Source organism: Mya arenaria, chromosome 8 (assembly GCF_026914265.1).
Source record: "Mya arenaria isolate MELC-2E11 chromosome 8, ASM2691426v1".
Lineage (NCBI taxonomy): Eukaryota > Metazoa > Mollusca > Bivalvia > Myida > Myidae > Mya > Mya arenaria.
This window is the reverse complement of record NC_069129.1, coordinates 9,416,932-9,539,767: the sequence shown is the minus strand read 5'-3', so window position 1 is coordinate 9,539,767 and position 122,836 is coordinate 9,416,932. Positions and strand designations below refer to the sequence as shown.

At 36.8% G+C, this 122,836-nt stretch overlaps 5 protein-coding genes across 7 annotated transcripts; 2 read left to right on the top strand and 3 right to left on the bottom strand.

Moving 5' to 3' along the window:
- Nucleotides 1–9,807: 9,807 nt before the first annotated feature.
- On the bottom strand, nt 9,808–18,223 carry LOC128242318 (uncharacterized). The gene is made up of 2 exons (XM_052959420.1): nt 18,165–18,223; nt 9,808–14,131 (listed from the first exon to the last, which is right to left on the bottom strand). Exon 2 carries the CDS (start codon nt 14,126–14,128, stop codon nt 9,977–9,979), a length of 4,152 nt encoding a protein of 1,383 aa, XP_052815380.1. The 5' UTR covers nt 14,129–14,131; nt 18,165–18,223; the 3' UTR covers nt 9,808–9,976.
- A 2,714-nt stretch (nt 18,224–20,937) lies between these two features.
- On the top strand, nt 20,938–21,441 carry LOC128243969 (uncharacterized). Its single transcript, XM_052961990.1, has one exon. The coding sequence runs from the start codon at nt 20,938–20,940 to the stop codon at nt 21,439–21,441; it is 504 nt and encodes a 167-aa protein (XP_052817950.1).
- Nucleotides 21,442–22,485: 1,044 nt separating this feature from the next.
- On the top strand, nt 22,486–28,062 carry LOC128243968 (uncharacterized). Its single transcript, XM_052961989.1, has one exon. The coding sequence runs from the start codon at nt 22,486–22,488 to the stop codon at nt 28,060–28,062; it is 5,577 nt and encodes a 1,858-aa protein (XP_052817949.1).
- A 21,061-nt stretch (nt 28,063–49,123) lies between these two features.
- LOC128242459 (annulin-like) lies at nt 49,124–92,542 on the bottom strand. Its single transcript, XM_052959618.1, has 16 exons — nt 92,376–92,542; nt 91,700–91,777; nt 90,957–91,205; nt 88,559–88,831; nt 87,964–88,082; nt 87,317–87,430; nt 82,395–82,569; nt 78,150–78,300; nt 64,374–64,489; nt 62,442–62,604; nt 60,209–60,318; nt 59,600–59,688; nt 57,079–57,289; nt 56,539–56,711; nt 52,885–53,024; nt 49,124–50,389 (listed from the first exon to the last, which is right to left on the bottom strand). The coding sequence occupies exons 2-16, from the start codon at nt 91,770–91,772 to the stop codon at nt 50,254–50,256; spliced, it is 2,292 nt and encodes a 763-aa protein (XP_052815578.1). The 5' UTR covers nt 91,773–91,777; nt 92,376–92,542; the 3' UTR covers nt 49,124–50,253.
- A 5,551-nt stretch (nt 92,543–98,093) lies between these two features.
- LOC128245000 (transport and Golgi organization protein 6 homolog) lies at nt 98,094–115,773 on the bottom strand. 3 transcript variants are annotated; one of them, XM_052963184.1, is made up of 17 exons: nt 115,667–115,773; nt 112,876–112,969; nt 110,927–111,834; nt 110,087–110,231; nt 109,158–109,270; nt 108,763–108,919; nt 108,421–108,497; nt 107,134–107,246; nt 104,825–105,019; nt 104,487–104,595; nt 103,610–103,837; nt 103,274–103,399; nt 102,853–103,041; nt 101,360–102,014; nt 100,941–101,092; nt 99,061–99,171; nt 98,094–98,740 (listed from the first exon to the last, which is right to left on the bottom strand). In XM_052963184.1, exons 1-17 carry the CDS (start codon nt 115,670–115,672, stop codon nt 98,558–98,560), a joined length of 3,561 nt encoding a protein of 1,186 aa, XP_052819144.1. In that variant the 5' UTR covers nt 115,673–115,773; the 3' UTR covers nt 98,094–98,557. The 3 variants fall into 3 exon arrangements, with proteins under 3 accessions (XP_052819144.1, XP_052819145.1, XP_052819143.1); XM_052963185.1 differs by having other exon boundaries at nt 115,729–115,767; XM_052963183.1 differs by lacking the exon at nt 115,667–115,773 and adding an exon at nt 113,564–113,666.
- Between the last annotated feature and the right edge of the window lie 7,063 nt (nt 115,774–122,836).

Genomic DNA, 122,836 nt, shown 5'->3' with positions numbered 1-122,836 from the left:
TTTACTAAAATGTATTCGAAATCCCTCCATTGACCATGCCTTTGCTTTTTACGACAATGTGATGTATAATTTATTTTGGCTATGAATGTTGTAATCGTTAAATTATGAATAAATTGTCATGTAAGTTGAAAAATAATTAGGATAAATTTGTATGACAAAAATTTTGCTTATTTGACAGCAAATAAACATTGATAACCGTGATTATAGCATAGACCCACATAAAGCCTACATAGAAATTTAGCAATTCATTTATACACCATTACAATGACAATTCTCGTCAGGAACTTGAAACTAACAGGAAAATAGCTAAACAATCCAGAGCGATATTGAATTGTCAAGACAAAATCGAAACAAACGCAAAAACGTTTGCATAAAAAACACTACCGTACCGTAAGAATGATCACAAACGAAAAGAAAGCTGAAATAAAAAAAAATGAAAAGTAAACAAACTGCTCTGAAACAAGCCACATGATGTGACAAAAATATATTGAGTATTTAGAAGCAAGAAATGAAAGATGATTACATGGATAAAGTTTAAAAGACAACGACATCAAAGGCATTCTAGTAAGCTGTCAAGAAACGAGTTCTCTTCAACTGGTGCACGAAAAAAACTTCGAAACAATAATTAAGTGCAAAACAGTGGTACAAAGAAAGCTAAACCTGCCAATTTAAGTACCACAGCTTGGCAACATTCCAAAACAAAACCAACAAGGCCATGCAACAAAGCTTCCGCTAAGAAAGCTCAGAAACAAGTATCATTAGTATGTATTTCCCACATAAAGCGTCTTAGTGCAAATTTCATTAGTGAACAAGACAAAATTGATCATAATGAAGTTGATTTATTATCAAGGGACTTTATCAATAATTAAATAGGGACCAGAACTAAACATCGTGTGGTTATTTAAGAAATAAAAATGTTAATCAAAATCAAAAGAGCTGCTAGACCAAATAATGAATAAAATTGTGAGAAAGCCAGTTTAAGTAATAATTATCTCGAATGCAACCGGGGAGAGCCTATGTAAGGAAAACTATTCGACTCAAAGCATCTGTCACATTGGGGGACACTTATTCTGACGTTGAACATCAGAGATGTTGAAATTGTTAATAATACTGATAGCATAGGTCCGTGGTAATATATACTATATTTTGAATATTTGATGTGTTATTTGTTTATATTCACAGATACAATATATTTTGTATAGTTATTTACGAGCCTTTATAAAGGTTAAAACAAATCTTTATAAAATATATTCAAAAATGTTCAACAAACTAATTGTGAACTTGCTACTTTTAGTAAAATGCATTACATTTACCTAGACTCGAAATAAAGCTAGATTTGTCGAGTTATAAAAATGTTGTATATCGTCATTACATGACCATATATTAGGGTCATTCATGATCGCAGATAATTGAAACCTCTTATGAAACATTGTTGTAAAATACTTGCCAATATTAACTCATTTAGATATAATCTTACAATATATCACTACTCTGGTCAACTATTGTGCTACTTTTTTGTAAATATAGAATAGTTTATAACAGACAAAGCATGCATAACGTGGAATTACTAAAACTATGTTATACTTCTCATTAGCAAATGGACAAGCCTTTTGATATATGTTTTGGAAGTATAATTGCTCTAAATATAACCGACACATTGTATAAAGATTGTGTTTATACTTTTACGTAAATGACGATGGTCCATTACTTAGGAAACAGAAAAAGTACTGCAAATGTTGATGAAATTGTTGTGATGTCACAAGCCACATGTATTAATGTTCCATATGCATATATATGGAGTAAAAACTCTTCTTATATGTTTTCAAAGGCATTAGGATCAAAATATATAAACTATAAAGTTCAGGATTTGATGGATTTTCGTTGCTTTGTCAACTCTGATATCACCAACTATATAACAAGTGATAATACATCAATTGATAAAGTGATTAAAACTTTCAATTGTATTATACTTGATGTATGTGGAAAAAAAACTTAGTGAAAAATACAAATAAAATAAAAAATAAACAAGAAATACACAATAAAATAGAAGACGTTTCACAGTGATTTAAACACCATGCACAAAACTACAAAACATAAAAAGCATACTCCAAAATCGTTCAGACCCAATTGTAAGGGATTCTTTCTGCAAATTAAGATTAAAGATGAAAAGCAATTGTTTGATGAAAAAATGGAATGAATTAAAAAAAAGGCTTACAAATCATTTTTTGAACATGTTGTATAATAATGATCAAAATGAATATTTGAACTAAAAGACGAACATTGTTTTGTTGATGGTCAATCATAAAACACATCTCCGGATAATTGGACAAAACACTTTTGAAATCTAATTAGTATAGAAAATGATTAAATAGAACAGCATTACTGCTTTAACAAATGTTTTGCAAACTAAAGAGGAGAAACAAATGGTTATTAAATTTGATTATGAAATAACTTTAAAGGAAATTATTAGTGAACAAATCAAACGTACCTCAGTGCTTTAATGACAATGATGACAGATCTCTCTTAATAATGCACACTTTGGGTGTCTACGTTATGCTGATAATCTTAATGCTATTCTAAGTAGTGGCTATTTCCCTGAGAATTGGACTAAGGGGATAATTATACCTTTACATAAAAAGGGGGATAAAAATGATGTTAATATCTATAGAGGCATAACCCTAGTTAGTTGTAAGTCAAAACTGTTCACATCCATACTTAACAAAATAATTATTTTATTCTGTGAGGAATCAAATGTTATGTCGGATGCGCAGTTTGGATTCCGGAAGGGAAGATCAACAATTGATGCCCACTTTGTTTTGCTAAATCTTATACAAACGTATCTAAATGAAAATAAACGTCTTTATTGTGAATTTGTAGATTTTAAAAAAGCATTTGATTGTGTGTATAGAAATGCACTGTGGCTTAAAATTTACAGATCTGGTATCCAGGGTAGAGTTTTAAGAATAGTAAAAGATGTGTATGAAAAAAAATAATCAGCTGTTAAAGTGTTAAATAATTACTCTGATTTCTTTGAATATTCTATTGGTTTGAGACAAGGAGAAGTTATGTCCCCCGTTTTGTTTTCTCTATTTTTGGAGGGTTTAGAATTGTTCTTACAAACAGATATGAATTCTGGACTTAGTATAAACGATCGTATTGTTATTTTATTGTTATTTGCAGATGACATGATTATTCTAGGTAACACACCTGAAGATGTTAATAAGTCGCTATCTTTGCTGGAAATATACTGTGTTAAGTGGAGTCTTGATGTCAACATAAGTAAGACAAAGGCTAAGGTATTTCGCAAACGAGGTGGCCTGTTAAGAAACGAAACATTTACATACAAAAATAATAACCTGGATGTTGTTCACGACTTTAATTATTTGGGTACTGTTTTTAATTACACACGTAAATTCTTACTGAACCAAGAATACCTCGTTGGAAAACCCTTAAGGCGCTTAATGTGTTATTATCTAATTGAAGTAAATATAGTATGAAGCCTAGCATTTTATGTCAATTATTTGATGCTTTTGTTAGATCAAGTTTAAGTTATGGGTCTGAGATTTGGGGATTTGGAAAATCTAAAGAAATTGAAAGAATCTATTTAAAATTTTGTAAAAGAATTCTAAATGTACGTATAAATACATGTAACAATGCAGTATATGGAGAATTAGGACGTTATCCATTGTTTGTATCACGTTATACAAGAATTATAAAATATTGGTATAAAGTCGCAAGTACTGACAATGTTATACTCAAGGAAATATACGTCATGACCGTAAATGATTGCGAAAATTGAAAACGCAATTGGGTTGCTGATGTTAAAGATCTGCTTAGCATACATGGTTATACATATGTTTTCAATTATCCGTCGTTTCATGATGTTAACACATTTGTTAGCATATTTAAACAAACAATGGTGTAATGACAAAGCAACAAGTGGTGTGTTAAAATTGTATGATAGTATTAAAGATACATTAGGCTACGAACAATACGTAAATATTCTTCCACAGGATTAACGCTTCTATGTGAGTAGACTAAGAGTTTCGGCGCATTCTCTAAGAATCCATACTGGTATATATGCAACTAATAACCTTCCTAGAAATGAACGTTACTGTATTTTTTTGTAACACTCGTGACATAGAAGATGAATATGACTTTGTGTTAATTTGTCCTTGTTATATTGATATTAGAAGAAAGTATAATAAGAAATATTTTTACATAAGACCAAGCATGTATAAGTTTATAGAATTGTTAAAACCTGAAAATAAAAATACAATGTTTAAACTGTCAAAATATATTAAAGAATCTGTAAAACATAGAATTACCCTTACTTATGATATTTAGTATAATATGCTCATCCTCACATAATGTATGTATGCATTTATTTGCATTTGCTCATGCCAACTTTTTTTTATTTCTATTTGTATTCAACCTACATTGGTTCTGTATTATGTGATTTGATGAATTCATATTTGTAAATGTGTTTGATATTATTTGACTATGTACTGTGATGGTATACGTCTAATAAAATTCTGTTCTGTTCTGTTCTTATATTATTGTAATTTGTATCATTATCAACTAATTACTAATAAATTCTCACAGTAACATGATTAATATGGTCTTTCTGTAAATCTTAATTAGACTCACATTATTGCATTCTCCCAAAGTGGACGTATAGATATTTTTGTAAAGACTGTTACAAAGGCATGTTACAATATATGAATATCTAGGAATTCTATTCTCATCACCTTGAACATTCTCTTATTGTCAAAATTATCTCTATACAAATAGCATTGAATGCTAATATTATGTTTTGGCAACTTTAACTTATATGTTAAAATAGTAGTCACGCGACATACAATTACGTCATAATACAGTCATTTGTGACGTAATAATGTTCTCATCTTGTTCACTCTCGAGAGAGGACGTGTATTTGTTCAGTCAGGAAAATAAGTTTATTTCATAGACAATTATTCAGATGGAGGAACAGTTTCAGGAGTTTAAAGACTCGGTGAACGAAAGGATTATCGGCGTAGAACGAAATCTACAGACAGTGATTCAGAAACTTGATATTTCCTCCGGATTTGTAAATTCACCACGTGAAGGGTGCTTCTCGGTAAACGACCACCCAGAAAGAAGCCACGTGTTGGCTCCCGGTACCGCAGCTCTAACTGCCACCGGGTCTAATTCTGATATCCAGGGGGATTTTTCCGCACTGAAGGACAGTTTGGCACGGATTAAGCTGCCGACAGAGCTACGACTCAACGAATCCCGTCAAGGAATCAAGCGTTCGGATGTTCCTGTATTGAACATTCTTTCAAAGTGTAGCCGTTACAGTGAAACCACGGCAAAACTCCTATCGACAATTGAACCAGGATCTAGTGTAACCCAAGAAACATTGGACCAGTTGTTTCTTATTTGTCATGCCCAGTGTAAATATGTTCAGGATGAGTATGCGGCTATTCTTGTAAATGGACAGTTTGACCAATCAACATCAAGGATATTTCGTGCGTTACAAAAGAACACATCCGGGTTAAACGCAGACTCGCTCGATACTTTAAGGTCTGCAGCCACCTTATCGGCGGCCAGCCGTACGACAGCCCCAGCATGTGGTGCGTCAACATCATCGTACGAGTCGGGACGTGGCGGTTATCGTGGAGGTCAACGCGGAGGTCGTCGGGGAGACGTTTTCAATTGCTTCGCGTCGCGCCAGTTCCCGTCGTCGAGATACCGCAACAGTCACCAGAAGGACGAGGGTGCACCAAACACATACGATAAGGACGATTAGTTACGCAGTGTGTGCTTACATTAAGCGTTGTTTTTATTCAGATTTCACTTAATTAAAATTTTGTTTCAATGTGTATTTCTAATCTCCAACGAAATATATCTGCATGGAAACAGATTGATGCTCCCAATCACATAATTGATTGGATTACTAATGGTATTACTATTCCTTTTGCGACACAAGTACAGCCTTTCCGAGTTAAAGAATCACGATCTTAGTGCAAAACAGTGTCAGTTTGTTAATCAGGAATTACATAGGTTGTTATTACTCGGATACATAGAACCTAGGGAAGAAAAACCAGTTTGTGTGAGCCCTTTAGGGGTTGTGCCTAAAAAGAACAATAAGTTACGTCTTATCACGGATTTAAGGAAGCTTAATGATAATTGTAATGTTCCAAAGTACAGAAATGAAGACATTCGAGATGCTGTGAAGTTAATAGAACCCGAAGACAGGTTTATTACGACTGATATCAAAGACGGATTTTTACATATACCTGTTCATGTATCACACAGAAAATTCTTAGGATTTAAATGGGATGGAGTTTATTATGTGTGGAATGTGTTAGTATTTGGTATATGCTGTTCACCATATTTTTTAAATAAGATTTTGAGGCATGTTATAACGTATTTACGGTCTGTAGGGTTGAGAATTACAGTTTTTGTTGACGATTTTCTACTTTGTGCATCTGTGTCAAATATAACAGATCACAAAGATCAGTTACTGCATACATTAGACGAGTTAGGGTTTGAAGTGAATTTTGAGAAATCAAACCTAGTGCCAACACAGCGTATTGCATATATTGGATATACAATATGTACTGCCGACAGCAAAATAATCGTAAAAGTGCAGTTGATTCGCGTGGCCAGGCTTAAGAGGTCTATTCGGAGAGTTCTTAGTCAAGGGCTGGCAGCTGCCCGTCAGTTAGCGAAAGTATTGGGGCAGTGTGTGTCAGTTGCCTGGGCCGTCACACCTGGCAAACTTTTTCTGAGAAATTCGTATAAATTACTTAGTGCGCGTAAATCGTGGTCGGATAGCTTAATTATAACACCGGAAGTTGCAGAAGAACTAGGGTGGTGGTTAAATTCAGTAGATTACTGGAACTCACGCGAGATATGTTCCGAGACATTACAGGCTCAGGTGGTCACCGATGCCAGTGGTCTAGGCTGGGGAGCAACGTACGGCAGCCATGTTGCATCGGGCGACTGGAACCGCCGCGTCTCGTATCTCACCTCGAACGAAAGAGAAATGTTGGCCATATTGATGGCCATCAAAGCCTTCGCGAAGCTGTTACGCGGGTTAGTAGTGCAAGTACTAACCGACAATATTTCTGCAATGACTTATATAAACCATATGGGGGGCCCGAGCCAAAAACTGTCAAGGCTGGCATTAGCAATTTGGGCGGAAGCGTTCGATCATGGAATCACGTTACGTTGTGCTCATATCGCAGGAGTACAGAATGGTCAAGCCGATTATTGGTCGAGAACGCCAGACAAGCACAATTGGATGTTGCATCCAGACGTGTTCGGTTACATAGACAAATTGTACGGTCGTCACACAATAGATCGGTTTGCAAATTGTCAGAACGCTCAGTTACCGAGGTTCAACAGTCGGTACTGGGACCCGTTGTCAGAAGCAGTGGACGCCCTATCGCAGGGCAACTGGGGGTGCGAAAACAACTTTGTAAACGCCCCGTTTTGTCTTATACCACAAATTTTAGTACAAACGCAAAAAGCGTATGCGACCATAATAGCTCCGCAGTGGAAGACACAAACATGGTATCAACGGTTGGCTCGTATGTCAATTTCCCCACCTCTAAAGTTACCGAACAACCCAAGAGTTTTTCGATGAATGGGGACACTTCCGGAACCGTGCCGGAACCGGAAGTGGCAAATAGTCGCATGGAGAGTGTATGGCGGGAAGAACTTGTAGCAAAAAACTGGTCACAGTATAGTATTAGCAAGTTGAGATATAGCCTTGCTAAGGGCACTTTGCGATCATATGATAACGCGCTCGAGAAATTGTTTAAGTTTTGTACTGAAACAAAGTGTGATTTCCCGCCAAATGACACATGTTATCTGGCCGATTTTTTCTGCAACATGGCTAACGCGTCGTCTCGACCTAATTCGGTCATAAGAACAAACATTGCCGCTATAGGTCACTTATATCGAGCCAAGGGGCGTGTCAATCTTGTCGAAGATTCAGACGTAAGATTTCTCGTTAGCGGACTAGTCAAATCGGGGACCAGTGAACCAATGAAGAGATCAAAGGTCATGCCTATAGAGCGTTTTCACAACTTATTTTTAAGTTGGTCGGACAACAAACATTTGGATTTTAAGTATCTGAGGCTTAAAGCCATTACGTTATTAGAATTGACGTTAATGCTAAGACCATCAGACGTTGCACCTAATGGCATATTGTATTCACAAGCCGACGACGAGATAAAGTTATGTTTCAATATTAGTCAGGTTGAATTCCGTGAAACGTCTGCCAAAATAACATTTTTCGGAATCATCATGATACATCGCGGTCAGGGTTTGAGGTCGAGTTGCCACGGGCGAGCAACGTTAAGCTTGATCCTGTTCAGACATTACAGGACTACATTGAACGGACAGACAGGTTCCGGCCGCCAGGTGGTCCGGTATTCTTATCGCTTCGCGCGCCGTATAATGCAATTCAAGCATCGTCTGTTGCCAAGATTTTGGATGAAGCTATAAAACTGGCAGGTCTAGAGGGACAGGGTTACACGGCAAAGTCGTTTCGTCCAACGGGAGCTACTACCGCGATAGCTCAGAATATAAATCCCGAGATCGTACGTAAAGTCGGGCGATGGAAGAGTTCAGAGGTTTTCTTCGCGCATTACGTGCATTCTCAGACTCCTTCTGGCTTCACAGATGACATACTTAATCATGAGTAAATAAGTATTGGAGATTTTAGTTCATACATGGAGTTGGCACTCTGGTTTAGTACTCTTTAATTTGAGTACTTCATTCTATTTTGTGCATTTATCTCATCAGTATGGCATATGTGTATAATTTTAATGTTTAAAGTTTATTAAAATTAAGAAACAACAATGTATGTATTGTTTGTCGTAGTGACGTATATTTACCAAAATAGTAGTCACGCGACATACAATTACGTCATAATACAGTCATTTATGACGTAATAATGTTCTCATCTTGTTCAGTGGCATTTATTATGATTGTATTATGTATATTATATGAGCTAATTATATAGAAGAGTGAACCTGTATGGGAGTATGGCATATGTGTTTAATTTTAATGTTTAAAGTTTATTAAAATTAAGAGTAGTCAAAGCTAGGAGTATGGTCGCTGGTGTCCTTGGAGTTTTCCTTCTTTATCTATATAAAGCGGCCATTTTGGATTGAGGGAAAAATGAGGGATTTTTCGAGACCGCTCTTGCGTAACCGTATTGAACCGTCTGCCATTGCAGACGACGCTTTTTCGACGTTATACCTAAAGTACATACCGCCCGGGTTAAATTTATTAAAGCAAACGAATTGTCTTTATGAGTTTGGTAGGATAACGGACGTTACTTTTAATGTTCAACTGCTTAGGGATATTTATTTTTACCGTGCTGCTTAAATCAGCTCAGCGAGGTTAAGTATGTATTATAGCGTAACGAGTTTCAACATGTCCGGTCTTGTTTATGTATTTCAATCGATTGTGCAATTCCATTTTATTAAAGCATTAACAATAATACTGTCAAACTTGAATAAGATACAACAAACAACAGCCGACTAGCTGTTTAAATCAGCACACAGATAGCTAACCGCTTAAATCAGCGGTGAACGATATAGTAAAGCTATTAACGTGGTGGGGTTAACACTTCATCGCTCAGGAATGTACATACGTGGGAACTAGGCTACAACCCATTCATAGTATTTTGTTGGTGGTGTTTATTATTGAGGTCAAATGAGGTTAACACGATCTGGTACATCGGTATGTCAACATTTGCAAATGAGTAAATATAACAAAACTTGAATAATGTTGATACTTTTATTTACATATATGCATAACAATATATAGCAACATTAAAACAAGGCATTTTACCATTTGTATGACAACACATTAAATGCAATAACAATGTGACACATAAAACGTTATGAACAATATGAATTTATAATACAATTACATGATATGTACATATACAGCAAAGGGTTTTCATAGTTTAATATCCATAGGGTGAGGTTGTGTACGCATTTCCAATGACGCGTTTATCAAACACAATTTTATAGTCTTTATATTCGGTTTTTGTAATGATACAACAATTTTCAGGACTCCGAACAATCTTATTTGTATCAACGACAGTTATTGGATTTACTTTATCTCCACATGTCACCATTTTTTGCACAGTCTCAAAGTTAATGTCTAGAGTATTCTTAAAGTTTAATGTGATTCCGCGCACTTTACAAATGGAAGTTTGTCCAGCGTCGTCTGCACAATTCAGCCTGTAGGCATAGTTTTTGGGCCCGCCGGTTACAAAATCTGTGATGCTATTTCCAGGGACTTCGTCAGTTAGGTCTCCCAAATAGTCACCGAGAGGGGGCTCCCATTCCCCAGGGCGTGTTGTAAATACCAACGAATCAGTGTCACAGTAGGCCAATCGTGTATCCAAAGGCTTTAAATAACTATAGAGCTTTAATCGAGCTTGTGCTGTGGTGTATGCCGCAATTACCGTATTTGTTCGACAAGAGGCTTCCACGAAATCAGTGTTATATACCCAGTCAATCTGTACTCTATTGTCGTTAATGAAACGTACATTTTGTACTTTTTGTTGATCCGATGTCATCATGTCGGTAAAGATAGCCGGGTCATCTGTGAGCGTTGTCTGCGTCAAATTAGTACGTTGCCCAAACTTTCCCCAAAATGAGTTCAACATCAACTTGGCGAGTGAGCGCAGGCCCGGGTTCTTCTTGATCTTATCATAATCCAGTAAAATGCCCTCTTTCTCGTAATATTCTTTAATATATCTTTGTTTGTCCTGTTCAGTTACACACCATTTAGGCCAACCACTCGCTTCCTGTTTCACCTTTAAAAATGTGTTGACATAATCCGTGAATATTCCGCCCGATTTGGATACAGAATCATACTGTGAAATCTCGTCAAAGTGCCAGATTTCGTAGATGTTTTGAATGATATACCCTTGTGAAACAGCTTCCTTAATCTCATCGGTCACCCATGTACCCGTGAATGTTCGCTCAGTGTCACTATGCGTACATTTCTCTTGTTGATAGGTCTCAGTGCACAGGCGACATAGACTGAACATCAGCTTTCCATTACACTTCATAGGTAAGACGGGTATATGGAGATTTCTAGGTGGCAATACCTTGCATTTAATGAGGCCTTCATAGTTCGAAATGTTTTGGAAATTGTCTGTAATAATCTCTGGGTGTCCGAGAGGAATCTTGCCGGTTTTGTTTATGTATGGGTACAAGGATGTAACGTCATAGTATTTTATTTGTTTGTCTGCAGTGGCTTTCTCGTATAATTTAAATGCCTCGGTACGACCGCCGTAGAATGCATCCCGTGGTTCTAATGGAGTTACTATTTCCAGATTGTCTAAGAATTTCTTCATGGTGTCATTGACTTGTAACTGTTGCTTAAATTCACACTCCCATAATGCCGTATATGAATATCCTTCCGCTTCTATGAACTGTTTCTTTTCCATGGTTCTGGTATACAAATCCCCCATGGACATTTCACTCACAGGATTGACAGTAGACTGTGAGTAACATTTGGGACAACCGTGCCAGAAACAACCGTGGAATTCTAAAACATGACGACGTCCATCGTCTTCATAATATCCGTCCACTTTGTACGGACCTATAGACTTCTCGCCTATGTTTCGACCATGTTGAATGAAAATCACCTTTTCGTTTGCTATGTAGGACAGCCACTGATAGGCCATGACCGACTGCTTTTCTTCTGGTCGATAACCGTGGGCAGGAATGATACCAATCGTTTCTGGTGCTAGGAACAGTGTCCTATACACAAGATTGCATGCTGATGCTATGGTTATGCATTTTTCAAATGGATCAATGCCTCGATTATGATCCCTCGTGGTCAGTTTCATGAATAGTGTTCTAAAAGTCAAACAACATTTTCTTAAAATATCAACGTCGGACTGACAGTAACGTAAGAGGTCCTTCTGAAAGTCAAATGTGTCATGCTCATGTTGTTTATACCAGGTCAAGAATTTCCGGCGTTTTTCTGGTTTCATTCCATCTGGACAATAGTACTTCATATCAGGAAGGTGGTCGAGGACGACATTTTGATTTTCTCTACGGTTAAACAAATGTGGAAAGTATCCTTTGGCCAGTTCTGTTTCACCAAAAGCTCCAGGCATGTCCGCCAAAGCCATGGGTATGAAATTAATGGAATCAATGAACCTTATCTTGCACTTGGACACTGTGATAGACATATACTTTGAGCCTGTCGTGATAACGTCTGGCAGAATGGCGTTATCGTGCAGATATTGTAATATAGGGTAACTGTCATAGCCCTTGAAGTTGTGACATATAACGGTGGTGCCGAAGTTCGGTTCCGAGAAAAGCCATTGGCAAAACAATTTTGTTGTATCAGGTCCTGAAAATACTTTGATATTAGGCCCACATTTCAAACATTCAGAGTCAGGTTGTATTTCTTTGCTGATACAGAGACTGCATACCTTGTGGGCCACACAAAGATTAGGAGTGTGTTCCATCGACCCGCACCATGATTTTGCACAATTTATACATCTGTCTTCTCCTGGTAAATAACCATCATTGCACTGTACGATGGTATCCTGAGTGCATTCGAAGTCGAAGAATATATACTGTGTCTCTTTAGGTTTCTTTTTATTGTCACTGTTGTCATCTTCGTTAGCCGGCTGCATATAACACTTGTGATCTTCCATGACGTAGTCCTTACATGTTTTACAATAGGTCTCGCCACACATATGGTCCCGTTTGTGTTTTGATCGGTTGATAAGCTGGTCGCAATTGTTACATCTGTGATACATCTCACACGTAGATTTTCCCTTTTCAGATTTTTTTAGATGAAGGTCAAAACAGTCTTCGTTTATAAATTTACAGTTGCATGTTTTACAGTGTTTCCAATCCTCTTCTTTGTTTGTATGTAGATTTCGACAGAAATGACACGGGTTATTACAGGTGTGCCTTTCTTGATGCTGATACCCTTTCTTGCACACTGTGCAAAAGTAATTTCGGTTAAGGAATCCAGTCATTGTTGTTATGACATCAAAGTGACCATCATGCAGATACACATAAATCGGCACACCCCCTTCTGGACCACTAAATACGATGGCGTTAAAATGGTCCTTCGATAGTACATGTATCTGGTATTTTGGTACAGCAACTTGAAACGCTTTGACTTCGTCTAATCCACACTTCGTAAGAGGAATACAGGCTTTCCAGTGAAGTTCCTCAGCCAGTTGCCCCTGTATTGCATACCCCCGCCTTATGCTATTCCATTGAGGGTGTTTTTCATGACGGGCGATGGCCGTCACTATGGCGCGCGCACAGCATAACTCATCTGTGTTCTTTATCTGTATGATACTTCGTTTATTTTCTAACATTTTTGTTATGTCTACTACTGGTTTCATTTTGTAACCACTTCCAGTGGGCATGTGCACATGAACGAGTTCTATTCCAAATGTTTCATCCACAACAAATTGTTCATAGGATTGAAGTACTCTCTCAATCTCTGACAGAATTCGATCAACTGTCAAGGCTGATTTTTTCATAAATGGTAACACAATTGGGAAGTCTAGTTCTGGGTTGTCCAATGAAAGCCTAACTAAATCGCTCGATGCTATTTCATCAGTCATTTTGTTTATGATGTCCTGAAAAAGTGTTCGTAGATACTTGAGTATATTCGGCAAATCTGTAATTTCCACATCGTTCACGCGTATTCTGTAATAACTGGCAGTCGAACGAAATTTCTCAATCTTTCGCTCACTAACTTTCTCAATGTCGTAATGAGCGGATAGATCTTCATCCAACTTCTTTCGTTTAGCTTCCCCACCACCTCCCTGATCATTAGATGGTCGTTTCACTCCACCTGCCCCGCCATGATCTTGGCGCAAATGTTCCTTAAGAGCGTCCTCTCTAGTAAATACTTTGAGACATTCTGGACAATGATGGTTGTTTTCGTCGTTGTGTTTTTGAAGATGTCGGTCTAAATTGTCTTTTCGATTAAATACTTTCTTGCAGGATTGACACTGATACTTCTTCCAGTGATTCATCGCTCGTTTATGTTGGAGTAGTTGGCTTAGTTTCGGGAAGCTAACCCCACATTCTTCGCACGTGTAAGATGCCATGGTCTGAAAGTAGAATGAAGTTGTGTGATTAGTCTCGAGTTTATATACATCAAATACAAACATATATTTCAGCATGTGTTTCTTGTTTTACAAAACAAAACATCAAGACACCAGGCGAGACAACAAAAAGCCAGGCGAGACTACAAAAAACCAGGCGAGACAGCATAAAAATATTATTTTTTACCACTGTATTATTCCAAATATCTGTCTTATCGTTTGAACTCACAGAATAAAAAATGATTTTTTTTTTCAGATAACTGCATGCGTTTTATACTAATTGAGAATTGAACGAAAGCATTTGATTGGTTAAAACATTCGGTGCACTTGATATAAATACGGGTGAAAAACAACATCGCGTCATTTGTAAGTAAGCCACCAGAGAGTCAACATGAATAAATGTCCAGACTGCCAACAGGAATTTTCGCGGAGAGATGTCTTGTTAAGACATTTGCGTTGCAAACATTCAAGAAGTAGCCAAGCGTATCCGCAGGGCGCCGAAGCATATCCGCCGCCACCGCCGCTAGAGTTCTCATCCCCGGTATGCATGTCCCTACCGCCGCCGCCGCCACCACCACCGCCTACGCCGCCACCACCACCACCACCGCCTACGCCGCCGCCACCGCCGCCGCCACCACCACCGCCGCCGCCGCCGCCACCACCACATACAGAACCCTCTCCGCTACCACCGCCATCAGAGGAAAACATTGTGTTCCAACATCCATTTACAATGATGATCTCTGGGCCAACAGCTTGTGGAAAAACTACGATGGTCAAAGATTTGCTGCAGAATCATAACAAAAAAATAAAGCCAAACGTTCAGCGCATAGTTTGGTTATATAAAAGATGGCAGCCATTGTACTCGATTATCAAGGAGACCGTGTTACCGAGAGTGGAGTTTGTGCAAGGCATTCCCACCGATTTGGAAGATGATGATTTCTTTGATTCGAGAATCAACAATTTGTTGATATTGGACGATTTATTCTCCGAAGCTGGAAAAGACAAACGGGTCATAGATTTGTTCACGGAGGGTTCTCACCACAGGTCTCTGTCCGTGATTTCAATCAACCAGAATTTATTTGGAAACAAAGACCCGACTCAGCGCCGAAATTGTCATTATTTAGTCCTATTTAATAACCCCGTGGATAAACAATCAGTTATGACATTGGCCAGACAAATGTATCCCGGGCAATCGGACATATTCATGAAACAGTTTTCAAAGGCTACGAAGTATCCTTACGGACATTTATTGGTGGATTTAAAGCCAATTACACCAGAAAAGGCAAGATTGAAAAGCGTTTTTTCTACACAAAGGAATGCAATCAGTCACGTGACCGGTGAAAACAATATAAATGAAGCAAATTTGCGAGATACTGGTCATTCATCAACGAGTACTCAGACGTATAACATCGCGGAAGAGCCAGAAAATATGGATAAAGGACAAGCTTGCGACGATTGTGGGCAGTTATTTGATACCACACATGACGTGCAAAGACACGTTAAAAATGGTTGGTGCCCCGAACACAGGGAGTCTAAGAAACGCCCCCACGATGAGATAAGCGATAGCGAGCAAGAGGAGCCTGTAGAGGATAACGAGGGATATATACAGTTGTGGAAGAAAGCCCGTACGAATAATGAGTCAAAATATGAGACAGTTTACAACAAATTTATAGACAATGGCGAAGACAGTGACGAAGCGCGGGAATTAGCGGATGAGCGCATACAGCCCTATAATGAAAAGGGCTTTTTGGACATATATGCATCTTTAATTGATCGATATATTCTTCCGCTCAGAAACAGTAGCATGCACAAGGAAATCATGTCTCAAGTAGATAAACTGGTTTCAAAAGGATACAGCACCACTTCTGCGGTATCAAAGGTTGTAAGAAAGCACAAGAAATATTTTGAGGATTTATTTGATGTGGAATCATCCGAACATGAGGAAGAAAGTGGGGATGAAACTGACGTCAGCGAGGAGGAGACAGTATAAATATATACGATTATGTGTGAATGTTCATTTGTGTTGGGGACACTGAACGGTAAACATGGATGATTGGAAGGAATATTTAAAGAATATTTATTATAACCCTAAACACGCAGCAGCATTTGCAGGGCCGCAAAAACTTTACAAGGTGGTGAAAAATGAAGGAAAATTTAACATTGGCATGCACAGAATACGACGGTTCTTGCATGATCAAGAATCATACAGTCTTCATAAACCTGTAAGAAGACGCTTTCAAAGAAACTATGTCGTGAGCGCCGGTAAAGACGATCTATGGATGGCTGATTTAATCGATATGGTCAAGTTTGCCGATTGGAACCAGGGTTTTAAATATATTTTGTTGGTGATTGACACATTCTCAAAGTACGTTTGGTTACAACCGCTGAAATACAAGACCGGCGATGAAGTTGCTCGTGCGTTTGAGAAAATATTTACAACTTCTAATCGTTCCCCGACCAAGCTGATTACTGATAAAGGTATATTATGCATATTTAATATTTGAATTGGAATTTGCCTTTTAACGCGCTAGATCTTAATTTACTATTTGAAATTGTTCGGTACGTTTATGCATATTGTAATTTTACAAATATAATAATATCAGACTATATATTTTCAGGGCAGGAATTTAGAGCTAAGAAAGTCCAAAATCTCATGAAGAAAAAAGAAGTCCACTACTTCCCAACTCAAAACGAAACCAAAGCCTCAACGTCGGAACGAGCTATTCTAACCATCAAAACTCGTCTCATGCGCTATTTTTCGTACAAGGAAACGGCAACATTCCTACCAGTAATACAAGACATCGCTGACAGTTATAATAAGACCCATCATAGAACAATTGGGATGCGACCAGTGGACGTAAAAGCCACAAATCAGGAGGAAGTACGTCTGGCCACATATTTCACACGGAATCCAAAGTCTAGAAAACAAGGACCCAAACTGAAACCGTTTAAACTTAAAATGGGTGATTTTGTCCGGATCAGTCACCTTCGAAATGTGTTTACTCGTGCGTATGATGAGACATACACTGGCGAGGTGTTTAAAGTGCACAAACGTTATAACAGAGGAACACTACCTGTTTACAGATTACGCGATTTACAAGATGAAGATATTACCGGAACATTTTATGAAAGTGAACTTCAGAAGACATCGTATAATGAAAACAGTGCCTTCAAAATTGAGAAAATATTGAAAACGAAAGGCAAAGGACTAAATCAACAGTATTTTGTAAAGTGGAAATACTACCCTCGTAAATTTAACAGTTGGATCAAAGCGAGTGATTTTGACTTATGATAAATGACCAGCTATGTTGTCTATACTTGTAGGTGTATGTTTAATACATTGCATTATAATTATGATGTATCATGTAGTATGTACTGTAAATATGATGTAAATAAAACTTGTAAAAATACTTGAATCTTGGTTGTACATTTTAACATAACATTGGTTTAAATCACACACTAATATAACAACACAGAGCAATGTATCGTCTGCTTGCAAACACTACCTATAATAAGTGATTTAAACGCTCTAGTAAAATACCTATGTAACCTTGTTAACTCTCTGGTGGTTTAAGAGCGACTGAGCGAAATGTAAACATCCTATAACATGCTGGTTTCTGATTGGACGACTTGTACAATTACATAACATAACATAACATAATATTTATTGTAATACAAGGCCTCCGGTCAAAAATACAACATACAAATAATATATCAAAGTGGTAAATTAGTTATGTAAATCAATATTGGTACATGTAAATCGAATCTCGAACAAACAAACAAAATGTAATTTAGTCAATATTTACAAACTGTAATATTGTTAATTATTTTAAATATAAACAATAGTCATATAAATACAAGGATATATATATCAATATACATATATAATGTCATGTAACTAACATTTTGTATACACATATATTTCAAACATGATGAACATGTCATTTATTTTGCAATGCCACACATATATATTTTTACGAATGTCAAAACCTTTGATCAGATAATTTGACAATTGAGGCAAATATCAGTGAAAACTCACCTTAAATTTGACGACTGTATTCTCGCTGTAAAACTACCAGGAGCGTTAGTCGATGTCTGGTGTAGTAATGACACTTCATTGGTATATACTGCGTATTAAATATAAAGGATTGCACAATCGATTGAAATACATAAACAAGACCGGACATGTTGAAACTCGTTACGCTATAATACATACTTAACCTCGCTGAGCTGATTTAAGCAGCACGGTAAAAATAAATATCCCTAAGCAGTTGAACATTAAAAGTAACGTCCGTTATCCTACCAAACTCATAAAGACAATTCGTTTGCTTTAATAAATTTAACCCGGGCGGTATGTACTTTAGGTATAACGTCGAAAAAGCGTCGTCTGCAATGGCAGACGGTTCAATACGGTTACGCAAGAGCGGTCTCGAAAAATCCCTCATTTTTCCCTCAATCCAAAATGGCCGCTTTATATAGATAAAGAAGGAAAACTCCAAGGACACCAGCGACCATACTCCTAGCCTTGACTACTATTAAGAAACAACAATGTATGTATTGTTTGTCGTAGTGACGTATATTTACCAAAACCATTTTGCATTTATTTGACCATAATGTAAAACCTGTGGTAGTATATGCCAGTAAGATATTTGAACTGTTAATATAAGTTCAAGAGCTCATAAAACTGAGTATGCTTTTTTCCAATTTAGTGGTGATATGCCTTGTGCAAAGCTACATTTTAATGTGTTCTTTGTGTTTACCAAAACGCAACGAATTCTTCAGTTGTCGGCGCAATATTAGTTCAATTCTCAATGTATACTGATACAGTACTATTAAGTATGGTATTAGAGAGTTATCATCCGAAAGTTTTTTAGGTAGTGTTCTTGCTTCGAAAGATTTCTTGTATTCAAATAAGATAAAAAAAAAAAAAGGTAATATGTATAACTTACACTTCTTTTCAGATCAGGTTAATCCATTCCTGATAAAAAATTGTACAAAACTGTGAACAAATATTCTCCATGTACAAAATACATTTCGAGAATCTGTTTTCTGGTATAGGAAAACTTGGAACATATTCTTTGTTTAAAAGAAAATGTGTAGAGAACATTATTTTAGCATGAGCCAAGAAGTAAGAAAATATTTTCACATTAGTTAGGAATAGAACTTGGCAAATTGAAGAATATTACAGCAGATTGTGTAAGGTGTGTTCTTTTTGACAAGTTCAAGATGAAAACCGCTTTATTTATGAGTGCCAAATGATTTTGAGGGGCTAAGATTGCCGTACAGAATTCAAACTTGTCAAAATATTCTTGTTGGCAATTAAGATAAGTATGTGATCACTCACTTGTCTAATTCTGTATTTGATGTTGTACCAGTTAAGAACTTGTTTGATAAAATAGTACTCGGAATACTGCCGCACTGTCATTTTGCTTATATAATGTACCTCGTAATGTATATTGGTGACAAGAATCCATATTGAATAGGTTGATGTATTAGTAAGTCAGTCTATTAATGAAATGAAATAATGATATTTAATGTAGTTCTTAGAGTACCACTAATTTGATCATGACAGTGTTCTTAAGTTTTTGTAACACGTTTTATTAATATGCCCAATTAACTTGAGTTATTTGTGTCTGAATAATATAAATTAGGCTTATTTACTAATAAATATATACAGTTTATCTTTGATTTATATAGTATAGCATTGACGGCATTATATCAATATATACTGTATACGTATTTTAGTATTTAATCACGATTAAATTTAATCTTAAGCAAAATGGGGGGGGGGGGTGGAGGGCGCGCCTGAATCCGCTAGCGATAAAAGATACACATGACTTAAATTTTTCATAGATTTTTAAGAATCGTTTGACATCAATGTTATATTTTTTATATTTTTTGCTTCAAAGGACAATGGCATAAACTTATTAGATTATTAGATAACATGCATTTGTTTTCATTACAGTTAATATTTGTTTCATATTTTCTTTTTATCATTGTATTTTTTTTAAATCATTTGCATGCCTTAACTTTTTACCGTGATATGATTTTTTTCCTCAAGTTTTCTGTTTGATAATATCAAAACAGACGCTCCATGTCTAGCGTAGACATCCGCCGCTTCCCACTCCTTTGGAAATAACAGAACATGATATATTTATGCCAAATAACAGTTAAAGTAACAATAACGCTACATTATCTCATTCTGATATTTCAGATTTTAGAGCAACAGGAATACCAAATTATAGTGAAACCTTTGCGCCCTGGGAGTGCATGATGGCTTATTCCGCGCCTTCGCATATGGTGTACCTGATACTGTCGCCTATCATTTCCACGCTGCTCGCCTTCGTGAACATGATCACCGTTTACGTGTTCTGTCGCCACTTCCGGCTCGCCTCGCTTTCGCTCATTATTATCGTGAACATCTGTGCGTGCGATATCTTCGTCTGCCTCTTCTCAAATACGTTTTACGTCGCCAATCTCTGGCACCCGACCTATGCATGGACGACAGGTGCCGTTAGCTGCAAGATCTTCAAGTTCCTCACAATGTTGACGAACATCGCCCAGATTTACTTGTTGTGTTTTCTGAACGCGGACCTCCTCGACTGGTATCGGCAACCTCTAGGCAATGGCGGAAGACGCACGGAGTCGTGTTCTGTTGCATCTCGTGGGGCGCCGCGTGCGTGATCTGCATCCCTCGCCTTTTCATGTTTGATGAGAAAGTGTTTACCAAATTTGACTCCAAGTCCAACGCATCTGTCGTCTTGAACTATAACTGTAAAGCCGGCGGAATGGACCAACGCGCAACGAAAGCAATGACGATCATGACGTTCATTCTAGCGTACGTGTTACCCGCATGTTTCATAGTATACACGTTGTTACATTCTCAACTCTTCATGTGGAACAGGCGGTTGAAGATCCACATGATTTGCACCAAAAATGCCGTCACCAAGATGAGCCACCAACTTGCGCTTACCTTTAACCTTACCGCCGCCCTATTCATGCTGATTTGGACCCCGTTTTTCATACTATCGATCGTCGACATTCAGACCGGTCTCATTAACTCTAACCACCACGTCAACATGAATTTCACGCTCCGCTGCACGCTGCTAATCTTTGGCAGCGCCAAGCCGCTCATCTACATCATATGTATTGCTAAGTTCCGGCGAAGCTTGAGGTGCGGCTTTCCACCTGAAGACGAGAATACGACGCGCGCGGACCCAAGTTCCACCGTCTCCCGGCTTAAGACCACCTCTGTTAATCAGACGATCAGCTCCCCGGTAACTATGCTACCGCTTCCGGCCGTCTCAAGCGCATGACTTCGACGTACAATCCCGAAAAACTGATTTGACCAAAGTTATTTGTTCTCAGTTTCGTGGTGTATCCGTAGTTAAATCAAATATCATTCCATTCCCATGTTATATCAATCTGACTGATGACCTCCATCGTCTTGGCCTGCGCGAAGATGCAGAACGTATTGAGGATATGTGTTCTGTAACAGATAGTTACAGTTCCAAGTTTGTGCTGCAGTTTAATAAGGGGAACAACTCTGTATTGACTGTCGCTTCGTTCGTGCCATGATTTACTCTGCTTGTTCTGTATTTGGGAGCTCTTTCTTGAGGAGGTAAATTTGTCGTCCATATTTACCGCGTGAAGAAAACATGCAAACAAAATTGTTTTGAGCTTTGGCTTTTTACTTGGTCATTTGTGGCCCATAGGGTAGGTTTTGTCCATCACATAATACCTTTTGATATATATATTAAGCACCTTTTACGGTTTTGCGATAATACCATGCATTTCTTTGTATTTTGCGAGTCGAACCACTTTGTAAGTAGTTTTCGTGAAACCTGTTTGCAAGCTACTTTTGCAGTTTTTGGCACGTACCTTCTTGATGTATAGCTTAAGTAAGCTCTGTTACTCACTCTTGTCTCATATTTTGATTATTGTTTGTTATTTGTTTAGGAAATTGCTTATGTGAAATGTTGTGTTAACTGAATCTTGAACATTGGTTTGGTTCTATTTTCAGTTATTCACGATCGAACGAATGAGTAGAATAAAAGATAGCTGCCGCACTCTAGTTGTTTCTCGTGCCACAGTACAGTGAATAACCTACGAACAGCAAGATGGCCAGTAAAGACACAGAGGACCCTGGGGTCGACCTTGAAGAAAGACGCCTGATACGGCTCACGGAGAAAGCATTAGATAATTTCACAGAGAAAGTGGAACGATACAAAAGCCAGCTGTCAGCAGAACGGCATACAGTTGACAATATCATTGCAAAGGTAGATACAAATTGTGAAAATAGAGACCTATTGAAGGACATACATTCCACATTATGTTTGAGCTACGCTCAGTACAAACTGATGGTTAGAGACTATGTGACATTTCTGGAACAATCACGTTCGTACGAAGGTCAGAGACTTATTAGTGAATATAACGAGATAGACAGTCAGTATAATAGACATGTCGAGAAAGTGCTAAAGGACATTGAACATGCAAAGACAATGTTAGAAGCTGAGGTCAAGTCAGTGAGATCAAATAGATCAAATACTTCAAACGCATCAAAGGCAATGATAAAGGCAGAAGGAGCGAAGAGACGTGTTGCTTATGCAGAGAAAGAGTTACTGTTAAGAAAGAAGGAAGCAGCACTTAGAGAGCAGGAGGCCATGGCCGCAGCTAAGATAGAGAGGGAGATGTCGGAGATTCAGGCAGAATTGAATACGTTGAAGGAACAAAGGGCCTGTGAAGAAGAAGAGACTGAAACAAATCCGGGGTCTATAAGTGTCCATGAAATCGCTGAGGTTCGACCCGAGGAAAGAACGAGAATCTATGTCGAAAGTGTTGCTGGGTCAGTGTCTCACCGTGAGTCCGATGAACAAATCCCGTCGCTTGCAACCGAACTGTCAAAATTTCTGATAAAGAAAGACCTACTGTTTAATAGACTGTATACCTTTAATGATGCTGCAGACAAATACTTGATGTGGAAAGAGGGCTTCAGCAATGTAGTGAGTGAGTTGAATGTCACATGTGTAGAGGAACTAGATTTATTAGTGAAGTGGCTTGGCCCTCAATCAAAGAAACATGCTATCAGCATCAAAACGGCCTATATAAGCGACCCTCAGCAAGCCCTTGTTAAGGTCTGGAAGAGACTTGACGAGCGATATGGTGCTCCGGAAGTTATTGAAATGACCCTTAAACGTAAACTGTCAGAGTTCCCGAGAATCACAACTAAAGATCAGCACAGATTATATGATCTCAGTGACCTTTTGGCGGAGATACAGGCTACCAAGCAGAGCCCCACGTATAGTTCTGTGTTGGCGTACTTCGACTCATCTACAGGCGTTAACCCCATTGTCCAGAAGCTGCCATACCACATTCAGTCAAAATGGACACATAGAGCAATCAAGTACATGAAGAGAAATGACGTTGTGTATCCACCATTCTCAGAGTTTGCAATGTTTGTTTGTGACATGAGTTCAATGTTGAACAATCCAAGCTTTGTTTACGAGCAAAACACACAAAAAGACAGTATTGGGAAAAAGGTCAAGAACTCGAGAGATAGTGTCAACGAAGGACAAAGAATCCGAAGTTATAAAACAGAAGTGGCAGTGGCACCTACTGACATGAATACTTGCAGTTACCACAATGTGGTTGGCCACAACCTAAATGGATGTAGGTCTTTCATTAACAAGCCCTTTGGAGTCAGAAAAAAGTACTTTAGAGACAATAAATTATGTTTCAAATGTGGGTTGTCAACCAATCACAGGGCAAATTCATGCCAGGAACGAGTGATATGCACTGTGTGTAACTTAAACAGCCATCCAACAGCCCTACATGCGCATGGCGGGGAGGCTCGTTCAGCCGACAGTGGGAGTGGCGACATTCGCTCTGCATGCACAAAGATCTGTGGTCGCAACATCTCCATGGGAAAATCATGTGCTAAGGTAGTTCTAGTGACAGTACATAGCATAAACAATCCAGTCAAAAAGAAAAAGATGTATGCCCTCATAGACGACCAAAGCAATAGGTCGCTAGCTCGGCCCGAGTTCTTCAACTTATTTGAAGAAGGATACTCTGAAGTGCCATACAGGTTGTCATCGTGTGCTGGCGTCACAAACACGACAGGTCGTAGGGCTGACTCTGATATGTTTGTCATCAGTAGTTTTGATGGTTCATCCTCACTGAATCTGCCATCCCTGACTGAATGCAATCAGATCCCAGATATGAGAGATGAGATCCCAACGCCAGACAGCGCACTTTACCATTCACATCTAGAAGACATTTCGGCTCATATACCCGAAGTCGATCCATCAGCAGAGATTTTGCTTCTATTGGGGAGGGACTTGCCAGAGGCCCACCACGTACTTGAACAGAGGACTGGTCCAAGAGGTTCACCGTATGCACAGAAGTTAAGTCTAGGCTGGGTTGTGATTGGCGAGACATGTCTAGGCAAGGTTCACCAGCCGACCATCACTGTGAAGAAGACATTCGTACACGTAGACGGGAGAAGTTCTGTGTTTCCAGAGTGCCAAAATAAGCTGATAGTCAAAGACGTTGGTAGACATTTGAATGACAACTTGGACAGCGATGAGGAATCACAAGTATTCCTAGTGACTGATAGAGATGAGAAAATAGGCACGTCTATCGAAGATAAGGAATTTCTAGGAATCATGGACAGTGGGTTCAAGAAAAACAGTAAAGGCAGTTGGACTGCACCTTTGCCATTCAAATCTTCTAGACCAAGGTTGCCAAACAATAGGAACATGGTGCTGAACAGAATGAACCGCTTGGTTGACAATTTGAGAAAGAATGAAACAAAGCAACGTCATTTTATGCAGTTTATGCAGGGAATGATAGACAATGGCCATGCTGAAGTAGCAGCTCCAGTAATGTCGGACACTGAATGCTGGTATCTACCTATATTTGGTATATACCACCCTAAGAAAGTTGATCAGATTCGAGTGGTCTTTGACTCTTCAGCCACATATATGGGTCTATCACTGAACAGAGTGCTAATGACTGGACCAGACTTACATAATAGCTTGCTTGGTGTCCTTATGAGATTTAGAAGAGAGCCCGTTGCAGTTTCTGCCGACATCCAACAGATGTTCTACCAATTCCATGTTGAAGAGAAGGACCGTAACTACCTGAGGTTCTTTTGGTTCAAGGACAACAACCCTGAGTTGCCACTAGTAGAATACAGAATGTGTGTGCACGTGTTCGGGAACAGCCCGTCTCCTGCAATAGCTACTTACGGGCTTCACAAGAGTGTACTGATGGTGGAAGACACATACGGGTCAGATGTGGCTAATTTTGTACTACAAGATTTCTACGTTGATGACGGTCTTGTTTCACTGCAGACTCCACAAGAGGCGATAGACTTGATGAAACGGACTCAACAGGCACTGGATACTGGTGGAAAGTTGAAGCTACACAAGATATCATCAAACAGCAGAGAGGTCATGAAGGCTTTCCCGAAAGAAGATCTGGCGAAAGATCTAAAAGATCTAGACTTGGGACATGAGAATCTCCCTGTACAGAGAAGTCTTGGAATGAACTGGAACCTAGATTCTGATTATTTCACGTTCACAATTTCTGAAGAAATCAAGCCATGCACAAGACGCGGTATTTTGTCTACACTGAACAGTCTTTTTGACCCTCTGGGATTTATCTCCCCTGTCGTAGTCCATGGACGGATCATCATGAGGGACCTGATGTCGAAATCTCCAGACTGGGATGAGCCATTGCCAGTCGACACTAGGGATCAATGGGTAAAATGGTGCGAATCATTAAAACATCTTGAGGACTTGAAAGTCCCACGAACTTACCTTGAAGGGTCACTTAGTGCTACAGTTGACCAACAGATTCACATATTTTCGGATGCATCCGAGAAAGCAATAGCTGCTGTCGCCTACCTTAAGACAATAGATGCAAATGGAGACACGAGTGTTGGCTTCATCATAGGAAAATCTAAGGTTTCACCCAAACATGGACATACAATTCCAAGGTTAGAGTTGTGTGCAGCGGTATTAGCTGTAGAATTAGCGGACATCATTTGTGAACACTTACACATGCCAGTTGGACAAATGAGATTTTACACAGACAGTAGAGTGGTACTCGGATACCTCCATAACCGTGTGAGACGGTTCTATGTGTACGTAGAAAACCGTGTCAGTAGAATTCTAAATTTCTCGAGACCTGATCAGTGGTGTTTTGTGCCTACTAAAGAAAACCCGGCGGACCTGGGTACGAGACCCACACCGGCAGAAACTCTTCAAGACAGCATTTGGCTTTGCGGACCAAGTTTTCTTCTCACCGAGACACGCGACACAGAAGACATGTACCAGCTTCACTCTCCAGCAGACGACCCAGAGATACGTCCAGTCATACAGTGCATAAAAACAAATATTGTGTCTAAGACATATCTAAACACAAGAGGCTTTGAAACTTTCTCTCAGTGGAGTAGATTGGTGAATGCACTGGTGGTCTTGAAAAGATTTGTGCGACGTGTTTATAGGAAGCTACATGGCGCCAGTGACTCCGTTGACAATGAGCACGTTGAAAATTATGAGCTGAAAACATTTGCTGAGAAAATTGTGATTCAGTCAGTCCAGAGAGAGGTGTATTTCAAAGAAATTGACTCTATACAGAATAACAGTCGAATACCAAAAGACAGTTCAATTGTAAGCTTAAATCCAGTTATAGACGAAGAAGGGACGTTGAGGGTCGGAGGGCGTCTTCGAAATTCAGACTTGGGAGTTGTCGAAAAGTATCCCATTATCCTTCCGGGTAAACACCATACTTCTAGATTGGTAGTACAACATTACCATGAGAGGGTCAAACACCAGGGTCGACACTTTACAGAAGGTGCCATTAGAGAAGCAGGGTTCTGGATAACAGGAGCTAAGCGGCTTGTTATGTCTGTCATCCATCATTGTGTGAAATGCCAACGACTTCGTGGAGGATTGGGATGTCAGAAGATGGCTGATCTGCCAACAGATCGTTTGAGGCCAGGTCCTCCTTTCACGTCAGTTGGGCTTGACTGTTTCGGTCCATGGCATGTCGTGAGCAGACGTACGAGGGGCGGTCAAGCTGCAAACAAACGTTGGGCTGTTCTGTTTACCTGCCTTACATCAAGAGCAGTCCATATCGAGGTAATTGAGGAATTGAGCAGTTCTTCTTTCATCAATGCTTTACGTAGATTCACCAGTATCCGTGGCAAGGTCAAGGTATATCGTTCAGACAACGGGACCAACTTCATGGGAGCGTTAGACGTTTTAGGCGTCAACGTCAATGACAGTGTTAGAAGATATATGGACCAGGAAGGTGCAGTGTGGATTTTGAATCCTCCTCATTCATCACACCGTGGAGGCGTATGGGAACGAATAATCGGCGTCACGCGAAGAATTCTTGATTCGATGTTGTTGGATCTACCTGGAAACAGCCTTACACATGAGGTTTTAACTACGTTCTTGGCGGAAGTGAGTGCCATTATTAATTCAAGACCATTAGTGCCAGTGTGTGCAGATTCTTCTTGCCCTACTCCATTAAATCCAGCACTGATCCTTACACAAAAAAGTGAGTGTATTGTGGACGTAGTTATAACAACTGATATTAAAGACATGTATCGGGCACAGTGGAAGCGGGTTCAAATCCTGGCAGAACAGTTCTGGAAGCGGTGGAGGTCTGAGTTCCTTCAAACATTGCAAGTGCGCAGAAAATGGACAGCAGAGCAGAGAGATCTTCAGTGTGGTGATGTAGTGTTGTTGAGAGACAAGCAAGAACACAGAAATTATTGGCCTATGGGTCTAGTGGTGCGGGCAGAACCCAGTAACGATGGACTTGTCAGGACTGCGGAAGTGCGGACTGTTGGCAAAAATGGGAAACCGACTACATATGTACGCCCAGTTAATGAGATGGTGCTGCTTGTTCCATCTTAGAGACTAGAGACTGGTGATCCATGGCTACACCTACATCATATACTTGTATAGTGTTGTGTTCATTTAGAGATGACAAACGTTACCATCATGATATTATCATTTACTAGTCTATTTAATCATTTACATGCATTATGCAGCATATGGTGTCATATTACCTTTAATATTACATAAAGGAACATGGTTAAGCCTTTTTAACAAAGATTGTGTGGAACTAAGTAATGTGTTGATTACATTATTTGTATTGTCGCATTTGCTTTAGATACATACATTTTGCATACTGAAGTATGTATTGTTACAATCAAGCAAGGTTGTTGAACTTGATGGTTAATTTGTGTAATAACATATTTGTGAATTGTTTTTGGAATACTTAAATTTGGGTTAAACAATTAAGAGTAGTAAATTGTTTATCTTTGATAGCAGTCGTGACCGACTTAATTAAGAAATTTATTGTTGAGTAAGAGCTGAGTAATTCGTAATCAGTTTTATTTCGCGTGTAATCATTTTTGTTGTTCGCATTGAAATATTCATTTATTTGGTTTAATTAAAACCAGACGGGGAGTGTTCTGTAACAGATAGTTACAGTTCCAAGTTTGTGCTGCAGTTTAATAAGGGGAACAACTCTGTATTGACTGTCGCTTCGTTCGTGCCATGATTTACTCTGCTTGTTCTGTATTTGGGAGCTCTTTCTTGAGGAGGTAAATTTGTCGTCCATATTTACCGCGTGAAGAAAACATGCAAACAAAATTGTTTTGAGCTTTGGCTTTTTACTTGGTCATTTGTGGCCCATAGGGTAGGTTTTGTCCATCACATAATACCTTTTGATATATATATTAAGCACCTTTTACGGTTTTGCGATAATACCATGCATTTCTTTGTATTTTGCGAGTCGAACCACTTTGTAAGTAGTTTTCGTGAAACCTGTTTGCAAGCTACTTTTGCAGTTTTTGGCACGTACCTTCTTGATGTATAGCTTAAGTAAGCTCTGTTACTCACTCTTGTCTCATATTTTGATTATTGTTTGTTATTTGTTTAGGAAATTGCTTATGTGAAATGTTGTGTTAACTGAATCTTGAACATTGGTTTGGTTCTATTTTCAGTTATTCACGATCGAACGAATGAGTAGAATAAAAGATAGCTGCCGCACTCTAGTTGTTTCTCGTGCCACAGTACAATATGACTTTAATCAGATTGATATTATTTAACGAAACAATGTTTTAACTGTAATATAAGTGAACCTGAACCCTAGCACAATCTGTAACACTATATACAAGTCAAAGGGCATTTTTGTTGGTAATAAACTAGTTTTGGTGTTATATTGGTTTCACAAACTGTGTATTTGTTATGACAGCTTCAAATAAAATGAAAACAAGGTTTATCGTTAGTTTTACGGAAACCGAAACAGTTTTTGAAATTAATGCTATTATCGGTATCATTGTTTTGAAGAACTTAAGAAATACTGGTTACATGCAGAAGCTCCATCACGTTGTTGAAGCTGAACTTCACAAAACCATGCATTTGTTAATTCAGGTAAAACTTTCGAAACAGCAAAACTTTCGAAATTAATGGTAAACTCTGCATATATAAACATGTGATACGAGGTTAATAACAAATGAAATTAAATTGGTCAAGCTGTGTAAGTAGTAGTAGTAAATGAACAATAGCATCATCTAGAGTAAAATAAGAATAATATTAAAACTTCATTGATACAAATTGGTAACGATTTATAGTAAAATTGAGGTACGTGCAAATTAGCCTGGCGTTTTTCCTTAAATAATCCAGTATAATCTTTAAAAAAAAAAACTTCATTATATTTATTAATTCAGTTTCATCTGTTTCATTCATCAATTTTTTATACAAATTTTGTTACAGTTATCAAACTTTTAATATACGGTAGCAGTCGTCTTCTAACATCAACAAAATAAGCACATTTTAAAAGATAATGAAATTCGACATCGATAATGTTTTGATACCGGAGCGATATCTGGACCGCTATTATCTATTAAATGTCGTATGATTGATATCGATCTCCATCAGATACAATTCGGGCCGATTTCAAACAAATCATATATATATTTCATCAAGACATGTTTCCAGCATCTGCCCGAGCAATGTGGCCGAAAACACGTAGGATTGATTTATTATTGGTCCAAGTTTTTATACACTTTCTCAACAAGTCTTTCTTTGGACATTTTCAGCTTAAATTCTTAATATGTTGCAAGAATTTCGGTTAAATAATGATAACGATTCCACAAAGTAGCAATGTGCGTCACATCCTTAATGACGTCATCGGATATCGCGCGACGGTACGCGTCATCCATTTTTTTTCAAGCCCCAGCCCCAATAATTTCCTACCGGCCCTTTGACATCACCATGGATTGCATCACCATCATCTCAAGACTCAGAAGACTAATAATTGGTTAAAATAGCAGACCGGAACAGAACATAATATTTCAGTATTAAAAGCTCATCGTGACAACAATATATAAATATCTGTATGTATCAAAGAATTACACATTGTAGTTTGACCACAACAGTTTATGATACAACCAACGCAACAACATGTATCATAGTCGTATCTACACAATAGTAAAGTGAGAAAAAATGCCTACCGCTCCTACATTTTAACAAGTATCGCACAGCTATCATCTCGTGAGTCACGGCCCATCTTTAATAACGGCCCGCAATTACCCGCCTTCTACCTCCCTTTACCCGACATTTTCCTACCTGTACGTTTTATTTGAAATGTATTCAATATATAACGATTATAAGACAGTTACTTCAAGCGATATTAGATGTCTATTTTAATGCAGTACTCTCATTGAGCATGTGATTTAAAGGGTCAGAGAAAGATAATGTTACATAAACAAACTCTCAGATAATGTGTACTTTAGTCGATCATGCAAGTGCCAGCTAGCTGCCTTGGATCATTATGAGCGCTGCACACGAAGCTTTTCAACCAGTAATTGACAATTTTAGCCACCTGGTGTCTAGTGCCGTGTTTGAAGAACGTCATTATATTTACTAGTCATATATAATCACGGGGTTCCAACTTTTTAATGCGAGGAAAAGTTGAATTTCGAGTTTGTATCACGGAAGCCTGTAGACAGTGTCTCAGATTTTTGCCGAGCATTGTTCAAAACAGTGCAAATTAACACAGTGTTTGAACTTGTTTTAATCTTGGTAGTTAGAGGAATATAGATAGCTGGTAAGTTCGTTATATCATTTTTTACATTGTCATTATGAAATCGTAAATAATTGGAATTGTCTCTTTACATAGTCATTAAGATATCGTAAATAATAGGAATAGTTGCCTACAAAATAATGAGCGGATGACCCATTTGTTCAGTGTGTATAATGAAAACAATCCAATATCACAGAAAAACTCTGTAATATTACCTTTTATATCAGTAACTGTTTTGTTCACTTATCGTATATATTATGTTTTTGCTTATTTTAAAAAGATAGAACTTCTGGATACTATTCGCTTTTGTGTATGACATGTCTCGGATTGTATGACGATTGTATATCTAATGTCACGTCTTTGTGTCGATACAGTCACGGATTATTGCAAGATAAAGAAGACTCGGACATAAGATATAAGACAATTGGAAATATCGTTTCCGAGGACTCGTCTTCAATAGAGTACACATACGTATCGTTTTACCGAGAAAAGTATTCGCTAGTGACGAAAACAACGACAACCAGTCCCAATTTATATACATTTCCGTCGAGCTTGATGCCTCTTTTAAACAATTACACTCGAACAGTTTTTGTTAACATTTTTTTCTCTTTAACTTCGCATTTGATTACTTGGAAAGCAAATGTATTCATGTTGTTAAGCAAGAATATTGATACCAATGCCGTATTAAAAGATATACAAGTTTTTCGGATTTGATTCATGTATTTAGTTTAAACAGTATTTGTTTCATGATCATTCATTCAAGCGACCTATAGTATACATGCATCATCGTAATGATTGAGCAGATAGCTAGAAGTTAGTATAAGTATATGCATTAAACACGCATTTATGTTCATTTTGTTGTCTGCATTCTTTTTGTATACTTTTGTTAGAATAACAGTGCTACCAACGGATGTTTTTTTCCTGTTAAACTGTGTCTATGATTAAAATACTGTTCTATCATGACTTCATGACTTACTTTAACGTCGCCATTGATGTATCTTGGAATGACATGACAACAACATTTATATTCGTAAACTGTAAAAGTTGCTTGGCAAATACAAAGACCGCAGGCAGGCCACAATATCACAAAAATACTTCCTTCAATTCTAAACTCATTTAATCACATAACCGCATAGCATGATTCAAACTTTTTTTGTTTTGTTTCTTCTCTTTAAAATGTGAATTCTCGCATAGACTTTGTGGATGCAAATAATAGGTGATTATAATTATTAAAGTAAAGCACTGTTTTGGAGCAGAACTTTTACTTAACCCGAATATATTGTTTGCACTATCATGTATTTAGAATATAAATGAATAATAGCGTTTATCGAAATAATGTACAAAGTAATGCGCCTTTAAAAAGAGTGAATCATTAGTGATTTTAAATAATAACATACTGTAATGGGGAACAGCTTGAGATTGAATGGTATTTTCGTCAATTTGGGGCCTGGTCAAAGTATTATCTACCACTGTCAAACAAGTACTCCCTCAACTGAGTACATTGTCTTAATCATCTGTATAGTGTAACACGAAATGAGTTTATCCTTGTCTATCTTAAATTCAATGTTGTTGTTCCTTATCGGTACTGTTTCATTTTTTACAAAATATTTTAGCAACACTGATAAATCTGAGTGGTGATCCACGTACCTTTCTTACTCTAAAATGATTTCCCTCAAATAATGGCCAAATAATAATAAAAAACAATGTATGTATGAATTTCCTTCAAAGACAATATCCAATCATTTAATATCATAGTTAAATTTGTTATGCGAGTTGTCACGTAACAGAATAGAATGTGACGTAATACGTTATATTTAAGATATAATTAAGATTTAATTAAATGGATATGTGTCTACATACTGTATGTTTAGTAATGTAGGGCATATTTGATTGACATTTGAATATGAAAATGGTTGACAGCCGACCTGGTACAAATGTACAAAATGGTCATGTTAATTACAAAAACGTGTATTCCTTGGGTTGTAAAGCTGTCATATTCAGACCACAAATTAGTATAAGAGAAATGATTTTGGATGTAAAAGGAGTTACAGTTGGCTTAGGCCAGGCAAGCAACGCGGCCTTGGGTCCTTAATGGACGGCAGTTAGGATGTGGGATTACCTTAAATGTCATGCTGTATTATATACTGATTATTATACTTAGAAAGAACGTTGAACAATAAAGACTTAGAACACTTGAACAGTTGTTGGTTGGTTACTGAACGAACTATCACGAAAGTTAAGTGAACAGTAGCGTTACGTGACAGAGTTTTCGAGCAAATACTTGAAAATATGTATAGCTTGTGAAACTGTATTGGGCCTGGTTTAACCCTCCAGTTATTCGTCTTGTATGCGTGTTCTTAATCCTTCCATTAGGAGGTTGACAAACTTCATCTCAGGTTTTGTAAACATATTCTGGGCGTTCGTAGCCAAATGTCTAATGCAGCAGTGCTGGGTGAGCTTGCTTGTTTTCCTTTGGCTATACGTACTATGTAAAATTAGAGCACTTAATTTTCTATGAAAGTAAAAAAAAAAAACCCAACCTCGCTTATAAATCACATGTCTAATGAAAAATTGGTCTAAATCTGTTAAGAATTTATTATACGCTCTTGGATTTAGCTATGTTTTGTATAGCAATAATACTGATAAATAAATGCCTTTGTTTCTTTAAGGCAATGTCTCTAAACTGCACAACACCGGTCAGATACTATTCGCAATCCAAGTTGGAAAATTTTAAACAATTTAAGAAAGATTTTCAATTCGAGAAATATCTTGAAATTAACATGAATGGTAAATATAGAATTGCATTATCCAGTTAACGATTGTGTTCACACTCTCTGGAAATCGGGGATGGAAGTTTAATAATATATATCACGTATAAATCTTAAATGAAAACTTTGTAATACTAGTATGTTGAAATCTGAATAACACTTTATACTATGTTGTCCTTTTTATTCCGACTTACGTCTACAATATAATATTTCAGGATCATAGAATACATTGAATAAATTTGTTACGATAATGTCATCAAACGATAATACAATTTTAAGACGTTTGGCTAAAATCATATACCATGCTATGTTGAGGCGTTCTGTCTCCATTGATGCAGTTGCTTTTTAGTTTTAGTACCTTCAAGTAGACTGTTGTATTAGAACATATAAAATTGTTGTATGTACTGTTTAAAAATGTGTATTTTGTGTGCATATCACTTAATATGTTTTATGTTACTTGTTCATGGCCAAAGGCTCTTGTGTTGCCGATATTGCCAATAAAACTTGTAAACTTAATCCGTTCATCTTAGGACATCTGGTCATTATTTTATAAGTGAAATAAACTATAACAAACACCAGCTCTTATAACATGTCATTTTATTGAGTTGCAACTTTGTAAACAGAGAAAATATCGTGGATGACATCGCAATATATAACATCAATGTACTACGTACTTATTGTAATAAAATTCAAAACAAAAAACGGCACTGTTGTTTTGTTGTTGTTGTTTAAAAAAATGTGGACATATGCGGTCGCAAAAAACGGAACTGCAAGGATTCGCTTTAAGGCGCCAAGCAGTCCGTTAAAAATACAACCAGCCGAGATAGGGGCAGATAATTTGTATTTTTACCCCCTTTGCTAAATATTAAATGTTAAACTTAACGCAATGTTTGTACGCACAACACACCCTGCTGACACGCAATCAAAACGCAAATCAAACTGTTACCACAGCGTTTAAAGGTTAAACGCAAAATACACTGGACACAACACGCAATATCCTGCAGGGTTACGCAACATAGGTGTTACCATAACACAAGAGGAACAACATAAGGACTTGTATAGTATATTGCGTTAAATTATACATGTTTTTGCCCGTTTGTCTGTAACCAACAATTCACCGATGGGTATGGGGCTTAGCCCCGCCATCAAGTTTCAAGTTGGCAACACACATAAAAAAAAATTGGATTTAACCAAAAAGATATGTAGCTGATATAGTGATCATGTATATTAAAAGTTGCCCTACTCTCAGCTGGCTGAATTTTTCTTTGCGACTTGTAATAAAAAGAAAAGACATGTGAATGAATATAACAAATTATGTTTAAAGTCCAAGCGGGTCACAAATGGCACTATATGAAATATGAACGAATCTCCCAGCATTATCCATGGCGCGTATTGTAGTACTAGGTCCCGTTATCTGTGTGTTGCTCGAGTGGAAAACGATCAAACACAGCGTCGCCGTTTGTGCTTCTTGCAAGTTTTATCATCTCCACGAACAATTCTCTCAATCATTATTACAACACCGAGCGCACTGAAAATACATAAGCAGACAAAGACAGCAAGAACAGTGTTTAATGCCTTGATGCTGTAACAAGCTTTACTGTTTACACTACATGTAAAAAAAACAATGGGGAGTGGGAGGGCGGGTGTAAATTTGTGTATGCTATCCTACAGACGACGCAAACGGAAAGGAATAGCTATGGATGACTGGTTACTAATTTCAGCCTTAAATCTTGATATCTATGTACTGTTGTTACCGAATAGGATATTCAGATGACAATATTGGATAATACAGACAGTAATCAAACCGGAGATTAGACAGTTAGAAATATAAAGTAAGGTACAACAGTGACAAGTTCTGAAGAACGCGGGACAGGAATCAGTAGAGAACGGAAATCTACTTTCGGTTTCAATATTCCATAACCGCACGGTCAATACTTAGATATACCGTCTCGCTCAAAGACGGTAAATGGACGTTTGGAACTAGTTTTACCAACAATGCCACACTACATTCGATCCCAGAATGCACTTCCGGCTGTCAGAATGTGTCATCAAACGACAACAATGCGTCAAAATTACCAAGTTGTGTATGACTGCGACTAGATGAACAATTCTTACAGGACTTAAACAGATCGGTTTATTTCCTAAAAATAAATGTCGTTATGCCTATAAAGTCATAACGAATATTGTTTACCGATAGTTCTGCCTCTAGGATTATGTTATTTGTATTCTTAGGGGAAAGGGGTGCATTATGATGAAACCAACTCTATATGGATTAAGCAGACATATGCATGAACGTGAACAAATTAGAGCAAGAAGAATTGCAGAATATTTTTTTAGCCAAAACAATTAAGTTTTTCTAACTGAGACGTGGTCAAGTGATTTAATTGACATGACCTACAACGGTTTCACCGTTTAATCTTTACATTGATGGGGAAAATTGAAAGGTTCAAAAAGGTCATCCGGTGGTATTTGTTGTTATGTGAAAAATAGTATTTCTGAGTATGTGCAATTGTATTTATCTGATAGTGATGATATTTTGTGGCTTAAAATTTCAAAGCGTTTACTGAATATTGAATATGATTTTTTTGTATGTCTTTGCTATGTTATACCACAGGGCAGTAGTCGAGAACATTTTGTCGAAGCCAGTGTACATGATCGGATATTATTACATATGGTGCAAATATCAAACGAAACAAACGATACATGCTCGTTCATGGTCATCGGGGATTTAAATAGCAGGGTCGGGCATTTAAGCGAATTTGTGCCATACGATTTTACAGATCCTAGAGTAAATGTTTTGCCAGATGAGTATATTTCTGATCTTGAACTGCCAAGGAAATCCCAGTATAGCCATGTAAATCAATATGGTAGATATTTAATCGATTTTTGTAGAGAGAGTCAATTAAGAATAATGAATAATGATCAATTTATATTAAGTCTCTACAAGTTTTTCAAATGATTGTTTTGTGCCGTCAGTAACTAACGTTGCATCATCGGAAAACATAGTATTTTTTTAAAGTTTTTTTTTGCTACATTTAAACCTTTAATTGAGTTCTTTTATCGTACGGCAATGGATAAAATTTCTTTAGATATAATAAACAGGTAAAGGGAAAGCGGGCAGCCTTGTCGCACACATCTTTCAATGTCAAAAAGTCGGATAGGTGACCATTATTTGAAACACAGCTTTTAATTCCATGATAGAACGTAAACATCCATTGTTTAAGCGAGTTGCAAAATTGAAGAAACTAAGTGTCTTCATTTAAAAGTGTGATCTAAACTGTCAAAAGCTTTTTCAAAATCTGTAAAGAATAGTAATCCTGGATTGTTTATTTCGTTTAAATTATCGATCGTCTCATATAGTCGCCTTATGTTTTCACCTATGTACCTGCTTTTAACAAAGCCAGTTTGAGATTAATGTAAAAGAAAATGCATACAATTTTGTATACGGTTTGCTTTTGCTTTTGTAGCTATTTTATAAACAATGTTAAGAAGTGATATTGGTCTTCAATTATTTAGTGTTGTTAGTTTTTAGAAAGAATATTAATAATATCTTGCGTTTGGAGTACTTTTAAGATCCTGCCAATATATCTTATAAAACTATGTTGTTATTCCATCTGATCCTGGGCTCTTGTTAGTTTGCATATCTATTAGGGCTGTTACACTTTCTTTTTCCGTCAATAAACTTTCACATGATTGTTTGTGTGTGTCATTTAATTACTTTATATTATCGCGTACACCCATTAATTCGTTCATATCGTTAACATAAATATTGTTCATAGAGTTTACTGTAAAAATATTGTCTGGTTTAGTATATCTTTAGTTTTTGTAACTTCCTTACCATTTGCATATAGACATGTAATCGCTTTTGTTTCACTAATTTTTTCCTCTAAATTTGACAAATATTTTGATTTCTTATCCATACCATCAATTTGAGCTGCCTTAGATCTTATATATAAACCATGATTTTTTATTCCGTGTTCTCTTATTTTATTCTAAACGAGTTTTTATTCCGTTAGATTATTTAAAGTAGTGCTATCAGTATCAGTTTTATGTATTTGAAATTGAAAGTTTTTTAATATCATTAATCAACTTTGTTACTTCTTAAGCTTCCGTTTTCTTTTTAAAAGAACAATATTTGATTGCACCATTTCTGATAGTACCTTTAATTAATTCGCGTAGTACGTTATGGTAAGCTTCTTTATGAAATTCAACGAGTTCATTTACATAATTTTTGGTATATATCATCAAGTACAACATAATTATTTCTTTTGAACTATCCTGAACCACGAAATATCCTGGACCATGTGGTTCAGCGGTAAGTTTATTTCAAAAGATACTATTGAGTGGTCAGATCTTAGACCAGTAGATATTCACATTTCGATATGCAATAAACAAATATTTGAAAAGACCAAAATAAAAAATATATAGGATATAGCAGGCCTGTGGTTAGAATGCCAAGTAAAATCACGAATGTCTGGGTTATTTATACGCCACACTTTATCTTTAATATCATAATTGTTTATCAAATTTTGTATTTCTCTATTTTTACAAAGTGTTTTATTGTGACTGTTCTTTTTATTTTTTAACATCAATTACTATATTAAAATCACCTCCAATAATCACGGCTTCATCTTCGTTATCGTTACAAAATTTTGTATTATTTTAAAGAAATCGTCATTATTTGGTCCATATACCTTTAAAATAAAACGCATTTTTCTTGAATTTTTAGCTTATGATGTTGTATAATCCAATTATTTATTCTTTATGGTCTAATATCTAAAAAAAATAATTTAATAATATGCCTACTCCTTGGTTATTTCAGTTGCCTGTGTATAAATAAATACTACTGCTCTATGCACGTTACTATATCTTTAAATCATAACTTGTAAAATGTAATTCTTGTAAAAGACATATAACATAATTATGCTGTTTTAACCAATTAAAAATCTGTGCTCTCTTTTGGAAATTCCCTAAACCTTTAACATTATATGTGAATATTTGAATCATGTTGATGTTTATCAATTTGATTAATTAAAGACCTCCAATGGTGGTTTGGATGTATAAGATCATTCGTAGCCCCTCGGCCATTTTTATTGAAAACAAACTCGGATGCATACGGACGGTTTACATACTCAGAAATCGGTATGTTTAAGTCCGCTGCAAGTAGATCGCGTAATAATTATTCATAGCAGTTAAACTTAACCATTTTATTCTTGGGAGTCTTAATTATGTTTGCAATATTACACTCCATTTGGCAATCAATTTAAACTCAGATCAATAAATACAAGCTAAAACATTACATTCAATTAATGACATTTAATTAATGGTATTATTAAAAAAATTACGGACTTCTTCTACTGATGTACCGGCATACATCGGAGGTTGTTTTTCGATAAAGATGCCCGAGGAGTTCCGAATGGTATTATATTTATTAAGTTGTAATTGTGAAGGGTATATCGAGTTAATTTTAGCTGTAAATACCAGATGATATAAAACTAATAGAAGAACAGTTGAAACTGACACTGAAAAGGCCAAAGTCTTAAATGAACAATTCACAAGTTATTTTACAAAACTTAATATTGATTTGTTCAATTTTCAACATCGGGAAGTAATTCCAAAATGGCTGACATCGTCATTAATATATATGCAAAAAGCTACAGAAACATGCTCAGTAGCAAAACGTTTAAACATAAACCCGGTTTAGTGGCAATGGGCAACGCCAAAAACATAAAACACAAATTCACAAACAAGAAACATAGAACGGCACACAACTCTACAAACAGCACAGTGCATAAATGTTGGAGGAGTCCAATGATGGTTCAACCGTTTTCATAAAAGACGAATTACGTGTCACTCGATGTCCTGAATCACATTTTACACTGATCATATGTCCTTTTGTTTCCGTAACCGTATATGGTATTGGTTTGAACTGCGTAGTGCTCTTAGACGGTGTCTCATTTCGCAGTAGCACTTTGTCACCAATGTTAATGTGGCGTTCCCTTGCCCTAAGCCTTCTGTCCTCATACTCTTTCGAGTGGGATTTCGATTTCTCGTCATAAAGCTTTGTGATTTCGTCTAATCTAACATCTTGTTCTGGTTTTGCGATATCTGGTTATCGCGTTGATGGATCCCGCTGAAACAATAAACGAAACGGCGTAAAACCAGTTGACGTATGTGGCGTCACTCTGCATTGGCGTAAGAAACGGAATAATTCCTGTTTCCAGTTCTTTCCTTCTACATGTGAAGATTTGATGCATTTCATTAGGGGCTTATTAAAAGACTCTGCTTCAGCATTTGCCCGCGGCCACCTAGGTGTGATTTTTCGGTGAATAAATCCACAGTATTTTGCATAATCTGAAAATGCATTACTGTTAAATGGACTGCCATTATCCGTTTTGATCACTGTTGGTACCCCGAACATTGCTATTACTTTGTCCAGCACTGGTATGGCAGTGTTTGCCGATACTGATTTGACTATCTCCACAATTGGATAACGTGAATATTCATCAACGATAACTAATAAATAGTCCCTATTTTGTAACGGTCCACAAAAGTCCGCGCTTAAATTCATCCATGGGCCTGATGGCATTTCCGACATTCTCAGTGGTTCTCTTGGTCTCGGTTCCTTTGTATTTGCTTGGCAAGCTAAACAACCTTTTATTGCTGATTCGTTATCAGCGTTCAAATTAGGAAACCAGACTTTTGAACGTATGTAGCTCTTGGTTCGCACGACCTCTTGATGCCCTTCGTGGCCCGATTTGATGGCCTGCGCTTAACGATTTAGGCATAACGATCTCTTGTCATTTCTCAATAGTACAGTTCCACAGTGTACACTCAGTTCATCCTTTACACTTCTAAGTGCCGATAATTCTTCTTTGTTTATTTCTAGATCATTAATTTTTTTTTATTTCGTACCATTTTCCATTTTCTGTTAGCTCAATAGCCTTTCTTATTGTCTTGTCATATACCGATGCTGATTTAACTTCATCTAATGTCATAGCATTTGGAACAGCTGTTTCAGCGATAAAATGCACATATTCCTCTGCCAGGTTTCTATCGTTACCAACATCTTTCAATGGATGTCTTGACAGGTAGTCAGATGGATTGTCTTTTCCAGGCTTATAGACAATATTCATTTTGTATGGCTGAAGTCGTAAACCCCACCGTTTAATTCTTAGAGGCGGTTGTTTTTTCTTCTACATGCATTCTAACGGTTTATGGTCCGTTATGACAGTGAAGCATGGAGCACCACGAAGATACACGTTATAGTGTTCGCATGCCCATACAACACATAACGCCTCTCTTTCCGTCTGACTTTACCAAGACTCTGTTGGTGACAATGCCCGACTCGCATATGCCACGACTTTGCCCTGTTGGGTAAGAATTGGTGAAAGTCCCACTGGTGAAGCGTCTGTCACTACTTCTATTTCCTTCCCTGGGTCGTAATACACCATCACTGTGTCACTTGAGAGATCCTGTTTGAGCTTCTCGAACGCGTTTTCTTGCTCACGTTCTCATGACCATGGTGTTTCGTTTCTTGTCATTCTCCGGAGAGGTTCTGTTATTGTCGCATATTCCTTTATAAAACGGGAGCAATATGCTGTCATTCCAAGAAAACTTATTATTTCTGACACATTGGTTGGTTGTTCCATTTTCCGGATAGCGAGAACTAGTTGATTGTATCCAGATTTCAAATCCATTTTACTAAACACTTTTGATCCATTTAAATCATGTATAAGCTCATCGATGGTTGGCATTGGGTGTCGTTCCCTTTCAATCGCTTTGTTTGCTAATCGCACATCAACACAAATCCTGACGTCCCCATTTTTCTTCGGTGGTGTCACGATTGGAGACACCCATGGCGTTGATTCATTCCTTATTTCCTCTATTATGTCGTTTTTGAGCATTGTTTCAATTTCCTTTTCGACCTTTTTTCGCAAATGAAAAGGAGTTCTTCTGCCATTGTGCCACTGGATGCACGTCCTTGTTTACGTGAAGTTTCACGGTTTGCTGCTTCAATTTCCCAATACCTTCATATATTCCTGGGTATTTTCTTTCGATTGTTTCCTGTGAAATGTTGACATTTTGGATTATTTTAACAACACCTAAGTCTGAAGCCGTTTGAAATCCTAAAAGTGTCCCGTAATTACCTTTGACTATGTAAAATTTGTCTACAACTATTTTGTCATTTTTCTCAGCTGTCATTTCACAACAACCTTTCACTTTCAAGTTTGAACCCCCTCCGTATGGTAATAATTTAGGTAAATGTTTCGTTATAAGTGTTGGTTTTCCGAGGAATGCGTATGTGTTTTCATCGATAATGTTTACACTCGAACCGGTATCTATTGTTACTTTTATTGCTATATTGTTAATTGAGATGAGTGCTTTCGGAGTCTTGTTGTTTTTGCTAACACTTTTAACACTGACTTGGTAGATGTATTCATCTTCTGAATCGGACTGTAGCTTAACTTCCCTAATACCCCTCTGTCGGCAGCACCTACTAAAGTGATTAGGCTTTTTGCATAGATTGCAAGTTTTGCCCTTCGCTAGACAGGTCTGCTTGTGTGGGTATTCATAACCACATGCTCGGCAGGTATTTCCATTTAGTGGAGCGCGATCACGTGGTCTCGCCGATAAGCCAGGGTGATCACGTGGTATCGCCGATAAGCCTCTCCGCATGCCGGAATTTGCATAATGCTGACCACCGCGCTCTCGTTTATGTCCACGCCTGTTCACACTGCCACGTGGTCGTTGTGAAACCCTTTGTACAGTGTCCGAATTCTCCATAGCAGCAGCCTGTCGTTCGGATTGCTCCAGCATTCGACCCATTGTTAATATGTCGCATAATGCGGTTCTCGCAGGGCACGACGTCTTAATTGGTTTGATCTGCAGTTCTGTTATACTTGTTGTAGAATTTCTTGTCTACGTTTGTGAACTCACAATTTTTTGCAAGTGTCCGGAGTTCAGTCATGAAGTCATCTAATGACTGCGTGTCATGTTGCTTGCATGACCGAAAATTGTATATTTCCAGTCTTTTTAGGGGCGAAATAATCATTAAGCACTTTCCTCGTTGCCTCGAAGGTCGCATCCGTGTCCCCTTTTCTGCATCGTATATGTCATACAATTTCTCACCAGCGTAATGAAGCAACATCGCCCGTTTTTGGTCATCATCTGTTACCTTTAATCCTACAAACAAATGTTCTAACCGCCCTAGCCATTTCTCCCAACGCGTGCCAGCGTTTGATTTATCTGTGTCCACATCAAAGTATGGAAAATTCGGAAGATTATTCATTTTATGTTCACTGTTTAACGTCTTTATCCATTAGTTAAACAAAATGATCATTAATCCAAATATAACACTATTAATTCACAGTATCCTCGTCGCCAGATAATATGTTCGGGGATTAGATATTCTTAGAAACAACAGATGACCGTTCACCAGCTAATTTATTCATGATCCTATATCTTCCGGAAGTCCCGGTATCATTTTACATGCACATACATATAGAGTGGCTAATGAGAACACAACAGATGGTATAAATTAAGGCATTAGTGATCAGTAATCTATTTCAATTTTCAGTTAATATTACATCTTCTTTTTGTGTGAAACGTGGTTCAAGGAAGGCAGTGGAATTTCAGTTGATGATTATAATGTGATTTTCGTACCAAGACAGGAATGTAGTGATTCTAAAAAATGTCACTGAGGGGTTTTATAATTGTACAAAAAATGAATATAGTGATGGAATATCATTGTGTCAATATGACAAAAGTGGGTTAATCTGGGTAAGAATAGATAGTAAAGATTATTTCAATTTCGCAAACGGTAGTTATGTGTGTTATGTTTACATTCCATCCAGCAATTAAATTGAATTTCAGTCGCATGATACACGCTTTTTTGACCTCATTGAAAACAGTAAAGGAAATATAGTGACAGTAGATTTACGCAATTATCGGGAATCTGAAATGCAAAACAGGCGGATGTTTAATCGAATACACATCATTTTGACAAATTTATTCATTATATTTATAGAAATAAACTTTTGAATTTAAATTTAACCAGTTATGTAAAAAATGTTAATGGTCGAACAGATGATTTATAGTTCTACATTTATTTCCACTTAATTATTTCTGGTTGTTCATAATTTTATTGTAGACGATTTGCAACGTTTTTCAAGACATGTACCTAATGAACTTCTACTCACATTTAACATCAAACGTAAAATTTCTGATTTTGTATCGAAAACAGTTTATATATTGACGTGGAATAGTGACAATATAGAATGTCATAAGAACTCAAAAGTTTCAAACGCTACTGAATTTTGTAACATTGTTGAAAATAATTGTAATATTTATATATGTTATTATATGAAAGGCGCTTAATGCTTCTGATAGAACCTTATACGAGAGACATAAAGAACATAGACGTAAATTTAAAACTCAATGGTTTAACGAAGAATGTAAACATTCTAGACAGGAATTTCGTTTGACTACTAGACATTTTAGAAAATACAAATGAAATGATAACTGTAGAATATTACTGTCAAAGTGCAATCGTTTACACGCACATCAAAGAACATTTACGTATAAAGTTAATATAATATTTTACATAATTTAGTTAAAACACAGCCTCAGAAAAAGAAATTTAAAAAAAAACTTATGCAGTATAAAATTCTAAATAAAAGACCGCAAACATCAGAAAGTATCACAACCGCGAATCAAAACTTACAACAGTGATAAATGACTGGGCATATTCGTTAGAATGTAACAAACAAGTAGACATTTTTATACTGGATTTTGAAAAAGCGTTCGATACTTGGTCTCATGAACATGAAGTCGAAACTAGACAAATATGGAGTAAGATCAAATATTCCTAATTGGATTGTCTTCTTTTCAGTAAATCGTGAACAGCGCGTTGTGGTTAACGGGGACACATCTAATACACCAACAGTGCAGTCAGGGGTTCCACAGGGAATGGTTATCGGTCCTATTTTATTTTTAGTCCATATTAATGACTAATCAGAAGATATTGGATTATAATATTATTCGCGGGTGATTGTGTTTGCTGTTTTGGAGAAATATTATCGAAAGATGATTGTAAAAAGCTAAAAGGATATCAATAAACTATTGAGTAGGCCACACAGTGGGGTATAAGATTTTAACCAGTCAAGTACATGTTAAATTTATGACTCTATCTAGAAAAATGTTAAATACTCAGTACCAATATGCACTCAACAGTATATATCGTTGAACTGTTAAAATCAATTAACTATCTCGGAGTACATATAACGAATGATCTACTCTGGAACAAACATATAGGGGGATCGTGTATTACATAATACAGAACCCTTGTATTAATCAAAGGGAATTTACATACAGGCTAACAAGATGTTAAACTTAAAGCTTAAAATGGCTTAAATAGACGCGTCCTAAATTACGCAAGTACAGGTAGGACATGATCTATATCAAAGATAAACTTGAATCTCTGCAAAAATATCAGCTAGATGTATTACATCAAACTATAACTATGACAGAAAATTATAAAAAGCTAGATTTAAAGTCCCTTACGAACAGAAGAACAAAGAGTCGTCTAACCTTTTTCTGTAAAGGACTAAATGACACCGCATCAGCATTTCACCATCTCGTTAAACCGACTCGTGTCACTAAAACATGCACGAAGTCTAAGATCATTTCAATATAATATATGCTCGAACTAATGTGAAATAATTGATTTTTTCGAAATATGAAAATATGCCGATTCCTTGTCATGGGGGAAGGGTCAGCAAGGAAAGGCTGACAGCTATGATCTGTGCAAACATGAACGGCACAGAAGTATAATTTTATGCCGACATAGAATATTTTATGGTTCTGCGGGTTGAACTGAATCACCCCTAGCTTAATCTGTGGGTTGAACCTTTTACATCTAAAGCGTGACTTATCAGCGTTCCAAGCTGTGACCAGTGGTCACGTGGCGTGTGCGTGGCTTATAAGCGTTCCAAGCCGTGACCAGTGGTCACGTGGTGTGTGTCGGCCTATCGCTAGCCTCTCGCTTCAGCCATTCTAGAAAAAAGCTTCAGAGATATGTGCTTGCGAATTTTGAGCAAAATATTTTGCATAATTTTCCTCAACATCCCAATCCACGTGTTTTCAAACAATCTTTGTATTTTTTTATGCATCTTTATGGTGTATATTTGTAGTGCAATCAACCATTTCTAAATTGATTGTGTATGGTTTTATACTTCATTTCCATGTATATAAACATGTTTATGCATTTGTTCCAGTATATTTTGGTTTTATTGTTACACCTTTATTAGGCGGTTGTTTGGACGCCCAATATGCTAGTCGTTAATAATATGTTACGAGGATGTCAAACTCGTATTTAGTATTTAGTTTTGACATTAAATAAATGTCCTTTTTCCGCTGCTAGTTATTGGAAAGTCCACGAAGCCACGATGCTCTAAAAAAAGGTTAAAACTCTACCAACCGAATACAGCGCCAATAAAAAGCCTGGATGACGTCGGAGCTCTTCAAAGAATGGGTTAGATGGCTCGACAAGAAAATGACCGACATCAACGCGAAATTGCATTGTTCATTTACAATTGACCAGCACCACCAGCCATAAAAACCTGCGGGCAATCACACTGGTATTTCTTTCACCAAACACAACAGTAGTGACACAGCCGGTGGACCAGAGTGTCATTCGGAACATGAATGTATTCTACAGGAAGCAAGTTGTCGCCAGATAACTCAAGGTCATCGACGAAAACCACAATGCACAATAACAGCACTAGACGCACTCAGAATGATGCGTACTGCATGGAGTTAAGTAACAGTTGCTACCATAGCAAACTGCTATCTGCTATCGGCACGCAGGGTTTTCGAAATGAATTGAGCCAGTTACAAAATATGAAAAAACGGAACCCACCACTGGCGCAGCTCGCAGGAAACCTCGGGCAAACAATATCAATTAATGACTTCGTCGATGTTGATACCGACGTTGCATCGACGGAAACAGTGGACGACAACGACTTCATAAGGGACCTTCTAGACGCCAGATCAGTCGACGCCGACGACTCAAGCCAGGAAGAAGACGAAAAAGAACAAATTACTCCAACCCATCCAACTCCACCAGAAGCAGTAGTATTGTGTGAAAAGCTCCGTGCGTTTATTGAAACGCACGAGGACGCCGATGACATAATGGGAAATTCAACAGCATTGAAATTTGTGTAAAGTGCATGTAGAAAACAAACAGGCATAACGGCTTTTCTCAAAGCAATTTAAATGAACCCTTTATAACACTTTATGCATATTAGTGCTTGAATGTATTGTTTTTGAGAATGTGATTTTATATCAAAGTTGCTGTCATGTGGGCTATATCGCTGTTTATTATACCATGCATGTTTTTGTTTTATATGTGTGTTTGTGTAAAAAGTAAACGTAAATTAGATAAAATTGACACAAATAATTCATATTTTATTTTCAATAAGCTTCCTGTTTTCACGACCGAAATATATTACTTGACCGATTCCATTGTGAATGTAAATATTATACATGATTTGGACCCAAATGTGTTGGATTTGGTGCTATATATTTGTATTTCGGATATGTCGAATGTTCGTTTTCTCGAACTTTTTCCTATGTCTCGCCGACTTCGACCTAACGAGTTTCCAATTAGGGATTGGAATTTATTAACCCGCCCTTAATCCAGGTATACAGTATCTCGTAGAACCCAGTGACCACATTACCGAACACTTTGACGCTAGTGCGGTGATCAATATCAAGATCAAGATCGGATCTGCTTGAATCAAGCGCCTTGGCGATGTCGGTTAATTTAAGTTTGAAACAAAAACATCAACACTATTTTATCGTGCGTGTTTTTTGACAAACAATACAGACACAGATAGTTATTGGAAGGTTTATTAGTTTGTTATACCATTCCAAATTATCGGTGAATATCGTTGGCACGTGTTGAATAAATGCATTTTACTCTGGACAAACGGTTTTAGGGTTACCTTGACCGTTGAGCATCAGACCTGGAACGTGTGCGCGTCACGCCACCTCATCATGGTCAACCCTCACGGCAAGTTTTTTTTAAATCCTAAAATGCATGGTCAAGATATAAATCCCAGACAAGGATCATTCCGACCTTTTACCATCAAGGTTTACCTTGACCTTTGATGTACAGACCTGAAACTTTTGACCTGATCATGGTGAACCTTCATAGTTTTTTTGAAAATCATATAATGCATATTCAAGATACAGCCCGGACAAAGATAATTTTAACTATGACCACTAAGAGTGACCTTGGCCTTTGAGGTACAAACCTGGGACTTCTGTAGAGCAAGCCATCCTATTACATGTATGTTGAACTCTCGTGAAAGGTGGGTTTTTTTGAAAATCCTGTAGTGCATTGTCAAGTTACAGCTTGGACAAGGACCATTTTAACCTTTGACCTTTAATGGTGACCTTAACCTTAGAGCTTCAGACATTGGTCTTGTATGCGACATTCCACCTCATCATGCTGAACTCTCCTAACCTTTCAAGTTTTTTTTTTGGAAAATCCAATAATGCATGGTCATTATACAGCCAAGACAATTATCACATTTACCTTTGACCTCTAATGGTGACCTTGACCTTTCAGCTTCAGACCTGGGTCTTGTGTGCGACATGCCAATTGATCATGCTGAACCTTCATGGCAAGTTTTTTGAAAATCCTATAATGCATGTTCAAGATACAGCCCGGACAAGGGACAGTCCAGACACAAACTACGGCATGCATGGACGCATGTAAACACATATTAAGAACCTCCATTGTGACACCTATGTCTCGCTAACAATACGCGAGCTGGACGAAATGACATTATATGCAAACATAATATGTTTGCGTGTTGTTTGTATCATTAATAACAAGGCTTGTAAGTAAGGTCACTTATTCAGTTACTCACTGTACATGATTGAAACGGAATAAAGACCCCAAGATAAGACGCATTTTCAAAGCATTTTATAACACATTTGATACCCCTATGTCAAATCAAGGAAAGCAACCATGACACAAATCTAGGGGGATATAAAGGTAGGCAAATAGTGTTATTGGTCAAAAGTAAAAACCGTAATGTCTATTGATGTGAGTATTTATTATTTTTAAAAGAGAAAACTTGTAAAAGCATGTTATTATACACATTTAAAAAAGTTCCATTTGTAAATCACTTTAATCTAGTCAAACACACTGCTTAAATAACAAAATATTTTTGATGGAAGTACAAATACTGTAATTATGTTACAGATGTGAAAAAGATATTCTCAGGTTCGGCTAGTTTTATTGGAAGTAAACTGCTCCCCTATAAACACCAACCAGTTTGTGGCATTCGATTTAGATCAGCATATTAATAATCATATTAACCAAGACAATAAGTGAAGATTCGCTAAACTAAATGTAGCAGTTAGGATAAACAAAATACTCCTGTAAACAATAATGATGCATGAAATCATCAAATATAAAATCTATTATCAAAAGAAAAACATTTAATAAAAAACAACAACATTGAACTGGATACATGTAAATGTTGTGATCAGTAAAGAATGGATGTGTACACAGATAACACACTTAAAAATTATTTTACATTTGTTTTTCTTTCAATATTGCTATTCTACGTTATATATGCACTTCTATTTAAAATTGGAATCAAGCCTCCAGAGACTCCAGACAGCAAAAAAATCTATGCAAATATCGTCTGTTAACAGCGTGAGAGCCCACCTAACACTTCAATGTAAAACTTATCAGAAGTGATAAAATAATTCGTTTTTGTGAAATACTTGATTTGTTACCATATTTCATTGTCAAATGAAACATGGATTGAGAGTTTCAATGCGTATGAATTAAAACATGAGCGATTTTGCCAAAAGTGGATTTATTTCTAGCTCCTGAATTACATACCATGCTACTTCAGACAACTACACAAGGTACCACATTTACCATTTCCATTTCAAAGATGATAAATATGTCTATTGCAATACTAATGTTTAAAAAATAATTTGGCACTATTTTTATTGAGTAGCAAGGTAACAGGTAAACAGGATATGATATCATTATCATGATGTTTTTCTCCAACATGGATTTATTTTTTATAGTTGTTGGATGAAAAAGTTACATAAAATGTATACTGTGTCGTGTTAGAATGTTAGTTAGTTTCCAAAGATGTTCTGTACAAGAGTTTACAAGTCCATGAGTTCCAACCGAAGGTCATTTTAGTTGACCTTAACCTGAGCAGAACCAGACAGGAACTTGAGCTGTTTGGAGGTGAACTTGAAGGTCAGGGTAAACTTCCCCTTCTTCTCCCCTTTCAGCTGGAAGCAAGCCTTGAACTCCCCACCCACTGGCACACTGGAAATATATATATACTCGTATAGTTGTATATACATGTCTGCTCTGCTTCATCGTATAATTGTATATACATGTCTACTCTGCTTCATCGTATAATTGTATATACATGTCTACTCTGCTTCACCGTATAATTGTATATACATGTCTACTCTGCTTCACCGTATAATTGTATATACATGTCTGCTCTGCTTCACCGTATAATTGTATATACATGTCTACTCTGCTTCACCATATAATTGTATATACATGTCTACTCTGCTTCACCATACATGTCTACTCTGCTTCATCGTATAATTGTATATACATGTCTACTCTGCTTCATCATATAATTGTATATACATGTCTACTCTGCTTCATCATATAATTGTATATACATGTCTGCTCTGCTTCACCGTATAATTGTATATACATGTCTACTCTGCTTCACCATACATGTCTACTCTGCTTCATCGTATAATTGTATATACATGTCTGCTCTGCTTCACCATATAATGGTATATACATGTCTACTCTGCTTCACCGTATAATGGTATATACATGTCTACTCTGCTTCATCATATAATGGTATATACATGTCTGCTCTGCTTCATCATATAATGGTATATACATGTCTCCTCTGCTTCATCGTATAATGGTATATACATGTCTGCTCTGCTTCATCGTATAATTGTATATACATGTCTGCTCTGCTTCATCGTATAATTGTATATACATGTCTACTCTGCTTCACCGTATAATTGTATATACATGTCTGCTCTGCTTCACCGTATAATTGTATATACATGTCTGCTCTGCTTCACCGTATAATTGTATATACATGTCTGCTCTGCTTCACCGTATAATTGTATATACATGTCTGCTCTGCTTCACCGTATAATGGTATATACATGTCTGCTCTGCTTCACCGTATAATTGTATATACATGTCTGCTCTGCTTCATCGTATAATGGTATATACATGTCTGCTCTGCTTCATCGTATAATGGTATATACATGTCTGCTCTGCTTCATCGTATAATTGTATATACATGTCTACTCTGCTTCATCATATAATTGTATATACATGTCTACTCTGCTTCATCATATAATTGTATATACATGTCTACTCTGCTTCACCGTATAATTGTATATACATGTCTGCTCTGCTTCACCGTATAATTGTATATACATGTCTACTCTGCTTCACCATATAATGGTATATACATGTCTACTCTGCTTCATCGTATAATTGTATATACATGTCTGCTCTGCTTCATCGTATAATGGTATATACATGTCTGCTCTGCTTCATCGTATAATTGTATATACATGTCTATGGTATATACATGTCTGCTCTGCTTCATCGTATAATTGTATATACATGTCTGCTCTGCTTCATCGTATAATTGTATATACATGTCTGCTCTGCTTCACCGTATAATTGTATATACATGTCTGCTCTGCTTCATCGTATAATTGTATATACATGTCTGCTCTGCTTCATCGTATAATTGTATATACATGTCTGCTCTGCTTCATCGTATAATGGTATATACATGTCTGCTCTGCTTCATCATATAATGGTATATACATGTCTGCTCTGCTTCATCATATAATGGTATATACATGTCTACTCTGCTTCATCATATAATGGTATATACATGTCTACTATGCTTCATCGTATAATGGTATATACATGTCTGCTCTGCTTCATCGTATAATGGTATATACATGTCTGCTCTGCTTCATCGTATAATGGTATATACATGTCTGCTCTGCTTCATCGTATAATGGTATATACATGTCTGCTCTGCTTCATCGTATAATGGTATATACATGTACATGTCTGCTCTGCTTCATCGTATAATGGTATATACATGTCTGCTCTGCTTCATCGTATAATGGTATATACATGTCTGCTCTGCTTCATCGTATAATTGTATATACATGTCTGCTCTGCTTCATCGTATAATGGTATATACATGTCTGCTCTGCTTCATCGTATAATTGTATATACATGTCTGCTCTGCTTCATCGTATAATTGTATATACATGTCTGCTCTGCTTCATCGTATAATTGTATATACATGTACATGTCTGCTCTGCTTCATTGTATAATGGTTTATACATGTCTGCTCTGCTTCATCGTATAATTGTATATACATGTCTGCTCTGCTTCATTTTTACCTGACTGGCACATTGTATATGACTATAAACTTTATAGAATTGCACATGAATGTCTGCTTTGGTTAATTTTGACCCAGATTGGCACATTGGAAATTAAACAAATAATACCAGACATGACAATTGCGCACATAGTAATTACTAACAATATTCTTACTAGCACACTGATTTTTTTTATCAACTGCTAACATTATATTATATAAATGATCACATGTAAATGTACATAGTTGCCATTATTTGCTTACTCAATAGTTCCAAACGTTTAAATCAAGGGTATTCTCATTGAGTTGGTCAAGTCACTACAAACAAACATATTTTAGAGGCTGGCCTTACTTGTCCTGTTTTACTCCTACAACATGGGGAAAGCCCCGCCCTTCGTAGCCCGCCTTACAGGAAGTAAGCTCCTCCTTCAGTGGATTCTTAAACGTCACCTGCACCTCAAACTGCGAGACACACTTCACATCTGATGGAATCTGTGAAAATATGTTAACTATACATGTATGTCATCATTTCTGGCAGGGGGATACAAGAAGTCACTGCACATCAGCAAATGTGCTTGGCAGGGCGGGGGGAGGGGGTGTGGGGAGTATAGTTTAATTATATGTTGTCATTTCTCCAAATCTCACAGCACAACAGATGGCATCTGTGGGGGATAGTTTAACCACATTTCATCATTTCTCCAAATCACACTGCACCTTGGTTATCATCTGGAGAGGGGGATATGTCATCATTTATGGCAGTGGGTATACACCGAATCACAAAGCACCTTGAATGGAATCTGTGTGTGTATGGGGGAGAGAATAGTTGAATCGTATGTAACCATTTTCTGGAAGGAGATTCTCTCAATCACGCTGCAGATCCAATGGCATATGTGGGGTTGGGGATCCAATGGCATATGTGGGGTTGGGGAGAATAGTTCAGGGGCCTTATTTATCTGGCGCTGAAGCATTTGTTTAAACTAGGGATGCAAACGAATATTCGAATATTCGAATATTCGATCGAACGTTTAGTATTCGAATGTTAAAATCGGTATTCGAATATTCGATTATTTTTTTTCAAAAAATAATGATATAAACCTTGAGTCTTTAGGGCAGTTGTTGTGTTTAAAATTATATTGTCTTGTTTTTACAACAATACGCATCTTGTGCCTGAGGCGTTAACGAGATGACAATCGAGTGTGCGTCATGTGTCAATTAGGGATCGATCGTAGGGTACTATAATCAGTGTCCATAATTGTATAATAACTGGCTATTAGGAAGTGACATCAAACAAGTTTAATTGATTTTCAGTTCTTTTAAATGACCATGCCAATTAAGAATTTAAGGAAGCGGCCTTCACACCCTCTTGTCAGTTTGCCTGCCAATTAAGCTGAGCAATATTGCTCAAATCGGTGATTGATATTATACGCTGAAAGTAGATACCACTTCATTCCTTCAGAATATATGTTCGCAAAACATTATAAGTTAAACTTATTATTATTATTATATATTAGATTTGTATTTCTTAACAACGTAAAAGATGCCAGCCACATCTAAAGTATGGACTTATTTCACGCGCTCTGTTGACAAGAAATCTGTCACGTGCAAACTATGCAGTGTGAGGTTGTCGTACATGGGGACGACGACTAATCTCTGGAATCACGTGAAGGCTAAGCATCCGAGTTCTCAAAGTGAAAGCAGTAAACAGCAATCAATGAAAAAGTTTACCGTTTCTGGTCTTAAACATGATTTGTGTTCTGGGTGCTTTGGGCAAACACTGCAGCTGGCCATCAAGCCGGCATTTGCTCTCCCGGATGTCAACAGGGTCGTCTCCAGATGTCGTAAGCTGGTCGGGCACATCAAACACTCGACTACATTGACGGCAGAAATGCGCAAGCTACTCGAAAGGTGCCCAAAAACGAGCTGGTGCAGGATGTTACAACCCGATGGAACATCATGCATGCTATACTGGCCCGGCTGAACGAGCAACGCCGCGTCCTGTCCGACCTCATGCTGGACACCCGGGTTACCCGGAAGGCCGACCAGCACCTGTCGTTGAAGGACGGCGAGTGGACCGTCGTCTCCGAGCTGAGTGACGTACTCAGTCATTTGACTGAGACGACTTCGTATATGTCAACGGAGAAGAACGTGTCATGCAGTGAAGTTTATCTCATCGTGACAAGTCTTTTGGACAACACACTCCGTGCATGCGAGGCTGATTCCCATGTCGTCAAGGAAGTGAAGGGTGTTATTGCTGCTGAGCTTCGTCGCCGCCTCCGACCTTCGGACGATGCCACCGCCACATCCACCCTAGTCCTTGCCGCTCTATTGGACCCCCGCTACAAAGACCTGGACTTCCTGTCAACGGAACAGCGGCGCTACACGGAAGACGCGCTCGAGAGTAGATTGGACGAAGTTCCATTTCGGTTGCCAACCCCGACGAGAGTGCGTCAACACCCTCCAAACGACCCCGTCTTAGCTTCATGGTTCCAAAGACGACCAAGACGGCTAACGACGAGCTGCGTCGGTACCGGCACGAACCTTCCGACGAGGAGGCCACTCCACTTGCATGATGGAAAAAAAACGAGAAACGCTTTCCTCGCGTTGCACATGTTGCTCGCCAACTGCTTGGGATACCTGCGACGTCTGTGCCATCAGAAAGAATTTTCTCCTGCGCCGGACTCATTGTTAACAAACTTAGAAACAGACTGTCATGTGATCTTGTTGATAAGATAATATTTCTGAATAAGAACAAGGCCATCATATGTGATGATTTTATTGATGAGTGATTTCATTGAATTGTGTATGTGCTTGTTATGTGCTTGTTATGTGCTAGATATGTATTTCATATGTCGATGTAATAATATTCGACACGCTGCTATGTATTGTATTGTATTACGATAACACTGGAAACATTCGACAGATAAAGAAAAGGGTATCGTGGTTTATAACTAAAATTAATAGATAACTATAACTTTTTAAAGATTCAATTTTTATCGAATATTCGAATATTCGATCGAAAGAATTACCGAATATTCGAATATCGATTTAGCCATTCGTTTGCATCCCTAGTTTAAACATATGTCATGATTATGGCAGGGGTATATCCCAAATATCTCTGCACCTGGGGTGGCACCTTGGACAGCAATAGTGTATTCATATGGCATGATTTATGGCAGGGGTATACTCCAAATATCTCTGCACCTGGGATGGCATCTTGGATGGCAATAGTGTATTTATATTTCACCATTTATGGCAAAGAGACTTTTATATCATAGTAGTAACATAAGCCCAAAATGCACCATTTCAGACTAAACTTTTTTTTTTATTTTCTTGGGGGAGTACCCTAAACACCCCTGATCTATTATGTAATGGTGGCTTCTTTCCAACAGGGAATTCATAGACTACCTCAAAGTCCTTCTTATACTGCACCTTGGCCAAAATCTGTAGTCATATAGTGCATTGACAACATTGTACAGCAAAATATCAAACAGAGGATTCCCATCACATGTTAATATCTGTAGAAGGGGATTTTTACCAAACAGTTTCTTATCACATATTAATATCTGTTTTCCTGTATTTTTATGAAACAGGGTTTTTTCATCAATTGTCAGTATCTCTAATAAGGGATCTTACGAACTTATCAAGCATGTTTCTTTACAATCACACGTCAATATCTATAATCACAGTCTTAAATCAAACATTGGGTGGAAGGGGGGGGGGGGGAGTTTGTATCACATGTCCCACAGGACCACTGCCGCATCAAAAATGGAACCAGATGACATCATATATATTGCTTTGAAAAAATGTAAACAAAGTGTCATTAAAATGTTGAATAGCAATCTTACAACAAAGTTCATTTAATCATGTTTGATGCTCTCTCTCTGTTGGTATTGTTGAAATATTTCCTTAGGTCTCAAAAGCACTCTAGAAGTGGTAGTTTAAGGAAGTTGACCAGCAGATGTACCCAGTTTCATTAAGAGAACTCTGTTGCCATATTTTTTCTTACCTTGACCTGTAAAGTAGGGACACCAAAGTCCACAGAGTGTTGTTTAATGCAGTTCTGTTGTGGATGTGACCAGGTTTTATCAACGAGGGCATACGCCTGGATGCACATACAGCGGTCCTCATCCAATTCATTCATGTACTCTGAGGCCTTAAGCGTTACTGTGAACTTATGCTCTGAAATTGAATTGCCACTTAGTTCCAACAACAAGCTACTATACATATTGTTTTCTAATGGTTTTTACAAGAAAAAAGGAAACAATAATGTTGCAGAGAGAACACACAAATCTGTTGTTTTTCCAGTCAATTAAGGGGCATAACTCTACAATTATTAAAGTCAGGGTAATGTACCTGGCATTATGTGTATAAAGTTTCATGTGCATATCGTATATGTTTTTGAGATATGGCAGAGCTTTAAGCTTATGCTTGACAAAGCAGGCTGTCGATGACAATGAGGCTATTCCAATACGTCAAACTTCAGTCTCTGAACTAAAATTGAAAATATGATTGTGTTACAAGATTTTAAAATCAACATAACACCAACCTTTACCACGTTTAAGGTCAACTTCATCGTTCAGATCGATGACCTTGAACGGCCTCTTAGATGTGTGTCCGTCATATTTCTCCTTTAAGAATTGGAACGTCACGCTGTTGATGTCACGGTTGTTATCGCTGACGTTTTTGGCCAACAGGGTTATTTCAACATCTTGACCCAGAGAAAGATCCGGCTTGTGCAGTAGTTTGAACACAATGTCCTTTAAAAAGATAGAGTACGTCTATAGAACTTTATCAACAAAAGCTGTCGTTTTGGCAGTCATGGTCACATTAATGTCTTTTTCAAAGTACAGCTCAAAATTGAAACTGAAACAAAGTATGTGCAAAACAAGTGATGTTTGCAAAACATGTATGCCCCTCTTATGGCAGCCAATAAGTCATTTCACACTAAATGTCTATGGAGGTCATTTAAGGTTGTGACTAACATCCATTCAAAGTTTTAGTAGGTAAATTTATTGACCAGTACTAAATGTTGTCATGAGTTGTTGAGTAATAGTTTCCTGGCATATACATATTTGTCCTCCTGACTGCAGCGAATTAGTTAAATGGATAATATACATCATTCTTTTATATAAATCAGACAAGAGTTTTGTGTTCAAAGTCACAAAGACCTTGACCTTTGAATTGCTGACCTCAAAATCATAGGGGTCATCATTTCCAACCTCCCTACAAAATTTAAGTACTGTAGGCCGAAGCATGAAGTAAATAGGACATTGTGGGAAATATGACATTGGGGAAAAAGGACATTGGTGAAAAAGGACATTGGGGGTAAAAGGACATTGGTGAAATAGGACATTGGAGAAAAGGACATTGGTGAAATAGGACATTGGGGGTAAAAGGACATTGGTGAAATAGGACATTGGGGGTAAAAGGACATTGGTGAAATAGGACATTGGGGGTAAAAGGACATTGGTGAAATAGGACATTGGGGGTAAAAGGACATTGGTGAAAAAGGACATTGGGGGTAAAAGGACATTGGTGAAATAGGACATTGGGGGGGAAAGGACATTGGTGAAATAGGACATTGGGGGTAAAAGGACATTGGTGAAATAGGACATTGGGGGAAAAAGGACATTGGTGAAATAGGACATTGGGGGAAAAAGGACATTGGTGAAATAGGACATTGGGGGTAAAAGGACATTGGTGAAATATGACATTGGGGGTAAAAGGACATTGGTGAAATAGGACATTGGGGGTAAAAGGACATTGGTGAAATAGGACATTGGGGGTAAAAGGACATTGGTGAAATAGGACATTGGGGGTAAAAGGACATTGGTGAAATAGGACATTGGGGGTAAAAGGACATTGGTGAAATAGGACATTGGGGGGGAAAGGACATTAGTGAAAAAGGACATTGGGGGTAAAAGGACATTAGTGAAATAGGACATTGGAGAAAAGGACATTGGGCAAATAGAACATTGAAAAAATAGGACATTGGTGAAATAGGACATAAGGGAAATAGGGCATTGGGGAGACCTTTGGAAGATTTGACATTTGGGAAATACGACATTAGGGGAAAAGGATATTCAGGATTTAAGACACTGGTGGAAACATGACATTGGGAAAATACGACATTGGGATCTTGAACAAAAAACATTGGGGAAATATGACATTTGGGAAATAAGAAACTGGGGGGTAGAATGCCATTGAGAAAATACGAAATTGGATATTGGGGAAACAGGACATTGGGGAAATCTGACATTGGGATTGGGGAAATATAAAATAAGTGAAATAGGAAATTGAGGAAATAGGGCATTCAGAGATAAGATATTGGGGAAATATGACATTAGGGAAATAGGTCATGGGGAAATATGACATTTGGGAAATAAGACACTGGGGGAAGTATGACATTGGGGAAATATGAAATTGGGATTTGGGAAAGGGGACATTTGGAAAATTGGATATTCGGGAAACAGGACATTGGGGAAATATGATATTGGGGAAATAGGACACTGGGGAAATAGGACATTGGGAAATATGAAACATAGTTTCCTGTGACTACAAAGAGAACATTTGCTTCAATTGTGTGCAATGTTTTAAAAGTCTTTGTGAATAACTGATTTCATATGATGCCAACCACCAATAATTCAATATTTTTCTTTACAATCCCTTTCTGCTTGTTGTGCTTCTTATCTTGAACAGCTTGACTTATGGCCAAGTTTTTCTCTCACACTGCAATTTCTGACAACACCAAGGCTATCATAATACCTTGACTTGTTTTATTACTGGGGTATTGTTATTGAATTTAAAAACAAAGTGTGCATGGAAAATCTCTGGAATTTAATACTGAAACAATTTTGTTTTAAAGTAACTTTCCTGAAACATTGTGACCATGCACATCTAAACAAGAAAGATACATGAAACAACTTTTTTGATTTGCTTACTTCAGGGGTCAAAACTGCTTGAGTCAGGACATTTTTGATGAGACAATCCTCCCCAAACATTGCTAACAAACAATATTTTAAGGATGGCTGCTATTGTCCACACAAGTGACCTTGAAAACCACTCACATCTTTATCTGTGTTGCCTGTGTAAGCGTCCTTGGGTTTCCTGGCTCCAAGTGCGGCCCTCATTACAGCCCTGCGAGATTCGTCTGATCCTTGAAATGAATTTGGTGTTAATAACTTTATAAGTAAAAGGTAAGCCTTTAAGCTAGATATCTTCATCGAGTATCATAATGATTCTTACATTATTATGATACAACAATTATTATTTTCACTAAGAACTTTAAATAACTATTTTAGGTATGATATATGGCAGGTCAAACACTCTGCCACCATTCTTTCGTATATTGGCCTGATTAATAAGCCATACATGATAATAGTAGACATAACCACCCATACACTGTTTTATTGGAATTACTGGCGTAGAATTACTACAAGAAACTCATGAGCTCATAAACAAACAAGCAATCAAGGAATGTTACCATTAGAGTAAAAGTAAATGTGTCCCTCTCTCATCAAATAGGAAGCTGGTATGATCCCTATTAGGGGTACTGACTTCAGGAAAGTGATGCCAAAACTTGTTTCTACCCAGAAAATAGATCCAACTGAAAGGTGATTTATATAAGCCTTCAGCTGTCCTTACAATATAGATCAAATAAACAAGTATAAACTAACCATCAGGGAATTTGTAATTGTCTGTGATATCTTTACGAGCTAAATCAAACCAGGCATTGGCGTCATACGGTTTTCCATCAGCCTTCTTCGTACTGATTTGCGCCCCAACACTGAAACAGCATAACACATATCAGCACTTCATGTGATGTTACACCCAGTACATTTTTTTTTGTAATTTATTTCCAGTATTTTTCAGGAACTATTTCAAAATTTTCAATTTAAAGGCACCTTGTCCAGCCTGCTCCTGTTGGCCAAACGAGCATCTCTGATGTAAAAATAAGATGGACATTAACATAACACACAATCAAGCTTACTAAAGAATAAAAGGTATAAAAAAAAAGGCAGTCGGAATGACAGCTATATTCCCCCTCCCCTGCTACATTTAGAATGAGGCATTGAAAATGAGGGTAGTATATATTTCTTTTGTGTTATCAAGTGAGCAAAGTGAAAACTCCTCGTTTGTATCTTATGCACAAATAATAGATAATTATTTGTATAAGGGTAAGATCACAATATACTCTACTGGGTGAGCACCAAATGATATATTTCATGAGTGGCGTCGAGTTAAATATTAACTTTTGGTTTTTACACGGTGAAAGATAATCTTACACTGTTACAATTTTTTCTTATTATTACTTGGCTGAAAATGATAAAAAATGATAGACAATTGGTGATTTTCAGAAAACAGCATAAAATTGTATGCGAAGGGAACATCATTTCGGAAATTATTTCATTGAAATTGTGTCCCAGCCTCCTTGAGTACTGATGTTTGATTTCATTGTGAGACCGGGCTAAAATTTCAAAACAGTAAGAAATATCAAATTCATATTTTCACTGTTTCATATAGTGAAATACTATTTTTATGTCACTGATAAATCTCTACAAACCACCTGAAAGCATTATAATAATATCATTTATGACTTAAAATAGGCACAGTTCCAATATGGATTTTGCACAGTGCCTTGATGAGACACGTATAGTTTCATAAAGATCCTTCTATACATGGAAGGGATATGGAGCAGTTACAAAATGCAAGGCTTAAAAATTCTCAACGTAGTACAGTGACCTTGACTTTGTGCAGTTCCAACATGAGTAGAATGTGTGACCAAAATTTTATAAAGAACCTTTCATAAATGTTAGATAAATGGAGATGGCATGAAATGCAAGGCTCAAGTTTCATAAAGATCCTTCCAACTACATTTTTATTTAGGCCTACAAAATGATTCTGACATGAAGCAGATTGATAGCAATACCTCAAAGACTTAATATGCTTCAGACAAAAAATAAGCCTGAAAATTAGCAAAGAGAAATGACTTAAAAACTACTGCACCAAGAGCTATGTTTCCTCTGCATTGCACTTTTCCTTAATGAAATTTACCTGTTTATGTAGTTTGAAATCAATTCCTCAAACACTTTTCAAGTTATACTCTGGACAAAACAAAAGTATGAACATTAACGAAGGGCAATAACTTAAAAAATATGCAAAAGTCTGCATCAAGAGTTATGGTTCCTGTGCACTGCACTTCTCCCAAATGAGATCTATCTGTCACATGTATGAAGTTTAAAGTATATATCTCAAAGACTATTAAAGTAATGCTCCGCACATAAAAGAGAAATGAAAATTAACAAAGGAATTTAACAAAAAAATACTGCAAATAGAATTATGGTTCTTGTTTAACTCACTTTTCCTAAATGATTTCTATATGTATATGTAGTTTGAATTCAATACCTGATAGGATTTTCAAGTAACATTGCGTATCATCCAGACAAAAAATAAGTATGAAAAATAGTCAAAGGGCAGTATCGAAAAAATTATGGTTCCTGTTCGCTGCATTTCTCCTTAATGAGATCATATTTATATGAAGTTTGAAGTCAATATCTCAAAGACTTTTCAAATGATGCTGTGTACAATAGTGCATTGCACTGTGCGGCACACATGCCTTTCATTACTTTATGGTAGGGGACAAGCCAATGCACATCTGTGTTTCTCTGTCAGTCAAGAAGAGTGCTAGACAATTGCCTATTGTCAACATGTGCACCAAATTGCACTTGAAACAGTTTCCAAGTTATAACAATGATAAGAGGACTTGCACAAAGCCAAAAGCAAACCAGTTCTACACCAAGGCTATGGTTATACCTGAGGTAACCTCATAATATATTCTTTGAAAAATCAAAACGAGCTTACAAATTGAGAAGCATAACAATTTAATAAACTTCACGTGTCAATACATACCTATCATTTTTCACTTTGTATATCTTGTAGCCGCTGCCACATTCAGGCTTCCAAAAGCATTGATCGGCGTTCACCTCCGCAAAAACAAACGGAGTGTCATATGGCACTCGAACCATCCCATGTTTTACGGCGAACACTGGACACGGGCCACATGTAAAAACACCTGAGGATAAATGGAAGTAAAAGTCTTAAATAAATATCTCAGCTTAATATTATGGTGTCAATGCCGTAAGGTAACATGTGACATAAATAAATAGGTTTCCATACCTTCTGACATCAACCCCACACTGTAAGGTTATATAACTCACAATATGAGGTTATATACCTCATGATATAAAGTTATATACCTCACAATATGAGGTTATATAACTCATGATATAAAGTTATATACCTCACAATATGAGGTTATATACCTCATGATATAAAGTTATATACCTCACAATATGAGGTTATATACCTCATGATATAAAGTTATATACCCCACAATAGGAGGTTATATACCTCATGATATAAAGTTATATACCTCACAATATGAGGTTATATACCTCATGATATAAAGTTATATACCTCACAATAGGAGGTTATATACCTCATGATATAAGAGTATATACCCCACAACATAATATTATATACTTAACAATATATTATATACCCCACCATCTTTAAGAAATATTACACACCACTAGGGGTCATGTGACATTATAAGGACCGGCCAGTCAGCCCCCAAAAGTGTATGTGGACCGAGGCTTTAGCCATATGGTCCAAAGTCATGTGTAAATATTTCTTATATCATACCGAACATTTTATATTACCATTCAATATTTTCAAAGCGCTTTAGATGTGTTTTATTGAACAAAGCTTATTATGTTTACTTGCGACAAATTTTCGCCATTGTGAAAAAAAGCAAGCAGCTCTTACCAGTAGTACGATGTTAGTGGTCCATATTACAATTTTGGCGAGGTCTGGACAGGCCAAAAATATAATATGGACCGCTGACGTCATAAAACTGGATTTTTATCAAAATACAGTAATCTACTGACTGATTGACTTTATATATACAAAGAATTGACACATCTGTGTAAGGTATAATTTTATGTTATATGAGTGATTCGAAGACCTTATTTATTTTTCTTGAAATAACTAATTTAATAATTTAAAATAATTCCAATCTTAAAAACTTATTCAGGACAATTAAAAAAAAATTGTGTGCAGAATGAATTGAAATGACTTTTATAATTCATTAAGATAACTTTTGTACAAAATCTACTTCAATTTTCATGGTTTTGATTGTAAAATTAATGATCTATCAAATGGGCATCTCCAATTATTTCCGATACTCAATCATAGTAAATATTCAATTTTCATTTTCTTGCTGATGTCAGCTATGAGAAAAAATTATCTTGCACCAAGCATTAACAAAGACTAGAAGCTAAAATGTGTGAATTTTAATAATCAAAAGAAGGAACATTCCATTCATTATGCCATAAGTTATTCATTAATATATGACAAAGTTATTCTATGATCTTGCAGGTGAAAAGCACTCAGGTTGAACTAATCTCCCATGAAACAGATTTATCACATGTCAGGTTCACTCATTAGTAGTTTTGTAGTAAAGGTCAGCATTACCTTGACCTTTGAACCACTGTTGAAGTGATCTTTTGAGTGACTATGAACTATGTGCATACCAAGTTTGAAGGTTCTACAATAGTCATTCGAAATGAAAAGTATAACCAACACTGATGACGAAGTAGTCCCTGTGTCTACCCTGCTTTGCAGCAACACAAAAGAGCGAAGATTTTCAAAATGACCTTACCACCAAATTACAAACTATTACAAACAACAAGTACACACATTAATGTGAAGACACTTTCAGTGACCATGCTTTGACAAGTATAGGTCAAGTTTGTCTAAATGTGATGAAAATTATCAGACCTTCGCTGCGTTCCTGTGGTGTTGAGTCAATCACCTGCCAACCATCAAACATGCCTCGATCATTTCCTCGAATGTCAGGCCGAGACATCCATACTTCGTTCCAAACATGAAAGTTCCTTGTGAAAAAAATAAAGCAATTGTGACGGTTATGGTATTTGTTACAATATATGTACTAAGTGACCTTTGACCTTCTGAAATCAAAATCGTTAGGGGTCATTTACTGATCAACTGATTCTAAGGTTATTGGATGTAAATGAAAGTGAGTGTTCTTATTTCATATGTGAATTAACTAAGGACGTTTTGCTATTCAATGGAGCGACTGTATTGCCCTAAAGTTGTTCATATTTCGGGACTCTTTTTCCCTTGTTTTCTTTTAACCGAAGGTATTGGCCTGATACTAATGATAATATAATTACACGAAAAAAGGTAAAAATGTCTAAGAGTGTTAAAGTGATTGTAACGATGTAAATGTCAGTAGAATATCAGTCATCATTATATGTAATTAACTGTTGGCTTACGGTTTGATGATGCCCTTTTTTGATAAAGTTTAAAATACTCTCCTTCCTTTAACCATAAATTGCATCCTATATTTAATAATCGCCAGTCTGTTATGAAGTGGATAAGCGTCCGCCTACGGAGCGGGAGGTCGTGGGTTCGATCCCTGGCCGCGTCATACCAAAAGACGTTAAAAGTTGGTACAAGTAGCTCCCTTGCCTGGCGCTTGGCATTTAAAGGGTAGTGCTTGGAAAACTGGTGTACTCAGTACTGGTTTAACCCAGGAAAGTTGTACCCCGTGTATCGGTGCTTTACACCGAGCACGTAAAAGAACCAAGGGGTCTCTTCGAAAAAGAGCTAGGGTCTCGAACCCGGACTTCCTTGTATCCCACCACTGTCTCTTCAGCGTGCTGTCCCTTCAGCAAAAACAAAGGACCCCGTTGGAAATAAGTGCTTGCACTTTCACGGGTTATCCTTGATCGCAAGGTCTAAAGAAAATACATACATACATACATACAAAATAGGAGTAGATTCAGTTCCTTTAACAGTAACCCACATAACAAATAATTGCCATACTAATCAATCAAGGATAACATAATATTCAGAGTTAATCACTTTCATTTACCCAGTTGCTCAGATAATATCACAATGTCATTATATATCACTACAAAGAGCCTACAACATAATGATCATCACAAACATCTGGGAACATTCATAGTTATAGAAATGTTGTGAAGGCCAACTATACAAACAGTTCATAATTCTCTGTAGGTGTACATCTGTAAGTACCACACATATTGCTTGTTCAATGGTAAACCCACTATTTGACACATACATTTACACATAATGATTTACTTTAGAACATGACCTTTATTTCCAGCTACTGAACATGTCTTCCATCACTCCTTAATTGTATACATGTTTTTATATAATAGACATGATGTCACCTTTTGGCATTCCCGCTAATAATAATGTGTTATAATGATACTTAGTCAGTTAGAAGCTTGCTCCAAATTTCCAAATAATCACTATTTTACTTATTTATATGTTCTGCTTTTATTAGGCAATCTCAAGTAGATTACGGTTAAAGCTGTTAAAGTTCTTAATGAACTAGAAGTGTCTAAATGAGTTCTGGGGTGGATGGGTCTGTGAAATTCCCTTTGAATATGTGAACATTTCAGATGAAGTTTCAACATCTCCCCAAACAAAGTCAAAACCTTTGGTATAAAAGCTAAGCACGAAGATTTTAACAGCTGGTATAATAATTGCCATAAAAATGCAATCCTATAATTCTAAGACCTGTCAATAAGCATTTGACCACTTATAATAATAGAATATATTCCAAAAGAGATCGAGAATAGTATGCTGTAGTCTTCTTAGCAGTGCCTCATTTTTAAAATGTACCATGTTTGAGGATGTTTCCTTTGTTTTTGTCTACTCACTAATTCCTGTACCAGAATGGTGTAGTCATTCAATAACTAGATAAATGTTATGGTTAGAAGTATAACCACCCAATAACTAGATAAATGTTATGGTTAGAAGTATAACCACCCAATAACTAGATAAATGTTATGGTAAGAAAGTATAATCATTCAATAACTAGATAAATGTTATGGTTACAAGTATAATAATACAGTGGCTAGATAAATTTTATGGTTACAAACATAACAAGATAAATGGTACAGTAACAAGTCTAACCATTCAAAAACAAGATAAATGGTACGGTAACAAGCCTAACCATTCTATAACTATATAAATGGTATGGTAACAAGTCTAACCATTCAATAACTATATTAATGGTACAGTTACAAGTCTAACCATTCAATAACTAGAGCTATCACTGAAGGTGATTAATACCCCCGAACGCCGCCCTGATATGAAATTGCAGTCAACTATTTGGAAAGCCAACCTTTAAATGACAACTTTATTTTATGGACTATCGTCAGTTATTCATTTTTTGATTATGTTTTTAAAAGTTAGAAAAAAGGCTTTAAACAATATCAGTGATGCTAATACTGAGATGTTAATACTGATATATTTGATGTTCTAAAGCACAGAATATACGATTGCCTATGACCATCTGTAAATGAGTTATGTTACATTTTTTTCAAGTTGTGCTCTGGACAAGAAAAAAGTAACAAAGGGCAATAACTCTGTAATTGGCTTAAATAGAATTGCGATTCCTGAACACTGCACTTTCTCTCATTATGATCTATCACTGTATGAAGTTTTATTAAATTCCATCCAACTGTTTTCAAGTTATGCTCAGGACAAGAAAAAGTAACAAAGGGCAGTAACTCTGTAATTAGCTGAAATAGAATTGCGGTTCCTGCATACTGCACTTCCTCTAATTATGATCTATCACTGTATGAAGCTTTATTAAATTCCATCCAATAGTTTTCAAGTTATGCTCCGGACAAGAAAAAAAGTAACAAAGGGCAATAACTCTGTAATTGGCTGAAATAGAATTGCGGTTCCTGTACACTGCACTTCCTCTAATTATGATCTATCACTGTATGAAGCTTTATTAAATTCCATCCAATAGTTTTCAAGTTATGCTCCGGACAAGAAAAAAGTAACAAAGGGCAGTAACTCTGTAATTAGCTGAAATAGAATTGCTGTTCCTGTACACTGCACTTCCTCTCATTATGATCTATTACTGTATGAAGCTTTATTAAATTCCATCCAATAGTTTTCAAATTATGCTCCGGACAAGAAAAAAGTAACAAAGGGCAATAACTCTGTAATTGGCTGAAATAGAATTGCGGTTCCTGTACACTGCACTTCCTCTCATTATGATCTATCACTGTATGAAGTTTTATTAAATTCCATCTAATAGTTTTCAATTTATACTCAGGACAAAAAAAATAACAAAGGGCAGTAACTCTGTAATTAGCTGAAATAGAATTGCAGTTCCTGTACACTGCACTTCCACTCATTATGATCTATCACTGTATGAAGCTTTATTAAATTCCATCCAATAATTTTCAAGTTATACTCAGGACAAGAAAAACGTAACAAAGGGCAATAACTCTGTAATTGACTGAAAAAGAATTACGGTTCCTGTACACTGCACTTCCTCTCATTATAATCTATCACTGTATGAAGTTTTATTAAATTCCATCCAATAGTTTTCAAGTTATGCTCCGGACAAGAAAAAGTAACAAAGGGCAATAACTCTGGAATAAGCTGAAATAGAATCGCAGTTCCTGTACACTGCACTTCCTCTCATTATGATCTATCACTGTTTGAAGCTTTATTAAATTCCATCCAATAGTTTTCAAGTTATGCTCGGGACAAGAAAAAAAGTATTTAAGGCCATAACTCTGTAATTAGCTAAAATAGAGTTATGGTTCTTGTGCAATGCACTTCCTCTCATTGTGCTTTACCATTGTATGAAGTTTCAATAAATCCCATCTAGTAGTTTGCAAGTTAATGTCTGGAAAAAAAAATGACAGCAAAAAAAATAAAATAAAGGGAAATAACTCAGTAATGAGCTAAAGTAGAGTTATGGTTCTTAAGCACTGCACTTCCTCTCATTGTGCTTTACCATTGTATGAAATTCCAATGAATTTCATCCAGTACTTTTCTTCAAGTTATATTCCAGACAAAAAAAAGTAACAAAGGGCAATAACTCAGAAATAAGCAAGAATAGAGTTATGGTTATTGTACACTGCACTTCCTCTCATTATGCTCTACCATTGTATGACGTTTAATCCAATTCCATCAAGTAGTTTTTAAGTTATGCTCCGGACAAGGTAAATTGCAACGGACCGACCAACAAACCGACCGATCGACTGACCGACTGACAGACCACAGGGTGACTCCATTATACCCCCTTTAAACTTCGTTTGTCGGGGATATAATTAGATAAATGGTACAGTAACAAGTCTAACCATTCAATAACTATATAAATGGTACAGTAACAAGTCTAACCATTCAATAACTATATAATTGGTACAGTAACAAGTCTAACCATTCAATAACAAGATAAATGGTACAGTAACAAGTCTAACCATTCAATAACTATATAAATGGTACAGTAACAAGTCTAACGATTCAAAAACAAGGTAAATGGTACAGTAACAAGTCTAAATTTTAAAACCAAGATAAATGGTACAATAACAAGCCTAACCATTTAAAACCAAGATAAATAGTAACTTAACAAGTCTAACCATTCAAAACCAAGATAAATGGTACATTAACAAGTCTAACCATTCAAAACCAAGATAAATGGTAAGGTAACAAGTCTAACCATTCAATAACTAGATAAATGGTTCGATAAAAAGTCTAACCATTCAATAACTAGATAAATGGGGTACGGTAAAAAGTCCAACCATTCAATAACTATATAAATGGCACAGTAACAAGTCTAACCATTCAATAACTATATAAATGGTATGGTAACGAGTCTAACCATTCAATAACAAGATAAATGGTACAGTGACAAGTCTACCATTTATTAACTAGAGAAATGGTACAAGTACAACCATTCAATTACTAGACAAATGGTACAGTGACAAGTCTACCATTCATTAACAAGACAAATGGTACAGTGACAAGTCTACCATTCATTAACTAGACAAATGGTACAGTGACAAGTCTACCATTCATTAACTAGACAAATGGTACAGTGACAAGTCTAACCATTCATTAACTAGACAAATGGTCCAGTGACAAGTCTACCATTCATTAACTAGACAAATGGTACAGTGACATGTACAACCATTCAATAACTAGATAAATGGTACAGTGACAAGTACAACCATTCAATAACTACATAAATGGTACAGTGACAAGTCTAACCATTAAATTATTAGACAAATGGTGCAGTGACAAGTCTAACCATTCAATAACTAGAACAATGGTACAGTGACAAGTACAACCATTCAATAACTACATAAATGGTACAGTGACAAGTCTAACCATTCAATTATTAGACAAATGGTACAGTGACAAGTCTAACCATTCAATAACTAGAACAATGGTACAGTGACAAGTACAACCATTCAATAACTACATAAATGGTACAGTGACAAGTCTAAACATTCAATTATTAGACAAATGGTACAGTGACAAGTCTAAACATTCAATAACCACATGATAAATGGTACAAACTAGTTACCTCACCCACCATTCTTATGATTGAAATCAAAGAGTTAAATCAGCCACTACTCACTAAGTTGAAATTAAACAGTTACCTCACCCACTACCCTCATGATTGAAAATAAACAGTAACCCCACCTACTACTCTCATGATTGAAATTAAACAGTACCCTCACCCACTACCCTCATAATTGAAATTAAACAATTACCTCCCCCACTCCCCTCATGATTGAAAATAAACAGTAACCCCACCTACTACTCTCATGATTGAAATTAAACAGTAACCCCACCTACTACTCTCATGATTGAAATTAAACAGTTATATCACTCACCCACTACTCTCATAATTGAAATTAAACAGTTACCTCACACACTACTCTCATAATTGAAATTAAACAGTTACCTCACACACTACTCTCATAATTGAAATTAAACAGTTACCTCCCCCACTCCCCTCATGATTGAAATTTAACAGTTACCTCACCCACTACTCTCATGATTGAAATTAAACAGTTACCTCACCAACTTCTCTCATGATTGAAATTAAACAGTTACCTCACCCACTCCCCTCATGATTGAAATTTAACAGTTACCTCACCAACTACTCTCATGATTGAAATTAAACAGTTACCTCACCCACTCCCCTCATGATTGAAATTTAACAGTTACCTCACCCACTACTCTCATAATTGAAATTAAACAGTTACCTCACCAACTTCTCTCATGATTGAAATTAAACAGTTACCTCACCCACTCCCCTCATGATTGAAATTAAACAGTTACCTCACCAACTTCTCTCATGATTGAAATTAAACAGTTACCTCACCAACTACTCTCATGATTGAAATTTAACAGTTACCTCACCAACTACTCTCATGATTGAAATTAAACAGTTACCTCACCCACTACTCTCATGATTGAAATTTAACAGTTACCTCACCCACTCCCCTCATGATTGAAATTTAACAGTAACCTCACCAACTACTCTCATGATTGAAATTTAACAGTTACCTCACCAACTACTCTCATGATTGAAATTTAACAGTTACCTCACCCACTACCCTCATGATTGAAATTTAACAGTTACCTTACCCACTACTCTCATGATTGAAATTTAACAGTTACCTCACCCACTACTCTCATGATTGAAATTTAACAGTTACCTCACCCACTACTCTCATGATTGAAATTTAACAGTTACCTCACCAACTACTCTCATGATTGAAATTAAACAGTTACCTCACCCACTACTCTCATGATTGAAATTTAATAGTTACCTCACCCACTACTCTCATGATTGAAATTTAACAGTTACCTCACCCACTACCCTCATGATTGAAATTAAACAGTTACCTCACCCACTACTCTCATGATTGAAATTTAACAGTTACCTCACCAACTACTCTCATGATTGAAATTTAATAGTTACCTCACCCACTACTCTCATGATTGAAATTTAACAGTTACCTCACCAACTACCCTCATGATTGAAATTAAACAGTTACCTCACCCACTACTCTCATGATTGAAATTTAATAGTTACCTCACCCACTACTCTCATGATTGAAATTTAACAGTTACCTCACCAACTACTCTCATGATTGAAATTAAACAGTTACCTCACCCACTACTCTCATGATTGAAATTTAACAGTTACCTCACCAACTACTCTCATGATTGAAATTTAACAGTTACCTCACCCACTACCCTCATGATTGAAATTTAACAGTTACCTTACCCACTACTCTCATGATTGAAATTTAACAGTTACCTCACCCACTACTCTCATGATTGAAATTTAACAGTTACCTCACCAACTACTCTCATGATTGAAATTAAACAGTTACCTCACCCACTCCCCTCATGATTGAAATTTAACAGTTACCTCACCAACTACTCTCATGATTGAAATTTAACAGTTACCTCACCAACTACTCTCATGATTGAAATTTAACAGTTACCTCACCCACTACCCTCATGATTGAAATTTAACAGTTACCTCACCAACTACTCTCATGATTGAAATTTAACAGTTACCTCACCAACTACTCTCATGATTGAAATTTAACAGTTACCTCATCAACTACCCTCATGATTGAAATTTAACAGTTACCTCACCAACTACTCTCATGATTGAAATTAAACAGTTACCTCACCAACTACTCTCATGATTGAAATTTAACAGTTACCTCACCAACTTCTCTCATGATTGAAATTAAACAGTTACCTCACCCACTCCCCTCATGATTGAAATTTAACAGTTACCTCACCCACTACTCTCATGATTGAAATTTAACAGTTACCTCACCAACTACTCTCATGATTGAAATTGAACAGTTACCTCACCAACTACCCTCATGATTGAAATTAAACAGTTACCTCACCAACTACTCTCATGATTGAAATTTAACAGTTACCTCACCAACTACTCTCATGATTGAAATTAAACAGTTACCTTACCCACTACCCTCATGATTGAAATTAAACAGTTACCTCACCCACTACTCTCATGATTGAAATTAAACAGTTACCTCACCAACTACTCTCATGATTGAAATTAAACAGTTACCTCACCCACTCCCCTCATGATTGAAATTAAACAGTTACCTCACCCACTACTCTCATGATTGAAATTTAACAGTTACCTCACCAACTACTCTCATGATTGAAACTTAACAGTTACCTCACCAACTACTCTCATGATTGAAATTTAACAGTTACCTTACCCACTACTCTCATAATTGAAATTTAACAGTTACCTCACCCACTACCCTCATGATTGAAATTAAACAGTTACCTCACCAACTACTCTCATGATTGAAATTTAACAGTTACCTCACCCACTACCCTCATGATTGAAATTTAACAGTTACCTCACCCACTTGTCTCATGATTGAAATTAAACAGTTACCTCACCCACTCCCCTCATGATTGAAATTAAACAGTTACCTCACCAACTACTCTCATGATTGAAATTTAACAGTTACCTCACCCACTACCCTCATGATTGAAATTTAACAGTTACCTCACCCACTACTCTCATGATTGAAATTTAACAGTTACCTCATCCACTACCCTCATGATTGGAATTTACCAGTTACCTCACCAACTACTCTCATGATTGAAATTTAATAGTTACCTCACCCACTACCCTCATGATTGAAATTTAACAGTTACCTCACCCACTTCTCTCATGATTGAAATTAAACAGTTACCTCACCAACTACTCTCATGATTGAAATTAAACAGTTACCTCACCCACTCCCCTCATGATTGAAATTAAACAGTTACCTCACCCACTTCTCTCATGATTGAAATTAAACAGTTACCTCACCCACTCCCCTCATGATTGAAATTAAACAGTTACCTCACCCACTTCTCTCATGATTGAAATTAAACAGTTACCTCACCAACTTCTCTCATGATTAAAATTAAACAGTTACCTCACCCACTCCCCTCATGATTGAAATTTAACAGTTACCTCACCAACTACTCTCATGATTGAAATTTAACAGTTACCTCACCAACTACTCTCATGATTGAAATTTAACAGTTACCTCACCCACTACCCTCATGATTGAAATTAAACAGTTACCTCACCAACTACTCTCATGATTGAAATTTAACAGTTACCTCACCCACTACCCTCATGATTGAAATTTAACAGTTACCTCACCCACTTGTCTCATGATTGAAATTAAACAGTTACCTCACCCACTCCCCTCATGATTGAAATTAAACAGTTACCTCACCAACTACTCTCATGATTGAAATTAAACAGTTACCTCACCCACTACTCTCATGATTGAAATTAAACAGTTACCTCACCCACTCCCCTCATGATTGAAATTAAACAGTTACCTCACCAACTACTCTCATGATTGAAATTTAACAGTTACCTCACCCACTACCCTCATGATTGAAATTTAACAGTTACCTCACCCACTACCCTCATGATTGAAATTTAACAGTTACCTCACCCACTACTCTCATGATTGAAATTTAACAGTTACCTCATCCACTACTCTCATGATTGAAATTAAACAGTTACCTCATCCACTACCCTCATGATTGGAATTTAACAGTTACCTCACCAACTACTCTCATGATTGAAATTTAATAGTTACCTCACCCACTACCCTCATGATTGAAATTTAACAGTTACCTCACCCACTACCCTCATGATTGAAATTAAACAGTTACCTCACCCACTACTCTCATGATTGAAATTTAACAGTTACCTCACCAACTACTCTCATGATTGAAATTAAACAGTTACCTCACCAACTACTCTCATGATTGAAATTAAACAGTTACCTCACCCACTTCTCTCATGATTGAAATTTAACAGTTACTTCACCCACTACTCTCATGATTGAAATTAAACAGTTACCTCACCCACTACCCTCATGATTGAAATTAAACAGTTACCTCACCCACTACTCTCATGATTGAAATTTAACAGTTACCTCACCAACTACTCTCATGATTGAAATTAAACAGTTACCTCACCCACTACCCTCATGATTGAAATTTAACAGTTACCTCACCCACTACTCTCATGATTGAAATTTAACAGTTACCTCACCAACTACTCTCATGATTGAAATTAAACAGTTACCTCATCCACTACTCTCATGATTGAAATTTAACAGTTACTTCACCCACTTCTCTCATGATTGAAATTAAACAGTTACCTCACCCACTACCCTCATGATTGAAATTAAACAGTTACCTCACCCACTACTCTCATGATTGAAATTTAACAGTTACTTCACCCACTCCCCTCATGATTGAAATTAAACAGTTACTTCACCCACTTCTCTCATGATTGAAATTAAACAGTTACCTCACCCACTACCCTCATGATTGAAATTTAACAGTTACCTCACCAACTACTCTCATGATTGAAATTAAACAGTTACCTCACCCACTCCCCTCATGATTGAAATTTAACAGTTACCTCACCAACTACTCTCATGATTGAAATTAAACAGTTACCTCACCCACTACCCTCATGATTGAAATTTAACAGTTACCTCACCAACTACTCTCATGATTGAAATTAAACAGTTACCTCACCAACTACCCTCATGATTGAAATTTAACAGTTACTTCACCCACTTCTCTCATGATTGAAATTAAACAGTTACCTCACCCACTACCCTCATGATTGAAATTTAACAGTTACCTCACCAACTACTCTCATGATTGAAATTAAACAGTTACCTCACCCACTCCCCTCATGATTGAAATTAAACAGTTACCTCACCAACTACTCTCATGATTGAAATTTAACAGTTACCTCACCAACTACTCTCATGATTGAAATTAAACAGTTACCTCACCCACTCCCCTCATGATTGAAATTAAACAGTTACCTCACCCACTACCCTCATGATTGAAATTAAACAGTTACTTCACCCACTTCTCTCATGATTGAAATTAAACAGTTACCTCACCCACTACTCTCATGATTGAAATTTAACAGTTACTTCACCCACTTCTCTCATGATTGAAATTAAACAGTTACCTCACCCACTACCCTCATGATTGAAATTAAACAGTTACCTCACCCACTACACTCATGATTGAAATTTAACAGTTACCTCACCAACTACTCTCATGATTGAAATTAAACAGTTACCTCACCAACTACTCTCATGATTGAAATTAAACAGTTACCTCACCCACTACTCTCATGATTGAAATTAAACAGTTACCTCACCCACTACTCTCATGATTGAAATTTAACAGTTACCTCACCAACTACTCTCATGATTGAAATTAAACAGTTACCTCACCAACTACTCTCATGATTGAAATTAAACAGTTACCTCACCAACTACTCTCATGATTGAAATTAAACAGTTACCTCATCCACTACTCTCATGATTGAAATTTAACAGTTACCTCACCAACTACTCTCATGATTGAAATTAAACAGTTACCTCACCCACTACCCTCATGATTGAAATTTAACAGTTACCTCACCAACTACTCTCATGATTGAAATTTAACAGTTACCTCACCCACTACCCTCATGATTGAAATTTAACAGTTACCTCACCAACTACTCTCATGATTGAAATTTAACAGTTACCTCACCAACTACTCTCATGATTGAAATTTAACAGTTACCTCACCCACTACCCTCATGATTGAAATTTAACAGTTACCTCACCAACTACTCTCATGATTGAAACTTAACAGTTACCTCACACACTACTCTCATGATTGAAATTTAACAGTTACCTCACCAACTACTCTCATGATTGAAATTTAATAGTTACCTCACACACTACTCTCATGATTGGAATTTAACAGTTACCTCACCAACTACTCTCATGATTGAAATTAAACAGTTACCTCACCCACTACTCTCATGATTGAAATTTAACAGTTACCTCACCCACTCCCCTCATGATTGAAACTTAACAGTTACCTCACCCACTACTCTCATGATTGAAATTTAATAGTTACCTCACCCACTACTCTCATGATTGAAATTTAATAGTTACCTCACCCACTACTCTCATGATTGAAATTAAACAGTTACCTCACCAACTACTCTCATGATTGAAATTAAACAGTTACCTCACCCACTACTCTCATGATTGAAATTTAACAGTTACCTCACCCACTCCCCTCATGATTGAAACTTAACAGTTACCTCACCAACTACTCTCATGATTGAAATTTAACAGTTACCTTACCCACTACTCTCATGATTGAAATTTAACAGTTACCTCACCCACTACCCTCATGATTGAAATTAAACAGTTACCTCACCAACTACTCTCATGATTGAAATTTAACAGTTACCTCACCCACTACCCTCATGATTGAAATTTAACAGTTACCTCACCCACTTGTCTCATGATTGAAATTAAACAGTTACCTCACCCACTCCCCTCATGATTGAAATTAAACAGTTACCTCACCAACTACCCTCATGATTGAAATTAAACAGTTACCTCACCAACTACCCTCATGGTTGAAATTAAACAGTTACCTCATCCACTACCCTCATGATTGAAATTTAACAGTTACCTCACCCACTTCTCTCATGATTGAAATTAAACAGTTACCTCACCAACTACTCTCATGATTGAAATTAAACAGTTACCTCACCCACTACTCTCATGATTGAAATTTAACAGTTACCTCACCCACTTGTCTCATGATTGAAATTAAACAGTTACCTCACCCACTCCCCTCATGATTGAAATTAAACAGTTACCTCACCCACTACTCTCATGATTGGAATTAAACAGTTACCTCACCAACTACTCTCATGATTGAAATTTAACAGTTACCTCTCCCACTTGTCTAATGATTGAAATTAAACAGTTACCTCACCCACTACTCTCATGATTGAAATTTAACAGTTACCTCACCCACTTGTCTCATGATTGAAATTAAACAGTTACCTCACCCACTCCCCTCATGATTGAAATTAAACAGTTACCTCACCCACTACTCTCATGATTGAAATTAAACAGTTACCTCACCAACTACTCTCATGATTGAAATTAAACAGTTACCTCACCCACTACTCTCATGATTGAAATTAAACAGTTACCTCACCCACTACTCTCATGATTGAAATTTAACAGTTACCTCACCCACTTGTCTCATGATTGAAATTAAACAGTTACCTCACCCACTCCCCTCATGATTGAAATTAAACAGTTACCTCACCCACTTCTCTCATGATTGAAATTAAACAGTTACCTCACCCACTACTCTCATGATTGAAATTTAACAGTTACCTCACCCACTTCTCTCATGATTGAAATTAAACAGTTACCTCACCAACTACTCTCATGATTGAAATTAAACAGTTACCTCACCCACTTCTCTCATGATTGAAATTAAACAGTTACCTCACCCACTATTGTCATGATTGAAATCAAACAGTTACCTCACCCACTACTCTCATGATTGAGTAAAAAACAGTTATATAACTCACACACTACTCTTATGATTGAAATTAAATGCATGCCGTGAAGTGCTCATGTATAATTTCAGTAACTCTGATTGTGAGTGCTGAGTGAGTCACTATTACTTATTTACAGTAACACAAAACAGTCCATGTGTACAAGCTCAGGAGTAGTGAAAGATTTATAAATAATTGTGCTGTCATCTTCACATTTTTTTTAAACCACTTACCATATTGAGTCATCTGTTTTCATCTTATCCCTGACCAATCTTTTCTTCTCATCATATTTGTAGTAGACGTCAATTGTGACACTCTCGTCAGTGTCATGGGCTGACTTAAAATTTGTCACACTTCTAGCAGGTAGACCTAGCGCACGACAAACTGCAAGATAAGGATTTAAAGCTGCAATCTTACAGATATACCTTTTTTACAACTTTTTTATTTTTTGTCTTGAAAAGAGCACATTTTTGCGTAAATATCTGCAAACCAATGATAAAGGATTGCTGACCAAAGATCAGATAGCAGATTTGCATATTTCCGCTCGAAAATTAATGTTTTATGGCTAAAACCGTTACTAACGGTTTAAGAAAAATGCATAAAACATTAATATTTTGGATAAAATATATAAATCTGCAATCTAACTTTTTGTCAGCCGTCTTATATAACTGGTTTCCATGGATTTTCGCAAAAATTGGCTCGTTCCAAGACAAAAAATAAAAAAGTTGTCAAACGCCAATCTGTAAGAGAGCAGCTTTAAGCCAGTCAACACCTCTGATGTGATATTCAAAACATATACTAAATTTTCCACAAAGTGCATTCTGCAATCCTTTACCTAGTATATATTTGTATGAACACGAGAAAAAGTCAAAAGGTAATGCTTAAACTCATTTAAATCTTCCTGAATTTATATTAAATACTAGAAATGTGTCCATAGGACACGGATGCCCCCACTTCGATTTTTTGTCACAGAAAATAAGCCATAATGATTATTCAGGATAATCTGCACATATAGGATAAGTTGAGTTGAGTTGGGTTTTACGGCATCGCAAGACTGTATAGGTTATATGGCGCCATTCAGGCAGGAAAAAACTTGTTGGATCCACATTGGACACAAACAGTTTTCAAGAATTAGATTGGAAACATATATTTTTGAAGTATTTTTGGCAAAAAAGGGCCGTTACTCCTAAATGACTAAAGCGATTTCCATGACTATCGAACTTGATCAAGATATTATGGTAAACAGTATATACTGTATCCATGCATGAGGCTACGTCATAGGTACCTCATGGGTTTTACCGAGATTTTAAAAATAAACTGCATATTGTTTAAACTCATGAATTTCCAGTATTGGTATTGTAGTTTTAATTGGTTCATGGAGAATACTAAGAAATTTTAAGCGCTCATAATGATCCTCCATATGATCAAGATCATTACAAGACATAAACAAATCAATATCAGACGTGTAAACATTGTCCTGATTTGAAGATGTTTTCAAGATTGATCTCAACAATTTGCTGGAAAATAGAGACTCTTTAGGCACGTTTTGGTGTTTGAACAAAAATATAAAATCAGGAAATAAAACAGTTGTTGCATGGGCATTTGTGTAACAGTCAAAACTGTTGTCCTGAGGTCGAGGGGATGACATTCTGAACTGTTGATCTCGGCTATCGGCCTCTGGACAACAGCTCAGAAGTCATCCCCTCAAACCTCGGGACAACAGTTTTGACTGTTACACAAATGCCCTTGCAACTACTGTGTACTGTTGAACCCACGAACTGAATCTACCTGTAAAGTTCAACCCAAGAACTGAATCTACCTGTAGTGTTGACCCCAAGAACTAAATCCACACGCAGTGATGACCCCAATAACTGAGTCTACCTGTAGAGTTGACCCCAAGAACAGAATCTACCTGTAGTGTTGACCCCAATAACTGAATCTACCTGTAGTGTTGACCCTAAGAACTGAATCTACCTGTAGTGTTGACCACAATAACTGAATCTACCTGTAGAGCTGACCACAAGAGCTGAATCTACCTGTAGTGTTGACCCAAGAACTGAATCTACCTGTAGTGCTGACCCAAGAACTGAATCTACCTGTAGTGTTGACCCCAAGAACTGAATCTACCTGTAGTGTTGACCCAAGAACTGAATCTACCTGTAGTGTTGACCCCAATAACTGAATCTACCTGTAGAGTTGACCACAAGAGCTGAATCTACCTGTAGTGTTGACCCAAGAACTGAATCTACCTGTAGTGTTGACCCAAGAACTGAATCTACCTGTAGTGTTGACCCCAAGAACTGAATCTACCTGTAGTGTTGACCCCAAGAACTGAATCTACCTGCAGTACTGTTGACACCATGAACTGAACATGTAGTGTTGACCCCAAGAACTGAATCTACCTGTAGAGTTGACCCAAGAACTGAATCTACCTGTAGTGTTGACCCCAAGAACTGAATCCACCTGTAGTGTTGACCCCAAGAACTGAATCTACCTGTAGTGTTGACCCCAAGAACTGAATCTACCTGTAGTGTTGACCCCAAGAACTAAATTCACATGCAGTACTGTTGACACCATGAACTGAACAACCTGTAGTGTTGACCCCAAGAACTGAATCCACCTGTAGTGTTGACCCCAAGAACTGAATCTACCTGTAGTGTTGACCCCAAGAACTGAATCCACCTGTAGTGTTGACCCCAAGAACTGAATCTACCTGTAGTGTTGACCCCAAGAACTAAATTCACATGCAGTACTGCTGACACCATGAACTGAACATGTAGTGTTGACCTCAAGAACTGAACAACCTGTACGGTTGACCCCAAGAAATGAATCTACCTGTAGTGTTGACCCCAAGAACTGAATCTACCTGTAGTGTTGACCCCAAGAACTGAATCTACCTGCAGTACTGTTGACACCATGAACTGAACAACCTGTAGTGTTGACCCCAAGAACTGAACAACCTGTACGGTTGACCCCAAGAACTGAATCCACCTGTAGTGTTGACCCCAAGAACTGAATCTACCTGTAGTGTTGACCCCAAGAACTAAATTCACATGCAGTACTGCTGACACCATGAACTGAACATGTAGTGTTGACCTCAAGAACTGAACAACCTGTACGGTTGACCCCAAGAACTGAATCTACCTGTAGTGTTGACACCAAGAACTGAACAACCTGTACTGCTGACACCAAGAACTGAATCTACCTGTACGGTTGACCCCAAGAACTGAACAACCTGTACGGTTGACCCCAAGAACTGAATCTACCTGTAGTGTTGACACCAAGAACTGAACTACCTGTAGTGTTGACCCCAAGAACTGAATCCACCTGTAGAGTTGACACCAAGAACTGAATCTACCTGTAATGTTCACCCCAAGAACTGAATCTACCTGTAGAGTTGACCCCAAGAACTAAATTCACATGCAGTACTGCTGACACCATGAACTGAACAACCTGTAGTGTTGACCCCAAGAACTGAATCCACCTGTAGTGTTGACCCCAAGAAATGAATCCACCTGTAGTGTTGACCCCAAGAACTGAATCCACCTGTAGTGTTGACACCAAGAACTGAATCTACCTGTAGTGTTGACCCCAAGAACTAAATTCACATGCAGTACTGCTGACACCATGAACTGAACATGTAGTGTTGACCTCAAGAACTGAACAACCTGTACGGTTGACCCCAAGAACTGAATCTACCTGTAGTGTTGACACCAAGAACTGAACAACCTGTACTGCTGACACCAAGAACTGAACAACCTGTAGTGTTGACCCCAAGAACTGAACAACCTGTATGGTTGACCCCAAGAACTGAATCTACCTGTAGTGTTGACCCCAAGAACTGAATCTACCTGTAGTGTTGACCCCAAGAACTGAATCTACCTGTAGTGTTGACACCAAGAACTGAACAACCTGTAGTGTTGACCCCAAGAACTGAACAACCTGTACGGTTGACCCCAAGAACTGAATCCACCTGTAGTGTTGACCCCAAGAACTGAATCCACCTGTAGTGTTGACCCCAAGAACTGAATCCACCTGTAGTGTTGACACCAAGAACTGAACAACCTGTAGTGTTGACCCCATGAACTGAACATGTAGTGTTGACCACAAGAGCTGAATTTACCTGCAGTACTGTTGACAAAAAGAACTGAACAACCTGTAGTGTTGACACCAAGAGCTGAATCTACCTGAAGTACTGTTGACACCATGAACTGTACAACGTGTAGTGTTGACCCTAAGAGCTAAATCTGCAGTGTTGACCCTAAGAGCTAAATCTGCAGTGTTGACCCTAAGAGCTAAATCAGTGCAGTGTTGACCCTAAGAGCTAAATCTGCAGTGTTGACCACAAGAGCTGAAGCCACATGTAGCACTGTTGACCCAAAGAACTGAATCTACATGTAGTTATAACCCTTATCAACTAAATATAATTTAATTAGAATTTGATAAATCTAAGTGTTGAATCTGATAACTGTATTTACCTGTAGTAACTACCCCGGAGAAGACCCAGCACTGTCCATACTTGACAGGGCACTTGGTTTCCATGTACTGACGTAGGATGCGCACGCTTCCGTACCAGTCACAAGGGCTGGTTCCTCCCTCGTATTTTCCACTCCAATTTCCCGCCAACACACCATTATCACCTTGGCTGTTGACCTATATGTAGCGAACAGATTGGACTGGTAAGAAATAATTATTACCTACAGGTAGTGAACAGATTGGACTGGTAAAAAAATAAATATTACCTACAGGTAGTGAACAGATTGGACTGTTAAGAAATAATTATTACCTACAGGTAGTGAACAGATTGGACTGGTAAGAAGTAATTATAATGAGGAATTTGTGAATCTGGGTTTTGACCATGTACAGATCATGCAAACCTGCATGACAGAAATTATACATACTTTGATTTTTCTTTACAACAACAAAAAACGACTCCAACTATCAAGCTCTATAAGCCTACAATGTGAATTACCTATTGATATCAAAAGTGCCCATACTATGATCAATCTAGAACTATACTTACAGACCCTGGAAGTCCTTTCATGAACATTCTTATCACATAATGAATTTAACCATGAGTAAAATCACTAAAAACTATAATGAATTCCAAGGTAGCAGATAACTGAAACTCACAATTCCGAGGTAGCAGATAACTGTAACTCACAATTCCAAGGTAGCAGATCACTGTAACTCACAATTACGAGGTAGCAGATCACTGTAACTCACAATTACGAGGTAGCAGATGACTGTAACTCACAATTCCGAGGTAGCAGATAACTGAAACTCACAATTACAAGGTAGCAGATCACTGTAACTCACAATTACGAGGTAGCAGATAACTGTAACTCACAATTACAAGGTAGCAGATAACTGTAACTCACAATTACGAGGTAGCAGATAACTATAACTCACAATTACGAGGTAGCAGATAACTGTAACTCACAATTACAAGGTAGCAGATGACTGAAACTCACAATTCCGAGGTAGCAGATAACTGAAACTCACAATTCTGAGGTAGCAGATCACCATAACTCACAATTACGAGGTAGCAGATCACTGTAACTCACAATTCCGAGGTAGCAGATAACTGTAACTCACAATTACAAGGTAGCAGATAACTGTAACTCACAATTACGAGGTAGCAGATCACTGTTACTCACAATTCCGAGGTAGCAGATCACTGTAACTCACAATTACAAGGTAGCAGATCACTGTAACTCACAATTCCAAGGTAGCAGATCACTGTAACTCACAATTCCAAGGTAGCAGATCACTGTAACTCACAATTACGAGGTAGCAGATGACTGAAACTCACAATTCCGAGGTAGCAGGTAACTGTAACTCACAATTCCGAGGTAGCAGATAACTGTAACTCACAATTACAAGGTAGCAGATGACTGTAACTCACAATTCCGAGGTAGCAGATCCCCATAACTCACAATTACGAGGTAGCAGATGACTGAAACTCACAATTCCGAGGTAGCAGATCACTGAAACTCACAATTCTGAGGTAGCAGATCCCCATAACTCACAATTACGAGGTAGCAGATGACTGAAACTCACAATTCCGAGGTAGCAGATCACTGAAACTCACAATTCTGAGGTAGCAGATCACTGTAACTCACAATTCTGAGGTAGCAGATCACTGTAACTCACAATTCCGAGGTAGCAGATCACTGTAACTCACAATTCTGAGGTAGCAGATCACTGTAACTCACAATTCTGAGGTAGCAGATCACTGTAACTCACAATTCTGAGGTAGCAGATCAATGTAACTCACAATTCTGAGGTAGCAGATCACTGTACCTCATAATTCAGAGGTAGCAGATCACTGAAACTCACAATTCTGAGGTAGCAGATCACTGTTACTCACAATTCTGAGGTAGCAGATCACTGTACCTCATAATTCAGAGGTAGCAGATCACTGTCACTCACAATTCTGAGGTAGCAGATCACTGTTACTCACAGTTCTGAGGTAGCAGATCACTGTCTCTCACAATTCTGAGGTAGCAGATCACTGTTACTCACAATTCTGAGGTAGCAGATCACTGTACCTCATAATTCAGAGGTAGCAGATCACTGTCACCCACAATTCTGAGGTAGCAAATCACTGTTACTCACAATTCTGAGGTAGCAGATCACTGTCTCTCACAATTCTGAGGTAGCAGATCACTGTAACTCACAATTCTGAGGTAGCAGATCACTGTAACTCACAATTCTGAGGTAGCAGATCACTGTCACTCACAATTCTGAGGTAGCAGATCACTGTAACTCACAATTCTGAGGTAGCAGATCACTGTAACTCACAATTCTGAGGTAGCAGATCACTGTAACTCACAATTCAGAGGTAGCAGATCAATGTAACTCACAATTCTGAGGTAGCAGATCACTTAACTCACAATTCTGAGGTAGCAGATCACTGTAACTCAAAGTTCTGAGGTAGCAGATCACTGAAACTCACAATTCTAAGGTAGCAGATAACTGTAACTCACAATTCTGAGGTAGCAGATCACTGTAACTCACAATTATGAGGTAGCAGATCACTGTAACTCACAATTCTGAGGAAGTAGGTCACTTAACTCACAATTCAGAGGTAGCAGATCACTGTAACTCACAATTCCGAGGTAGCAGATCACTGTAACTCACAATTCCGAGGTAGCAGATCACTTAACTCACAATTCCGAGGTAGCAGATCACTGAAACTCACAATTCTGAGGTAGCAGATCACTGTAACTCACAATCCTGAGGTAGCAGATCACTGTAACTCACAATTCCGAGGTAGCAGATCACTGTAACTCACAATTCTGAGGTAGCAGATCACTGTTACTCACAATTCTGAGGTAGCAGATCACTGTACCTCATAATTCAGAGGTAGCAGATCACTGTCACTCACAATTCTGAGGTAGCAGATCACTGTTACTCACAATTCTGAGGTAGCAGATCACTGTCTCTCACAATTCTGAGGTAGCAGATCACTGTTACTCACAATTCTGAGGTAGCAGATCACTGTACCTCATAATTCAGAGGTAGCAGATCACTGTCACCCACAATTCTGAGGTAGCAAATCACTGTTACTCACAATTCTGAGGTAGCAGATCACTGTCTCTCACAATTCTGAGGTAGCAGATCACTGTAACTCACAATTCTGAGGTAGCAGATCACTGTCTCTCACAATTCTGAGGTAGCAGATCACTGTCACTCACAATTCTGAGGTAGCAGATCACTGTAACTCACAATTCTGAGGTAGCAGATCAGTGTAAATCACAATTCTGAGGTAGCAGATCCCTGTAACTCACAATTCAGAGGTAGCAGATCAATGTAACTCACAATTCTGAGGTAGCAGATCACTTAACTCACAATTCTGAGGTAGCAGATCACTGTAACTCAAAGTTCTGAGGTAGCAGATCACTGAAACTCACAATTCTAAGGTAGCAGATCACTGTAACTCACAATTCTGAGGTAGCAGATCACTGTAACTCACAATTATGAGGTAGCAGATCACTGTAACTCACAATTCTGAGGAAGTAGGTCACTTAACTCACAATTCAGAGGTAGCAGATCACTGTAACTCACAATTCAGAGGTAGCAGATCACTGTAACTCACAATTCCGAGGTAGCAGATCACTTAACTCACAATTCCGAGGTAGCAGATCACTGAAACTCACAATTCTGAGGTAGCAGATCACTGTAACTCACAATTCCGAGGTAGCAGATCACTGTAACTCACAATTCCGAGGTAGCAGATCACTGTAACTCACAATTCTGAGGTAGCAGATCACTGTAACTCACAATTCCGAGGTAGCAGATCACTGTAACTCACAATTCTGAGGTAGCAGATCAATGTAACTCACAATTCTGAGGTAGCAGATCACTGTACCTCATAATTCAGAGGTAGTAGATCACTGAAACTCACAATTCTGAGGTAGCAGATCACTGTTACTCACAATTCTGAGGTAGCAGATCACTGTACCTCATAATTCAGAGGTAGCAGATCACTGTCACTCACAATTCTGAGGTAGCAGATCACTGTTACTCACAATTCTGAGGTAGCAGATCACTGTCTCTCACAATTCTGAGGTAGCAGATCACTGTTACTCACAATTCTGAGGTAGCAGATCACTGTACCTCATAATTCAGAGGTAGCAGATCACTGTCACTCACAATTCTGAGGTAGCAAATCACTGTTACTCACAATTCTGAGGTAGCAGATCACTGTCTCTCACAATTCTGAGGTAGCAGATCACTGTAACTCACAATTCTGAGGTAGCAGATCACTGTCTCTCACAATTCTGAGGTAGCAGATCACTGTAACTCACAATTCTGAGGTAGCAGATCACTGTAACTCACAATTCTGAGGTAGCAGATCACTGTAACTCACAATTCTGAGGTAGCAGATCACTGTAACTCACAATTCAGAGGTAGCAGATCAATGTAACTCACAATTCTGAGGTAGCAGATCACTTAACTCACAATTCTGAGGTAGCAGATCACTGTAACTCAAAGTTCTGAGGTAGCAGATCACTGAAACTCACAATTCTGAGGTAGCAGATCACTGTAACTCACAATTCTGAGGTAGCAGATCACTGTAACTCACAATTCTGAGGTAGCAGATCACTGTAACTCACAATTCTGAGGAAGTAGGTCACTTAACTCACAATTCAGAGGTAGCAGATCACTGTAACTCACAATTCAGAGGTAGCAGATCACTGTAACTCACAATTCCGAGGTAGCAGATCACTTAACTCACAATTCCGAGGTAGCAGATCACTTAACTCACAATTCTGAGGTAGCAGATCAGTGTAACTCACAACTACGAGGTAGCAGATCACTGTATCTCACAATTCTGAGGTAGCAGATCATTTAACTCTCAATTCAGAGGCAGGAGATCACTGAAACTCACAATTTTTGCAATGAAGCGTGCTACTCTGATAGGGTCTGCCAGAAGTTGTCGTTTATAACCTCCAACACACATGTTCATCACATGGAGACTGGCATCCAGAATACCACTCTCAAACTAGAGAAAAAATAGAGAAAAGCTGACAACTCTTTGTTGCTGCATGTATGGCAAAATATTAATATAGTTGAGGTAACATATCACTATAGTTGAGGTAACATATCACTATAGTTGAGGCAAAATAATGGGATTAATCATGTATACTTTACACAACTGAATTACGCCAAACATTCTGGGGCAATTTTCTTGAAGCATCTTAATGATTTTTTTCAAAAGAATGGAAAAAATGCTTTTTCAAATTTGAATTTACAATATTTTCACACCAAAAATATAAAAATAAGCAAGAAAAATATCCAAATAATAAAAGCATATAAATAAATTTGGTGAAAAAATAGAGGGTATTCAAAATATTTGTTGTTTAAAGTTTACTAAGTTAAATTTTTTTACTAAGAAGCTTTTTGAATATGGCCTCTGATAAAGACTAAACATATTTACAGGTAATTTAAAAGGATTAAAATATGATCTTTATTTTGTCAGCAATGTTTTCAATGGGAGTTATTTTTTTCAAAGCAAATAATGATTGAGACAAAAACCTGTCCAAAGTTCCACTCCTTGGCCTTTGGTGCCCAGGCACTGCCTCTATAGACACACCCATGGTCGTTAAGGACATACTCCTCCAACAGTTTAGAGTCCGCCATGTACGTCTGATCATCTGTATGACAATTAAAACATGGTAAGTTCAAATTTGAAGAGAAGGTTGGCAGAATCAAAAGATCCTTCTAGATAGCGGCTTATAATAGCAGGGTTCCATAACCTGAAAAAGTTTAAGTCATTACTTCAAATATCTGTAAGTCAGTAGTTAATACATCATAATGCAATTATCAATATTTCGCTCCATCATAGGAGAGGGGTGCAACAGTGAGCATATAGGGGCCTTTAACAGCGATTTATTGTTTTGAAAACAAAGGATTTTGACACATGAAATAAGAGCACAACAAGGAAATTGGCTTAACCCAGTTTTATATACAGCTTTTCTATCGTACCAGAAACCTCCTGACACAAGGTATTTTAACATTCCTACCAGCTGCAAGGCTGGAATTTCAACAACAAATTTTACAAGTGTCTGGCTACCATGTGTGACTGAACAACCCCACATCCTTGCCTAATATGTCATTATAATTTACCTACCTTTACACCATGGGTTATACAGAATGTAGAAATCATCAGGATTCTCGTATCGCAGCGTCTTTGTCTTTGAATCTTCCAAGATTGTCACGGTATCCACACTAAATGACCATTTCCCAATTGCACAGTTTGCAGGGATATGAATCTGGATTTGTAAAGTTTTGTCTTTCTTGTTGACAAGACAACCTCCCCACTCGTTAGCCTTGAAGTTCGGTTTTCCATCCTCGTCAAGCATGAATCGACCGTGAGTTTCTGGATAGCGGTCCCCATTTTCACCTGTCCAATAAACAAAAAAAATGACAATATGTAAGGACCTGTGTGGTCGTTTAAAACATATTTTATTAATACAATCATGTCATGTTTGACTTTTTATTTTAGATCAACTCATTCTGCTTCATCTGCACCTACTATGACTATTTTTTTTATGTCCATTTCTTTTATGGTATCAAATCATGAGTGTCTGCATTACACATACATGCTGGGGAAAAAATTCCCTGGAATTTCAATCCATGCCCAGGTCTCCCGGCGGAAGATAAAAATCCCCTGGAATTTAAAAAAAAAAAAAAACTTTTTTTTTGAGAGATTTTACATCAGGCAGCAATGACAAAGTGAAACCACAGTATGTGAGTGAAACTAAAAACAACTCCACAAGGGTGAAATTACTGTTTAAAAAAAGGTTTGAACAAGAGCTGTCACAGTATGTGACGAATGCCCCCGAATGTGACATTGACCTACGAACAAGGTCAATACATGAAAAGTTTATCTTGCCTTTACGTGTCAAATACATATGGCAAGTTATTTTAAATTGCCTCTGAACATAAAAAAATACCACCCATACTTGACAACCTACACTGTTATGTCCTTATATTCAGAATTCCCTTGTGAATAAACACTTAGTGTATTTTTCACCTTAGAGGTAGGGACATGGGTCTTGCACACGACACGTTGTCTTCGTATGTGGAACACATGTAGCAAGTGATTTTAAAATCTGTCCATACAAGGGAAAGTAACAGCCCTGACACGACAACCTATACTCTATGTCCTTATATGCAACACTCCATTGTGAATAAACACTAAGTGTGACCTTGACCTTTGAGGTAGGGACACGGGTCTTGCACGCAACACGTCGTCTTGGCATGTGGAACACATGTGTCAAGTTTTTTTAAAATCTGTCCATACAAGGGAAAGTTACAGCCCGGACACGACAACCTATACTCTATGTCCTTATATGCAGCACTCCATTGTGAATAAACACTATGTGTGACCTTGACCTTTGAGGCAGGGACACGGGTCTTGCACACGACACGTCGTCTTGGTATGTGGAACACATGTAGCAAGTTATTTTAAAATCTGTCCATACAAGAGAACTTACAGCCCGGACACGACAACCTATACTCTATGTCCTTATATGCAGCACTCCATTGTGAATAAACACTAAGTGTGACCTTGACCTTTGAGGTAGGGACACGGGTCTTGCACGCGACACGTCGTCTTGGTATGTGGAACACATGTGGCAAGTTATTTTAAAATCTGTCCATACAAGGGAAAGTTACAGCCCCGACACGACAACCTGTACTCTATGTCCTTATATGCAGCACTCCATTGTGAAATAAACACTAAGTGTGACCTTGACCTTTGAGGTAGGGACACGGGTCTTGCACGCGACACGTCCTCTTGGTATGTGGTACACATGTGGCAAGTTATTTTAAAATCTGTCCATACAAGGGAAAGTTACAGCCCGGACACGACAACCTATACACTATGTCCTTATATGCAGCACTCCATTGTGAATAAACACTAAGTGTGACCTTGACCTTTGAGGTAGGGACACGAGTCTTGCACGCCACACGTCGTCTTGGTATGTGGAACACATGTGGCAAGTTATTTTAAAATCTGTCCATACAAGGAAAAGTTACAGAGCCGGACGGACGGACGGACGGACGGACGGACGGTGCGATTTTAATATGCCCACCTTCGGGGGCATAAAAATGACGCAAGTGCATTACAGTATGACATGAGTGTATCATAAGAATATGATTTTAATCATGAAATATAATAATTCTGTATATGAAAAAGTTTCATAGAAAAATATATGTGAATACATTTTTTCCGACTTGCGTCTAAAAATACTTGGCCATCTTAGATCTGCTAAAACATCCCCCTGAATACAACCAAAATCCCCCTGAATTTTCAGCCTTTCTGAACAAATCCCCCTGAATTGTCTCCAGAAAATATGGCAAGTATGGCATAACAGTAGCTTAATATTTCATGCTTTTCTAATTTCACTTTTTATAATTAATATTGTTATAACAAATAGATATAGAAACCAATTATTGTTCCAATATCTCAACCAAAGTCCTTACACAGCATTTTGTTTATACATGTTATCTACGTATATTACCAGTTGAAAAGAAAAACTGGAGGTCGTCTTTCTCCTTATTGTAAGGTCGTTGAAAGGTGACAGTGGCATTGAACTCTTGTCCTCGTCTCACAACAAGCTCCGCCTCTTTTGTCTTCCCGTCCTCCTCGCGAGACTCTGTACAATCATACTGATCAGTGTGGTGGGTGCACACGTTCTCAGCAATCTCAAGGTTGATTGAGGAAACCAGAAGTGCGCCTTTTAGATCTTCTTCTGATGCCCGAACTTCATCTGGAAATTTATTAATTACATTGATCCCAACCTGTGACAACTGACTGTTGGTGTGAGCATGGTCTAGTGATACAGGAGTCCATATCTAAGCCCAAAAGGGTGAGCGTACAATCATCACCTGGGGGAAATTCTCATGGCCCTTCTAAATAAATACCAGTACTGATTTCTACCAAGGAAACAGATTTTAGAAGAATTGTCAGCTTTTGTCACAATCAAGCTAAAAAAATAAGTATATTAACTAACCTGAACTGACTCAGATGTATAAAATATTTAACACAAGTGCAAGATCATATATTTAATGGACAACTTGTTAACATAATCTTAATAATAATGTTTGTGTTTCAAGTGTGTACATGTTACATATTTCAATTACCATATCACAAGACTAACTTAAGATGAAATAAAACCAGTGATTAATCATTCAACTATTTTCACCAACACCATTGATGGAAGTGAAACTACTCCAAAATGCATGTTTTCACATTATCTTGTACCTTTATGTTTCTGTGGTCCATACAGCCAGGTCCACCATCCATCGAACAACTCCTCCTCCTCAGGGTACGTCATTGTGGCTGAGTGGAATATAACAAGAATTTTTTAAGTCATGGCCATGAATATATCTAGCCAAAAGGAATTATTAAAAAAAAATCAAATAAAAACACAAACGTGTAATTAAACACAAACATTTCTCATATTTACCAAATAAAGACAGAGTAATCATGCATCTTGTCTTGTTGAAAAATTTAGCTGAATGTCTTTTTGAGATAAACATAAAAGTTTCTTTATCACACATGCAATATGATTATTTTGACATATTTTTATCATTTTATAAATAGTAAATGTCTTATAATTATGTACCGTTTGTTTATTTTTGTCTTCAAATAAAGTAAACCAGTACTTAATACATGATGCATTCTCAACGAAATCTGGTTTATTTTGCATTCCTTATCAATACTAACATATTTTCATTAAAACAATAGCATGCAAGACTTCTGAGGCAAACAAAACAGTTTTCAGAGCCCTACACAGTCAAGGAAGCAATTACATGCAATAATACTAACAAGCAAAGTCCACAATTATATTTCAAGTTTGTCTGCAGCATCAATATAGAAGGATTCTTGCTAAAACAAAATTTAAAAATGCATTAAATTAAGACAAAACAAATCTTACCTTAGTTATTCCTAGTCAAAGCTCGTCAGCTTGGGCAAAGTTTGTTTACACTAGCAACCAGGGAAGATGCAACCTACATTACGAACCAAGTTCAATTTGGCGTGAAACCTACTATTTACTATTATTGGAAAACTGTATTCATGGGACTGAAGTGTCTAGTGATTGAAAGCGGCAATCTTAATGTGGAAATTAAATTTTAATAGTGTGTATTTTCCAAAGGACATTTGATAGGTGAAATACATTGTGTAAGGTGATATTTTTATGGAGATATCAATATGTAGAACAAAATAATGCATGTCAATTGAAATGATCAGAGTTTTAACATTTTTTTGTATTGATTCTTGTAGTTCAGACCTGACTAACTGAATGTGGATCAATCAGCAATAATGCAGTTTTGTGAATTTAGCTTAACTGCACTCAGCAATAACATATGAATTAATTTAATTAATTTGGAGCTTATAACTATTTTTGCACCAATATTGAAATGCCTTTTCAAATGCTGATCTTAAAAATGTTGTGCAAACTCTGATTGAAAGAGCTTCTTTTTTAGTGGGTTAAAAAAGATGCTTTGAAACTGTTTGCAAACTGGTTAATCATTATAATTATTCATACAGTAATATCCCTGAGTTAGGCTTTCCTTCTATTTATGATTTATATTGGGTGAAAACAGAAAGTTAAAAAGACAGAGAAGGATTTTTTTTATTTATTTCTTTGTTCCATTTAAATGGGGGGTTTTTCATGGAAATGAAGCATTTTAATACCAGTTAAGCCTATTTTATGATTGCATACCAAATTCTTGCATCTGTAAATGTGGTAAACAAGTGAAAATATTGAAAAAAGAGGGCCAAGATGATTTGACAACAGGTTCTAAAGTGATTGATCAGACAACATACTGGACGCCACCTAAAGGTGAAACTATAATATATCTATTTTTAAAACAGGCTTATAAAAACATAAAAAATGTATTTGTTTAAAACATTGTAAAGGGCAATAACTCTTACAATATTTAAGTTGGAGTTATATAACTTGTCACAGATAAGCGCAGATTCCTGGTTCTCAAAATAAAAAAAAGTGAATAAAAAAAAAGTTATGGCCTACCAAGATTGCGTGCACATGGAATACCGGCCTACGTGGACTGTGTGCACATGTAAAAACAGCCTACCCATATTCAAACACTGAGAGTTTCTTTCTTATTTATACCGGGCATGTCTAGTTTCATTCAATATCGGTTGTAAATCAAGCAGGAGTGTTATGAAACAAATTTCACTTTTAAAAATTTATGGCCTCATAACTTCTTCTTTTATTGTTTTTTAATGGTAGTATATTTTGTCCCATCTTTTATTAATGCTCAATCATTTAGTGCAAGAAAACTAATCATACCCCAACACAGTAAGGTTAACACAATTTAAAAATTAAACAACAAATGCTAGAATGCATCAAAACCTTCAATATCTTAATGTTGCTTCTGGCCTTCTGGCATTATCCCGAAGAAATGATGGATACTGAACAGCATCATTTTCAACTATGAAACAGAGACAATTTAGAATCAAGTCAGACAGTGAGTACACTACCTGTACACTACAAGTTTAATACATATCTCCTACAAGTTTACTACATATACCCTACAAGTATACTTCATATACCCTACAAGTATACTATAACATAATTCTTCCAGTCAAAGAGACCATGAGAAACATAATATCATAACGTACCTTTCCCATAATTCCTCTAGTTAGAGACCAGTAGGAACATATTATCATAATCTACATTTCCCATAATTCCTAAAGTCAAAAGAGACCAGTAGGAACATATATCATAACCTACATTTCCCATAATTCCTCCAGTCAGAGAACAATAGGAACATATATCATAACCTACATTTCCCATAATGCCTCCAGTCAAAGAGACCAGTAGGAACATATATCATAACCTACATTTCCCATAATGCCTCCAGTCAGAGAACAATAGGAACATATATCATAACCTACATTTCCCATAATGCCTCCAGTCAGAGAACAATAGGAACATATATCATAACCTACATTTCCCATAATGCCTCCAGTCAGAGAACAATAGGAACATATATCATAACCTACATTTCCCATAATTCCTCCAGTCAGAGAACAATAGGAACATATATCATAACCTACATTTCCCATAATGCCTCCAGTCAGAGACCAGTAGGAACATATATCATAACCTACATTTCCCATAATTCCTCCAGTTAGAGACCAGTAGGAACATATATCATAACCTACATTTCCCATAATTCCTCCAGTTAGAGACCAGTAGGAACATATATCATAACCTACATTTCCCATAATTCCTCCAGTTAGAGACCAGTAGGAACATATATCATAACCTACATTTCCCATAATTCCTCCAGTTAGAGACCAGTAGGAACATATATCATAACCTACATTTCCCATAATGCCTCTAGTCAAAGAGAACAATAGGAACATATATCATAACCTACATTTCCCATAATGCCTCTAGTCAAAGAGACCAATAGGAACATATATCATAACCTACATTTCCCATAATGCCTCTAGTCAAAGAGAACAATAGGAACATATATCATAACCTACATTTCCCATAATGCCTCTAGTCAAAGAGAACAATAGGAACATAACAATATAGTAACAAACCAATGAGGCCTTGACATTCCTGAAGTAGAATGTATTCATAGTTGAGCACAATTTCAACCCACATGTCAATATAGTACTCAAATAACATGTAACTATATCTGTCCAAGGTTAAACAATATCAGAAATAATAATTTAAATCAATACAGATAGTTATTCAATATAAAGTACAATATAAGACCAGTTAAAACAGAACATAACAGAAAATTTTGAAATGGCATACATCTTTTTTTTTAATTAAGGTACAAAATGACTGTAATTCGTACTAACCATATATAAGTTTAAAAAGGTTGTTGTTAATGTTCAATCTGTGAGTATTTACTATTAAGATAGATTACAGATCATACCCAGTTATTCATAAAAAAATAAAAATAAAATGAAATGACGGAATATCATAATAAATTTCTCTGTTATTCAATACTGTCAATATCTACATGCACAAATTCATTAAAGATGATGATATATAACACATTTTCATGAGTACCTTTCCATCCAGGATGGAAATATTGATCGCTTACATTTTTAAAGAGCAAGGTAAGAACAGGAAGATGATAAGTCACTGCAAGATGGAGTGGATGTTAAATCATGTCTGTTGTACTTTTAAATGTGACTGTTTGGCATCATTGAACATGTATGTATATGTACACTCTACATAATATTACCATAGATGTATTTATTCCAGGATTCAAATTTTAAATTAAAACCTTGAATAGGAAAAAAAAATTATGTAAAAGAGACTGAGGAAAGATACAAATGCACTGGAATAACTGTCAAGTGAATGATGTAGATAAATGGCTTTATCATGTGTACTTAATTGAAATCCTGGTATCCATTTCATATCAATGATGTCATTCATAGGTAGTACTCAAACTGCCTACTAAGTGTGAGGTTTCTAGGCCCAATTGTTTATAAGATATTGACCTTACCCTTTGACCCGTTGACCTCAAAATAATTAAGGGTTATTTACTGGTTGTGACCAACATCCCTACTAAGTTTGAGGGCATTTGAACCAAGCATTCTTTCATAATAGATCAAAAACTGATTTTCATCTCAAGGTCACCGTGACCTTAACCTTCAACCCACTGACCTCAAAAATCAGTCATGGCCAACCTGCCTATCAAGTTTGGGCCCTAGTGTTCTTCAGTTTTTTTATCATAAAACATATTTTCAGCTCATGGTCACCACAGACAGACAGACAGACAAAGGGTTTGATTACTGTATATGATGTAAATATTAAACCATATTTGTTATATGAGAACAATCCTGTTTATTTTGGATCGTCCCTCATACAGCTCTTTGGGGGCACGCAAACAGATACACAAAGAACATGGTCAATCTAGCTAGACCCTCACATATGCACAAAGAACATGATCATGCTAGTTAAACTCTCACCGATACACAACGACCATGATCAATCTAGCTAGACCATCACATATGCACAAAGAACATGACCACTCTATCTAGGCCCTCACAGATACACAAAGACCATGATCTATCTAGCTAGACCCTCACAGATACACAAAGGACATGATCACTCTATCTAGACTCTCGCAAAGAACATGACCAAGCGAACTGGACTCCATAAATCTGTTTCAGTATCTTCTAGGGATGCAAACTGTCACGTAACAGAGTTTAATACTATAGAATGTGACGTAATACGTTATATTTAAGATATAATTAAGATTTAATTAAATGGATATGTGTCTACATACTGCATGTTTAGTAATGTAGGGCATATTTGATTGTCATTTGAATATGAAGATGGTTGACAGCCGACCTGGTACAAATGTACAAAATGGTCATGTTAATTACAAAAACGTGTATTCCTGTGGTTGTAAAGCTGTCATAGGTAGACAACAAATTAGTACAAATTAGTATAAAAGAGATGATTTGGGATGTGAAAACAGAGTTTGTTAGGCACGGAAGGAGACCGGCCTTGGGTCCTTAATGGACGGCAGTTAGGATGTGGGATTACCTTAAATGTCATGCTGTATTATATACTGATTATTATACTTAGAAAGAACGTTGAACAATAAAGACTTAGAACACTTGAACAGTTGTTGGTTGGTTACTGGAGGAACTATCACGAAAGTCAAGTGAGCGTTGGCGTTACGTGACAAAACAAATGGCAAAATTGATATTTGAATATTCAATAATTCTTTCGATCAAATATTTAATAACCAAAATGAATCTTTTAGAAGTTGTACTAAACTATTATAATTCCCAATAGTAATAGTCAGGGCCTTTTAACCCTTCTTTGTTGGAGCCAGTCCCCAGACAGATCCTGACTTTTCTCCAGATTAGCCTGAAATTCCCCATTTTCAGAAAAAATGGCAACAAAAAGCAAACAAACAAACAAATCGAATCATTTCAATTCCTGTAAACAATGAGCAATTAGATTGGCCAAGATCTAAATTCCCATGTCCTTTATATTATCACAGCGATTTTAGCAAAATTGTACAGCTAAAAGCTGCACTCTCACAGATTGAACGTTTTGACAACTTTTTTATTTTTTGTCTTGGAACCAGCCAATTTATATGAAAATGCATGGGCACCAGTGATATGAGACTGGTGACAAAATAATCAGATCGCAGATTTTCATAGTTTAGTTCAAAAATTGATGTTTTATGCATTTTTCTTAAACCGTTAGTAACACGTTTAGTCATAAAACGTCAATTTCCGATGGAAATATGAAAATCTGCGATCTGATCTGTTATCAGCAGTAGTTTGCAGATATTTTTACGTAAAATTGGCTCATTCCAAGACAAAAAATAAAAAAAGTTGCCAAAACAGCAAGTCTGTGCTAGTGCAGCTGTAAATGGCAGCCAAGACAACACAGTGGTGTAAAGGCTGATTTCTTAAACCCTTAAGTGTCATGATCATTTAACAAAAATAATTGAAACTTTTTGATGGCACTTGTGTAACAGCAAGTTACTGTAAAATTACGGGGATTGTTTATAGTTCCGTACATTATGTCCCTAATTGACATAGGACGCATGTATAGTGTATTGTCACCAAGTTCACGCTTTTAGCATTAATGGCCAATCGCTGTTAAAACAAGACAAACAAAATTTATGCACAACAACACAGTTGTCGGCAATAGGTTTATTATTATATTCATGCAACAAAAACATTGATTATTTGACTACCAATTTTCACATTCGAATACCAAATATTTAATCGATTCAATTCCATTGTAGTGCTTGTATCTTCTAAATAAAGATAATTTACTCAGTAAGTTTGCCATAATTTTCATACATAATCTTCCAAACACAGTCACACAAGTGTCACTTAAAGGCACAATAGAATAACAGCCCAATTCCAGACAAACCAAATTCAGATCTGACCAAGGATGAGAGGGTCGGGGACATGTTTGAACAAAGATATTGCAGTCCATTGAGGTTCTGTTAGTCATAGATGTGATACTCAGAGTACAAGCTTCAACAAAGCAGATTGCCGAAACAGGGGCATAAATATTGCGTACAATAAAAACAGCAAACCACTCATATTGAGTATGGATATGTTTCTACAATTGTCTCAGTCAAAGTCCAGGACACGGATACGTTTTTCTAGTTTCTGCTCTGGAAACAGGTTTGCCCTCATGATGTCGTCAAGCACATTGAGTGCCAGTTGCACATGCAGTTTGACACCCTCGTCTTTCTCCACAAGTATAACATGCTTCAAGAGTCGATACAGGTCCCGTATGACAGTCTCCAACACCTGTGGAAATAAGTGACAATCAAATATAATCATGGTTCGGCATGGTATAAATCGTCCAGACTGGCAAATTCTGTTTTTAAAAGCCCTGCTAATCACAGTCATCAAGAAATTGCACTGACCTTGAGCGGTCACAATAAAACTAAATATTGAAAACTCAAAACAGGACAATTAAACTGAAAATATGTCCAGTAAAAAATGTCATACAAGGCGTATTTCTTGTTAAATAGTCCATAAAAATGAATATGCATAACAAAAGCAATGTAACCTGGAGAAATATATATGCTAAGAACTGCACAAATTATGCCAATATGTAAGCTTACCTTGAAGACATCGTTTCCAAGCCCCTGCAGCAGCAAGAACAAGACCTGGGCTGCAGCCTTTCTAACCATCGCGTTGCTGTGTCCCAGAGTGCTGCTACAGCATTCCAACACCTGCCGATGTAAAAAACATGTAAAAACATGGCCATTTTTATTCCCTCAATATACATATATACTCCTCACTCTAGTGTAATGAAATTAAACACATTCAAGATGCTTCTCAAGTAGAAAATCCATTTACTGCAATATGAGTTCATTTATTTTTTTATTTTAAGGAACAAAAAAAACCAATAAGATTATTTCTACAAATGAATGTGTTCTACGCTATTTTTTAATACTTCTTTTATTCTCAGGTCTTATTCTGTAGCAGGAGGTTTTTGTCAACTCTACAATCACATAATACAAGATTATGTTACTATTCTCAGTGATTTTTTTTATAATTGCAAGTTTGGCCATTGATTTTGAGACAAAATAATAGTGCCAGGGAGCAAAATTAATGCCAACTGTCATTTTTGTTGAGTCTTTTTTCAGACAAATAAGGGGCATGACTCAGCAATTATTTGAAGCCAGAGTTATGGGTATTGATTAACATGTGTGTATTTTGCGCAAGTGTTTTTTGAGTTATGAATAAGATAAAAAAAAATGCATGCTGATAACAACACCAAGGTTACCCCGATTCCCTACCTCATGAATGAATACCCTGATTCCCTACCTCATGAATGACTACCCTGATTCCCTACTCATGAATGACTACCCCAATTCTCTACCTCATGAATGACTACCCCGATTCCCTACCTCATGAATGACTACCCTGATTCCCTACCTCATGAATGACTACCCCAATTCCCTACCACATGAATGTCTACCCCGATTCCCTACCTCATAAATGAATACCCTGATTCCCTACCGCATGAATAACACCCTGATTCCCGATCGCAAGAATGACTACCATGATCTCCCACCTCATGAATGACTTGATTCCCTTCCTCATAAATGACTAACCTGATTCCCTGCCGCATAATGATTACTATTCCCTAACTCATTAATGACTACCCTGATTTCCAAACTCATAAATGATGTTTCCTGATTCCCTACTTCATGAATGACATTTCCCGATTCCCTACTTCATGAATGACATTTCCTGATTCCCTACCTCATGAATGACATTTCCCGATTCCCTACTTCATGAATGACATTTTCCGATTCCCTACCTCATGAATGAGTACCCTGATTCCCTACCTCATGAATGACATTTCCTGATTCCCTACCTCATGAATGACATTTCCTGATTTCCTACTTCATGAATGACATTTCCTGATTCCCTACTTCATGAATGACATTTCCCGATTCCCTACTTCTAGAATGAGTACCCTGATTACCTACCTCATGAATGACATTTCCTGATTCCCTACGTCATGAATGAATACCCTGATTCCCTACCTCATGAATGACTACCCTGATTCCCTATCTCATGAATGACATTTCCCAATTCCCTACTTAATGAATGAGTACCCGATTCCCTACCTCATGAATGAGTACCCCAATTCCCTACCTCATGAATGACTACCCTGAGGCCCTACCTCCGGAATGACTACCCGGAGTCCCTACCTCATGAATGGCACCCTGATACCCGACCACAAGAATGACTACCATGATCCCCCACCTCATGAATGACTACCATGATCCCCCACCTCATGAATGACTTGATTCCCTTCCTCATAAATTACTAACCTGATTCCCTGCCGCATAAATGACTACCATTCCCTACCTCATGAATGACTACCCTGATTTTCTAACTCATGAATGATGTTTTTTGATATTCTACTTCATGAATGACATTTCCCGATTCCCTACTTCATGGATGACATTTCTTGATTCCCTACCTCATGAATGACATTTCCGAGTGAGAAATGCAGGTGTTTACACAGTTCTCCAAGACTCGACAAGCAGCTGGCTTGAACCAAAGGATCATCGTCGTGCACACCTACCATGACGCTGCGTAATATCACATCTCGGTAAGCTGGTATCATGTCACCTGAAGTACACAGAAGTAACAAAAACTGTTTAGTTAGTGATCTTTGGTATTAAACAACAAGTAATAAAGAATGCTGTGTGACTGTGTTATTTCCATGCAAAAATGTGCATGTTACATACTAGTCATCAAGAGAGAATAGGATTAACAAATAAAACCTTGAAAAGCATAATGAATACAAAGACACAATTTTCTATATGAAATAGGAAGAATCAGAAGCAATAAATAAAGTTACTGCAGGAGTCATGAACAGCAAGCTGTCATAGCTACCTAATGATCTTGAAGCCTTCACAAGTATTTCTCCAAGTTTCATCATGAGCTCTGGTGACCTTTGACCTTCCACAAGGTTATTTCCAAGGTTACTCATCAGGTGACACACCCTCGGAACAGAGGTTTCTGGGAATACATCACACATGACTGACAATCCATTCACAGCTGACAGATATATATAGGAGTCCCCGTGATCCAAATTTTCCTCAAATATTTTCATTATGGCCGCCGACCTTGATTCCACAGCTTTCTGTCTTTCTTGCACAAGATGTGTTAATCGTATCAAACCATGACCTCTTACTGGTATTAAGGGGTCACATAGTTCCTTAAATGCTAACTCAAGTTCAGCATCTTCAGGAATAGATATTTCTTCCTTATAAGCTTCAGCTGAGTCTTTAGTGTCAGCTCCATTATCATCCATTCTTTGTTCCTTTCCCGCTTTTTCAACATTATTTTCAACACTAGTTTTCCCTGATGCTTCTGCCCTATGGTCTGAATGTTCAGATATTATGGTATCTTGGCACTTTGAACACACTGTTTCTTCTGTGTTGGATCCTGTATCTTCATTGTTAATGGAGGTTGTCTCCGATGATACATCTTGAAGAACTTCTATGTACGCTGCCTTGGAATTCACTTTCTTTTTTTCTTCTTTTACCTAAAAAAATCATATTTACATTGTAATAGCAGTCTACTAAAATGATTAAATTAATTACTATATTCAAAGTTCAAAAACGCTCCCGAGTGAACACCAACCCTTGTCTGGCACCAATATCACGAAAATACTTAAGTCAAATCTCAGCCTCAATCTCAACTCATTTTACCAAATTAAACATAATAGTATTATTCAAAATCTTGTATGGAATTACTCCTTTTAAATTTCCATTTTCTCATATTGATTATGTTGATACCAGTACAACAATTTGGTCAATATTATATAGAAAACTAATTTGAGGGAAAAAATTGCACTTGATTCCAATTCATTATTTTTGGTTATTACTCACGACATTTTGTGCTCTAGAAATATTTATTATCAGAATATTGAGCAATGATGTTTATCAACATAATGCATACAAGAATGTGCTTTTAAAAATAGTAAAACATCAGTTATTTTGAATTATTTTGTGCTGTAATGTGAAAATAAGATTTGAGCTTAAGATTGAAGATTTACTTATAAAGGGCATAGCTTAAAAATCAAAGAAGCCCGTGTTATGGGCCTTGCTATACACGTGCATATTGTCTATGGCAACACATTTTCCTGAAGTTTCATTTGTATAAATTAAAAGATTTAGAGTTATGACCAAGGTGTTAGTTTTTGCAAGCCCATGAAAATAAAATACCCTTGCTTTGACAATACCTCAACTTTAATTCTTCCAAAATACTGATGTTTTAAAATTTCAACTCAACACAAGTTATAAGAATTCATTGTGTTTATACACAATATTGTCTAATGCATCAAATTTAGTACATAGGTTTGCTTATATTGAAACTCATACCTTTTCTGAAATATCTGAGAAGTTGCCTCCTTTCTTTTGCCCGAGTTCTGACCAGACGGCACCATGCGTTGCTATGGCAATTCTTATGTCATTTGCCATATCCTGTACAGAGGTTTCTGGGTGATTTGCACCGATGTCTTGAAGCAGGGGGAGCAACTCTTGCATTGACTGCCGGTCAGTATCGGTGAGCTAAAATTGACGCATAAATATAGATAATTAAAAATTAGAATAAATTCAAAGATTTTACAATTAAGTATGTGACTTTTTATATAAAATATAAATAAAGTAGTACATATGAACTAAATGCAATTACTTTTTTATCCTGAAGTTACCAGTTGCTCACATCCAAACACTAGGGCATTGCATTTACAAGTAAAAAGAAAATTATGATAAAATATACTAAATCTAAGTTTTACTGTACCTGGAATGCCCCTGTCATTAGAGCAGTAAGTAGTCCCATCGCCATGGTGATAGTTTCACCTTCAAATATCCCAGTCTGCATGTCGTCTGTATTCCTACACAGCTCAACTGCACGTAACAGGGTTGCCTGGAAACACATGAGTGCTTTTTGTACAGAAATATCAAACTAACAGAGACATCCAGCTCAAATCTAAAAGAAATTGGTTTATCTTTATAGAGAATAGTGGAGTTACCACATAAAGATAATTAACCATTCCATGATAGTCAAAGATTATTGAAAGATGAAGAAAGCTTAAAATGCTAAAAATAAGAATTCAGCAATATTTTCAACTATTACCTTTACAAACTTAAGGGTCTGTTGTGCATTTTGGATACATTCAGGGCCAAGAACCTCACATGCAGACGCCAGCACGTTCATGACTGCAAGCTTCTTGTGAAACTGATCATTTACGGACTTGTTTCGCTGTTCAATGTCAAGAAGAACTTGGCCATCACACATGCGAGAAGCTTGTTTAGTTGCTTCATCTGGCTCGCTCACTTCCGATTGGATAATGCTTGTCAGCTCCTGAAAAACAGTATATGAGTATGATATATATAAAAAATCAACAGTACTAACGCCATGCATACATGACTTAAATTCCATGAATCTGATGTGTTGCCAGTCGGAAGCACCAATCATTTTGACATTTCGAGGTCTATAACTCATGAGTGACAATGGCTATTTGACTTATAAGTTGAGATTTTATGACAATAAGCATTTCTGCCAAGTTTTTTAAAGATTGGAGAAGAATTCAAGAAATGTCTTATTCTAACTTAAGGTGTGACACTGTGGACGATGCCGCCACCAGAAAACATGATCCCTATGTTTCTGCCAGGCAACAAAGGGGACACAATAATGACATCTTTGCATCTTAACAAGTATCAGTTAGGCTAACTGTGTGTGAGCTGTCTAGTTTTTGAAAGCTTAATTCATTTCTGAAGGCCATAAGTCAACAAAATGGACACAGATACTATAATAAAAAAAATCATGTTCTTTACTGTATAGCCATAGGTTATACACCACCACACGCTACATGTAGTAGGAATATGAAAAATTCCCTAAACCTTTGCTGCAGTGTAGTCATGACTTACACACAACCATACAGCGTGAGAAGATGAAGAATTTGACCTCCGCCTAACTGTACATCTATAAGCTACACACCACCAAACAGTACCTGCAGTAAGAATACCAGAAATTCCCCAGCCACACCCGTCTGTTCCAGGTTCTTCAGCAGACTGACTACACACTGAACAGGGGCATCTTCATCCAAGGCCTCTGCCTCACTTTAAAATAAGAGGTTGCACAAAAACAATCTTGATAACAAGAAATACAAAATTTCAAGCCCAAGATTCAAATGAATATCTGAAATAATTTTTATGCTCTTTTTTATGACAATGACAATGCAATGGCTATGACTTTCAGTCAGCGAAATTTGTTTACATTCCAATGTAAATTGCATAAGTACTTTCTTTTTAAACAATGATGAGCGTATTTCTTATCCATTTTCCTTACCTCTCATTTTCTTTCACCTCCACATTCACATTGCCTTCATCAGAATGGGTAAACATAAGATCAGGATGCATTCTGGGAAAGCTAGCCTCTGTCTCAGGAGTAGCAAGGTTAAAGGTCATCAGCTTGAGGCAGGTCAAGGCCACTTCAAGGTCAGAGTGCTTCAGAAATGTGGTGATAAGTTCCTGACACACACTTCTGTTAAACAAACAAGAGCTATCACAGAGACAGCGCGCTCGACTATTCCGCCACTTTTCAATGTAAGGATTGAAAAGTTTTGGCGAAACATGCATGGATCACTGTTAGATTAGATTTCAATGCAATATATGGTGTGCTGGGATATAAACATAAATGTTGTTCCATGCAAAATATTAACGAGAATTTCTAAGTCTAATAATAAAGGGCCATTATTTGCAAAATACAGTTATCTAACTTGGTTATTCAATTAGGTTGGGTGGTTGAATACCATTGTATAAAGTCTCAATGCAATACATCAAATAGTTGCTGAGATATTATCCTATGTGTGCTAACATGCAAGACCTTAACCAGAATTTCTAAGTCGCATAATAAAGGGGCAAAAATTATATATTATAAAAGATAGGGTTATCTTACTTGATTAAATAAGAAGGTTAAATAGATGGGAGCCTGTGTGTGAAGTTTCAATGCAATACATGATGTATTCGCTGAGGTATTGACTTAAAAGTGGTTACATGCAAAACCTTAACCAGAATTTCTATGTCGAATAAAAAAGGGGACATTATTTTAATTTAATGCAAACTGGAGTTATCTTACTTGGTTATTTAAGTAGATGGTTGAGTACCATTGTATAAAGTCTCAATGCAATCCATCAAGTAATTGCTGAGATATTAACCTATGTGTGCTTACATGCAAAACCGTAACCAGAATTTCTAAGTCAAATAATAAAGGCCCATAATTTGCATTATATCCAAAAAAGTGTTATCTGGGAATACATATCTAATGTTTCAATACATGATATATTTGCTGAGATATTGACTTAAATGTGGTTACATGCAAAACCTTAACCAGAATTTTTAAGTCGAATAATAAAGGGCAATTATTTTGCATTAAATGCAAACTAGAGCTATCTTACTTGGTTATTTAAGTAGATGGTTGAGTACCATTGTATAAAGTCTCAATGCAATACCTCAAGTAGTTGCTGAGATTTTAACCTATGTGTGCGTACACGCAAAACCTTAACCAGAATTTCTAAGTCGAATAATAAAGGGCAATTATTAGCATTAAATGCAAACTAGAGTAAGCTAACTTGGTTAATTTAGTAGGTTGGATGGTTGAGTACCATTGTATCAAGTATCAATGCAATACCTCAAGTAGTTGCTGAGATATTAACCTATGTGTGCTTACACGCAAAACCTTAACCAGAATTTCTAAGTCGAATAATAAAGGGCAATTATTAGCATTAAATGCAAACTAGAGTTAGCTAACTTGGTTAATTTATTAGGTTGGATGGTTGAGTACCATTGAATCAAGTATCAATGCAATACCTCAAGTAGTTGCTGAGATATTAACCTATGTGTGCTTACACGCAAAACCTTAACCAGAATTTCTAAGTCGAATAATAAAGGCCTATTATTTGCATTATATTCTAATAATTGTTATCTAACTTCATTAATTTAGTATGTAAGATAGTTGGGAATACATATCCAAAGTTTCAATGCAATAACTGATGTATTTACTGAGATAATGACTTAAAGGTGCTTACATGCAAAACCTTAACCAAGGTGTGACGCCAACGCCGAGGCCGACGCCACCGTTGACGCCGACGCCAGGGTGAGTAGTATAGCTCTCCTTATTCTTCGAATAGTCAAGCTAAAAAGGGTCTAAACTTTGTTATCCTGATTGACCAAAGAGCATTAACTGAGAAAATGTCTTTATAGCCAGGGTTTTTAGCAATTTTTATAGCCAATATTTTTAGTCCAAAATTTAATGTTGATTAAAATTTCAAAATCAGAAATTTTGTTTTCTTTTGTGTTAAAAAAAATCTGCTTAAAAAATTGTGGTTTATTGTTGTTGAAGAAGTAACCACAAATAAATGGTTAAAGAGTATATTTTATGAGTATTTCAAGCTGCGTTAGTGTTCATCAAATAATCTAAATTTTGTTAAAAATAAGATGAAATTTCCAAAATTTCAAGGGTAAATACCCTGAAAGCAAGAATGGTATGGGTCTAAAATAAACCATGATTTCTAAACGAAAAACATGCATGTTTTCATTTTCCTGATCATGCCATTTTTGTTTTGCTTTAACTCATAGATAAATCAAAACTAAACTAACTTGAGAGTGTTGACTGCCGTCCAGGAAAATGTCAACAAACTGTAGATGACCAGGATGACTGGCTGGAGACTGACCACAAGGCCTGGACACTCAACACTGACCACAGCAAACACCTGAGGGAATAGACATGTACTATATGTTTATGACCAGAACAAATGGCCTGGAATGACCACAAGGCCTGGACACTACACACTGCACTTCAATTTGAAAAGCTGTACAATTTTATGTGACATGCATTTTTATTGTAATGTTATTGAAGTGCTTTCTTTATCCTTTAATTGTAAATCATACTTAATGTTTTATTCATGTAAATGTGCTATCTTTATGTTCAGCGCTGTGTTCATATTTTCGTGCTATGTTTATATGGTACTCATTGTAGGGAATATGCTTGTTTAATATTTTGTATAGATGTGTTTACCGGGGTATATTATAAATTCTATTTTTAATGTGTAAAAAATTAAGAAAAAATCATATGGTATTGTCAAAGTATCGCATGTGTGATGTTGTGAACAGTATGGTGTGGATATGGAAAATATGTCCTATAAATACTCTTCTGTAGTGGAGATAATGTAGGAAAATAACAAACAAGGTAAACATGACCTTGTTTAACGTATCAAAGAAAAATATACATTCAGTAAGCAATCATGCTTGGCTCATTATTGGCTCAAAGTTTTTGGCGGGTAACTGGCATATTGAGCCAACAGGTTCTGACTGTATATTGTATAAATCACTGAAACACGCAATAGACATGTGCAAGTTATAGGTGGTTGTCCGGTTTGCGCGAAGTTAGCACACTCGCTTCTCACCAAGGCGACCCTGGTTCGCTTCCCGGCCTGGGCGCATGTGAGTTTGGTTAGTGGTCACCAAGCTGGTCAAGTGGGTTTCCTCCGGGTACTCTGGTTTCCCCCACAACACAAGACCACACTCTCGCGCAACATTGTGCCAAAGAGAGTGATAAATATAAGTTGCAATAGCTTGTTTCACAATGGTTGTAAAATTAAATAAGTTTAAACTAAGTTATTACAGTTTTTATTTCGGTTCTCAACTGTAATCAGGTGTGAAATGATATCGTTTGCCAACTTTGACACTCAGGTTTAATTTTTTATTGGTACTTTTTTACATATTCTTTCTCTACTCATAAAATCTTCCAAATTTTTCAAAAATAAATATGGAGCCACAGGCATCCTTAACACACATAACTGTACATTAAATACCTTTAACAAGTTCAAAATCCCGTGAAACACTGATTTCAGAATCCAAATTACAACTGTAAGAAATAATCTGTACCTTGTGGCAATCCTCGATACACTGGCAGAGCTCTTTGTCTACAATGACCACACAACCAGGAGGTTTGTCTAACATAGCTGAAAATGAATATAACTATCAGAATATGTTTTGATGTGATGCCAAGCACATTTAAATATCAGCACAATTGGTATAAAACAATGAAACCAAATAGGCACAAATTCAAGTTTCATCCAGAATAGGTCCCATAATTTGTTATCGCATAAACATCACCATTCTGGTTGTTTGACTGACCACTCTTCCGGCGAACTAACAAACTAACCCTTGCAAAGCTCTAGTTCTATATGAATGCCCCATTTTTTCAACGGGAGCACATTTATTTACCTTGTGTACACCTGACAAGCGGCCACATTAGAGGCTGAAGAAGGTGGCTGGAGGTCAGGTCGGGGTCACGGCCCCACATTTGGATGATCGTGCTGCAGGCAACACGCTGAAACTGCTTGCGCACTTCAACATCAGGGATGTGTAAAAGTTCCAAAACCTGCCAACAAAATCATTGTATCTATTCAACATTTGCATTAATTAAATAAATACATGTCAATTATATTCCTCTATACATACATTTGCAGAGAAAATACATGCTTAATATTTTGTAGCAGCATGCTGACAACCTTTTTTGCAAAGTAACTTCACTTCAAACACAAAAGACACTCAATAATAGTATGGTAACAGACTTAGATCCATGCTACAAAAATGTCCAACCATTAGTTCAAACAAACCTGAGGTGCGACGATGCTGTAGTACTGGTCACGTGACTGGGAAGTCAAAGGGCAGCAGGCAATCACCTTTGCAACAGCTTCACACTTCCTCCAATCAGCACTCTCTGTTAGGCCTGATAGAGATCGTCACTAAATCAAATCTTAACTCTTTATCTGTTTTAAGAGCTCTAGATAAGGCTTAAGGTAAAAAAAAAAAATCATCACCAGACTTACTGTATGTTTGTTATTCCCTAAATTCTCTGTGTGGATCAAACTCACAACCTCTAAACATTTATCCAGGGGATGCTTTTTTTTCGAATTGATTGCTTTGAGCACTAATTGTTGGTCGTCCGCATCAAGTTTATGTTCCATTTGAACGATCAAAAGAAGCAAAACACGTTTTGATGATAACACTAGGAAAGTAAGCACTGCATAGCAAATGGCTACACTGCACTTTCACCTGTGCTTGATATGCCTAGGATTCAAAAATATACTTTCACTAAATTCTTTTAATAAGGTTTAAAGGTTTGAAATGCATTTAATGGTGTTAAGCATTCATTTACAAATTCATGAGTATTGGGGATGCACACAATTTGAAACAAAGCAGTTGTTTTTTAAACATCAATGAGACACAAAAACTCAAATTATTGTAGCTTTTAGTTTTGTTTGTTAAGCTTAATATGTTATTCTTATTATTTGAGTATGGTGTCTTGTATGATGAGTGTCTTGTTTAATGAGGAATGCATGTAAAAGAGCATAAAAAATGGTTGTTTGAATATTAGAAGAGACTGTTTCAAAGCTTTTGTATGACAAAACGTCTTGGAAAATTCAAAGAGTCTGTATGTGAAGTATCAGTTATAGGTTTTGTTCCCAAACTCTTCAAAATTCAGTTCATCACACAATTACGAGTATACATTGATGTTTTGAACATCCTATGACCAACTGCTTACCGGTCCCAGCCCCTGGGGCATCTAGCAAACCCCTAAGGACACTCTGTACCCCCTGGGGTCTCATCACAATGGCAGTCAGGTGTCGCCCACATTCTCGTCTCAACCAAACTGGGGCCACACCCATAGTAGGCTTATTGATCACATTCTGAAAATGATAGTACATCCAACTTACTATTTTTTTTGTTACTTTGGACTGAAATTTTATTTATAGAGAGGACATAATATTATATCCTTATCTGTATCTGATGTTGTTATTGCCAAATATATTCTTGATTATGTACATAACTGAATGTCAAACAATTTCAAAAAGGACTTCAGTGTTTTTGCTGACCAATTTTGGAAAGAAATTCAGCCCAATTTTCAATGCTGGAAGATTCACTTTTTTCCCAAATGTGAACATATTATGACCCTATTCATGGATTGGACCCAAAACCATTTTTGTAAGGTGTATTTATAAATAAACAAAAACACATTCTTTCATCTTTACTGTCTATTTCTTAAAGCATTCTTGTGCATTTCTAAGCAAAATGGTATTTTCAGTTTGTTAAAATGATACATTTTTCCCAATCAGAAAGGCCCCATTCTAAAAATGGTGAAAAAAAACACTGGACTGATACATGTTCAGTATAAACACTTGCTCACATACCTACTCTTCACATACTTTAACATTATGATGCTATGTAATCAATGGAATTGCAGGACTTGGTCGATGCCTTATAGTATTCATAAGTCTAAATAAAAAGTATGCAGGTAAGGGAGTATTTTAAGTAGATATAAATTTGAAATATCAATAGGTAGTTTTTTTCACACTAGTAATAAGATTATAAGTACAACTCTCACCTTTGGTTTTGGTCCACCCTGCAGCATCAACAAAGTCTTGACAAGTAACGGGGGATAGACCTTCTTCATTAGCTCATTGATGGTCGTCTTGCAATAAACATAATCAACATCATAGTCCTTAACATCCTGGGAAGCCAGGTTAGACTCTTTTGAGCATGAGTCATTGTTATCAACCCTGCTGGTTTCATGTTTTGCGTCCATTTCAGTTTGTTTTTTAACAAAGTCTACCACAGTCGCTGGATTCATGTTTTGAAAGGACTGATGTCCACTCGTTTCGCCAGGTTTGTTTGTACACTTTTGTAATCTCTTATATTTCAAGAACCCAAAATAATTCAGTTGCATCAATCCTGCCAATAAATCTGCTAGATGCTGGGTCAAGATGAGAGTACTCAGAGCTGGATTAACCACACACTCACTCAAGACTTTAATGCACTGGAACAGGCGAAGTTCTTTCATATCCTGGGAGACATTATCACAAGATTCCGAATATTTGACAAGTTTGCTAAAGCCCGATCTTAGTTCTAAAGGGACACCAACACCCAATTCTAAGTTTGGACAAATTCCGAGACATACAACAAATTGAACAGAAGTTGAGACTAGTTTTTGGTCTTGAAAACTCAATGTGTCTGGTGACATTTCCGGTAATGCTGACTTTTTTTCTCTTTCTTCTGTCTTATTTTCAAACTCTGAAATACTTTCAGTGATTGATAAATTGAGTAAATGAAGGCATTTCAGACAATGTTGAACAAAACTCCACGTAGAAGGTCCATCTAATGATATTTCAACAGAAGAATCCTTTTCCCAAGCAGAGTTCAAACTCTGTAGTTCCGGGTTTGTAGTAAGGGCCATGTTGAAAGCTTCAATATTTGTTGACAGCATGGAGTGTAGACTCAGTGGTTGTGTGAGATCTGAAATTGATCAGTTCGACAGGAATTAATTTGGTATTCGTTAAAATTTAATACAAAATTTGATAAAACTGGTTTAAGGGATAAATATTCCGTAACGAGTTAAGAATTGGCAACAATTGTCAGATTTTTTTATCGCATGACATGTTTGTCGCTGAGGTTTTAACTCTATTTATTTTTCAGTAAAATGTTTAATGATAAATTTGTAGGGTGAAATGATGTAATGTCCAATTATATAAGACTAATGTTATATAAGAAAATATGTAATGGTTGTATTACACTTAAACAAGCAACGTCAAGTGATTAAATGTAATTTAGGGGTCTGAGTTAACTTACAGATAACTGCTGGCATTGCTGCCAGCATTGTTTGAGTTTATGTTAATACTTGCAAAATTCTAGTAAAGATTCACAGTTCACATGAGTTTTATTTTCTCTAAAATTCCCATTTAATCACACTAAAAGTCTATGAATTCAAAATCTAAGAACTTTATAGGTAGAATACAGTGTTATAGAGGTTACATACATGATAATTTTATATCTCATTAAAACGACTTACGTTTTTCTTTAAATGACTTGGTAACTTATAACAATGAAAGAAAATCTCAGTATCTTGATAAAAAGGCTTAGTATCTGGTTTAAACAAAATTACACAAATTGTTTGAACGAGATAAAAAAAACATGTCTTGTTAATAAGAAATGCTAGGTATTAAAGAGATACTTAGTCATTGTAAGAAGTTACTAAGATGTTTTAACAAGTTATACTAAGTTGTTTTAACGAGATATGTAAGCGGCTTAAATGAAATACATAAATTGTTTTAATGAGTTACTACTGTGTTTATATGTACGTCTTATAAACGAGATACTAAGTTGCTTAACGAGACACATAAAGGTTTTTTTAAGAGAAAAGATGATAACATGTATGTCACCTCTATTGCACCGTAGTATAGTCACTATACAGTAGCAACTCAAATTTAATTATCATAGCATTATAAATACAGTTACTTCAGTATTACCCATAAAAATATTTTCAAACAATTTAGTCACCTGTTGGCTTGGAGGCCTGTGCAGTGAGGTTCTGCAGGGCTGACAGCACGGAGCTTGGTGGAGGGAAATCAGACGTCATCTTGCTTCCTCGTTTCTAGGATAATAATCAGAATCTTGCAATATCTGGTTCAAAATAGGTGTTTGATTTGTCATCAATGCAACCAGAAATTAAAGTATGAAATCACTACCATGGAAATGGATGCAAAAAATGTCCGCAAAAATACTACAATGTCATGCTTCCTTCTGTAAAAATCTTAAGTTATGTTGAGGTTAAAAGTAAATCACTTAATGCTTGCATAAATCTGCCGTGCTTGAATCATAAAAGGAGAAGTTGAAATCAATTGGGACTGCCATGTGCGTTTTAAAGTTCAGACACAGACAGCTAATTTGAACTTATTTTTAAACTTAATAAAAATAAAAGTTAACACTTTCATGATTTATTTGCCTTATTTATATGGCTTAAATAGCTTTAAACAGTTTAAGGCTTAATTAACAGAATATAGGCTAATATAGTTAATAATAAAGTATGTCGAACAACCGGATAAAACATAGCTTCAATAATGAGCATTCAGGATTTCTTTTATCATTTGGACATTTCTTATGTCTGGAGTCTGCCATAGTCATACTCGTTGACGGTCATTTCGGTGGACAAGGATAAAACAATGATTAAATATCATTAAAAATTTACTGTTTTAAAGCCCCCGAAGTTCAAAGATAATTGATACTTATTTTTAAAATTCATAAATATAATACAATAATATAAGAAGTTTTACTTTGTTTGAGTTACTGTACTGGGCAGTTGCCTAATTCCGGATTTGCCTAAAAAATCGGAAATCGTTAAAAAAGCGTTTCGAAGACCATGATTAATATAGAATGATTACAGTCAACGCAACTGACCTCAATAGCAACAGAAACAACAAAAAGGAGAAGCTATATGAGTATAATCACAAAATAAATACCTCTAAAATATCACTTTTCCTAATGTCAATATTAAGTCACGTGGGCATACATGTGATAACGTCCCGGACGTCCGGGATTGTCCCGGAAATCGTATCTCTGTCACGGAGTCACGGAGGGTGCATGTTTGTCCCGGAAAGTCATAAAAAAAAAAACGAAAAAAAAAATCTCGGAATCGGAATCGATTATCCTATTTTACCAATGTAAGTCAGCTATTTTGCCTGTCCGGGACACTGGTCGTAAAACACAGGACATGTTGACACTAATCCGTTAATTGGTACGTGTGTCGTCGAGGTCATCGTCAATCACCCGATAATTGATCTATCGGCCTATTGTTGTGCTTAACGAGTGGGGGAGGGTTCTTGTATACAAATTCATTGTTTTCATATGGATTTGTTTGGTCTTATGAATGATAGCTTTAAATTGATGAATTGATATTTTTCACACATTTTACCGACAAACGAGCATGAAGGTAAGTTCAAAGAAAGTGACAAAATGAGTAAAAAAACAAAATTAAAACACGGAAAACATCCCATATTCCTTTCAAATTTCAAAGTCGATACATCGTTATACTTTAAACAACTTTAAACAACTTACGCGTCCATAAGGAATTTTAGTGTTTTGACATTTTTTTCCGAACTATCGCGTGTATTTTTACGCCGAAATAAAACTGACGATATGGGGTTTACAGGTGGTTATATAGAATGCTTTAATCACGTGACCATGGTAAGTCACGTGATCGCTTTATACAGCCGATTGTTGACATGTCTCTATCAAAATTATATGCATCTCCAAACGGAAAAAAGCTCATCGACTGGAAAATCTTTTTTATCGTCTGGAAAATATTGTGTGTCATAAATTGCAAACGTTTTAAATTTGATGAAAAAATAAATATTTTGTAACGCATGTTCTCAAAAGCGCGGGAAAACAGGTGCCCGTATAGTTGTTTATTTCCTGTTTTGATGAAACCGAAAGTAGACTGCATATCCTCCTGGTTAGCACTTCATTTAAAGCCTGGGAAAATATCTGGTGGTTTTATTTTTTCAAGAAAATGCAGAAAAAAACAACCATGTCAAGTAAAAAATACGTCTTGGCAGTCAAAATAGGTACATTTTCCCGACGTTAAAAACGACTAAAATAGCCCCAGATATGCTCTAGAATGCACCACATGACGTCATACAGCGCGAGCTTTTTTATTGAGGTTGCGCAGGAGTATCTTTGAATATGAGACCTACTATACGAAGTTTGTGCGTATTATCAATCACAAAATACAAAAATACATACAAAATAAATAAACTGCTGATACCATTGTGTTTGTGTCGTGCAGCATTTGATATGAAAAGAAGCAAAAATGTAGTAGATTTGTACTTTCATAATTTTGCCAATTCAGACAAAACAGTAGTTTGGATAGGCCGAAAATAAACATAAGAATACTTTGGAGACGTATAAAATATATATAGAGGTTAACATGGAATGCATGCTTTTCAATTAAAATGCATTTAAATATTTGTTTATTGACTTAATGATCTTTACTTTGCTCTTTCAAAAAATCCGAATATTTAGGCACTGAATGCATGTTTTCGGATGGCGTTTATGTCCGCATTTCGTACTGAATATTATAATATAACAAATTGTTTTTTTTCTTTTATTCTCTTTCCATTTCGGTTATTTTAGGACACAACATATTTCTGTCAAAATTTCATGCACTTATGTTCAGCAATTCTGACAGTATTTTTAAAAAAACTTGACCCGGAATTAGGCAACTGCCCAGTATACAAAAATTCGTTTACACATACTGACATGAAAATTCAAAACTACGCCCTAAGATTCTTACCAACATGGATTGGAAGGAAGAATATTATTATTTAAAATCTTGTTTAAATTCGTCTTTCTTACGTGTAAAATGTGCTTTCTTGTTAGAGGGTAGGAAACTGAAAGTGGAGAAATTACTAATAAGGGAAGCAACTCCCGCAACAATTTTTAAATTTCCATCATAAGGGGGGATACTGGACTTACCGAAATACAGTACAATTATTTACCGAAAGACGGATTAAATTACCGAAATACGCATGAAAGTTACCGTTATATGACTATACGCATTGTAGCCAAAAATTATAAAAAAAATATTTAGAAATAATGAGTTTATTGACAAAAGAATTTCCCGTTTTTTAGTCAAATAGAGTTATCTCCCGCCGTCAACCGAAATACGGTTTATGGATATGGTAAAACTCAGCGCCGTAGCCACACTGAGGCACACCGAGGCAGCTGCCTCGGTTAAAATTTGGAGAGCAAATACATAAAATAAATAAAAATAACTAATAGAATGAAAACTAATAAGATCGACCTAATTCGTGAAACGACTACAATATGATCATGAAAAATGCCGTAGCACCAGACACTGCGCCAAACCAAGGCACCTTCTTTGCTGTCATTTAGCACTGCCGGTGTAACGTTGTAAAGTGACCCCCATAGAATAATGACCCCCCGGTCATTATTTTATATAAAATAATGACCATTTTCTATAAAATACTGACTCCCCTTATAAAATAATGACCCCCCGATTTTATCTGTAAAATATTGACCCCCCCCCCCCCCACTTAGCCTGTTACTAACATATCTATATCAATTCAAGTCACTGTAGTGTTTCTATGGCTTTTATATTTGTTGTTGTTGTTTTTGCTTCTGGAGCCGCTGCATGTTACTGCTGCAGAAGCTGCTGTGTCTACATCTATTGAAATGAAATATAAAATTGCTTCCATTTGAATTTCATTTAAATTATCATCAATGTAATACAATATACATAAGTCGCTTTAACGTAGCTGTATATGATTCAACTTCAAAGACAACATTGTTCTACTTCATCTGACGTTAGATAGCCTTTGTTCATACCGTGGAGGCATTGCTTAAAACGAATGTGTTAAAAATGCAAGGCTTTGAGGAGCTATTTAAGCAGTCACTGTTCGTGCCATGACTTACATCAAAGTCCATGATGTCACTGAGCGGTGTTTTTTATGTTTTATGCAGACTGCATCATTTCTAAAAATAGTTCCTTTGATTTACCTCAGAAAAGCCGCTCGTTCAACATCAAAGAAAACGACAGCGACACCGAAAGCAGTTCTACGTAAACGCGTGTATATATAAAGGTCTGTGGTAAGCAGTCAGTCCAACCTTGCAGCATGGACGAGAAAGATTACACAGATGTTGTAGAGTTTGTAAAAAATGGGAAGTATCCCGTTTCTGTAAAAGACAAGAACAAAAAGAGGAATTTTCGTAGAAAGTGCAAACCTTTTATTTTTGATGACGGGTTGTATTATAAGAAAACCAGCTCATCAAAACGTTTGCAAGTTGTTAAGAAAGGGAAGACAGATGACATCATTCAGAGCATGCATGCATCAGATCACGGAGGACATTTGGGAGTTTCAAAAACGTAAGTTTGATATAATGATTTCATTATCATGACCAAAAAGGAACTTGTGATTCCTGTGAGCCTGTGTTAGATATGACATTTAAGATTATTTAAATTAGTACGAAAGCTGAATAACAAAAGCGTCAAAACGTGACTGAACTCGTAATAACGAGATAAATATCTCGTAAAAACGACTAAGTATCTCGTTATAACGAGACAACTATCTTGTTATTAGACTTGTACGGATTATGACGGACACGGACACTGAGAGCGAACAACCGACAGGCAGGGGATACTCTCAAAGTTATTTCATGCTTTAAAACAGTCATGTATGTATAAATAAGGCGTATCAGATGAGTCGTTTTACAAACTAACATTAAGCTCTAGATCTTTGTATCAGTTATGATTAATTTTCGATTATAATAACTGTAAATATATTGTGAGAACAGTCCGAACGCAATATTTTGGTTTTCGCTGACAAAACCATTATACTGAAAAAGGTAAAGAATATATAACGGTACTTGATTTTAAAGTTTATAATATAGGTGAACAGGTCTTTGGATCATTCCATTATTAGATAAAACTGAAATAAAGTGTTTTGTCTATATATTGTCCGCTTTTCATGCCAATAGTAAATGATACTGGTTTATTTTGATATGCAGTGTGCAATATTAAAGTATAGTCCGTTTAAAAAAGCTGATTATGAGATACGAGTTTATTGTCAATAAATAGGGGTGTAATGATCGGATGACTCCAGGTAAATGTTATTGTTTTGATAAGTATTTTATTTACTTGATGCATTAGCATATTCACTTTAATTTAATTGTCCTCTAAAATGCTCTGTACTTAATGAAATTACAGATATTAATTTCTCATATAGAGTCGCTGGCCCAGTGGTATCGTTCAGATCTATGACGATAGCGGTTGTGGGTTCGAACCTCAAGTGAGGAAGTTTTTTTTATGCCCCCCCCCCCCCACAAAGTGGGAGGCATATAGTGATTGCACTGTCTGTCCGTTCGTCCGTTCGTTCGTTCGTCCGTCCGTCCGTCCCGTTTCGTGTCTTCGTCATAACTTCTTAACTGTTGAATGGATTCGAATCAAACTTCACAGAATTGTAAAGCACCATGAGAAGGTGTGTCGCGTCCAACTCTCAGTTCCCCAGGTCCAAGGTCAAGGTCACACTTAAAGGTCAAAGTTCAAATCTTTCGTGTCTTGGCCATAACTTCTTTACTATTGAATGGATTTGAATCAAACTTCACAGAATTGTAAAGCACCATGAGACGGTGTGTCGCATCCAACTCTCGGGTCCCCCAGGTCCAAGGTCAAGGTCACACTTAAAGGTCAAAGTTCAATTTTTTCGTGTCTCAGCCATAACTTCTTTACTATTGAATGGATTTGAATCAAACTTCACAGAATTGCAAATTTTGAGTTCAAACATTTCAAGGTCAAGGTCATCCTTCAAGGTCAAAGGTCAAATTAAGGTCAATGTGCTAGGGGGGCATTTGTCTCTTACAGTGACAGCTCTTGTTATTTCATTTTTGGAAAGAATTACATAGTTTGTATTTAGTAATGTTATGTAAAAATCTAAATCACGAGAACCTCACTTATCTCGATTTTGCATGTATAATTCAAATAAGGTCCGAGTACACATAATAAGTAGACAGTATCCTCCAAGTAAACTATAAGAATGCCAGGAAAGTATTTGAATTCCGCCGAAAAGGAAAAGGTTGTATCTGTGCACTTATGAGGATCGAACCCATGATCATAACATGTGTAGTGTTCCGCATTCTTCCATTATACCACTACGCCACAGTCATTGAAAGTTGCTTATGTAAACTCAAAACTAATTCTAATAATTCTATCGTCATTTAGAACATTTAGAACAACATGTATTGGATTTCAACTTGTCTCAGGTGCATCCATGGCTAGCTTTATTTTTAGTAATGATACTACAGTGAAACTTGTAATAGGTGACTTTCCGTGAGACCTTAACAAAAAGGTCACGTATGACTGGGAGTCTTTTAATTCAGGTCCACTAACGTCAAGTGTTTCAATTTATTATTTGTTCTTGTAAATCCTGATGCCTGTCTTTTTCTTGGATTATGGTATTTAAATTGATATAAGATATTCCCTATTTAGAATATGTATACGTATTTGCATTATTATTTGTCTAATTCCTTTTTACTTGTTTTGCAAGCCATTTTGTCTGCCGTGATATCATATTACTGCACATCGGTTGAGTTTTCAAATCCCGCGTTTATTCATCGGGTAATGGATAGGTTTATATGAGATTATATTTCCATCATATTTTATTATTGTTTGGTAATACTAAAAGGAGCAGGGATTTTGAAATTTCGAAATTTTAATTAGGTTGGTAGCTCCAATTCGATTTTCTCACAAGAAAAGTTGTTCGTACGGATTATATAAAATGAACTCGTGCATCCACAGATCGTCCAATTTTGGACATATTAGAAGTTATGGTTAAATTGACTTAACTCAGATAATAAAAGAGAAAAATAAACATTTTTGCCATAGCACACAGTAAAGTTAACACGCTGGTAAGAAATCCAAGATCCGAAGCGCTATATGTTAATGACTGAAAAATGCATGAAATTCGTTTAATTAAGCCATATTATCATCACGGGGTGCAAACATTACGGTCGTTTGTGGCGTCAGACAGGGAGTCTTTTAATTCAGTCAGTGACTTTATATAGATTTTTTTACGTCAGGCGGTCGTAAACAGGGTCGTATACGGCAGGAAGTTGTCTAAATCAGTGAGTCGCTAAGGCAAGGTTGACTGTATTTTGGTAACTTATCTGGACTAATAGTTATGTTTGCTTTGTTTCAGATGGGAAAAGATTTCGACTAGGTTTTACTGGAAAGGATGTTTCGAAGATGTACACACGTTTATACAGAACTGCGACAACTGTCAAAGAAAGGTGAACCTGAAGAAAGCAAAGAAGCCACTGCGACCTATCACAGTTCCCGCCGAGGCTTTCAAGCAAGTGGGCATGGACCTTATAGGTCCTCTAGAAACCTCTTATCAGGGTAAGTTTTGTCTGTCGGTTTGTTGGGCTGCTTTGGTAGACCCTGGTGACTTTGACTCGTAGACAATATATGTCGGGGCATTGTGGTGCCGCATAGCGGTGTTGCTGCATAAAGATGGTCAAACAAAATTATGCGGCGATTTTCAACGCATGCAGAGGGCATGTTTAGGCGGCAGAAAGGCCCCCTTTCGCCGCATAAAGAAACCCATTAAAACATAAACGATAATTACTAGTTACTTCTATGAAGTTTCAACCAGACCAGGATCTAGTTTTATGTACTCACTCTCTCTTCCTCTGAAAAAGTCTTAAGTTCCGAAGGTCATTCCATCTTACGTGGGGGCATATTTTATTCACTATACATTATATAGGGAAAAAAATTGTGAACGCAACTTCTCCTACACCGCTTGGTGGATTTTGTTCAAACTTTCACAGATGATCAACCTTAATGTGTAGATGATCGTAAAGACAGGAATTTTGGCTGTGATTGGTTTTAGCAAAATTATGGCCTTTTGATGTTTTATTCACTATACATTATATATGGAAAAAAAATTGTGAACGCAACTCCTCCTACACCGCTTGGGGGATTTTGTTCAAACTTTCACAGATGATCAACCTTAATATGTTGATGATCGTACAGACAGGAATTTTTGCTGCGTTTAGTCTTAGCAGAATTATGGCCCTTTGTTGTTTTATTCACTATACATTATATAAGGAAATATTTGTGAAGTAATAATTTTGGTATTAATATACTTATTAATTTCATATTTGAACACAACAAAGCTTTGAACTGGACCTTCAAAAAATTAATATGAAGATAACCTTGGCCTCTGAATGACCTTGACCTTCAAATTTAAAGCCTCATAAGGCCTTTGTGTTTGGAGTGGCTGCCACTATTTTTGTGACTAAAGTATACTAAAGAAATTATATATTTTTCAAGTTAAATTATATAAGAAATAACTGTTTTCTTAAAGCTTTTTAACAGATTTGTATATCCAATAAGCATTATAAGGAAAACAAAATATTTTATTACCTCCCTTAATTCTTTTTACTATATGTTTACATGTAGGATAATTAAAAGTGAGTGTTTCTTTACGTTTTATTGTTGACATTCCCTATTTAGACAAATGTTAAACCCATTTTTAACATAAAAATAAAAGCCTTATGGGACTTTAAAGTTTGAAATTTCCCAAAAGTGACTAAAACTTTGCTATTTATTTATTAGTTTTCTTCATGCTTGAGCACAACAACCTTTTTAAGACAAACTTAATATGCGCTAAAGATCAAATGATATAACATGTTACTAAGCATCATGTAGGGGTGCACCAGTGTCCTATGGACACATATCTAGTTGTTTTATGCGTGGCATGTCGCCGCATAAAGGTGGTCACCCTCTATATGCGTTGAAAATCACCGCATAAACGAGTCCGACCACCTTTATGCGGCAACACCGCTATGCGGCACCACAGGGCATAATAATGTTATGACCCCCGTAATAATACTATGACTGGGGGTCATAATACTATGACCGGGGGTCATAATACTATGACCGGGGGTCATAATACTGTGACCGGGGGTCATAATACTATGACCGGGGGGTCATAATACTGTGACCGGGGGTCATAATATTACGACTCCTCCACACATAGGAAAATGAGTCTCACACAAACCACTATATGAGGGTTATTTTCTGTGTGAGGCAGAGTCATAATATTGTGCCCCCGGTCATAAACTGTGACTGGGGGTCATAATTTTACATCTCCCCTACACATAGAAAACGCCCTTCACATAGTACCAACGGTTGCACTGCTCATTTTTAGTCACTATTATGCATAAAAGTAATGATGCGACTCATATTTCTATAAGGATCAGTTTGCTAAGTTACAATATACTTATATTGATAAAATCACCATGTCCAGTCTTCACGTGGTTTGACGGTGAAGTTAATGCTAAATGATGGTGGAAAACAACCTACTGGGTATTTCACCTCTGTACCACCGTACTCATTTGAAACGTTGTAATACATTGTAGTCAGTTTAACTTGAGATTTTTAGTTACTGGAGCGGTAGAGACGTATCGGTAATGCACCTGTTGAGTGGTGGTAAACTGAAATAGATTTTACGCAGTTTACGATTAGTTACAAGCAAAGCGACCGCCCATGTGAAACAGGGCCATGTGCGAAAGCAACTGCATTTCTTTTTAAGCACTGTAAATATATGTCGTATTTTTACGGGAAAACCATAGTTTATTAAATTAAATTTTGATAGTTCTGTATTTTTACGGGAAAACCATAGTTTATTAAATTAAATTTTGATAGTTCTGTAACTTAAACGCCGTCGACGGTTGCCAGCTGATATGTCAATGTACCAGCTGTTTATGACCTGTCAGTCAAATATGATCAGGCTTATTAGTCCCCTACGAGGACTATAGGAATGCCCTCCGTCAGTCTGTCCGTCCGTCCGTCTGTCCGTCCGTCCGTCCGAAAATCTGGATCCCGCGATATCTTCAAAATACTTAAAAAAAATTCATGAAACTTGGAATAGTGATAAAGGGC

Excerpts from the sequence above, each read along its gene's own strand:
- LOC128242459 (XM_052959618.1), bottom strand. The coding sequence starts at position 91,772 with ATGACGTACCCTGAGGAGGAGGAGTTGTTCGATGGATGGTGGACCTGG. Across the intron at positions 88,083-88,558 it reads GTATAACCCATGGTGTAAAG|ATGATCAGACGTACATGGCG; the intron begins GTAGGTAAATTA and ends ATTGTCATACAG. Across the intron at positions 82,570-87,316 it reads CACGCTTCATTGCAAAAATT|GTCAACAGCCAAGGTGATAA; the intron begins GTGAGTTTCAGT and ends CGCTACATATAG.
- LOC128242318 (XM_052959420.1), bottom strand. The coding sequence starts at position 14,128 with ATGGCATCTTACACGTGCGAAGAATGTGGGGTTAGCTTCCCGAAACTA.
- LOC128243968 (XM_052961989.1), top strand. The coding sequence starts at position 22,486 with ATGGTTAGAGACTATGTGACATTTCTGGAACAATCACGTTCGTACGAA.
- LOC128243969 (XM_052961990.1), top strand. The coding sequence starts at position 20,938 with ATGACGATCATGACGTTCATTCTAGCGTACGTGTTACCCGCATGTTTC.
- LOC128245000 (XM_052963183.1), bottom strand. The coding sequence starts at position 113,617 with ATGAATTTTAAAAATAAGTATCAATTATCTTTGAACTTCGGGGGCTTT. Across the intron at positions 110,232-110,926 it reads AGGGTGGACCAAAACCAAAG|AATGTGATCAATAAGCCTAC; the intron begins GTGAGAGTTGTA and ends TATCATTTTCAG. Across the intron at positions 103,838-104,486 it reads TTCTGGTATTCTTACTGCAG|GAGCTGACAAGCATTATCCA; the intron begins GTACTGTTTGGT and ends ACTGTTTTTCAG.